General features: G+C 38.7%; 5 protein-coding genes across 9 annotated transcripts; 2 read left to right on the forward strand and 3 right to left on the reverse strand.

Annotated features, from left to right (window-relative positions):
• Nucleotides 1-10529: 10529 nt before the first annotated feature.
• On the reverse strand, nucleotides 10530-51315 carry LOC128251297 (uncharacterized). 4 transcript variants are annotated; one of them, XM_089346554.1, is made up of 3 exons: nucleotides 50367-51315; nucleotides 25794-27706; nucleotides 10530-16810 (listed from the first exon to the last, which is right to left on the reverse strand). In XM_089346554.1, the coding sequence occupies exon 3, from the start codon at nucleotides 14002-14004 to the stop codon at nucleotides 13276-13278; it is 729 nt and encodes a 242-aa protein (XP_089202680.1). In that variant the 5' UTR covers nucleotides 14005-16810; nucleotides 25794-27706; nucleotides 50367-51315; the 3' UTR covers nucleotides 10530-13275. The 4 variants fall into 4 exon arrangements, with proteins under 4 accessions (XP_089202680.1, XP_089202679.1, XP_089202682.1 ...); XM_089346553.1 differs by lacking the exon at nucleotides 50367-51315 and adding an exon at nucleotides 28371-28444; XM_089346556.1 differs by lacking the exon at nucleotides 50367-51315 and adding an exon at nucleotides 28248-28444.
• Nucleotides 51316-58488: 7173 nt separating this feature from the next.
• Nucleotides 58489-70196, forward strand: LOC106873586 (acyl-coenzyme A amino acid N-acyltransferase 1). Of its 2 annotated transcripts, XM_089346539.1 has the most exons (3): nucleotides 58489-58737; nucleotides 65417-65451; nucleotides 68434-70196. In XM_089346539.1, the coding sequence occupies exon 3, from the start codon at nucleotides 68462-68464 to the stop codon at nucleotides 69812-69814; it is 1353 nt and encodes a 450-aa protein (XP_089202665.1). In that variant the 5' UTR covers nucleotides 58489-58737; nucleotides 65417-65451; nucleotides 68434-68461; the 3' UTR covers nucleotides 69815-70196. The 2 variants fall into 2 exon arrangements, with proteins under 2 accessions (XP_089202665.1, XP_089202666.1); XM_089346540.1 differs by lacking the exon at nucleotides 65417-65451 and having other exon boundaries at nucleotides 58498-58737.
• An 8064-nt stretch (nucleotides 70197-78260) lies between these two features.
• On the reverse strand, nucleotides 78261-116155 carry LOC106873587 (uncharacterized). Its single transcript, XM_089346522.1, has 10 exons — nucleotides 115691-116155; nucleotides 98759-98786; nucleotides 97699-97827; nucleotides 96887-96990; nucleotides 95299-95413; nucleotides 93528-93691; nucleotides 92379-92438; nucleotides 91454-91562; nucleotides 88144-88308; nucleotides 78261-84297 (listed from the first exon to the last, which is right to left on the reverse strand). Exons 1-10 carry the CDS (start codon nucleotides 115769-115771, stop codon nucleotides 83585-83587), a joined length of 1668 nt encoding a protein of 555 aa, XP_089202648.1. The 5' UTR covers nucleotides 115772-116155; the 3' UTR covers nucleotides 78261-83584.
• A 12485-nt stretch (nucleotides 116156-128640) lies between these two features.
• Nucleotides 128641-141867, reverse strand: LOC149130149 (acyl-coenzyme A amino acid N-acyltransferase 1-like). The gene is made up of 2 exons (XM_089345905.1): nucleotides 141724-141867; nucleotides 128641-130750 (listed from the first exon to the last, which is right to left on the reverse strand). The coding sequence occupies exon 2, from the start codon at nucleotides 130720-130722 to the stop codon at nucleotides 129367-129369; it is 1356 nt and encodes a 451-aa protein (XP_089202031.1). The 5' UTR covers nucleotides 130723-130750; nucleotides 141724-141867; the 3' UTR covers nucleotides 128641-129366.
• Nucleotides 133766-137806, forward strand: LOC149130150 (uncharacterized). Its single transcript, XM_089345906.1, has one exon. It carries the CDS (start codon nucleotides 136747-136749, stop codon nucleotides 137446-137448), a length of 702 nt encoding a protein of 233 aa, XP_089202032.1. The 5' UTR covers nucleotides 133766-136746; the 3' UTR covers nucleotides 137449-137806.
• Nucleotides 141868-144179: the final 2312 nt, after the last annotated feature.

Genomic DNA, 144179 nt, shown 5'->3' on the forward strand with positions numbered 1-144179 from the left:
GTCAATACAGATGAATAGAAATACTCACATAAACACACGCACATAAATTTATTACAATATACTAAAAATTAAAGGGATTTAAACAGAGACAGATACCTTACAGACAGAAGACACGCATGCGCATTGAATGTGCTTCTATTTGATGTTGATATCCGGTTAAATGACCTGTGCATGAATTTCTCTTAATCAGCTGATAATAATAAATTTAAAATACATAGAATGCATTTCTCAACTACCACAAACACATAACAATACTATCCTTAATGAAACATTTCCGTAAATGTTAAACAGTACTATCATTTCGTGTTTTTTTTGGTGGTCGTGAGTTGTTGGAGGATTGTTGAATTTGCTGCCATTATTTTGTTGGGTGTTTTTATAAAACACCTTGTTATCTGCGTTTGGCAGACTTTGTGAACGTTGTACCCCTCTGTGAGGAGGGGAATTATTTTATTTTTATTTGCGTCAACTGTGGGAGTTATCACAAATATTGCTCTTCTGTAGACGAGAAACCCACAAATATGCCCTCCGGGGAAAATATGAAAGCTGAATATGTCCTCCGTTCAGGAGAATAATGTTAACAAGAAAACGATGTCCGGTCCTGAACCAAAGTCTGATGTGAACATGTCGTCTACTGTACAACAACCCAGTGAACAAACAAAGAAAATTAACTTCGCAGCAGCTGAAATTCAGAAGCAAAAATTAAATATAGAAGCAGCAAAGTTGATACAACACCAAAAATGTTCGAAAGGGAGGGGAACGATACAAAAGCAACCTTTCCTGATAATTTCATAGACAATACAGCCAGGAAAATAATTGTTTTTAAAAGCCTCATCATTAAAGACAAAAAGCTTGAAAAAGCACCAAAGGAGGAAGTAGAAAGTGTCTACAGCCTATTTGGCAAGACATTCAGTTCATCACAAGAAGAAGATTTGCAACAATTATTGTGTACTTCAAGAGTGAAGAAAAGGCAAAGGTACGCTCAATGAAACCGCTCAAAACCACAGATATAGTACTGCTGCCTACATACCTAAGCAGATGCACTTCATGAATCACCATAGAGGATATTCCACCTGAAATTGATGTTACTTGGTTATGTGTGGACCTTACAATGTGTTTAGATGATGAAATAACTATTTTAGAAGCATCCAAAATACACCAGCAGAGTTGGAAGGGACAAGGTGTCGAAATTATTATTCAAGCGGCACCAGAAACACTTGAGGAGATTGCAGAAAACATTATCCTTGAGGAAGAGACAACGCTTCGTGTAAGGGTCGAGGGTAGGAGACCTCGATGCTTTGAGTGTGGGGGAAAAGGTCACATTCGAGCCAGTTGTCCTACCAGCCAGGCCGAACCAGCAACAGAAACAACAATGAAGACTGTCGAGCACAAATTACAGGAAGAAATGCAGTCACAGGAAGCCGACACCCAACCATCCGGGAACGAGGAAATGAGCGATGACTGGACTGTGGCAAAAAGAAAGAACAATAACCCCACCCCTCCACCTCCAGCACAAACAAGTAAAAACACCCTCTCCCACAGACACACGTGATGCCTCCCACCAATCCTGAGACTCACAAAACAATAACAATGTCTCTTCCTCCTTCCCCCCACCTAATTCACAAAAGATATCCACCCCTTCCAGCCCCGAAAAGGTTCCCCACTACTTCCCAACTGAACCCAATATAAAATTCGTTGTAATCAGGGCAAAAAAGGACAGTCTAATTGCAAAACTTAAAAACATACCGGATGCCCAGCAATATAAAGGACATTACATAACCCCACCTGAAGGGATATTAATATATATGATGGACAGGATGAACTACAACATGCTAATTTCCCAATTCCCCAATGACTTGGGCCCTCTAAGAAGGGACTTTAGTGTATCCATGTATGAGGGCCTAATCAATGAAAGGAAAAAAGGTTCCATGCAAGACACGAGAAAGGAGTATAATCCCTTCTCCAACATAAGGTAAGCCATTTTATGGATACACTTACAATAGGTTCTTTAAATGTACGTGGCCTGGGATCAGATTTGAAGCAAGGTCGCTTCATAAATGACCTCAGGTCACATAGACTGGATGTGGCAGTGGCCAAGGAAATCGGGCTGAGTGGGTCATGGGCCTTTTACCCCTGCTGAACGGCTACGAGAAATTTATTTTAGAAGCCTAGAGAATTCCTTAGGCCCGTCGCACACTCACTTTAGTAATAGTATGTGACTTGAACACAATCTGTGATGCACGCATAGATTGTGTTGGCTCGAATCCAAATAGAAGCGGAAACCCATGCCTCACCGATCTGCTCACTAGCTTTCAGCTGGCCGACCGGCACAGACTAGAATTCCTGAACGCATCAGTGTGGATCTGGATGAATAGCAACGAGTCTTCTAGATCTTCTCTAGACAGGATTTTAGTTAAATGTAAGGATAAGAACATAGTTGTCCTCAGTTTCATTACATCAGCTACAGTGATCACAATCTTGTGTTCTGTACTCTTGTCTTAGATAGGTTATGCAAACAAGGTCGTGGTTAATGGAAACTCGATAGGTCTTTTTTGACTGACAAGGAGTACAGGAACCAGATTATTGAGTCAGTGAAGAGGTTTCTGACTGGCACCATTATTAAGAACAAATGGTGAAGAACCCTAAAAAGAGCTGTTCAAATCGAGTCAATTAGATATAGTAGAGAACTAGCAGATAGAAAGAAAAAAAGTAGAAAGGGACTTAGTCAAGGCTTTAGAAGAGGTGATGGCTGCGAGATTGGAGCTCAACCAACACTTCGAGGCTCAACATGAAGGATGCATTGTCAGGGCTAAGCTACGTGCGATGGGTCGAGAGGGGATTCGCACTGCAAGATGGGCCCATGCGGTAGAAGCTCAACATGGCAGGATAAGGTCTATGTCTAACTGCCAAGGGCAAATGGTAAATGAACCCGAGGAGATGTGCAAGGTTTTTCGGCCGGCTTTTTGGGAGAAGCGCTGGACTGGAGCGCAGGGTGGACCCTACGGACTTCCTCGCTAGTTTGCCGTGTCTCTCGGTGAAGGATGCAGAATGTTGTAAAAGGCCGATCACAGCTGCGGAAGTAGAGGATGCCTTGTCGGATTGTTGCGGGGACAAGTTGCCAGGACTTGATGGTCTTTCCTATGAATTTTACAAATGTATGCCAAACTTGTTTGGGTCCTACTGGCATGTGTTTTTACGAACTGGCAACAGAATGGGTCCATTCCCAGATCTGTGAGCTGGGGAGTGGTGACACTGCTAAGAAAGGACCCAAACAAGGAGGATATCATAGATAACTTCCGGCCCATCTCTCTGCTTTACGTAGAGCTGAAGATTCTGACCAAGGTATTAGCGAAAAGATTGGCGCGGATCGTGGATGGACTGGTAGAGGAGGCACAAACCTATTCCGTTCCAGGCAGTTCCATAGATGAGAATCTCAATCTTATACGCTATATGTTAGAGCAGGTTAATAGGGTTCCTGGCAAAGGTGGGGCACTGATACATTTAGACCAGGCTAAAGCATTCGATAGGGTTGACCATCTATATCTGGTGACGATCCTTGGGGTAGTAGGGCTGGATGGTAGTCGGGCTGGGCAGTTGTTGAGCTGGGCGGTAGTTGGGCTGGGTGGTAGTCGGGCTGGGCTGTAGTCGGGCTGAGCTGTAGCCGGGCTGGGTGGTAGCCGGGCTGGGCGGTAGTCGAGCTGGGCCCGATCTTTCGTGGTTGGATCATATCTTTGTACAGTAACATTGATTCGATCTTTTGTGTGAGCGGTTTCTTCTCAAAACTGTTCTCTATCAAGCGCTCTGTTCATCAAGGATGTCCGCTCTTCCCCACTCTGTATGTGCTGGCTCTTGAGCAATTACTGCGCAGGTGAGAGGGTTTGAGTGTCGTCCCACGAGATCTAGGTTATGGAAGATCAGTAACGGCGTACATCAATGACATCACCATCATCGTATCTGAAGCGAAACACCTACAAAGGGTAGGTGAAGCTGTTAAAGAATATGAGGCGGTGGCAGGAGCAATAATTAACCATGATAAGTCGGTCGGCTTGCAGCTCGCCACCTGAAGAAGAAAGTCGATGCCATCCAACAGCGCCTTGGGATGTTGGACAGACGTTCCGGTGAAAATGCTTGGGCTGGTTTGGGCCAGACCTACAGTTAAAAAAGGATGGGAGAGAGGTCACTTCCAGAGGTCCCTCGCCAGGCATTGTTACCGAGGAACCTTACCTGTTCTAGATAAACTGGCAAGGCATGGTACCTCATGCTCGTTCAACTGCCTGTGCCGCACGCATTCTTAGAGTGTCCGGGAATTTTAGAGCTGCTGGTTTTCGTAGAACAGCTGGTGTCATGCCTTGGAAGAGTACAGCTGTCGTCCGAGTCAGTTATAAATATTGTTGCACTGCCCGCTCTGAACAGAGAAGGTAAGGTTTGTTTTCTCATTGTGGAAACTGTAGCAAAAGAGGCTGTATGGAGGACAAGAATGAAAGGGATGATGACAGGTATCTTCATTTCTGGCCAAAGTTTGGTAAACTGGTTTGTCTTCCTTCTACGAAGGAAGATTAGGCTAAAAAAGAGATACCTGTCATCGGACATGTTTGATAAAAGATGGAAGCAAGTGGTATGCTTGTTGGGTATGGAAGTTCCTACGTAAGTGAATCCATAAAAAGGTTAATAAGAATCGGCTTAGTGAAGAAGAGTGTCTTGCAGAGTTGTGACTGTTCCCCCACTCAATGGTACCGTGTTTCTGTTTGTCCCCTCATTCGCTATATGATTTCATTATTTTTTAAATGCATCTTTGTGTAAATCCATTCGTTAACCAGAAGCTGTTTCCATCTTGTATTGTCCCCTCTTTGTTTGGGCCTTGTGCCTTGAAATAAAATTCCGTTAGTAGTAAACAATGAAAATATTTAATGTCTTTAATTATGGAGACTTTCAGTTTTTGGAGCCCCAACTCTTTGTGTTTTTTCTCTCTTTTATGAATAAAAGATGTCCTTCATTTGTGTGGGATTAGGCTGCTATTTCTAGCTACGAAAGAGGTATTCTATGATTTGGTTGATATTTGTATCCATGTATATTATTTGTTCGATATTTGACTGCTATATCTAGGTATGGAAGCTACCTTTTGCACCCTCCGTTGTTGCCTGGTTAGTTTGTTGTGTGAGAAATATTCTTAAATACGCTCCAACCACTGAAATGTTTGGAAACCAAAACTTTATTTTAATTTATCGATTGTTTCTTGCAATTACTACCGATGTGTATACAACTAATTTGTAATTTATTTCCTCATTACTTTCTAAAAATAAAATTTTCTAAAAGTACGTTACAGGTGGTGTAGAGAAGGGTTATGTAGGAATTTGTTCTGGAAAGAAAAATACAATTGAATGGAGGTTATGGATAATCTATACACATCAACTTTATTTCTTCGTACTTGTAGATTTATAATTTTGCTGAAAAATAATGCAGAGTGTCGGATTTGCTCATCCACATAAGTTGGATATTATTCGTTTTGAGTGAGGAGGTTGTTTTGAAATTATCTCCATCACACGTTTGGAAACTTGACAAACCTCAACAAAAAATACTTTCAAACATGGCATTTTTCAGTTTCATTACTCTGAAAGCGCTTTGCAGTGAAGGGTAGTGAAATTTTGAGTGGATATATCTGGTTTTCAGTCAAAGGGTTAGTGTGTGTGTGTGTGTGTGTGTGTGTGTGTGTACATACTACTACAATTACTATTAATAATAATGTGCAGCAGATAATATTCTGCTCAATACCACAAATTTGCTTACCAGTTGCTTGACCTTAACCAGCTGACCGCAAGCAGAAGTAGTGGGGAGCATCATAGCCACGTGTTGAGAGGGGTTCTTTGGAGTTTGAAGCATTCACCTCTGGAAATGTGTGTTTCATTTATCATCCTTAAAAAACCCTTATTCAAGGACTCTTTGAGCAGTCTGTGCTACTCAACCCAAAGAAAATTCGAACTGGGCCCCCACCTGCAAAGTCATGCACTTTTTATTTTGATATGAAGTCACCATGCCATGCACATATGGTTGTTATTTTTGTGCTTGGCGTGGCCTTAGTAGTAGTCATGATGGGTATATTGGGCTTTGCATATTTGTACCCCAGTGTCATTTTGATGACATGCACTGATTTCTCACTCGATAATATTTTTCTTTTCGGAATGCTGAATGGAAAAGTATGTTTGGTTCCAGTGACACAGACAAAATCATTGTCAAGTTCTCCAAAGTCTAAAGCAAACATCAAATGGGATAGTGGTTCAGAAGCAAGAGCTTTTTAACAAATCCTGTTATCACATCAACAGTGTTTTCATAGACTTCAACTGAGAGAAACAATCTGCAAGGATAAATTCCTGAAAATCATCTTTTCAGAGTATTATGGGTTTAGTGTTACTGATTCATGTAACTGGATCATGTCTTCAACTTAGTTAATCTGCAATTTGAAGTATTGCCTCTATCTCTCATGCTCTCTCTCTCTCTCTCTCTCTCTCTCTCCCTCTCTCTCTTTCTCTATCTATCTATCTATCTACTCTCTTGCCAACCACTCTCTCTCATCCAATACAGAGATATATATTATGCAGATTTCCATGCAGTTGAAATCTAAGCGACCTGATTAGTAAGATCATTTTGTAAGGAGGATATAAACCAGTAAAAGTCAGGGGATGCAATGGCTGTAATTCTAAAGATGATAAGTGGTTAAATGAATATATTCACATCTCATATCTTTTGAAAAGCACTGGTGCTGGTGCCACATAAAAAGCACTCAGTACACTGTAAAGTAGTTGGCATTAGGAAGGGCAGCCATCTGTCGAAAGGAAACCAAAGCAGACACTGGACTCTGGTGTGGCTCTTGGCCTTGCGAGCTCCTATCAAAACATCCAACCGATGCCATCATGGAAATTGAATGTTAAATGATGATAATATATGTATATATATATATATATATATATATATATATATATATATATATACAAGAATAAGGGCAGGGAATCGTCAATTAATAATAGAATTAATAATTAACAATTTTGCCAAGTAGTTCAATATGAAAAAACCTTTATTGGTAAAACCATTTATCATCATAAATATACAGGGATTAGCATTGAGTTGCTTCTCCAACATACTGAAAATTTAGAAATAGCAGTCAAAGAACTACTGATTCTAAACTACAAATTTTTCTCTAAATGGATGGCGATATTTATGGCACTTTCAAATTTATCAGAATATCGGACTGAGGATTGGAATAGGGATTTTTCATTCTCTTAACCATGAAACAATCGTATCCGATTAACTAAAGACTTGTTTTGTTTATGCTTTCCCCTCCGGTTTTTTGTTCTATGTGTGCCATAAATATCGCCATCCATTTAGAGAAAAATTTGTAGTTTAGAATCAGTAGTTCTTTGACTGCTATTTCTAAATTTTCAGTATGTTGGAGAAGCAACTCAGTGCTAATCCCTGTATATTTATGATATATATATATATATATATATATATATATATTTTTCATTTTATTTTATCTCATTTTATCTAGTTTCAGCTCATGAGCTGTGGCCATGCTGGGGCACCGCCATTTGGTGTTGCTACACAATTTCACTTCAGGAATTGCATGAGAGAGTTTGATGCAGCTGCTCTCATCTGCACCTCCTGCTGTGAAGTTGGTTCATCTGGGACACCTGACAGGAAGAGGTCCAGCCTCATCTTGAAGACACCTACATCCACCGCATGCAGGTCTCTCAGGCCCTTCGGGAGGATATTGAAGAGCTGTGGACCTCTGAAGCCCAGGCTATTGCAGTATCTTGTCCTACATCTTGATGGCAAATTTGGTGTCCTTGGCACTATGCAATGGCGTCCAGTTCTTTTATTTGTGTAACTTTCGATGCCAAGGTTTGGGACAATTCCTTCCAGGATCTTTCAGATGTATATTATGGCATATCTTTCTTGAGTCTTTCCCAATAGCTTATATGCTGCATAGAGGCTATCCTCTTCGTGTAGCTTCGTTGGATTGCCTCAAGTTCTGAGATTAATTTGACACTGGTTGGTGACCATAGCTGAGAGCAATAGTCAAAGTGGCTTAGAACAAGTGTCTTCCAGAGCACCATCATGGTTTCCTGATTTCTTGTTCTAAAAGTCCTAAGAATCCATCCGGTCAGTCGCCTGCATTTCATTGACAATTTAGCAACATGAACATGAAAGGATGTATTATTACTCATGTAGATGCCCAGGTCTCGCACTGTATCTGCCTCTGGGATTGCAGTCCCTCCAGGTCCAGTGTATTTAATGGGTTCTGCATTTAGTCTTGCATGCTGATAGCACAAGGGTGGCTATCCGGGCACTTGAGGGCATATCTGAGAGGGCGACTATAAAAAGGAATGGTCCCAAGATATATATATATATATATATATATATATATATATATACATATATATATGTAGTAGAAATTAAATCAAAACTTGCCACTCACCTTACAGGTAAATTAAAATTACAAATAAATTGTGATTTCAGGTAAATAAAAAGCAAAACCGAAGTAAATTTTTTAAATATTTATACAGTCTAATAATATATATATTCAATATTCACACAGTATTTCTGTCATGGAAACTTGTAAAACATCCTACTCAACATGCAGAATGCACATTGGAAAGAAGTTTCAACCGGCCATCCACTGGGAGTTTTTCTTTGTTGACGTAGACATTCACGGCACTGCTTTTGTGACCCTCGATTTTTTCTAACTTATGGAGATTGGCTGAACTCAGAGGGATATCTCTGTGGTAGGTTTGGCTTTTTCTTCCGACAGTTATTTTTGGGGAGGAATAACCTGTCCTCAACTGTGTTGCTACATCAACTCGGAACTGCAGATAGTTGCACCACTTTCGAGACCCTCCTGATTTGGTATATAATATAAGTACACTTTCAATGCTCATGCTTACAATACACCAAACCAGGTATCACCACCATTTATTATGCAATCTCCCAACCGGATAATAACTCATCATTTGGTTCAGCTGATCCACGTACCTGTTATAATCAAAGTTCACAAACGGGGTGCCATTTTCATCGACACATGGTTGTGCACCAGTAGATAGAAAATTTATCTGCCTCTTATCTCTGTATGCGGTTGCTAGCAGATTTCCTTTCTGCTGTTGGATTATGTCACCTCTTTTTTTAATTTTGCATTTTTTATATCGAGTGGCAGCCCTTTTCTACTAGCAATTACTGTAGCACACGTATATGTTGTCACAGCTTCTAAATCCACCGCAAGTTTGACCAAACTAAGAAATCGGTTAAAAAATAATATACAGCCCTAGTAATGGTGTGGAAGTGATAAATTCCAAACCACATCGTAAATTAGGCCATGCTGACTAACATTATTAACTCTTTTCCCTGTATAAAAACTAAATCCACAGCAGTACCCAGTATTTGCTTTACAAATTTTCCAAACTTTGACCCTCCACTTCGTGGGCTTTTCTGGCATATAGTCAGAAGTGTACCCTTCCTTTATACTCCATCGGCGGATAAGTATCTCTCAGGGTTGTAAAATGATTTATATGCACTTTGAATGCAGTCAATGAGGGGTCTTATTTTAAATAAGGGATCAAAGTTTGGTTCTCCACATACGGGGGTACTGCTAGTGTCTCTCACATGCAAATGCTGGTTCAGTTTCACGAATCGAATTTATGACATAATACTAAAAACGTAATGATCGCCAAAAGGTTCCTGATTGCGCCAGCATTCTGTAATCGGTACTGTTTGGTCATTTCACCACCATTAAAAATTTACCATTAAAAATTTACCATTAAAAAATTAAGTTTGTAGCAACAAGAGATTGGATTTAAAGTGTTAGATCGTTTTGATTCAGTACTTCAACATATTGTTGATGTTTGGCCTCTTCAATAGGAATGGTAGGATTTGTTATAAAAAAAAAGTTATTAGATTTAATAAGACGAATAATCTTTTCAGTTTTCATGTTTATTGATTTTTCATTTTTTTTTGTTTTGTTTTATTGAGGGTTAAACAATTTCTTTGTGTGGAGGAGATAACCAAAATTACCAATATTTTTCATAAAATGGGGGGAGATAACCCAATTTTTTAATGGGGGTGAGATAACCAAAAAGTACCTTGTAATCCTGGGTAATTGTCTTATACCCATAGTAATATTTATGTCAAAAGAAGGCAGCAAGCTGGCCGAAACGTTAGCACACCGGGCGAAATACTTAGCGGTATTTCGTCTGTCTTTACTTTCTGAGTTCAAATTCCGCCAAGGTTGACTTTGCCTTTCAGCCTTTCAGGGTCGATAAATTAAGTACCAGTTGAACACTGGGGTTGGTCTAATCAACTAGTCCCCTCCCCCAAAATTTCGGTCCTTATGCCTAGAGATAGAAAAAATATTTATGGCAAAAAATGTCTGTATTTCTTCTACGCTTGCGGGCAAGCACAAGCTATCTTTTTTTTTTTCCAGTTTGTTTATATTCTGCATAACAGTAAGAATCCTACTGAGAAAATGAAGACATTTACATTCATTTTAATTATTGGGCTTACCACAAAAATTTGAAGGAGATTTGGTTACTATGTGAAGTCTGCCTTGTGACACCTACTTCATACTCAATCTTTTTGTTGAGAGAAATTTGGTTGCTTAATTAAAAATATTTAATAAGATCATGTGCAATTCCTAGCAATGATCTGAAGCCTCCACTTGTGTGTGTTGTTATTACTTGTGAACACCCTTACCTACTGGACCACGAAAACAGTAACAAGTTACAAAAGAAAATTAAATTATTTAAATTTATTTCAGTTATTGGGTTTACTATAAAGATATGAGGGAAATCTGGTACGTGAAGGCTGCTTTGTGGCCCCTTCTTCACACATACAACCTATTTGTTGAAGGAAATTTGGTTGCTTAAATATAAATATTTAATAAGATCCTTTGTAATTCCTGGCAAAGATTTGAAACCACCAGTTCTAAACAACCTTACTTACTGCACCACCAAAGCAGAAACAATCTTAATGAGAAAATTAAGATACCTGATTTTATTTCAATTATTGGGTTACTATGAAGATAATTTGGTTATTATGTCAAGGCTGCTTTGTGACCCCTTCTTCACACACAGACAGAAATTTTTGGGCAATAAATTGTGCTTGAGAATACTTGTTGAGTCAAGTAAAATCATTGCTGTGTTCGATGCCAGTACCGCCTGAATGGCTCCCATGCCAGTGGCACATAAGATGCACCATGCGAACGTAGCCGATGCCAGTACCGCCCGAATGGTGCGCATGCCAGTGGCACATAAAATGTACCATATGAATGTGGTCGATGCCAGTACCACCTGACTGGTCTCGTGCTGGTGACATGTAAAAAGAACCATTTGAGTGTGGTCATTGCCAGTTCCGCCTGACTGGCTTCCATACCTGTGGTATGTAAAAAGCACCATTCAAGCGTGGTCGATGCCAGTACTGTCTAACCGGCCTTCGTGCCGGTAGCATGCAAAAATCACCTACTACATTCTTGGAGTGGTTGGTGTTAAGAACAGCATCCAGCTATATAAACCTTGCCAAACCACATTGGAGCCTGATGCAGCCTTCTGGTTTGCCACTCCTCAGTCAAACAGCCCAACCCATTCCAGCATGGAAAGCGGACGTTAAATGATGATGATGATGATATATATATATATAAACGTCAGTGGAAGTGCAATGGCCCTGTGGTTAGGGCAACAAGCTTGCAATCAAGAGACACCTCGATGCCTAATCTCCCTAGAGATACCTCTAGTTCAGTTTCCCTTTTCCTCCTAAATGTGAGTAGCCATGTTGCTCCTTCACTTCACCTTGCTTTGCATCAAACCCTTCCCTCACAGTGTTACCCCTATCTCCCTTATAGCTGTAACATCTTCACTCTCCGGGTTTGTTCATTTGCGAGCTACATTATGCCCTCTGTAGTTGTAGGTCCAGTGACACGAGAAAAGCACACAGTACAGTGTGTAAAGTGGTTAGGATTTGGAAATGCATCCAGTCGTAGAAACCATGCCAAAGCAGACACTGCGGAACAATCACGAACTGTTTTAAGAATCCCTAAATTTCTAGGACTTCCACTTCCAGATTGATTAAAATCTCTCATACTTTCAAACTCTCAAATCACTAATTTCCAGCCTATGTTGTTAAGCCCATTCCTTACCAGGGAAGAACTGTGCATTCACAATTATCTGCCTATCCTGCTTTCTAGTGATAATGTAGCCAATCTGAATTGGGCGTCACAAGATTCATAATCGATCAAGAGGCTGGTAGGTTACCCAGAGTTCTGAAGTTAGGGTTGACAAAAACAGGGTGGGGTTCAGAATAAAGATCTCCTCCCAAATTGTCTATTCCCAATTTTATGAAAACAATCTTAATCTGGACCTTTGAAAACTGAATTCAGTAAAGTTTAATTTGCAGAAACCATTATTCAGAAACTAACAAGGAATTAGTCTGGTGCGGGACACTAAACTATATTTATGCCTCATGTTCTCCCTTTGTGATCTCTTCTGTTTTGTATTTGTGGTTCATTGTTTTTGTCAATATTTGACAACTTTACAATATTCCTGTGTATGAAAATATCATAACTTATGTTGTTATACAACATATTTAATGAGTGAAACATTTAAATTACAGTAAATATACTGTAATTACAGGATGTGATATCCAAGAAAAAATAATGTGGCGGTTTGTCAGGGGGAGAAGATTTGGTATAGAAGTCCTTACATCATGGAAAGGAAACTGCATGAGTGGTCAAGAAAGGAGAGGGAGAAAAATATTGCAAAAACAAAAATCTAAAATTTTTGGAAATACTTTAATCATAATTTCCATTGCATGAAACACAGGAATATTAAACAAATATAGCAAACGAGAAACTACCCTTTTCCTTTCTTCCCTGTATGAATATGCTTGTGTCTTGTTAAGGTAGCATTTTCAGTGAATGATTTACCAGATATCACAATGATATGGTTTCTCACCTGTATGAGTACGTTTGTGTCTTCTTAAGACACTATTTCAAGAGAATGATTTACCACAGTTATTACAATGATATGGCTTCTATCCTGTATGAATACGCATATGTACAGTTAAGGCACTATTTTGAGAGAATGATTTACCACAGATATCACAATAATATGGCTTGACTCCTGTATGAATACTGTTGTGGTTTCTCAAGGCAGAACTTTCAGAGAATGAATTACCACAGATATGACAATAATATGACCTTTCTCCTGTATGAATACGCATGTGTGCTGTTAAGTTAGGACTGTGTTAGAATGACTTACCATAGATATCACAATGATATGGCTTCTCTCCTGTATGAATACGCATGTTTTTTGTTAAGCCACTACTTCCAGAAAATGATTTACCACAGATACCCCAATGAAATGACTTCTCACCTTTATGAATATCTTTGTGTTTTGTTAAGGTATAATTTTCAGAGAATGATTTACCACAGATATCACAGTGATACGGTTTCTCTCCAGTATGAATATATTCGTGTCTAGATAACTGACTACTACTAGAGAATGATTTACCACAGATATCATACTGAAATAGTTTCTCTCCTGTATGAAAACGTATGTGATTTGTTAAGGTATAATTTTCAGAGAACGATTTATCACAATGATATGGTTTCTCTCCTGTATGAATACGTATGTGTTTTGTTAAGACACCACTTCGAGAATATGATTTACCACAGATATCACAATGATACGGTTTCTCTCTTGTATGAATATGTTTGTGTTGAGTTAAGTTATAACTTTGAGAGAATGATTTACCACAAACATCACAATGATATGATCTCTCTCCTGTATGAATACATTTGTGAACAACATCCTGACTACTTCGAGAGAATGATTTAGCACAGATATCACAATGATATGGTTTCTCTCCAGCATGAATATGTTCGTGTCTTGATAAACTACTACTAGAAGAAAATGATTTCTCACAGATATCACAATGATATGGTTTCTCTCCTGTATTAATATGTTCATTCATGATAAAGTTACTTTTTCAAGAGAAGGACTTTGTACAGATATCAGTCATATGATCTTACCTCTTTTAATTATGTGTTTATTGCAAATCAGTCCTATAATTTTCTCACTCTTTTCTATTACTTTCCCTCTCAAATCCTATAGAAATGTAACATAGATGTTAAATTGTGATGATGATGATACTATGTGTGTAATATCGATAGCAATATATTGAAAGGTAAAGGGAAAAACGAGAGTTAGCTGCAAGAAAAAACTTCATATAAGACACAAGTTTATATGATGGCCTTAAGAGACAAACATTTTACACATCACAAGATCAGACTCTGCAACTTTGTAAATATAAATATTGGTACACAGGGTGTTCAGATTAAATTTCAAGGTATTTTTTTATGTCTCCTTCATTCAGGAAAAACTTTATGTATTGGTGAAAAGTCAATGGTGTTGAAGAGTCGAATAAAATTAATCTAACATGAAGGACTGGAAGCCATCTGAGTATTGAACCCTCTCATATGTTCACATTACAAAGGCTTTCTCATATTCATGCTCTATATTGAGTAGCTTTTCATATTTGCACTTACATGCCTCTTTATTTTCAGTCACAGAATGCAACCATGATATTATCCTTCTGCACTAAATTTCCTCTGCTAAGCTATCCTGCAAAACAGAGTTCTTCATATTTTTGATCCTGAAGCTGTAGAATATTGGCATACCTCTTTTCCGTTGTCGTTTCCTTTAGCTAAATGGACTTTTCTCCTAGATTTTGTTCAAGCTAAAAACTGTCCCCATTCTTTCAAACCCATCAACATGTCTCTGCTTTTATAGCTCTGCACACTTCCCTGTTCAACCATCACATCGCCCGTCACCTGGCTGGCATTTTCTACCTGGCACAGATTTGTTTTGCAGCTCTACATGAACTGTCTCAAGAACTTCCAATTGTCCTCTATCTCCTACTTTTCATCAAAGGCTTTAATTACTACATCTCCGATTGGTTTTAAGGATTCATAAGTTTCAAGGAACTCTCTCAGACCCTCAAACTCAAAGTCTCAAAACACTAACTGCCAACCTATTTTCTTAAGTTCTTTCATCACATTAATAGTTGAGGAAGGTGCTGGTAGGTTTCTCCACATTCAGAATTTAGGGCTGAGGAAAATAGGATGGGGTTGAGAATAAGGATCTCCTCGAAAATGTTTCTTTTCAATCTTATGGAAATAATCTTAATCTGGACCTTTGAAAACCTATCTCTGCAAAGTTTAATTTAAAGAAACCACTATTCAGAAACCAGCAACGAATCAGTCTGGTGTGGGGCACTAAACTATACTTATGCTTCATGTTCTTCCTTTGTGATCTCTTCTGTTTTGTACTTGGGGGTCATTGTTTATGTAAATATTTCACCACCGTACAATATTCCTGAGTATAAAAAATTAATAACTTATGTCATTTTATTACATATTTAATGAGAGAAGCATTCAAAAGATAATAAACATGCAATGATTACAGGATGTGATATTCAAGTAAGAATAATGTGTAGGGTTGTCAGGGCCAGAAGATTTGAAATAGAGAAGTCCTTACATCATAGAAAGGAAACTGCAGGAGTGGTCACGAAAGGAGTGGGGGGATGAATATTGTGAAAGCAAAAGAAATAAATCTGAAATTTTTGGAAATAATTTAGTCATAATTTCCATTGCACAAAACAGAGGAATATTAAACAAAAACAGCAAACAAGAAACTATAGAAACTACATTTTTCCTTTTTCTCCTGTATGAATAAGTTTGTGTCTTGTTATGTTACTATCATGAGTAAATGATTTACCACAGATATCACAGTGATAGGGTGTCTCTCCTGTATGAATATTTATGTGCATAGTAAAGACATTATCGTGAGAGAATGATTTACCGCAGATATTATAATGATGCGGTTTCTATCCTGTATGAATATGCTCGTGTGACGTTAAGCTATAATACTGAGCGAATGAGTTACCACAGATATCACAGTGATATGGCTTCTCTCCAGTATGAACATATTTGTGTCTAGATAAGGGAGTACTGATAGAGAATGATATCAGATATCACAATGATATGGTTTCTCTCCTCTATGAATACGTATGTGTGTAGGTAAGTGAATATTTTGATAGAATGATTTACCACAGATATAACAGTGATATGGCTGCTCACCTGTATGAGTAAGTCTGTGTGTAGATAAGTGACAAGTGTTAGAAAATGATTTACCACAGATATCACAATCATACAATTTCTCTCCAGTATGAATACGTTTGTGTATACCGCTTAGAGAAAATGATTTACCACAGATATCACAGTAATATGGTCTCTCTCCTGTAAGAGTACGTTTGAGCATAATCAGATTATGTTTTCGACAGAACGATTTTGTACAGATATCACAGTCATAAGATCTTATGTCTTTTATCCTGTGTTCAGGAGAAATCAATTCTATAATTTTCTCACTCCTTTCCATTACTTTTCCCTTCAAATCCCAGTTAATATATTTTTCTTGCTTCTGTTTTTATACTCTATTACTTGCATACACTTCTACTGTGATATTTCTCTCCAGTGGTATCTTTGTTTAGCAACATTTCCATAAATTTACCCAACTTTAATCCGCACACAGTTTATCTTCTTGACATTCCAGTCGGTAATGTTCAAAAATTTGACTAAAAATATTATTTCAGAGCAAATGTTTCATAGAAATTCTTCCAAAGATTTGTAGAAACAATGTTATACATCTGCTTTGTATATTTTTCTTTAGTCTTTAAAACATGGGGGATATTGAGGATGCTTCTTTTGTCATCTGATGTTCTGAAATTATAGAGAAACAAAAGTGTAAAATGTCGAGACTACTTAAAAAATACAGATTCATTTCTATTGAGATAAACTGCAGAAACAAACATTTACATTAAAAACTGAGCTGGATGCCACACTCTCAAAATGAATGGAATACATGGAAGTGAGACACAAGATGATATGGGAGAAAGTGCTGATGAGCAAAGTCAGGATGCTGAACCTATCAGGTGATATGATAAAAACGCAGATGCCCAGGTACTACTCAAGCAGAGCGGACCCGAACGCGCAGTCGCGCTTCCGCTCTAGCTAGTCGTGAGTGGTCGATCCTACGAAAAGTGCGCGCATGCGCGCGTGCAAATGAATACATGTGTGCGTGTGCGCGCGTATGCAAATTAATAAATAATTTCTTTTAAACAAAGTAAATAATTTTTTAAAAATTACTTTTTTCTTTTCTAAACAACGTAGATAGGTAAAAGGAATAAAAATAACACACTATCTGTTTTTGTTAACTTCATAACATTTTTTTTCTTTTAATTAAATTTTGTGAACAAAATAATTTTTATTTTCTAAACAACGTAAATAAATTTTAAAAAAGGTGCACATTGGGATTAGACACTGAGGGAAACTTGATATGCTAGAAATAACAGCTAAACGCAAAAAGAAAAAAAAACTGATAGAAAGGCTGAAACGTTAGAAGCTGCAATCATTGAAAATGTGGAGCCAGGAACTACGATTTTCACGGATATGTGGCCCATTCTGGTCACTACCAGCCCCGATAACGCAAGAAAAAGAAAAGGTGGAGACCCCACCTCCACCTGATAATTCTGTAATGAGACGGGATTTTAACAAATCTATTTCCCAAGACCTGCCACCTCCGACCCTGTATCATGAAAAGGTGGAGAGTCCCTCTCCACCGGACAAGCCCTGATTAACAGGTAAGACATGTCTGTTCACATTGGTTGTTTAAATGTTCGTGGCCTGTTGTCTAGCTGGAAGCAAGGACGCTTCCTAAATGACATCAGGTCAAGAAAATTGGATGTGATTGTTGCAACGGAAAGCCGGGTGAAGGGACCAAGAGATCTGTCCCCCTTCTAAACGGCTATGAGAAATACGTCTCTCTGAGTCGGGCGGGAAGTGGGGTGGGGTGTTCCTGCTAAAAAGAAACGGGTAACCGAGAAAAAGTTGTTTTTTTTCTGATCCAGAAGGCAGGCTGGTCGTTCTCGACCTGAAATTCAGTTGTGGCAAGATAATCAGGCTAGTTGCTATTTATGCACCCAATATTATGGGCCCACAAAGTGAATATTTTCGTGACCTGGGCAAGTTCCTGGCCACGTCGCATTCGCTAGTATTGTTAGGAGACTTTAACACAATATGTGAAGCACACACAGATTGTGTTGGCTCGAACACGAACAGAAACTGTAACCCAGGCTTACGGGATCTGCTAAGTCACTTTCAGCTAGCAGACCCATATAGGTTGGAACACCCGAACACTCCACAGTGGACGTGGTCAAATAGTGACGGGTCTTCCAGAACATATCTAGATAGGTTTTTAATTAGAGAAACAGATAAGTCTATAGCTAAGTGTCCACAGTTTTTTCTAGTCAGCTACAGTGACCACAAGATGGTTACCTGTAAACTGACAATAGATAAGTTACATAGTCAGGGATCTGGCTACTGGAAACTCAATACGTCCCTTTTGGCGATTGAGGAATACAGAAAGCGGATCAAGATGTTAATACAGAGGGCATTGACAGGTACCATCAATAATAACAAATGGTGGTGCGCCCTAGAAAGAGCCATCAAATATGAGTCTATTAGGTTTAGCATAAATTTAGCTAAGAAGGGACGTAGAATAGGAGATGGTTTAGTTAAGGAATTAGAAGCCTGGAGGACTGGTAATGCGGACCAAATGAAGGTGAAAAGACTGGAGTTAAACCAGTATCTTGAAGCCCAGCACATGGGAAGTATTACCAGAGCTAAGTTACGTGCGATGGGAAGTGAAGGAAACAAGGCCACTGAATAGGCCCGAATGGTGTAAGCTCGGCAAGGAAATAGTTCCACTATACGGTCTTTGACGAATCATAATGGCGTCTTGATAAAAGAACCCGAGAAAATGTGTGAGGCCTTTCGGAAGTACTTCGCCCAGCTGTTTGGGGGTGACGGCGGTCCTGATGGTGGGAGAGCCCTCGAGGACTTTCTTGCTGGTCTGCCGTGTCTCTCGGGGTCAGATGCGGAGTCTTGCGAAGGGCCAATCACGCCTGGGATGGTAAAGGAGGCTTTGGCCAACTGTAAAGCGGGTAGGTCACCGGGACTTGATGGTCTTCCGTATGAGCTGTATAAATGTATGCCAGACATTTTCGGGCATCTACTGACTGACGTTTACGCGAACTGGCAACAGAATGGGTTTATCCCCAGATCTGTGCGCCGGGGAGTAGTGACGTTGGTCAGAAAGGACCCGGACAAGGGGGACGTTATAGAGAATTTCAGGCCCATCACTCTGTTAAACACAGAAGTGAAGATTTTGGCCAAGGTCTTAGCGAAAAGGTTGGCGCGTGTCGCGGATGGTATAGTCGGGGAGGCACAGACATGTGCCATCCCAGGCAGAACCATTCAGGATACCCTCCATCTTATCCGATATACCATAGAGAGGGTTGGTAATAAATCTGGCAAAGGTGGGGCACTGGTACATTTGGACCAGTCTAAAGCTTTTGATAGGGTTGACCATCGATACCTGGCGACTGTGCTTGCACGCTTCGGCTTGGGCCTTGGCTTCCTCAGGTGGTTTATTGCGTTGTACCACAACATTGACTCGATAGTTCGGGTGAACGGTTTCCTTTCGAAGCCGTTCTGTATCAGACACTCAGTTCATCAAGGATGTCCGCTCTCACCGCTTTTGTATGTGGTAGCTCTCGAGCCACTACTGCGGAGGTTGAGTGGCATTCCGAGAGAACCAGGTGTAGAGGAGTTTGTTACGGCTTACGCGGATGATATCACTATCAGCGTAACCTCAGTAGCACGCCTACGTGAAGTGGGTAAGACTATTGAGGCTTACGAGGAGGTGGCAGGAGCAAAGATTAACTGGGAAAAGTCGGTCGGCTTACAACTCGGCACCTGGATTGGCAAGTCGATGCCTTCAGACAGCGCTGTTGGGCGCTGGACGGAGGGACCTGTTAAGTTGCTGGGAGTTTGGTTTGGACCCAGCCTCCAGATGGAGAAGAACTGGACGGAGGTATTGAGCAGGGTGGCTGCAGTAGTCAAGACCTGGTCTTGGCGGTGGCTTTCCCTGAAAGGGATGGCGGAGGTGGCCAATGTGTTTATCGCATCGGTCATTACCTACCGCCTGACCATCGTGCCTTGTCCGGATTCGTGGTTGATCAGGTTGGAGAGACAGCTCTTTCGCTTTTTGTGGAAGTGCAGGCCGCCACTTGTGAAACGCTCTGTTTGCTGTCAAAAGCCTTTAAAGGGAGGTTTAGGGATGCCTTGGTTAATGATGCGCAAGCATGCGTTGAGAATGAGTCACCTCTGGATTCTCCTGGATAGTGAACGGGTGTGGTCTCCGCTGGCCAGACAAATGTTCCCCGAGTTCAAAAGTTTTTGCGAACAGGAAGCCTGGTGTTCTTGTAGACCGAGATCGAGTGAATGGCATAAAGAATGTCGTAAGGCCCTCTTGCTTTTCCAGCGGTTGGGGGTTCCACACGGATTTTATATAGTGGGTTGGTAGAGTCTGAATGCGACGATGGCCTGGGGGCGACTCTATGTCTCGGGTTTATTCAACTGGACAGCCTGTTTCACTGTACATTCGGATTGAGAACGTTGGACAACTTCCAAAAGTTCTTAACCTGGCAATGCTACAGAGGTCTCTTGCCCGTTTGGGATAAGCTTGCAAGACACGGTAAGCATCAGTCGCCGACCTGTCCAAGATGCGGGGGAGACAGGGAAACCATCTCTCACGCTATTGTTCAGTGTCCGGAGATATCTGAAATGTGGGCTTATGCTGAACGCCTGTTGTCCGGTGAAGGAAGAGTACAGCTGTCGACTGAGTCAATTATAAAAATTGACCCACCGGGAGTTTTAACAAACGAAGGTAAGAATTGTTTTCTCACGGTTGTAGCAATAGCGAAAGAGGCAGTATGGAAGACGAGGATAAAAGGAATTAAGACAGGCAACTTTATCTCTGGCCACAATTTACGTTCATTTTTTACTTTTCATTTGAAAAGGAAAGTGTGGCTGGAGAGGAGATGTCTGTCGGAGTGTAGTTCCAAAAGAGATGGAAGCATGTTGCACAAGTGTTGTGCGTGCAAGGAACCGTGTGAATAGTCAGAAAAAAAAAAGGTGCCAGCGATAGATCGGGGCTCGTGGGGTCGGAGCGTGGCCTGATCAACGCTTCATTTGTGTTGTCTGACATAATGTTAATATCATTCGATTTTTTTATATTTTATATAATTTTTGAAGTCATATTTTATGTAAACCATTCGCATTACTGACCCCAATCAGTTGTTTTGTACCATTCTATGTTTGGCCCCCTGTGGGCAATAAAGAAATTGGTATTTCGTCTGCCGCTACATTCTGAGTTCAAATTCAGCCGAGATCGACTTTGCCTTTCATCCTTTAAGGGTCGATTAAATAAGTACCAGTTACGTATTGGAGTCGATGTAATCTACTTAATCTGTTTGTCTGTCCTTGTTTGTCCCTCCCCTCTATGTTTAGCTCCTTGTGGGCAGTAAAGAAATAAGAAACTGAAAGAAGCCTGTCGTATATATATATATATATATATATATAATGTGTGTGTATATATTTGTGAGTCTGTGTTTGTCCCCCTCCCCAACATCGCTTGACAACTGATGGTGGTGTGTTTACATCCTCGTAACATAGCAGTTCGCCAAAAGAGACCAATAGAATAAGTACTAGGCTTCCAAAGAATAAGTCCTGGGGTCGATTTGCTCGACTAAAGGCGGTGCTCCAGTATGGACGCAGTCAAATGACTGAAACAAGTAAAAGAGTTTGTTGGGCACACATAGATAATAAAACTGAGAAACAATCGATAAATTGAAATAAAGTATTGGTTTCCAAACATTTCAGTGGTTGGAGTGCATTTGAGAATATTTCTCAAACTAAAACAAACAACAATCTAACCAGGCAACGACGGAGTGTGCAGAAGGTAGCTTCCATAGCTAGAAATAGCAGCCAAATTTCGAACAAATAATAGATATTGCTCTTTCATACCTAGAAATAGCAGCAAAAAATCCCCGAACAAATCATGGACATCTCTCATTCATAAAACAGGGAAAGACAAAGAATCGAGGTGTAAAAGACCGAAAGTCTCCAGAATTAAAGACATTGAATATTTTCATTGTTTAATTCTTACGGAATTTTATTTCAAGGCACAAGGCCCAAACAAAGAGGGGACAATACAAGATGGAAACAGCTTCAGGTTAACGAATGGATTTACACAAAGATGCATTTAAAAAATAATGAAATCATATAGCGAATGAGGGGACAAACAGAAACACGGTACCATTGAGTGGGGGAACAGTCACAACTCTGCAAGACACTCTTCTTCACTAAGCCGATTCTTATTAACCTTTTTATGGATTCACTTACGTAGGAACTTCCATACCCAACAAGCATACCACTTGCTTCCATCTTTTATCAAACATGTCCGATGACAGGTATCTCTTTTTTAGCCTAATCATCCTTCGTAGAAGGAAGACAAACCAGTTTACCAAACTTTGGCCAGAAATGAAGATACCTGTCATCATCCCTTTCATTCTTGTCCTCCATACAGCCTCTTTTGCTACAGTTTCCACAATGAGAAAACAAACCTTACCTTCTCTGTTCAGAGCGGGCAGTGCAACAATATTTATAACTGACTCGGACGACAGCTGTACTCTTCCAAGGCATGACACCAGCTGTTCTACGAAAACCAGCAGCTCTAAAATCCCCGAACACTCTAAGAATGCGTGCGGCACGGGCAGTTGAACGAGCATGAGGCACCATGCCTTGCCAGTTTATCTAGAACAGGTAAGGTTCCTCGGTAACAATGCCTGGCGAGGGACCTCTGGAAGTTATCCAGGGGTCCTGGCCAGAATGTCCTTTGGAGCATGCTGGCTGGTTGACCTTCGTCGAAGCCCAGGGTTTTCCCCCAGCGCATCGTCACACTTGGCCTCTACTAACTCGCTATAAAAGGACGAGGAGGAACCCATGCTACCAGCATAAGAGCAAGAAGAGCCTTGCGACACTCGGCCTGCAAAACACCCAGCTTTGCTCTACGTCTGATCCATGGTTCTAGTTCACTAAATCTAGTGAACCTAGGAAGCAACAGTTTGACGAATGGAGACCACACCCGTTGACCATCCAGGTAAAGCCAGAGATGCCTTAGCCTCAACGCGTGCCTGCGCATCATTAGCCACAGCATCCCTGTGCTACCCTTTAGCGGTTGTTGGCAACAGATAGAGCGCCTTACAAGAAGTCCTTTGCCCTTCCACAAAAAGCGGAAGAGCAGTCTTTCCATCTTGATTAGCAACGAATTGGGACAAGGCACGATGGTCAGGCAGTATGTGATCGCATATGCGCTGAACACATTTGCGAATTTTGTCCTCCCTTTCAGGGATAGCCATCACCCAGACCAGGTCTGGATTAGACGGGTCACCCTGCTCGTGACCTCCCTCCCATCCATTTTCAACTGTAGGTCTGGCCCAAACCAGCCCCGAGCATTTTCACCGGAACGTCTGTCCAACATCCCAAGACGCTGTTGGACGGCATCGACTTTGTTCTTCAGGTGCCGAGCTGCAAGCCGACCGACTTATCATGGTTAATTATTGCTCCTGCCGCCGCCTCATATTCTTTAACAGCTTCACCTACCCTTTGTAGGTGTTTCGCTTCAGATACGATGATGGAGATGTCATCGATGTACGCCGTTACTGATCTTCCATAACCTAGATCTCGTGGGCCGACACTCAAACCCTCTCACCTGCGCAATAATTGCTCGAGAGCCAGCACATACAGAAGGGGGAAGAGCGGACATCCTTGACGAACAGAGCGCTTGATAGAGAACGGTTTCGAGAAGAGACCGTTCACTCAAACGTTCAAGTCAATGTTACTGTACAAAGATATGATCCAACCATGAAAGATCGGGCCCAGCTCGACTACAGCTCAGCCCGACTACAGCCCAGCTCGACTACCGCCCAGCCCAACTACCGCCCAGCCCGACTACCGTCCAGCCCGACTACCCCAAGGATCGTCACCAGATACAGATGGTCAACCCTATCGAATGCTTTAGCCTGGTCTAAATGTATCAGTGCCCGACCTTTGCCAGGAACCCTATTAACCCACTCTAACATATAGCGTATAAGATTGAGATTCTCATGTATGGAACTGCCTGGAACGGAATAGGTTTGTGCCTCCTCTACCAGTCCATCCACGATCCGCGCCAATCTTCGCTAATACCTTGGTCAGAATCTTCAGCTCTACGTAAAGCAGAGGGATGGGCCGGAAGTTATCTATGATATCCTCCTTGTTTGGGTCCTTTCTTAGCAGTGTTACCACTCCCCAGCTCACAGATCTGGGAATGGACCCATTCTGTTGCCAGTTCGTAAAAACACATGCCAGTAGGACCCAAACAAGTTTGGCATACATTTGTAAAATTCATAGGAATGACCATCAAGTCCCGGCGACTTGTCCCCGCAACAATCTGACAAGGCATCCTCTACTTCCGCAGCTGTGATCGGCCTTTTACAATATTCTGCATCCTGCACCGAGAGACGCGGCAAACCGGCGAGGAAGTCCGTAGGTTCCACCCTGCGCTCCGGGCCATTGCCCCTCCCAGAAAGCCCGCCAAAATATTTGTGAAAAACCTTGCACATCTCCTCGGGTTCGTTTACCATTTGCCCTTGGCTGCTTGTCATCGACCTTATCCTGGTATCGTTGCCATGTTGAGCTTCTGCCACACGGGCCCATTTCGCAGCGCAAATCCCCTCTCGACCCATTGCATGTAGCTTAGCCCTGACAATGCATTCGTCATGTTTAGCAGCCAAGTTTTGGTTGAGCTCCAATCTCGCAGCCATCACTTGGGATGCAATGCCACTTTCCAGTGCCTCATCTAAAGCCTTTTCTAAAGTCCATTTCTACTCTTTTTATTCTTTCTGCTAGTTCTCTACTATATCTAATTGACTCGATTTGAACGGCTCTTTTGAGGGTTCTTCACAATTTGTTCTTAATAATGGTGCCTGTCAGAGACCTCTTCACTGACTCACTAATCTGGTTCCTGTACTCCTTGTCAGTCAAAAGAGACCTATTGAGTTTCCAGTAACCAGGACCTCGTTTACATAACCTACGACAAGCGTACAGGACACAAGTTTGTAGTCACTGTAGCTGATATAATGAAACTGAGAACAACTAACTATGTTCTTATCCTTACGTCTGACTAAAATGATGTCTAGATAAGATCTAGAAGACACGTCACTATTTGTCTATGTCCACTCTGGAGCGTTCAGGAATTCTAGTCTGCACCGGTCTGCCAGCTGAAAACGAGTGAGCAGATCAGTGAGGCATGGGTTTCCCTTTCTATTTGGATTCGAGCCAACACAATCTATGCGTGCCTAAAGAATTCTCTAGGTTTCTCAAAGAATCAGATTGTCCAGCTCCACAGGGGGCATAGACACCAACCAATCTGAAAGTCTTACCTCTGCTGACCGTCACATCAAGAACGACCAGCCTGCCTTCCAGGTCGATAAATATTGTTCTTGTCTCAGAAACTAGGTTTTTCTTCAGTAGAACCACATCACCCCATGCCCCTGGTCGGTATGGAGAAATGAATTTCTCGGGCTTTTTTCCCCCACCCTGAGCAGCTACGTGACCCACTCAGCCTGGCTTCCGTGGCCACTACCATGTCCAGTTGATATGAACTGATATCATTTAGGAAGCGATCTTGTTTCCTATCCGATCCCAGACCCTGCACATTTAAACAATCTATTGTAAGTGTATCCATAAAATGGCTTACCTTATGTTGGAGAAGGGATTATACTCCCTTCTCTTCTGTGTCTTTCATGGAACCTTTTGTTCCTTTCAATGACTAGGCCCTCATACATGGACACATTAAAGTCCCTTCTTAGAGGGCCCAAGTCATTGGGGAATTGGGAAATTAGCATGTTGTAGTTCATCCTGTCCATCATATATATTAATATCCCTTCAGGTAGGGTTATGTAATGTCCTTTATATTGCTGGCCATCGGTATGTTTTTAAGTTTTGCAATTAGACTGTCCTTTTTTGCATTGATTGCAGCCAAGTTTATATCGGGTTTAGTTGTGAAGTAGTGGGGTACTTTTTCGGGGCTGGAAGGGGTGGATATCTTTTCAGAATTAGGTGGTGGAAGGATAGGGGGAATTCGTTATTATTTTATGGGTCTCAGGATTGGGAGTGGGGTCATCATGTGTGTTATGTGTATCTGTGCGGGAGGGAGTTTTTTGTTTGTGCTGGAGGTGGAGGGCTGGGGTTATTGTTCTTTCTTTTGGACACTTTCTTCTTTTCACCACAGTCCGGTCGTCATCCATTATCTCGTTCCGGGATGGTTGGGTGTCGACTTCCGGTGGCTGGTTTTCTTCCTGTATTTAAGACTCGACCCTCTTGGTTGTTGCTTCAGCCGTGTGGGTAGGACAACTGGGTCGAATGTGGCCTTTTTCACCACACTCAAAGCATCGAGGTCTCCTACCCTCGACCATTACACGAAGCGTTGTCTCTTCCCCAAGGATAATGTTTTCTGCAATCTCCTCGAGTGTTTTTGGTGTCGCTTGAATAATAATTTCAACACCTTGTCCCTTCCAACTCTGCTGGTGTATTTTGGATGCTTCTAAAATAGTTATTTCATCATCTAAACACATTGTAAGGTCCACACATAACCAAGTAACATCAATTTCAGGTGGAATATCCTCTATGGTGATTCTTGAAGTGTGCCTGCCTATATCCGTGGTTTTGAGCAGTTTCACTGAGTGTACCTTTGCCTTTTCTTCACTCTTGAAGTACACAATAATTGTTGCAAATCTTCTTGTGATGAATTCAATGTCTTGCCGAATAGGCTGTAGACACTTTTCTGTTTCCTCCTTTGACGCCTTGTCATGCTTTTTGTCATTAATGATGAGGCTTTTAAAAACAATTATTTTCCTGGCTGTATTATCTATCAAATTACCAGGAAAGGTTGCTTTTGTATGGTTCCCCTCCCCTTTGAACATTTTTGGTGTTGTATCAACATTGCTGATTCTATTAAGTTGGCAGCTAAGTTCCCGCTGTTTTTTTAAATTTAAATTTTTTAAAAGGTTTAATAAAAAAATAACAACTAATTAATCAATAATGTATTCACCCTTGTTGTTTACAACTTCTTACCAACGTTCAACAAGATTTTCAATACCTCGTTGGTAGAAATCACCCGATTTCAACTCGAAAAATGATCCAACGAAGTTCTCAATTCTGCATCGGTATCGAAGGAAACTCTGCGCATAGCATTTGAAAGAAATCGAAAGAGGTGGAAATCCATCGGTGCCAAATCAGGAGAGTACGGCGGGTGTGGTAGCACTTCCCAGCCATCCGTTTGAATGGCTTCCTTGGTCATATTGGTGATATGAGGGTGGGCGTTGTCGTGCAGTAGAAGAACTCCATGCTGCTGATTAGGTCTTTTCTCTTGAACAGCCGTGTTGAGTCGTTCCATCTGCTGAACATAGAGTTCCACGTTGACCGTTTGGTTCCGTTCAAGCAATTCGTAATGGATAATCCCTATCCAGTCTCACCATACGCACAACATTGTTTTACGTAGATGAAGATCTTGTTTCACGCTTTTGCGGCCTTAGAGCATTGATCAAAAGCTAAAAGAAGGAGGTGTCAAAAATGCTTGTTTTTCTTAACTTGACATTCCATTTTAATGATCTGAAAATAAACAAAAATTAACTAAAATTAACAAGGAAAGAAACAAAAATAAATTCCAAAACGATTCAAAAATAGAATTCTCGAAAAAAAAAAAATGGATTCCAAAATTTAAAAACGCAATAAATTCCAAAATTAAAAAAAAAAAAAAACGGTGGGAACTTAGTTGCCAACCCAATATATTTAAATTTTGTTTCTGAATTACAGTTAATTTTCTTTGTTTGTTCACTGAGTTGTTCTACGGTAGGCGGCATGTTTCACATCAGGCTTTGGTTCAGGAACGGACATTGTTTCCTTGTTTACATTATTCTCCTCAACCGAGAACATTCGTCAGTTTCTCTTCTACAGAAGAGTAATACATTATTTCGGGATCAATCCCACAGTTGACGCAAATAAAATATAAAATAATCCCCCCCCCCCCGCTTCACAGAGTGGAAGAACGTTCACAAAGTCTGCCAAACGCAGATAACAAGGTATTTTATAAAACACACACAACAAAATAATAGCAGCAATTCAACAATTAAACAGTCCTGCAACAACTTACGACCAGCACAAAAAAGACGAAGTGATAGTATTGGCTAACATCTACGGAAATGTTTCATAAAGGATAGTGTTGCTATGTGTGTGTGTGTGGTAGTATGTATTTTAAGTATTATAAATGTATTACCAGCTGATTAAGAGAAATTCATGCAGCGGACACTTAACCTGATATCGACATCAAGTAGGAACCATATTCAATGCGCATGCGTATCTCCTCTCCTGTAATATTTAATGCAGCAAAGTCTAATTATCTCCCTTTATGTAACAGTATTTGTCGTTGTGAAGTTTTGTTGAACATTTTGGTGAGCTAAGGTATGATTTTTGCTGCTGTAGTTTGGATTGTTGTGGTGTTCTTTGAACAGGTTTTTTGTGCTTCAAGTGGAAAAAATGACAGGGGTTGAAGAAATCAGCTACTGAGAGCTGTCCTCTTCGGAAGTGAAGGAGTCATCAGATTTTTCATGGAACATGATGGAGAAGTGGAGTGAAAAAAGTCGTTTCGCAGAGATTACGAGATATAAGGAACACCAAGTTGGATGGGAGGAGTGAAGAAGCTACACGAAAATGATAAAACAAGAGGGAGTCAATGTGGAGTTGAGTCCTCCAGAAGAATTAATTGCTAACAGGAAGGAGTTCACAATAACTTATAAGACACACTCAGTAGCTGCATGCAAGATAGATGTAATGGCAACAACACAAGTAGAGATGGCACTAAGGCCAATCTGGGAAGAAATAAAATATATTGCTAGAAGAGCCAAATAGGGAACAACTGAAGTGAGGTTCAAAGAGGCAGATAGGGTAAAGGTAGATGCAGCAAATGTTTAAAAAGTGATGAAATATTGATGATACGCATGTATCACGGAAGACGTTCCCTAAAAGTTAGTGTGGCGGGCATCCCACCAGAAGTCGATGTAGCCTGGATAGCGGGCGCTGTCTTGCTTGATAACAAGAAGGAGATAGCGGTCTCCAGGCTACGAGTATAGGGCTTTCCTATAAGTAGGTTATCTCCCTTGGCTAGGCGGCGCTCCATGTAGATAATTAAACTTCCGGAGGCTAACCCACGCCATTGTTATTGTTTTCCGTCTTATCGTGGATATAAAGCAGCTTGATGATTCAGCTATCGAAGTACTTACTGTGCCTGAGTTAAAGAAATATTTAAGATTATATGGACAGTATGTTACTGGAAGAAAGGGGGACTTGACTGAAAGGAATAAAAATTTTGTCGATGAAGAATGTCAACAAAGTAAATTCATCGGACGATATGTCTGAAGTATCGGACAATACTTCAGACAGGAATAAGCAGAAGCTTATATCTCCTCTCGGTGAAGTATTGCCTGATCTAAAGATCTTTGTAAGTTGCCGAATTTCACAGATAATGACATAATTACCTCGTGCTACGGATGAAAGCAAAGCAACAGTTAAGGAGTGGCATATTTTACCACGACAGACACGTACACAGCATCGAATACCACGATGTGAGTGAAAGCTGCTCTCACTGTATTGTCCGGTGTCTGGTAATCCCGTCGATACCGACATCAAACCAAAAAAAGAATCCTGACCACAGAGTGTGGGTAATTATGTCAAATGTCACTGGCAATGTGCATTCAGCTGATTGCAACTGTTAAAGCAAGTCACTGAGCATGCGTACATGTCATACGGGAGAGTTCCAATCAGGGGTGGATAACACCTTATAGGAAAGCCCTATAGAAAGCAGGCATTGGAAAGGACAGACGTTAAATATGGTCATCCAAGGCTCTAAAGAAGCTGTCGAGAAATATACCCGAGACACTAGCAATGGAGGATGTGATAATAGCGACCAGAGTCGAGGGTAGGCCCCTTAGTTGCAACAAGTGTGGCCAGAAAGGCCACATTAGAGCGAACTGCCCTCTAAAAGCAACAAAAAAAAAGAAAAAGAAACGGAGAAAGAGGGAAGAAAAGCGGAAGAAATACCAACACCAGCAGAAACAGAAGAAAAAGAGAACGATTCTGAAGAAGGAGAATGGGAAATTACCAGCAAGATAAGAAAAAGGAAAAGAAAGAGACCAAGTGAAACAAACACGGAACCGCAACCCACCCACACCCTCTTCCTCCCATCCTCTCCCTACAAACACTGAACCTACTCACTCTCTCCGACACATAGACAAGCACACTCAGACACAAACCATTCAACCTCCGGAAAACAAAAATAATAAATATGCAATGATGTACGATAATACGAACAAAAAACTGTGTGAGGAGATACGGTCTGTAGACACTAATAAGTTCGATAACATACAGGGGTGGCATTGCTGCCTGTTTTTTTTTTCTCTTTTACTCTTTTACTTGTTTCAGTCATTTGACTGTGGCCATGCTGGAGCACCGCCTTTAGTCGAGCAAATCGACCCCAGGACTTATTCTTTGTAAGCCTAGTACTTATTCTATCGGTCTCTTTTGGTGAACCACTAAGTTACAGGGACGTAAACACACCAGCATCTGTTGTCAAGCGATGTTGGGGGGGTCAAACACAGACACACAAACACACACACACACACACACACACACACACACACACATATATATATATATATACATACATATATACGATGGGCTTCTTTCAGTTTCCATCTACCAAATCCACTCACAAGGCTTTGGTCGGCCTTAGGCTATAGTAGAAGACACTTGCCCAAGGTGCCACGCAGTGGGACTGAACTCGGAACCATGTGGTTGGTAAGTAAGCTACTTTATTTCATTAAATATTGGCCATTAAGGCCTTACAAAGAGGGGACAAACAAGGACAGACAAACATAAAGTAGCTGCGGGCTGGACACAGACATTAATGAGATGAGGGTGATAACAAAAAAGGTTGAAATAAAAATGGGAGGAGCACCGGCGCCTACCGACCGATAACCCCACGAAAACATTGTTCAATACAACTCACATGAAAATACAATTAAGTTCAAAAGTTCAATAAAAATCAAATAAAACATTTTTCTATTAATCCTCTTTGTCCGGGTCTCCAAGCAGGATCCCTGCTGCTTCCAGGAAATCCTGCCATGGTTGGCCCGGAATACGTATTTCAAATTCTTCATGTTCACAGGTCGCTTTGACCATATTAAGTTCTATCTGACTAATGGCTTCCGCAATTACCAGCGGAGGCCAACTTAGACTGTCCATACAGGCCATTTCAAACCTTTCTCTTTTTAAAAGTTCATCCAGATACTTCTCTACCGGTCCGCCCCTAAGGAAGAAAATGACAATTTCTTCTTCACTGGGAGTGACCGGAATCTGTTCTGTCAGTGGCACACTTCCCACCGAAGTTCACAATATTCATTTGTAGTTCTCAATTCACAGCTTGAAGACAACAAACCTTTACAAACTAAGTTCACAATTTTTGGAGGAGAGATACCTCCAAAACACTCTTCTCACCGCTAAGTGAGACATTAAGCACAACCACAGGCAGACAAATGCGTGGAATTCAGTGGAGACTACTTGCTCGACATAAATATAAATAAACACGAGCAACAAACCCCCACTAAATCCCCAAAACAATGTTACCGTGTTGGACGTTTTTTGGATAGTGTGTTCTTTGGACTATTTTTGAATTTTGTCTGTGTTTTTGTGCTGTGAAGCCTTAATTGTAAAATTTTGAAAGAAAGAGAAGAAATCTCTTTGTAACAGTTGGTGAAACCAGTAACGGTTTCCTCGTGTAGGGAGGCCTGCACGATGGCCGAAGCAGGAAGAGTCAGTCCTACACAGGAAAAGGAAGAAATATGTGTGGAACAGTTGATGGAAAGAGATTGGCCAACATTGGCGAAAAATAATAACGAAGAAGGAAATATGAAAATAGTAAATGACAAGGAAGAATCTGGAAAAAGGGTTGATTTTGCAGCAGTCGCTGGTGACAAGAAGCGAACTGTCAACATCGGGAATGCCGAGAGGCATAAGAATATGATGAAGAGAGAAGGTCATGGTGTTGTTGCAACCCCTCCCGAAAGTTTCATAGAAAGAACACAAAGGAAAAACGTTAATATTTAAAACATATAGTAAAAAAAGCGAAAAAAATTGAATACGTATCGGAGGCTGAGATCGAAAAATGCCTAAAATCATTGTTTAACAAAATTACTTACATAACCAGAGGCAAGCGCTATGCTACGGTAGAGGTGAGAATGGAGTCAGAGGAAGCTGCCCGACTACATTCTGTGGAGCCTCTGGAAACAGAAAATGTGGTTCTCCTACCACTGTACATGGGTAGGAGAACATCACAAATAACAATTAGAAACATTCCCCCTGAAGTTGACCCAGAGTGGTTAGTCGCTGCAACGACAATGGGCCTGGAAGATAAGATCACAATTCTAGAAGCAATTGTGACTGAACCAAAGCTGAGATTCGGCCAGGCCCTAAAAATAACTATTCAAGCAGAACAGGCCACACTGGAAGAAATAATTGAAAGCTTTGAGGTTGGGGGCACACGACTAGTCGTGTCAGTAGATGGCCGCAAACCTCGTTGCTTCCAGTGTGGCAAGAAGGGTCACCTCAGGGTGAACTGCAGCCAGAAGACGGACGATGGAAAGACTAACCAGGAGGATACAGAAGGGAAAAAGAAGGAAACTGGAGACGAAGGGAAGAAAAATGGAGAAGAAAGGAAGGAAACAGAAGAAGAGGAAAAAAGTCCAGAGATGGTGGAAGATAAACAAGAGCAAACACTGGTGCCAGTGGAAAAGGTTGGAGAGGGTTGGACTATTGTGTCCAACAAAAGAAAACAACCCTCCCCAACGAAAGAAAAGGAAAAAGAAAAGAAAAAAACAAAAAAAAAGTGAATCAAAAGTAAAAGACAGTATGTATATGGTGGTTCGAACCTCAAACAGAGAGCTAATGAACCACTTAGCAACTATCGACAAAGAAAAAATGAAAAGGATAGAGTTAAAAAAAGGAAAAGCTGTTTATAAAACGAGAAAAATGTTCAACGTTCTCAGCAATACCTATAGGAGAGACATAGGGGTGCCAAGGTTGGATTACGTACCTACCATGTCGGAGAATTTTTTACCTCCGACTCCACAGGCCCCAGATGAAGTGGAAAAGGCGGGGATTTCCCCCCCGCCAGATACTGATTAAGGTAAGACACTTATGGCTGTTCGAATTGGTTGTTTAAATGTACGCGGCCTGTCGTCGAGCTGGAAGCAGGGGCGCTTCCTAAATGACATCAGGTCGCGAAATTTAGATGTGATTGCTGCCACAGAAGCCCGGATAAGCAGGCCAAGAGATCTGCTCCCCCTCTTGAACGGCTACGAGAGATACGTCTCTCCATGTCGGCCGGGAGGTGGGGGTGGGGTGTTGGTCTTAATAAAAAGAGACCGGGTTGCTGAGGTAATGTCTATTTTTATTGATCCAGGAGACAGGCTGGTCGTCCTGGATTTGACATTTAGTTGTGGTAAGACAGTCAGGTTGGTTGCAATTTATGCACCCAACACAAGTGGTTTACAGAATCAATATTTCCGTGACCTCGGGAAATTCCTTTCAGCGTCACATTCTTTAGTCATGTTAGGTGACTTCAACACAATTGACGATGCGCGTGTTGATTGTGTTGGCTCGCAGACAGATAGAACAGCGAGTCCTGGCTTTCCGGACCTACTCAGCCACTTTCAGCTGGTAGACCCGTATAGACTGGAACACCCAACAGCTCCACTGTGGACGTGGTCAAGTAGCGATGGGTCTTCCAGGTCTTATTTAGATAGGATATTGATAAGAAAAGTAGATAAAGATATAGTTAGGTGTCCACAATTTTACCCAGTCAGCTATAGTGACCACAAGATGGTCACAACCGAGCTGACTGTAGATAAAATGTATAGACAGGGATCTGGCTACTGGAAACTCAACAAGTCCCTCTTGGAGAATGAGGAGTACAGAAAGCGGATCAAGCTAATAATTCAAAGGGCGTTAACAGGTACCATCATTAATAATAAATGGTGGTACGCCCTTAAGCGAGCCATAAAATATGAGTCGATTAGATTTAGTATAGGCTTAGCTAAGAAGGAAAGTAGAATAGGCGATGGTCTAGTTAAGGAGTTAGAGAAAGCCATGGAGAATGGTAATGCGGACCAAGTGAAGGCCAAGAGACTGGAACTAAACCAGCACCTCGAAAGCCAACACATGGGAAGCATTATCAGAGCAAAAATTCGTGCAATGGGTTGCGAAGGAATCAAAGCTGCCGGATGGGCCCGAGTGGTGGAAGCTCAACGGGGTAATGACTCCATTATTCGGTCTGTGGTGAACCTTCAGGACGTATTGGTAAACGAACCCGAGGAGATGTGTGAGGCCTTTCAGGAGCACTTCGCTAAGCTTTTCGGGGGTGATGGTGAGCCGCGTGGTGGGGAAGACCTTGAGAGCTTTCTCGCCGGGCTGCCACGCCTCTCGGGGCCGAATGCGGAGGCTTGTGAGGGGCCGATCACGACTGGGGAGATAATCGAGGCGCTGGCGAACTGTGGTAAGGGCAAATCGTCGGGACTTGATGACCTACTCTATGAATTATATAAAAGTATGCCAGACTTGTTCGGACACCTGTTGGCTTGTGTGTACACGAACTGGCAGCAGAATGGGTGGATTCCCAGCTCTGTGCGCCGGGGAGTAGTGACACTAGTCAGGAAGGACCCGAGCAAGGGGGATTGTTTAGAAAACTTTAGGCCCATCACTCTGCTAAATACAGAAGTGAAGATTATGGCCAAGGTATTAGCGAAAAGGTTGGCGCGTGTCGCGGATGGTGTGATTGGGGAGGCACAGACCTGTGCCATCCCTGGTAGGACCATTCAGGATAATCTCCACCTTATCCGCTATACCATAGAGAGGTTTGGGACTAAGACTGGCAGAGGGGGGGGGGCTTTGGTGCATTTAGACTAATCTAAGGCATTTGATAGGGTCGGCCATCGATACCTGGTGAGTGTTCTTGCGAGGTTGGGCTTGTGCGTCGGTTTCCTCAGGTGGATCATTCAATTGTATCACAACATTGACTCGATAGTTCGGGTGAACGGTTTTCTCTCTAAACCGTTCTGCATCAAATGTTCGGTTCGTCAGGGGTGTCCACTCTCTCCGCTTTTGTACGTGGTGGCTCTGGAGCCGCTGCTGAGAAAGCTGAGGGAGATCCCGAGAGCACCGGGCGTGGAGGAGTGGGTTACAGCATATGCGGACGACATCACCATCAGCGTGACCACAATGACACGCCTACGTAAAGTAGGCAAAGTTATTGAGGAGTACGAGATGGTGGCAGGAGCAAAGATTAATCGGGAGAAGTCAGTCGGCTTGCAACTCGGCACCTGGAGGGGCAAGTCGATGCCATCGGATAGAGTCGTAGGACGCTGGACGGAGGGGCCGGTTAAGTTGCTGGGGGTTTGGTTTGGTCCAGACCTCCAGGTGGAGAAGAACTGGGCAGAGGTGTCGAGCAAGATAGCCGGTATAGCCAAGAGTTGGTCTTGGCGAAGGCTGTCCTTGAAAGGGAGGGCAGAGGTAGCCAATGTGTTTATCGCATCGGTTATTACCTACCGCCTGACCGTCGTTCCTTGCCCGGATTCGTGGTTGACCAAGTTGGAAAGACAGCTCTTTCACTTTTTGTGGAGGGGCTCGAAGTCACTTGTGAGACGCTCTATCTGTTGCCAGAAACCGTTAAAGGGAGGTTTAGGGATGCCTTGGTTGATGATGCGCAGGCATGCGTTGAGGTTGAGGCATCTTTGGATACTCCTGGATGGTGACCAGGTGTGGTCTCCGTTGGCAAGACAAATGTTCCCCAACTTCGCCAGTATGAGTGCAAAGGAAGCTTGGTGCTATTGTAGACCGAGGTTGAGCATGTGGTACACGGAGTGTCGTAAGGCCCTCCTGCTATTCCGTCGCTCGGGCAACGCCGGCAGCGGGGGTTCTACAGCATTCTTTTGTAGAGGATTAGTAGAGGCAGAATGTGACGATGACCTGGGAACGACTCTGGGTCTCGGATTTATTGAACTCGACAGCCTGTTCTTCCGTACATTCGGGTTGAAGTCGTTGGATAATTTCCAAATGTCTTTGACCTGGCAATGATACAGAGGAGCCTTGCCCGTTCGCGATAAACTTGCAGGACATGGAACGCAGATATCACCGACCTGTCCAAGATGCGGGCGGGATAGGGAAACCGTCTCGCACGCTATTGTACGGTATCCGGAGGTCTCTGAAAGGTGGGTTTACGTGGAACACCTAATGTCAAGTGAAGGAAGAGTACAGTTGTCGGCTGAGTCAATTATAAAAATTGACCCGCCAAGTTTGTTATCAAACTAAGGTAAGAAATGTTTCCTCATTACAGTAGCAGTAGCGAAAGAGGTTGTGTGGAAGACTAGAATGGAAGGGAACAAGACGAGCACTTTCATCTCCAGTCAAGGTCTGGTGAGATATTTTTCTTTTCATTTGAAAAGAAAAATACGACTGGAGAGAAAGTGTTTGTCGGAGAAAATGTTTCAATCAAGATGGAAATATGTCGCTCGAGAGTTACGAGTGAAAAAGTCCAATTGAATACGCCATAGGTGTCTTCGAAAGTGTCAGTGGTGGGGTGGGGCTTGTGGGGTCGGAGCGTAACCCAGTCCCCCACTTCATCTGTCTATATTGTTTTGTGTGTTGTTTGTTGTAAACATTCGATTTTCGATTTTATTATATTTTTAATTGTTTCATATTTTTGTAACCCCATACGTGTTATCTGACCCCAATCAGATGTTTTGTCCCTTTCTTTGTTTGGCCCCTAGTGGGTAATAAAGAGATATAAATCCCCCAAAACACAAAAGTCTTACCTGTCCTCTCGATAAGCTAGCTACTTACCACATAGCCACTCCTGAATGAAGGACAGAAGGAACGGATTAAATCATTCAAAAGCAGTTTCAAAATATGGAAGATAGACTTGGAAATCGGGAATTTGCTTTGGCACCTATAATACATGCAATTTTTGAAGGAATACCACTTTGTTATCTTGGCAGGCACGAAGTACAAAAAGGTATAAATGAAGTTCTCTCAGAGGTGGGGCTGAGAGAATTTCATTCCGTTTTTCATTTTTCATGTATCATGCATTATAACATTCGTTTTCTGTTTGCTATATTTCCCCTCATGTCCTTGTGATGTCCCATCTTTATTAGTCCCTTTTGGGTAATGAAAAACCCCTTTATGTATAATGTTGTTGATTTGTAGGTTTTCACCAGAGAAATAATTAATTCATTCATTGTGGCTCCGTCTTTTGAAGTGTTGTTTACAGTTTGTTAACTTTCCTTGACGCCAACCTCTTCCCCGCCTCTTAAAGCATAGAGTAACATGGTTTACTGTGGAAATTCCTTCTATATGAAATAGAAAATTAAAAGTCAGTGAATCAAGATTTATTCCTATGTGGAAACAAACACAATTGCTGTTGATAAGTTTTCCAGCATTATATCTTACGTCGCTCCATCTATATTCATTTACTTGTTTCATTCATTTGACTGCAGCCATGCTGGAGCGCCACCTTCAGATAACTTAGCCCCGTGGTCTTTATAATATAAATAATTTCTTCCGGATGTTGAATCTATTTTATGTGTGTGGCATATATAGATGCTTGCCCATATGAGATTCTTTATAACACTTATGATATCAACACTATACGATTAAATAAATTGCAGTTAAATGCATATCTTCCGAAGTAATCCAAATTTTATTCCCTATATACAAAGGGTTTTTTATGGAATTCCTTTGAAGTCTATCTATCTATCTATCTATCTATCTATCTATCTATCTATCTATCTATCTATCTATCTTATTTCTTTACTGCCCACAAGGGCTACACACAGAGGGGACAAAGAAGGACAGACAAACGGATTAAGTCGATTATATCGATCCCCAGTGCGTAACTGGTACTTATTTAATCGACCCCGAAAGGATGAAAGGCTAAGTCGACCTCAGCGGAATTTGAACTCAGAACGTAGCGGCAGATGAAATACCGCTAAGTATTTCGTCCGCCTGCTAACGTTTCTGCCAGCTCTATCTATCTATCTATCTGTATGTATGTATATCGTCATAATCATCATAGTTTCAGTCCGTTTTCCATGCTGGCATGGGTTGCACGGTTTGACAGAGGAATGACAAGCCAAGAGGCTGCTCCAGCCTCCAATCTAATCTGGCAAGGTTTCTACCTCTGGATGCCCTTTCTAATGCAAACCACTCCAATAGTGTAGTGAGTGCTTTTACATGCCACCGGCACGGGAGCCAGTTAGGGGTGGGCGCTGGCATTGACCACGTTCGGTTGCTGCCTTTTACGTGGTCACTGACACAGGGAGCCAGTCAGTCGGCACTGGCGTCAGCCCATGCTTGAATGGTGCTTATCACATGTCACCAGCACTGATGCAAATCAGGCAGCACTGGCATTGGCCACAATTGCCCTTTTGTTTTCGATTTTCAAGCACGGCGTGTCACCCGACGATTCAAGGGTACTTGGTAAATAGGCTGGTTATGCAGCACTGGTATAGGCTCACTTTACTTACCAGGTCTTCTCAATCACAGCATATCTCCGAAGGTCTCGGTCTCTTGTCATTGCCTCTGTGAGGCCTAATGTTCCAAGGTCGTGCTTCACCTCATCCCATATCTTCCTGGGTCTCCCTCTTCCACGGGTTCCTTCCACTGTTAGGTTGTGACACCTTGTCACACAGCTCTCCTCATCCATACGCAGCACATGACCATACCAATCTCTTGTACACCACATCTGATGCTTCTTATGTCTAACATTTCTCTCTGGATGCTTACACTGTGTTCTGTGTGCACACTGACATTACACATCCAGCAGATCATACTAGCTTCATTTCTTTCAAGCCTACCTCTCCTCAACTGTCATGACCTATGTTTCACTTCCGTGTAGCATGCCAGTTCGCATACATGCTTCATACAGTCAATCTTTCACTCTGAGCGAGAGGCCCTTTGTCACCAGCAGTGGTAGGAGCTTTCTGAACTTTGCCCAGGCTATTCTTATTCTAGTGACAACGCTCTCAGAGCAACCACCCCCAATACATACTTGGTCACCTAGGGAGCGGAAACTATCTACTACTTCTAGTTTCTCCCCCTGGCATGATGGAATTTGTTTTCTGAGCATCTTCGGTGTTTATTGCCCCTGGATATCTGCTGCACACAAAAACTGCCATCCCAGTTAACCTTTCTTTGATGTTGATTATGTGTCTATAGCTTACACTGATTAATTCTTATAGAGTTTTTACCTACACCTTTTCTACAGATCAAGCAGAGTCATCTACTTAAAGGGGTTTGTGATTTTTTCGCCTTCCTACTCACTAGGACCTTTGTTTTTGCTACATTGAATCTAAGACCCTTTGATTCTAGAATTTGCTTCCACACCTGAGATTTTTTCTCTAGTTCTGGGAGTAATTCAGCTATGAGAGCAAGGTCATCAGCATAGAGGTGCTCCAAAGGGCAGCCTGTCTTAAATTCTTGTTATTGCCTGGTGGGCTATGGCGAATAAGAGGACTGATCCTTAGTGAACCTCTACTTCTATCCGGAATTTTTCACCATACTCGTTGCCGATCCTCACCTTACTAACAGCATCCCTGTATAGGGCCTGTACAGCTCTTACTAACTGCTCGTCCTTGTAAAAGGGTTACTCCTTACTAACTGCTCGACCTTATAAAAGGATTTCTCCTAGTCAACACAAGCCAAGTACAGACGTTTATCTTTGGCTAGGTATTTCTCCTAGAGTTGCTTTAACAGGAATATAGCATCAGTGGTGCGTCTATCTGGCACAAAACCAAACTACATCTAGGCTAACTCTCTTCCGAATTAGTTCGGGTATGACCCTCTCCATGACCTTCATCACCTGATCCAGCAATTTACTACCTCTGTAATTATTTCTATCTAAAGCATCACCTCTACCTTTGTAGCAGTTGACTATGGTGCTGCTACATCAGTCATTGGGTGTGACTCCTTCGTGAACTGCCTGATTTACCATATGGGTGACTAGACAATAACGCACACCACCAGATATTTTGAGTGTTTCAGCAGGGACTGCTGATGGGCCGATGGCTTTCCCTAACTTCATATCCTTAATTGCTTTATCTACCAGATTGCTATCAATTTGGGTAGCTGCTCCCTCAACTGCATCAACATTTGGCAGACTCTCATTCTCTCATTTATTCTCCACATTCAGCAGTCTTTCATAATGGCATCTCCAAGCCTCTGTCTTTTCAGAATCAATAAATGCAAGTGCTCCATCATCCATGCGGGCACACGTCTCTCCTGTGACATCACAATACTGTCTTTTAATCTGAAATACTTTAGTTCTTTGGTCCTCACGTCGCTGAACATTGGCAAGCTTCTTTTCTGCTTCTCCCTTGGCTATATATACCTGTCTCCTAGCCTCCCCCTGGCTATCTTATACAGTTCCTTGCCATCTCTACTCTTCCAGGTTTTCAAGGCGGGTTTCTTTGCTCTAATAGCCTTGTCTACAGTATTATTCCACCATTACATTACTCTAGATCTTGAAGGGATGGTGCACCAGCCACAGATTTTAGATCTGTGATGCTCAGTAAGCTGTCACGCATGAATTTCCAGTTACCCTCTATGTCACAAATCTGTAGCTTCTCCTCCCTCTCATAACATTTCCCAATGAGGATGTCCCTAAATCTCTGACCATGTGAAGGATTATTAAGCTTCCAAATCCTTCTTTTCTGGATTGGTCTGCTTCTTGGCATCCCTGTGGCCTCGAGTCTAAAGTCACTGATGACTAGTCTATGCTGCGGGGTACATTCTTTACCCGAGAGTATCTTTGTATTTAAGAACAACCATTTATCCCACTGTATGATGAGAATGAAATGAATCTGGCTTAGAGATGCCTGATTGATAGGTTATTAGGTGGCTGGCTGGCTTCCTGAAGTTGGTGTTGTAGATTAATAGGTTGCTTGCATCACAGAACTCCAGTAACCTAGTTCTCTCTTTGTTTCGAGAACCAACTCTATGGCCCCCATGACCACCATGAAAGATACCAGATTGCCATCCGACATACCCATTAAAATCTCCAGCCACAAAGATGAGGTCAGTGTCACTCGTCTTTGAGCTAGCCTGTAGAAGGATAGCATAAAAGTGATCCGTCTGATCATTTGGTAGGTCCGCTTGTGGGGCGTAGGTAGAGATAATTGTAGCTATACTATTCTGCAAGACTAGGCTAAGCTCAAGCACTCAGTCGTACACCCTGACTACACCTATGACCTTATCCAGCTATTTCTCTGCAAAGAGTACGCCTACACCCCTGCTCCGGTACAGCTGCCTTCCCAGAACATTTTATACCTATGTGCTTTGCTTGTAAGGACCCTGGCTGAAGCTCCTCTCCACCTTACCTCTTATATGCAGCATACATCAACACGGCTCTGTTCAAGTATCTCTGTAGTCTCACTAGACTTACCTTTCAATGTGCTTATATTGACAGTGGTAACTCTAAAAACTGGGAAAGGAATGTGGGAGGAAACCTGGGAAGTGGAGATGTTGTTCTGTGCCTGAAAGGTTTTCGTGTTTGTTTGATACATGCTACACCTGTTCTCACTTTTGACCTGTCAACATTCAAACATTCAAACATTCAAACATGTTAATATTGTTGGCTCTACTGGGGGTAAGAGTAAGTGTTAGAGACATTGTAACTATAAGCGTTATGAGCATTGCAAATATAAGCATTACTGGAGCTGCAGATATAAATAGGAATAAATAAAAGTAAAGATGAATATCAATATGCCAATGTTAGATTAAGTTGGTGGACTGCTAAACTGACTGTGTTAGTCCTGGGGAGATGGAGGGGGGAGGAGAGAGGCGAGATTGCAGGTATAATAGAGGAGACCACCGGTAAGGAGGCCGTTTCCGGTGAGAGAAGCTAGACATCCGGTATTGGGGCTGGGGACGGGAATGGCAGGCACGTCGCGAACAAGCAAAGATTAAGGGATAATACAAAAAATATTTAGCCAACATGAAAACAGAGGAGAAAAGAAACTAAAGCTTTAGAGAGATTTCAATAATGAGAGAATATCTTAGGTTAGCAGTTCGTAACGTGAGTTCCAATGATAACCAAACACTGGAATGAGCCGCATGAAAGTATGAGAGGGGAACATGTGTAAAAAAAGTATTTTATATATACTAAGGACGGAAGTGGACATTATGAATAGGTATTTTCCCCTTGAGCAGTAGAGATAACAGTAAGAAGCCATAGCGGAAAGGAAGGATTATTTAAGGGTTAGTACGAAAGATATTTAGTAAACATGAAAACATGGACAACAAAGAACCAAGGATTAAGAGATAATACGACAAAATATTTAGTAAACATGAAAACACGGAGAAGAAAAATGCAAGGATTAAGAGATAATTCGACAAAAATATTTAGCCAACATGAAAACACAGGAGGAAAGAAACCAAGGCTTGAGAGAGATTTCAATTTGGAAATTACATGAAGAATTAAGGAGATAATCTAACGCTGAAAGAGGGAGAGATTAGGCTTTGAAGAGTTAATTTAAATAATTAGTTTACGAAAGAACATACTAGTCGTCATGGCATTCCGTCAATTACGACGAGGAGGGTTCTAGTTGATCCGATCAATGGAACAGCCCCCTTGTAAAATTAACGTGCAAGTGGCTGAACACTCCACAGATACGTGTACCCATAACGTAGTTCTCGGGGAAATTCAGCATGACACAGGGTATGACAAGGCTGGCCCTTCGAAATACAGATACAAGAGAAACAGGAAGAAAGGTCGAGAGAAAGTTGTGGTGAAAGAGTACAGCAGGGTTCACCATCACCCCTTGCCGGAGCATCGTGAAGCTTTAGGTGTTTTCGCTCAATAAACACTGGGAATCGAAACCGCGATCCCACAACCGGGAGTCTGCTGCCTTAACCACTGAGCCATTTCACCTCCACCTATTATTAATAATACATGTTAGATCTATGAGTGAATGAATGAAGCGATCAAAATAACGAGAGAATATCTTAGCTTAGCAGTTTAAGTATAAACAGGGGAATTATGTTTTTGTTACTTTTATATATCAGAAGAAATGGTTCGAGTAAAATCAGGCAAAAGGAGGGGAGGAAGAAACAACACGAAGACCATGCGTTCGGTAACCTTTTCTTTTTACATAACATCAAAAACATGAGAATAAAGCATTACATAAACATGAGAATACATTTCAAAACATTACATAACAGTTCAATAGCATATAACGGTGTGACATTGCGTGAACATAATCAAGGGTTTGCCATCATTAAGTCCATCAAAAGTTCTTTCTTTTCTTTGTTTTCTCTTTTCAGTCACACATGTAAAATTTCTTTCGGCACTGTCATGCTATTAGCGGTCAGAAGTGAAAGCGCTCACTGCTAATGAAGTATCTGTCTGTTTGCCTGTCTGCCTCCATGCCCGTTGCTGGCCTGTCAGCCTGCTTGCCTGTCTGCCTACTTGCCTGCTGCTGGCTTGTCTGCCTGCTTGCCTACTGAGCTATCTGTGTGTCCGTCTGTCTGTCTGGCTGCTGGTTTGAGTTGATACTTTGGCTTACTTACTTACTGATATCTATCTACTATCTATCTATCTATCAATCACTCGTCCACCTTATTAGAAAACACAAATGTAATATAAGAACATATTTCCTGAAATTGCAAATTATTTAAAATATAAAAATATAATTTTCAACAGAGAGAATTTATCGAAATAGAAAACAAATGAAGTTTGAAGTTAAGTTTCAAAATAAATGTGATACTTATGCTTCGTAGATACTTATACTCTGTAATGTTTCAAACGCATGGATATAGGTGTCGAATTTGTTGCAATGGCTTCTGGAAGATCTCGTCCTTGAATTCATAACGCCACATGAATTCTATTAGATGTGTTTGCAGTAAATTCCGGGCTGTCCCATTTTCTCTTTTGTTCCTGTTCTTGGCATGTTTCCATAGGCATTCGATGTCCAGCTGACAATCCATGGACGTTAAATAGTCCAACCCTAAAATGCACAGATCCTCCATTTCAACCACGTAAACAGGAAGCACAACTTCCAATCCGGCAACATCAATCCGGACATTAACTGGCCCTCTCAGCTCACTACAATGTCCGGTAACTCCACACAACTGCTGCGATGTCTCAGTCAGTTCTAGATCCTGCAACACATCGGACCTCACAAAAGTCTGTCTCGAGGCCGAATCGATCACTAGAGAACACGTCCGGCCGTTAACTTTTCCGTTCACTCTTAGGCTGTCAATCACAGACCCTGCATGCCGTCTCGAGTGTGGGGCTACTTTGGAACGTCTGGCTGGTGGTTGCCCCTCAACACCAGCTCCTCTTCGTTTCTCGACTCTATTTCCTGCTGGGCAGTCACAACTCAGGTGTCCCAGGTACGTTACTTCCTTCTGAAACAGACTGCACTTCTTCGGGTTCAACTTGAGGTCTGCAGTTCAAAACCTCTCTCGCCGCCAACTGTAGCAGTCTCGCCGCCTGCGTCCGCTTTTCTCACAGTGCCAACACACGCCAGTCATCTCCTCATTCCGCTTACTAAGTCCTTCAACTTCACGGATTTTACCCTCCGTGCTTTGAATCCGGAGCTTCCACTCACTCGTAAATTTCCGCTGCTCGGTTTCATACAGGACCCGAACTCCAGAGCTCTAGCCAACGCCTCTTGTGGCTTCTTCCTAGCCGGGACCACACCGCTACTTTCAACTCCAGGAGACCCGCATCCAGACGTCGGAGCATCACGTGATGACGCAGCAACAGCAACCACTTCAGGTTTAGCGACCTCAGGCTCGGCAGCACAAAACTTCTCAATGCGCTCCGTCCTCTCATTGGGCTTTTCGATCTGCTTCTTACAACATACGACATCACTACTCAGTCCGCGGAACTCCTCCCGCATCCTCTGTTGTTCCCTCCTGAATTCACAAAACTATAATCCAAGAGGTAAACCACTGACTACTGCCATCGCATTTGGCTGCCAGTATCCCATCTCTCTGTCCCTCTCTCTCTCTCTCTCTCTCTGGGACTCTATACATTTCTGCTGACCATATCATTCTCTCTGTCAGACTTATTCTTCATCTTCATCTCTGTACAACTGCTTCGGACGACCGCTACCACACTGGCTATCTCTTTCTCATCGTCACTTCATCTCAACCGACTAGCCCCATCTCCACGGGCAAACTGCTGTCCCCCAACTGCTTCGGCTGGCTGCTACAGCTCGACTGCCTCGGCTAGCTGCTACAACTCCACTGGCCAGAATTCTCTGCTAACTCCTATTCATCCCAAATACCATAGCTGATTGTGCTACTTTTCCCCCTGCCAGGATGGGTCAGTCGGTAAAATTCCTATGGTGCCTTTTTTTAACTTTCGCTGACCGGAAAGGGGCAGCTACGCTAAAAATAGCTGTGGCTGCCGACAAGACAAAGGAAATACCATTCTCCCCAACTGACCAGAGTACGGGTTCAAACCCAGCCCGGGAGATAGGGATATAGTGCTAATTGCATCTTCGGTGGTCGCATCAATATATATATATATACAGATATATATATATATATATATATATATATATATATATATATATATATATATATATATATAATACAAATGATATGTGAGCATATGCATATATACATACATATATGTACATACCTACATCTACATGTACATATAGATGCATATCCGGGTAGAGGACGTGAAAAAAACGTGGACGGAAAACGAAGGGGAACATAAGCAAAGCACAAAAAACGAACTTTTTTTCTTTTTTACGGACAACAGAATAAATATATAGGAAAACAGACTCTACCGCAAAGTGTTATCAGATGAAAGGATGAGCCTATATGAGCAGAAGACTATGCAAGGATAAGTTAGTAGAAAGATCAGAAATGATAGGGACATTGATCATCAAAGCATTCTATCATGGACCAAAGACCGGATTACTTCCTCCCGCTTTGAAGCGTAAGCGTTTACAATCCAGGAACAGGAAATATCAACCAAATACCTGATGCACAAACGGGATAGAAATGCAGGAAAAGCACAAAAATATGACAACCGATGCAGACTTTGAGGAATGAACACTGAAGATATCACCCATAAATAGTATCTATGCGTGTGTGTTTGTGTGTGTGTGTGCGTGTGTGTGTGTGTGTGTGTGTGTGTGTGTGTATATATATATATATATATATATATAACGCATTTATGTATAGAAAGAATGATAGATAGATAGATAGATAGATAGATAGATAGATAGATAGATAGATAGATAGATAGATATATAGATAGATAGATAGATAGATAGATAGATACAATAAGAGAAAGCGGGAGGCAGATTAATAAATCATATATATGTGTGTTTGTGTATGTGTGTGTATAAACATAAATGTTAAATCTTAAAAGGAAAGTAGCAAGAATTGATTTACTTCTATAATGCCAGCTCCAAATATGATTTCAGTTTTAATTTCTTACGGAAATTAGATAAGGTTTATCCACTTATGTGAATATTCTTTTACCTCATGAAAGGTTATTGTCTCATTTTGCAGCTTGTATCGGAGAAGCATACTGACCGCAGTACACAATTGTTATAACTCATTATGTGTTTTTTTTTTCTTAACGGTAGTGTCAGTATTTTCTGTCGATGGATGTGGTTGACTGAACTTTAATATCCGGAAAATAAATCCGTTTTCTAGCAATTCACCATTCCTAAACCTCGCAAATCAATATGAGATGAAGTGTTTGGCTTCAGAACACAATACAACTCCCGATCCAGGAATTGAAACCGCGATCTCGTTATCGCAAATGCAGCACCATTAACAACGCGGTCATACACCTTGGACACCAATTATATTATCAATCATGGTACATGTCATATGTAGGCGTGACAACATTCCAGAAATCCTTCTTATCTACTAGGCGTTTTCCAGAAGCAACACCCGCTGAATTTTGATGAGTCTCAGAAAAGATCTGAGCGTCACTCCTAAGAGATGTTTCTTGTTAGCTAACGATATGGCGTTGTATCATGTAATGATAGAAAGTCTGACGCAAAAAATTGCGTTGTTTGATGTTGAGTACGAGGCCAATATTAGGCACATATTCTTGATGTGTTTTTTGTGTGAGTGTTTTACTTAGAGTGTTGTTGTCGACGTTGTTGTTTGCCCTGACTTATCATAATTTTACATCTAATTCTTTTATTCCATCATTAGCAAAATGATGGAAGACATAATAAACATATCTGCGTCACAAGCCAATGTTTCCTGATTGAGTAAACTTGTATCGGATAAGCATACTGACCGAAGTACACAATTGTGATCAGAGGATATCCAGTTGATATCTCCCCATCCATTTAGTTATATAGCATTGTCTCCGGTCTCTAGGTAAGCAGGGTTTTGCTGAATTCAACTGCTTAAGCACACATGCTACCAAAATCCCATAGGACACTCGTGTATATACCACTAAATACATGCTTCCATCTCGTCAGATTTGCATGCTTCGCCGTCTTCCCATCACCGCAGGACGTTTGAAAGAAAAAGTAAGTTGTACGGTTAAAAAGTATAGAGCTAAAATTAAAAAGATAATATTAAACAGGAATATCCAAGCAAAATAGTCAGCAATGCCTGTACAAAATTTTAGGTCCAATAAGGCTTGCACACCACCACATAGACCCGGTCCATTGTTTTGGATTAAACCACAGATCATTGCAATAGGGTGCAGCCGACGCAAGATATCTAGTATCAATAAGGGTCGAACGTTTACCGGTGTGAGTTCACCATGATCTCAAGTACAAGCAAATGATCACCAAAATGTTCAATACCATTCCCTACATATCCAGTTTTATATCAGAGTGGCGTTCTCCCAAAGTCATGCTTTAACAAAATTTGAGGGTGCCTCAATCCCAGAGGTCTTTCGACATGCAGGACGCCCACGCAGAATTTTTAACTGCCCGTGCTAAGGGGTACCGCCATCCATTTAACAAGACATGTTTTCAGTTCTTGTGGGCTTCAAGTAAACCCTACATCACCAGGCTTGGTCGAGTTGACGTCGACCAAACCGGCATAAACATACATACATACATTCATACATACATACATACATATATTGCCAGATACAGCGTCCCGATCCGTAATTAGTCTTGACACCGAGGTTCCTTTTATATTTCTTTCCTAAATATATTCAGGATCGAAAATAAGAAATACTATTTTTCTACTGAGATTAAAACAATGTTATAATTCTCTGAAGTACTCTTCCTTTATCTGGAATCGATTTTACATAGTCAATAGTATTTCTTAAGTCTTTCTTTTTATTTGCAGCATATATGTTTTAATTAGTTTTGTGTAAACATTAATCGTATTTAATTCCAATAAAACGTATTTGTTTCTATTTGAGATGTTTAGATGTTTCATTGATAACTCTTTATATGGTAAATCAAGTGTTTGTAATGTTGAATTGTTTCAAACGAAACAAAAAATTACGACGTTGTTCTGAATTTTAAAATCCGCCTTCAAATTAGAAGGAATTAGAAAGGAAAGCGAAAATCTGTTTGATTCCCACACCCTAGTAAGAAAAGCCCGATAATGGGAACACTCATAACACATATTAGAAACATTAAATATAATGTTTGAATGTTTAAATATATACATATAGACATTCCTGTGAAATACGATTAGCTCTTAGTTTGCACAGTTATCATTCATAAATGATGATAGAGCGACCACAATCAATGGACTTAGATTTGGTCTTCTTTATTACCTTTGGATATTAATTTTCGAGTGAAGTCAAAATTGTTACCATTTCGGACAAAATGCTTTGCAGCCAGCGTTTCTATCGGCTATTCATGTTCTGAGTTCCTTTCCATCTGAAGACCTCTTTGCCTTTCATACCTCTGAGGTGCTAAAGTCGAATTAGTCGACTGTCCACTTCCCCCACAAAACAACAACTACTGACCTTGTACCTAAGCCAGGAACAACTTTATAGGCGGCAGTCTAGGATTTTAGGACAAAGAATTGCTACACGGTGTCATATGTAATCATGTATGGTTATATATAGATGCATCAGGATATATATGCATACACAAACATGCACAGATATATGTGTGTATGTGTGCGTGTGTAAGTGTACCTGTGTGTGATTATGTATGTGCGTGCGTGTATTTATGTACATGTTTGTATGCATATATAAATATATATATGTGTGGGCGGGTATCTGCTTGTGTGTGTGAATATATGCACATGTGTACGAGGTTAAACATATATATATATATATATATATATATATATATATATATATATATATATATATATATATTTATATAAAACTATATATATATATATATATATATATATACGTAAATAATTCATGTATAAATATTCATGCACATTTAGAGATCTACACGCACACATATCTAAATATATATTTTTTTTCGTTAATTCTTTTCCTTGTTTAAGTCATTTGATTGCGACCATGCTGGAGCACCACCTGAAAGGCTTTTAGACGAAGAAATTGACCTCAACGCTTATTCTTCGTAAGCCTAGTACATATTTTAATGGTCACTTTTGACGAACCGCTATGTTACGTGGTCGTAAAAAACCCGCTGTCGACTCGGATGGGGGGGGGGCAAAAATATTCACAAAGACACACAAAAACACACGCATATATATATATATATATATAGAGAGAGAGAGAGAGAGAGTTAGTGAGAGAGAGAGAGAGTGAGAGAAAGTTATAGAAAGTCTATATATATATATATATATATATACATATATATATATCACGGGCTTCTTTCGGTTTCCGTCTACCAAATCAACTCACAAGGCTTTGGTCGGCCCGAGGCTATAGAAGAAGTTGCCATGCAGTGAAATTGAACCTGGAAGTATGTGGTTGGGAAGCAAACTTCTCACCACACAGCCACACCTATGCATGTGTGTTTATGAGTAAGTCTATATATAGGATGAACTGGACGAACAAACGTTTAAATAATAGATCTTACGTGCGTGTAACAACGTTATGGTTGCTCGGAACCAAATGATAACCCACAAAGAATCGTCAGGAACAACATTATTCTATTAAGTTGCATAGTTATAGAAAGATAGAGACAGAGGGATAAATAAATCATGTATATGTGTGTGTATATATAAATGTTAAATCTTAAAAGAAAAGTAACAAAAATTGATTTACCTCTATAACGCCGGCTCCAACTATGACTTCAGTTTGAATTTTTCACAGGAATTAAACAAGTTTTATCCACTGATGTGTGTATATTCTATTGCTTCATATAAGATTTTGTCTCACGTTCCAGCTGACATCCGAAAAGCATATTGAATGAATTACTGGGTTTCAATTATTATCTAAGTGTATTTTTTTTCAAACGAGAGTGGCAGTATTTTCTCTTGATGTATGTGATTGGCTGCAATTCTTTAATATCCGGAAAATAAATTCATTTTCCAGCTAGTCCCCATTCCTACTCGTCAAGTACTGAAATGTTTGCAGTGCAACATGAGATGAAGTGTTTCGCGCACAATACATCTCTCATTCCAGGATTTCAAACCACGACCTTGTTGTCGTGACTAGCGCCCTCGACCACGATGTTATGTGTCCTCGACATCTTTTATATTACCAAAATGGTTTTTTCATATGTCCTGAAAACAATCCGGAGACTATTCTTATCTACTTGACGCTTTTCTAAAACAAACGCCATTGTTTTTATCGATTACTGGGATGGTGATATCTGCTCAAGGACATGACCTCATCTCTCTAATTACTAAAATGCAAACCCAACAATTTTATCTCGTTTCCCAGAATATATTTGATTTTGTTGTAAAGTATGCTTGTTATTCACTAATGACAAGAATATGATCAGGGGCGTTTCGGTCATGATCATCCCATCGATTTACTTATATCCCAATGTGTGTTGTGTTCTTTCCTTGGTTAAGACGGTAGCGTGTGAGACAATGGAATATCATTGTCTCAAATACTTACGATGGGGCTGATAGCGCAAATGTTCAAGTAACGGACATTCATTAGTCCTGAAACGTACATCTACGATAATTATTGTAATACATCACATGATGCGGACGTTAAATTTTATAGAACTCCGAAATATGAGTCCGAACTTACTATCAAGATGAACCATCGATTTATTAAATGGCATCTAGCACTAAATTATTCTGCTACTAGCAGAAGAATGAAGGTGATGTTCCACATGGTTTACTCTCCATGTGTGTTTTGCATATTCTAACTATCATTACATGGGTTATCTCACGTACAACATTCTCCGGAGGAAGACGAATTGTTGGTCTTCTTCTATAGAGGCGGAGAGGTGGAGAAGGTGTGGGAAAAGCTCCATAAGGGAGCAACTTTAATCTGCACACGGGATCCCGAATGGCCTCCGCAGATAGCTGTGGAGGTCATAACATTGCTCGTGTTGCGTAGACTGGAGGGGCTCAATGAGAAATATCGTTTGTGGCCGGGCGACGCCGACACGTCACCCGCTTTGTACTTGAATGAGGCGTGGGCGATGGCGGCGTATGTGGTCACAAGCGATGCTGGGGAGGATTATCGATAAGATGTTAAAAGCGTTAGTGTTATGAATCGATGAGGGGTTTCAAACCTTATTCTATTTAACAAAGTAAGAGGCGTACTGCCTCTTTTTTTTATCAATGAACAGTTGTAAAAGGTTTGTTGCTTCATATATAAGAGAACAATGTTTTGGGGAAACAAGCGTCACTTGTTTCTCCCATTAATCATCATTCTTCATCTAATATAACATTATGTCTCTGTCCAGCCCGCAGCTTCCTTTTTCTCTGCATGAGGCCTTTATGACCAATTTAATGAAATAAAGAAGATCGTTTCCCAACCACACGGTTCTGGGTCCAGTCCCACTGCATGGTAGCATGAGAAACTGTGTCCTACTCTAGCCTCGGGTCGGCCAAAGCCTTGTAAGTAGATTTGGTAGACAGAAACTTAAAGAATCCCGGAGTATAAATAAGTATATATTTATGTGTGTGTATCTGTGTTTAAGTCGTCCCCCCCCCCCATCACCGACTAACAATCGATGTTGATGTATTTCAGTCCTCGTTATATAGCGGTTCGGCAAAAAGAACACGATTAGCTTAAAATGTATGTTCTGGGGTCGATTCGTTTGACTAAAACCTTCCGAGACGGTGCTCCACCATGGCCGCAGTCAAACGACTGAAATAGGTACAAAATAACAGGATATACATATATATGTGTGTGTGTGTGTGTATATATATATATATATATATATATATATATATATATATATATGTATATATATATATGGATGGATGGATAGCTAAATGTATGATTGTATGTATGTGTACGTATGTAGTTATGTATGTATGTATGTATGTATGTATGTATATACGTATGTATGTGTGCGTGTGTTGTCTGTGTGTGTGTGTGTGTGTGTGTGTGTGTGTGTGTGTGTGTGTGTGTGTGTGTGTGCGTTTGTAAACAATGTGTTGGTGTACCTCAGGTAATTTGCTTAGATGTTCGTGAGCAAAAAGGACGAAAGAGTAACGCTGTTAGTTGGGGAAGAAGAGAGGAAGATGAAAGAAAAGAGAGTAATGCAAAGCAGGATGGGATACAATAAAAGGAAGAAAGCAATATAAAATATAAAATGTAGAATGTAGGGAAGAAAAGGGTTTTCATTTTCCCTAAAAGGTTGGTAGATATAAAAGCTTTAAAGAAGTTTCCGGGATATAAAAGTTTAAACGTTTGAGCATGTACAAAATATTTATGAATAGAGAAGTAGGTGTCAATGTACATACATACATACATACATACATACATACATACATACATACATACATGCATGCAACCAACGTCTCTTTCTATTAATCTTTTATGTATTAATGTATGTATGTGGTGTGTGTGTGAGTGTGTGCTTCTTTTATTTTGTAAGGGGGGGGGAGTATCAGCTGAGAGGGAAAATACATGTCTCTTAAACTATCCTTCACTTGCCTCTGAAGAAGAATTTTCATCTCAGTGTACTTGACTGCTATATCTAGCATCATGGGAGACTACTGATAGGACAATATGTTTACAGATGCTACTTTAAGTAGCATAAATTTTCCTATGAAATACAAATTTCAAGGTACTTGGCTGATATTTTTACAGAGCTTCTAAAAATATCATTCAGCTGCTTCATAATCTGTCCTTCAATGTTATATATGCAAGAGAAAGTAAATTTCAGGACACTTGGCTGTTATTTCTAACAAGATGAGACTACTTGCAAGACTATTTTCAGACTTTTTTAAGTATCCTCCCATCGTATTCCTAACTTAAATTTCGGGGCACTTGGCTGTTATTTCTAGCATTATGTGGAACTAAGTGTATGTACATTTAACTGGCCTCCAATGACAACCCGAATTTCAAGGCACTTGGCTTCTATTTCTAGCAGCATGATGTGTGATGACCTTGCAAGACAATAGTTTACAGATGGTTATTTGAGTGTCCTTCAATCTTATATGAAAAAAACGAGTCAAATTTTAAGGTATCTGGCAGTTATTTCTAGCATGATGTCGACCCACCTGTAAGATAGTATTGCATTTTATGAATTTCAATGCTTCCCAGAAAGAACGACAATGTAGAAATGTCCCGTGATTGTGCGAGGAAAGTAGCTTGCTTACCAACCACATGGTTCCGGGTTCATTCCCACTGCGTGGCACCTTGGGCAAGTGTCTTCTACTATAGCCTCGGGCCGACCAAAGCCTTGTGAGTGGATTTGGTAGACGGAAACTGAAAAAAGCCTGTTGTATATATATACGTATATATATATGTATGTCTGTGTCTGTGTGTCTGTGTTTGTCCCCCAACATCACTTGACAACCGATGCTGGTGTGTTTACGTCCCCGTAACTTAGCGGTTCGGCAAAAGAGACGATAGAATAAGTACTAGGCATCCAAAGAATAAGTCCTGGGGTCGATTTACTCGACTAAAGGCGGTGCTCCAGCATGGCCACAGTCAAATGACTGAAACAAGTAAAAGAGTAACAAAAAATTTAAACAAAATACCAAGCAGAAATTGAAGTAGATGGGGAATATGCTCCGGAATAATCATTTAAAGATGTTTTCTTTATATGTTGTTATTGTTTTTGTTGAATAAAATTTATTGAAAACAAAAAGCTGCAATAATTATGCACCAACCTAATAAATACGAAGTGGGGAACCCAAAAGAAACTGTGATTTTGTAATGTTATTTTATTAGTTTTACATGTTTACACTTTTATCGCCTTCAAAGTATTCTCCATTTGAAGCAATGCATCGGTCCAGATGCGTTTTCCACTGTTCGAAGCAGTTCTGGGACTCTTGCAAAGTGATGCCGTTTAACGTCTTCGTCGTTTTTTTCTTCACCTCTTCCACATCTGCAAATTCCGTAGCACCAGCTTCCACCACTAGTGTTTACCTTCCAAAAAAAAAGGTACGGATCAACTTCCAACCATTCTTTCAGTTCACGACACGCAATTCCTCGCTCAAAATACGTTGATAGGAGCTCCAGGACGTAAGTTCGTCAATTGTTCAGTGACGATCCTCCATACTCTACCAACATGCCAAGGACCAACATGGAGGCAACCTGGGTCAACTTGACATCCGCATTTTATCCAAGCACCTAAATGACCCAACCCACATAAAAATACAGGAGTACGTCCTCATAAATGAAACATCTCCAGTTCTAAACAGGAAATATACGTAGTAGGTAATCATACCTATATGCCCACAGTTTATATTTCTATACAGATAGAATAGTTAGTGGGCTGTTATGTAGATGTATGTGTGTGTATATATGTATACGTATATGTAGGTAGGTAAATAGATATGAAAGTAAACAGGTAGACACAGACGGATAGGTACATTGGTAATATGAACAGACAAGCACACATACAAACATATACGCAAATGAAGACTAAAACACATGACCATACACACACACACACACACTTCACTTCACTTCACACAAGCACAATTCTTAACCATTCAGCCATGATATAACAATACTTTTCAGAATTTAAAAATATAATTCCCGACAGAAGTGTCACATCAGAACAGGTTACACATTTGATAAAATTAAATGAATTTAGATAAGCAACGTTAGAAACACCAGCATATGGTCGTATAGACACTTCTCTGCATATAATTGAATACATAGCTGCATGAATTATATCTGAGACCTATATCCATACAATGTATGTGAAGTGACCTTCACTGTTATGCTGTCATTAAGAAGTATGCTTTGTAGACAGATAGTTGGTTTCAGTTCTAGTCAAACTGCATGCCACAGGGGACAAACGATTATACTTAAAGACTCAGATCAATAAAAGCCTTGTGAGAATTTGGTAGGCGAAAACACAAAGAAGTGCATATATATATATATATATATATATATATATATATATATATATATATATACATATATATATATATATATATGTATATATATATATATATATATATATATATATATATATATATATATATATACATACACACACATATATATACATACATACATACATATATATATATATATATATATATATATATATATATATATATACATACGTGGATACATGTGTACATATACCTATATCTGTATGCATGTATGTATAATATATGTATACATATATATATATATATATCTGTATGCATGTATGTATAATATATGTATACACATATATATGTATGTATATATATATATATATATATATATATATATATATATATATATATATATATGTATATATATATGTATATGTATATATATATACATATATATATAGTATATATAGTATATATATGTATATATTATATACATATATATACATATATATATATGTATATTATATATATACATATATATATATATACATATATATATACATATATATATATATACATATATATATATATGTATATATATATACATATATATATATACATATATATATACATATATATATATATACATATATATATATATACATATATATATATATACATATATATATATATACATATATATATACATATATATGTATATATATACGTATATATATACATATGTATATATATATATATGTATTTATGTATATATATATATACATATATATATATACATGTATATATATATGTATATATATGCATATATATATATATATATATATATATATATATATATATATATATATATATATATATATAATTCCCGACAGAAGGGAATTATAATTACTCTCTTACTCTCTCACCCTTACTCTCTCACTCTCTTCCCCTCTCTCTCACTCTCTTTCTCTTCCTTTCTTCTTCCCCCCATACCCCTCTTCCCTCTCTCTCACTCTCTTTCTCTTCCTCTCTTTCTCTTCCTCTCTTTCTCTTCCTCTCTTTCTCCCCCCATACCCACCTTCCCCTCTTTCTCCCCCCATACCCACCTTCCCCCTCTCTCAATCCCCCTTCCCTCTCTTATACCCACCCTCTCTCCTCTCTTCCTCTCCCCTCCCATACCCATCTTCCCCCTCTCTTACATCCACCTTCCCCTTCTCCCTCCTCGTCAACACCCCCTCATAAGCTCATCCCACCACACCCCAACACACTCCTACTCTACCTTCCCACTCCACCCCATCCAATTCCTTACACCCACCACCCACCCCTACCCACATACCCCACCCTACCCACATACCCCTACCTCTACCCCATACTCCACCCATGCCTTCCCCACCTCCCAACACCCTCACATCACACCACACCAATACCCTTGCATCACACCACGCACACCACACAAATACCCTCGCATCACACCACGCACACACTACAACTGACCAACTACTTTCTCCCTTTCTCCCTTCCCCCATTTTCACACTACATACGTCAAGATCACCAGCAGTCTACCTCCCACACACAGCCCCTCGTTCCCGATCACCGTTTGTTATCTCCCCCTTTCTTAGCTCTCCTGAAATAAGAATTTCTAACTTCCGGTCAGTCATTGTTATGATCGGCCATTATTATGATTGACCGTTGACTGAACACTATTCAATTTTTTTTCTCCGTGTTTTTCTCCTTGTCTCCGTATTCTTTCTGTTGAAGAGCGTAGCTCGAAACGTCAAAGACTTTCCGTATTCCCGAGCGTCATACTAATATATACTTTTGTTATTTACACCACCTGTCCTCGTCTGTTGTTATTTTTTGTATATTCTCCCATATATATATATGTGTGTGTGTGTGTGTGTGTGTGTGTGTATGTATGTATGTATATATATATATATATGTATATATGTATATATACATATAAATGTATCTATATAATCTAATAATAGGATAAAGTCTTTATAAGAATTTATCAAGTATTTAGCGTGAAAAAACCTCATAAGGGGGAAAAAACATCATTTATTCCCTACAAATATGTTTATATTTATTAATTTATATAAGGGCATTACTATACAATAATGCCTCACGCTAAGAGGGACTCTAAAAGTCAAACTACCATAATAAACACATTTTTACCGAACTCGAGGCAATGCAAATCTTAAAGCTAACCCCCTAAAAACTTTTAACTTAACGGTAATCATGATTTCATAATACACTTAACCCATTTCTAATAATAAAGAAACAGGTAAAGTGACTTATGTCCATCCCTGTACATATATATATATATATATATATATATATATATATATATATATATATATATATATATATATATACCGGAGTAAGCACATGAAATGTGCAACAAGGTGGAAAAAAGAGTACTCAAATACCAGAGGTAGAGTAATATGCTTTATTTAAAAGCAGCAGAAATATAACAAAAAAACCGTTACTCTGAGTTTCACGTTCCCGTTCATCGGACAGTTAAACTGTCCGATGAACGGGAACGTGAAACTCAGAGTAACGGTTTTTTCGTTATATTTCTGTTGCTTTTAAATAAAGTATATATATATATATATATATATATATATATATATATATATATATATATATATAATAGTTATCGCCAAACCAACATGGCAGTCCCAAAATTAGGACGAAAGCTGCCGTGAATTAGCTCCAACAAGCCATCGCCTCTAGCTAGCTATGTGACACACGAAACCTGTGTCCTTTATAACCTTCGAACAGGGGAGGTCAGCAGCTTCCCCTTGCTGGTTTGGCCTTTAGAGAGACTTAGAAATATTAATAACTATATATATATATATATATATATATATATATATATATATATATATATATATATATATGTATCCACTTTACTCTTTACCCTCTTTTAGTTTGTTTCAATCATCTGTATCTAGTTCTCTCCCTTCTCGCCCCTTCTTTGTATCTTAGCGGTCTCCTTCTTTTTTTCCTTTTTCTCATCCCGTCACGTTTCCCTTTATCTTTATCTAATTCTCTCCCCTTCCTCCTGCTTTCTCGTCTCACTAACTCCCACCTTTTCTAAACATTGTTTATATCCTCAATAACCTGACACATAACCTCTGGAGATGATAAGAAAGTTCATTCAGTCTCTGGACTACATTGAATATTATGCTTTACTTAAACCACAGGTGAGATATAATTAATACCCCTTTCACACCATTTACTAGTTTCTATCTGATTTATTCGATAAACCTTACAACTTTGTTGTTATTCACAATTCTTTAAGTCAACTCCTGTATAACGGGATTCATTTTCGCGGCAAATATTCGTTTCCTCAGAAAGGGATATTTTCCAACGAAATTTTTTACAAATACCTTTCAGATGGTGAACTCGATTATATTGGAGTTGGCTGTGTTCGTTTGTTTCGGAGGAGTTTCGAAAACTTCACCCCGATCGATTTTGTTTTCTCAAACTCACAGAAAGATAGATCGCATTCTCTCCTGATGTCTCCATAAATTTGCTGGCATCCGGTATTCGGAGCTTTCAACGAGTAGCACTTGTTTGTAGATTACGCTTATATTGGAATTCAATGTAAAATCAAAAGAAAAAACATTGGTGAGCACGCACACATACATGTTTTGCCACGTAACCCTTCTTTCATACGTTATACCTTATATAATATAAGGGGAAAAGGTGGCGAGCTGGCAGACTCGTTAGCACGCCGGACGACCTGCTTAGCGGTATTTCGTCTGTCGCTACGTTCTGTGTTCAAATTGCGCCGCGGTCGATGTAATCCACCAGTCCCTTCCCCCAAATTTCAGGCCTTGCGCCTATATAGTAAAAAGGTTATATAAAGGGATGAGGAAAAAGGAGTAATAGGTACTACTAAAGCAGAGTGGTCCCCAACGCGCAGTCGCGCGTCCGCGCTAGCTAGTCGTGAGTGGTCGATCCTAATCCAAACCCTAACTCTAATCCTAACCCTAAACGCGTATTCATTTGCACACGCGGGTTAGGGTTAGGATTGGCCACTCACGACTAGCTAGCGCGGACGCGCGACTGCGCGTTCGGAAACGCTCAGTCGCGCGTCCGCACTAGCTAGTCGTAAGTAGTCGATCCTACAAGCGTGAGTGCGTGTATGCAAATGAATACATGTGCGCGTGCGCGCTCTTTTACGGCTGAAATGGCTGACTATCAAAAATACTTTTTTTTGTAAACAAATATAATAATTAAACAAAAATCTTTTTTAAACAAAGTAAATTTTTTAAAAATTAAATTGTTTTTCTAAACAACATATACATACATATATACACATGCATTATATATACATATGTACATACATATAAATATTTACCTACATATATATACATACATATATATACATACATACATATATACACATATATACATACATATATACACATATATACATACATATATACACATATATATACATATATACACATATATATACATACATATACATATATATACATACATACATATATACATACATATATACATACACCTATAGACATACATACCTATATACATAGGCATACATATGTATATACATATATAAACATATATACATACATATATTTATATATATACATATATATATTTCCATACATATATACGCATATATATATATATATATATATATATATATGCGTAGGAGTGGCTGTGTGGTAAGTAGCTTCCTTACCAACCACATGGTCCCGGGTTCAGTCCCACTGCGTGGCATCTTGGGCAAGTGTCTTCTACTATAGCCTCGGGCCGACCAAAGCCTTGTGAGTGGATTTGGTCGATGGAGACTGAAAGAAGCCCGTCGTATATATGTATATGTATATATATATGTGTGTGTCTGTGTTTGTCCCCCCCCCCCCCAACATCGCTTGACAACCGATGCTGGTGTGTTTATATCCCCATAACTTAGCAGTTCGGCAAAAGAGACCGATAGAATAAGTACTCGGCTTCCAAAGAATAAGTCCTGGGGTCGATTTGCTCGACTAAAGGCGGTGCTCCAGCATGGCCACAGTCAAAAGACTGAAACAAGTAAAATAGTAATATATATATATATATATATATATATATATATATATATATATATATATATATATATAATTATGTGTATTTCTTCTATCTTAATGAATAAAATTTCTTCTGATAGAATAAATGGGTTAATAGAAACCAATGTAGCAAAGAACACAAAATAACTGTGGTTAGCTCCCGTTTTTAAGGCAGGAACTCCTTGAAATTTTGGGTATTTGAGTATATTTAAGAATTTAAGGATTGGAGAAAACGCATGTTATAATTGCATACTTTATTCCTACATATGTTTCAAAGGATTACAACCTGTGTGATCCATAGGGATCTTTGATATTAAAATTGTAACCTTCTCATCAGGGAAAGCATGGGAATCATCTTAAACGTAAGACATTATGACCGATTATGAAAACAATAGATGGATAAGGTTATGACTTGATTCATTTGAAAAAAACCGTTAGAGAATTGGACGCTGCCGGATAGTGGGATGGACAACACATACCTATAAATGTGTGAGAACGTACATGCATACATAAATACACATACACAAACACACACATACATGCATACTGATACACACACACACACATATACATGCATATATGCGCATATACACATACATACACATGTGCACCCGTATATACATATGTATACATATATATACACATATATACACACACACACACATATATACATATACATACCTACATATATACACACACTCATACGTCCACATTTATACATATGCACATACATACCTACGCATATACAAATATACACATGTGTGCGTGTCCCCATATACACACATGTATCCATCTACATATACACACATGTATAAATAGAAATATATTCATGCACATACACATAGCTATACATCTACGCCTATTACCTAATCAAATAAACAGGTTTGTATATACATATACATACATGAATACATACGCAAACACACGTATGCACATACATACATACATGCAAATACATATACATATACATGTATACACATACACACATGTGCACATACATATACATACATAAACACACATACACGCATACATACATAAATACATACACACACATATACATATAGAAATATGCACTTACATACAGAACTTAATAACGTATATATATATATGATTTTATACAAATACATACACAATTATACATGCTTACATATACGTAGATTTGTACACATATACACACATATCTAAATAAATATATGTATATATATATATATATATATACTTACAAACATACATACAGCCCCCCCACACATACATACACATGCACACATATCCATACACATACATACATATATACATACACATACACACACATACAGATACATACACAGACACACACACATATATATATATATATACACACACACACACATACATATATACATATATATATATATATATATGTATATATATATATATATATATATATATATATATATACATACATACACACGTGTGCGTGCATATACACATGTGGACACGCACACTCACATAAACTTGTATACGCAATCATATACACACATTTATATTTACACATACATAAACATCTAAACGTTAACTTATATTTTTTTTTTAAATAAAAATAAAGATAAAAAGTACATCTACACAAATATGCTCCCATACATATTCACAAGTACATTCATATTTGAATATATAAACAAACCTATGTTTTAATAAATACATTTTTACACAAAAATATCCATACATCCCAAAAATCATACGTAAATGCATATTTATATATTTTAAAAAAATAATATTGATAAGAGTCAGAACAAGGGTAAGAGTGAAATTATATATATATATACATACATATATATATGTATATACGTATATATATATATATATATATATATATATATATATATATATATATATATATATATATATATATATATATATATATGTATATATGTATACATATACACATATATACATATATATATACATATATACATACATATGGTCATACATGTAAATATATACCTATATATATATAATACATATATACACATATATATATACATATATACACATATATATACATATATATATATATATATATATATATATATATATATATATATATATATATACATACGTATATATACCTACATATATATGCATATATATATAGAAAAAGAGAAGGGATAATATATAAATACACATATATACATATGTATATACACGTACATATACATATATATATATATCTATATATGTAAATACATATATATATATATATATATACATACATACATACATACATACATATATATATACATATATATATGTAAATACATATATACACTACTGTTCATAGTGGCCCTTCTGGACATGCCCACGGTCACTGGGAGAGCCACTGTCACTAGCTACGCTGATGACACAAAACTATCTCAGGCCATAAAGAATCCTGATGATATTGTAAGCCTACAGAATGACCTAAATGCAATATATGAGTGGGCAGAGCAAAATAATATGCAGTTCAATGCGGAAAAATTTCAAGTACTGCGCTACAAGGCTACAAGTGCCTCCCAACTGGCATACACAGGACCTGGAGGTACTGCAATCCCAGAACCACAAGCCGTGAGAGACCTGGGCATCAACATGTGTAGTGATGCATCATTTCACATGCACATTGTCAAGTCAACAGCAAAGTGCAGACAGCTGGCGGGGTGGATACTGAGGACATTCCGTACAAGGGATCAAAAAGTCATGTTGACTCTATGGAAGACATTTGTCCTGAGCCGCCTAGACTATTGCTCTCAGTTGTGGTCACCACACAGTGTCAAACGGACAGCAGAACTCGAGGCAATTCAGCGGCACTATACAAAAAAGATCGCCACAGTCCTGCAGATGAACTACAGGGAGCGACTGAAGGCACTAGGTCTCTACTCCCTGGAACACAGGCGAGAGAGATATGTAATAATATACATATGGAAAATACTGGAAGGACTGGTGCCGAACTTTGGCATCAAGTACTACAGGAATGCCCGCACAGGTCGCCACTGCATGGTGCCAAAGGTGCCGTCCACTGCTTCTCACATAAGAACAAGATACTGCAGCAGCCTCGGTTTCAGGGGCCCTCAGCTCTTCAATGCCCTGCCAAAACTTTTGAGAGACCTGCAAGACACGGATGTGGAGGTCTTCAAGACAAAACTCGACGCTTTCCTCTCCACGATACCACACGAACCAATGGCTCGAAATGAGACACAGTTTAGGGCAGCGATGTCAAATTCTCTTATACACCAGATGTGCCATCAAAACTCTTGATTGGACTATATCAGGTGCAGGAGAAGAGCCATACAAGGAACGTAAAGAGAGCAAAGCATAAAGACAGAAAATCACGATGGTGCTCCAGCATGACCACAGCCACTTGGCTGAAACCCATAAATAAATAAATAAAATACATATATATATATATATATATATATATATATATATATACATGTGTGTGTATATATATATATATATATATATATATATGTAAATACATATATATCATCATCATCATCATCATCATCATCATCATCGTTTAACGTCCGCTTTCCATGCTAGCATGGGTTGGACGATTTGACTGAGGACTGGTGAAACCAGATGGCTACACCAGGCTCCAATCAGATTTGGCAGAGTTTCTACAGCTGGATGCCCTTCCTAACGCCAACCACTCAGAGAGTGTAGTGGGTGCTTTTACGTGTTACCCGCACGAAGGCCAGTCAGGCAGTACTGGCAACGGCCACGCTCAAAATGGTGTATTTTATGTGCTACCCGCACAAGAGCCAGTCCAGGGGCGCTGGAAACGATCTCGCTCGAAAGTCTAGACATGCCGCGGGCACAAGTACCAGAAAGGCGATGCTGGGCACAGGTGCCATCACAAATTCGCTTTCGCTTGCCCCAATAAGTCTTTACAAGCTGAGTTTCGTGTCCAATCTAACTCGATTTCAATTTCACTTGCCTGAACAGGTTTTCGCAAGTGGGGTTTAGTGTCCAATTTAACTCGATTTCGATTTCACTTGCCTCAACAGGTCTTCGCAAGTGGAGTTTAGTGTCCAATGAAGGAAGGTACGCCTAAGTGGACTGGCTGAGGCCTTAGATTTAGATCTCACTTGGCTTGCTGGGTTTTCTCACGCACAGCATTTGACAGAGTATCTACAGCTGGATGCCCTTCCTAAACGCTACCACTCAGAGAGTGTAGTGGGTGCTTTTACATGCCATCGGCGTGAAGGCCAGTCAGGCGGTACTAGCAACAGCCATATATATATATATATATATATATATATATATATATATATATATATATATATATATATATATATATATATATATATATATATATACATACATACATACATATATATATATATATATATATATATATATATATATATATACATACAAATATACATATATATAAATAGTTATATAGATGGATTGGTAGATAAATAGAAAGGAAGATAGATAATTAGTAGAAGTTGCAAAGTGACTTAAGTACTGAAAGTTTCAAATGCATGTACTAATTTGCATACGAGCGCATGCGCACATGTATTCATCTGCATACGCGCACTCGCACACGCACTTGTTGAAGGATCGACTACTCACGACTAGCTAGCGTGGGTGCTCGTTGGGGACCACTCTGCTTTAGTAGTACCGGAGTAATATTTACTGTATTTTATACTTGGAGAAAAAAATATTTTTCCCAAATGTTCACTTCATTAGAAAAACTGTATCAGCTTTTGTAAATGCATTAAAAATACTATAACATAATCTGAACATTATTTCAGAAATAAACTCCGTTCTCTTGCAGCATATAAAAGACAAATTTAGGTGAGGCGAAATGAGGTAAGTTTGTTGCTGCAGTTCTTCAGAATTACATTTGAAATCAGATTCATACGCATCAATATCCATCCTTACACATTCGAATTATCAGAAATGTAAGAAGAATATAAAATATCTAGAGTAAATTGAAAAAGAATATGAAATTAACAGAATTTGACCAAATAAAAAAATCTCAGCATAAAGTTTTCTCTGTAGCTTTTTCACGATCTTCAGTCCCATTGCATGGCATCTTGGGCAAATGTCTTCAATCGTAACCTCAGGACAACCAAAGCCTTGTGAGTGGATTTGGTAGATGGAAACTGATAGAAGCCTGTCGTATGTGTATTTGTACATATGTGTGTGTGTCATTGTGTCTGTGTTTGTCTCACCCATCACCAACAAAAGGGACTGATAGAATAAGTAGTAGGCTTTATAATATGAAATAATTCCTCCAAAGCAATGCTCCAGCATGTCTTCAGTAAAATAACTAAAACAAGTAAAAGAAAGAATATAGGCAAAATGAAATACCTCGTTTCAGTCAGACTGCGATCATGTTGGAGCACTCACTGCCTTGAAGAATTTTAGTCCAACGAAATCGATCCTAGTGCTTTAAGCTTGGTGCTTATTCTATAGGTTGCTTTTCCTGAACTGCCAAGTTTCAGGGACATAAACACCCCACCAAACACACACACATATTTATATATATTAAAAGTGTGGAAGGCCGATCCATGGGATAACCTTAGGTTTCCCATCCATAAAGGGTTTAGGTTTATGGTATATTGTCAGATCCTTGGAGGAGGAAATACCTCACTACTCAAAGGTAACAATTGGGATCGTCTCCCTTAGCTATCAACTTCCAGCTGTGCCACCATCTTGTGGTCCCTAAAAGGCGAGCAGGAACCTCCTGAAATGTAAATGTAGTCTGTAAATCTCCATTCTGCTGTTGTTGCCGTCGGGAGAACTGCCATTGTTGTTAATGTTGTTAACTGTGGCGAGGGTGGCGGCGTTGCTGGTTCTGGTCCCATATCCATGGCTGCTACTGTTTCTACCAGTGGTATTGCAAGGGCTTGCTAGTACTTTGGCTTCCTAGACAACCCCTTTGATTTCGTAGTGCTCCTCCCCCACCGTGCATCTGTTGAAATCCATGCATGAACATCCTGCCTCTAGCCATGGCCTATGGGCACTAACTACAATGCTCTTAATATTGGGGACACAGCTAAAAGAGACTCTAACATTGTACCTGTTGAAAATGGGCCCGTACCAATGGGAGCTGGTGAAATGCTTATCTATTAATTTAAGGAATATTCTACCTACAGGCATTTTTGTGTTAAGAGAGAGAGGAGGTTGCAAACCAAATGGTATTTCTGTGATGCTTCCTTCTGTGGCTGTTGGGTTTCCGGCATGTAGGAGGTGTGGTCCCTAAATCCACTGGCAGCTAGAGTCTTGTTATAGTAAGGGGCTGCTGCTTAAAATTAGTCTCAATTTCCTGCAAGACTCTCTCTATTTCTCTCTCTCTCTCTCTCTCTATATATATATATATATAGAGAGAGAGAGAGAGAGAGATTCTAGTAATCCAGTAGTACTCATAAAAAAGCTCCTTAATGTGTCATTCTACAAAACCTAGAATAAATAGTATGATACAAAAGAAAACCGTGTTTATATATATAGCCATTAAGAAAATGGAGAGGATACAAAAACGACATACATCAGCAAGTAGACATTCTAGTATGTCTCTTTATTCCAAAGTTATTAGAAGAATACATACACATGTAATAACAATTGTATTACATACACGTGTACTAATATTACAGAAAAGAGCAAAAGATCAGATTGTTAGTAGGTACTAGTTCCTTATGGCCGTTTCTGCCAAGAGACAACGAAATCCTCCATGCCATCTCCATCTCCTCAGGGTTCTGCAGGGATGGGCAGATAAAGTTTGGATGATGAATGTGCCTCTAGGCTTCTTCAGAGCGTCTAAGTGGTTGAGAGGATTAATACATATAAGAAACTGTTAACAACAAGTACAAAGTGTTTGTATTTTTGAAAGGGCAGTAAAAAGAATCGGAGCAAACATGAGGATGTTAGTGAAGCACAACTTATTAAAATTATTTGGGTATAAGAAGAGGAATAAGCCACATGTGGATAGGTGAATATAGTCGTTCTCAGAAGGAGTTAGTTCAGGAAGGATGAATTTAGGCAGTACTTCTTTCCTTAGACCTGAAATGAGTACCATTCCAATGCGGAATTAATTAGCTAGAAATACTCTCTATCTCCAGCCCCTTGTAAAATAGAAATGAAAGGGATCCATAGGTAAAATATGATTGCGAAACCCTGCTATAGTAGAAGACACATGCAGTGGGACTGAACCTCAAGACTTCATCATCATTTAGCGTCTGTTGTCCATGCTGGTGTGGGTTGGATGGTTTGACCAGAGCTGGGATGCTGAGGGGCTGCACCAAACTCTAGTTTGATTTGGCATGGTTTCTACAGCTGGATGCCCTCCATGATGCCAACCACTCCAAGAGTGTAACGGGTGCTTTTACGTTCCACTGGCACGAATGCCAGTTGCATTACACCAGTATCTGCTACAGCTATGATTTCACTTGGCTTGATGGGTCTTCTTCTCAATCACAGCATATAACTAAAGGTCTCGCTCATTTGCCATTGCCTGTGTGACACCCAATACTCAAAAGCTGCTTTTTTACATACCACTGGCATCGACCACATTGCCTCCAGAAGGCCCAATGCTCAAAAGGTGCTTTTTACATGCCACCGGCACATGTGCCAGTTACGTGACACCAGCATCAGCTATGACTATGTTTACACCTGGCTTGACAGGTCCAAACAGCTTCACCTGTGTTATTATTTATATAATCATTACATCTGAGCCTACATCTAATTAATTCTTATGGTAGTTAAAGTCACTGTTTTATTAACAAAATCTGCTTGTCTCAACCTTGAGTTCTTATCTAAAACCCATTTTATTTATTAATTTTTCTTCTGCAGTCCTCAAAGTATACACTGACCAAGAAAGATGATCCTCCGTCCATCCTACCAACTACTCTCTGCTCTACGTCACATACCCAGCTACCCAACAGTCTTACCCAGAGTGCTAGTTTCAACCCGCTGCCCAGTTTCGGTAACAGTGAATCCAGAAAATGGTTTGGTTGATGAGCAATTGTCTGTGAGTGTTTCTGGTTTGAAACCTGAAGAAAATGTCACAGTCAGTGCCACAATGGAACAGAGCTCAAAGAAAAGAGAATCCGTTTTCAGGTCTTTCGGACATTTCAAAGCTTCAGTTGACGGATGTGTTAATCTGGTCACTGATCCATGTTTAGCGGGAACTTACACTGGAATTGATCCCATGGGATTATTTTGGAGTATGACTCAAGTAGTTGGAAAACATGGTAGAATTAGGACTCATGATGCCACCAAAACTTTGGATTGCACTGTGATGGTCCACCCTGGTCATATCTCACAGCATTCTGAGTTTACTTCTGATATAAAACCATTAGCAACCAAGTTGGTTCGACGATCGTTTTTGAGATCTGGTGTCCGCAAAATCACAGTTAACCACGGAAGACTTCGGGGTAGTTTATTCATACCAAGTGATGAAACATCCAACAGACAACGACGACGATATCCTGCTGTGATAGATCTGTTTGGTAGCACTGGTTCTTTGATAGAATCCAGAGGTGCTTTGTTAGCATCCCATGGATTTATTACTTTAAGTTTGGCTTATTTTGGTTATAAAGACTTACCTTCAGTCATCACCGAGGTTGATTTTGAATATTTCGAAGAGGCTATTGAGTGGTTTATTAACCACGAGCAAGTTTCCAGTGAGAATGGTATAGGTGTTTTAGGAACATCTCTAGGAGGAATAATAGCTCTATACATAGTGAAACAGTGTCCACAAGTAAGCGCTGTTATAAGTATTAACGCTTCGCCAGCCTTCTTTGTTTTTAGCATCCGCCATAATGGTAAACAGCTTCCAAGCTCTTCTCTGGACTATGGCAGTTTTAAAGTGAAAGATGATGGGAGTTTATTGGCATTGTGGAAAGTAGATGAATCTAAACTGTTTTATTTCGATGAGACTTGTCGTAGCAAAGTATTGTTTCTTATTAGCGGTGATGACCAGGTGGTTTATACAAGTGACTATTACCTCTGGTTTGACAAGTTAACACCAACCAAGAGAAAAGATGTTGAATTTATTATGTATGAGGGTGCAGGTCACCTTTTGGAACCCCCATACACCCCTCTGTTTCACACTTGTTATACTGCTTTGTATGGCCGTCCAACGGTATTTGGGGGTTATCCTCGACCACATGCTGAAGCACAAGAAAAGTCCTGGTTAAAGATAAGGGAATTTTTTGCTGAAAATCTATAAAAATTTCAACAGTGATTTGATAGTGTAGTTTATATTTGTGATAACGAGATCAATAATGGTTATAAGGCAGCAAGCTGTCAGAACTGGTAGTGCTCGAGGCAAAATGCTTGACGGCATTTTGTCTGTCAGTATGTTCTGAGTTCAAATTCCATCAAGGTTGGCTTTACGTCTCTTCCTTTTGGTATTGCTAAAATAAGTACCAGTTGAAACACGGATCAGTGTAATTGACTCATCCCCTCCTCTCATCGTCTGATATTGCTGGCCTTGTACCAAAGATTGAAATCGATATTAATGATTGCAATGAGGATGAGAATCAGATGATGACTATTTTACAACAATTATAATGTTTTTAATTATGAAATAAAGACACATTTATATTGTTGACTCTTTTCTTACCAAATTTATTTTTGTAATTAACTGCCTTTTATTTTATTTCTCTTCTTTTTTATTTTGAAAATGAAGAATTTAGTAAAATAACATTGTCATCATCAGACTGATGTTTGGAACTTTGTATTGTAGAACTATATGTCATTTCTGACAGATTGGCATCAAAATTGTTAGATGGGAAGATCTGGAAATTAAAACATATGACTAAGATATTTCTATTGAAATATGCTGTCTTTGTTTCAATTAATTTTAAAAATAACGAAGAATTTAGTAAAATAGCCTTGTCATTACTAAGCTGGTGTTTGGAAGTTTGTATCATAGAATAATGACAAATTAGTTTGTCATTATTAATTAATCAGGTTCTTGGAACATAAATGAAGATGAAACTTTGATGGAAGATTTTAAATTTAGATAATTTTAAAATGGGAAATTTGTGTCATACAACCACAGGTGGTCTCGGGTAGGTTGGTATGAAAAAGGTTAAGGATATTTCTGTTGAAATGTTCCGAGTTTGTTTCAAGTGATTTTGAAAATATTGAAAAATATAGTAAAATAACTTTGTCATGAATTATTCTGGTATTTGGAACATAAATGAACATGAAATTTTAATGTAAGATTTTAATTTAGATCACTTTAAATCAAGAAGTTTGTATCACAGAACCAAGGGTGGTTTTAGGCAGGTTGCTATCAAAAGGGTTAGGACAGACACGATGGAAAGATCTGGGAGCTAAATCATATTCTTTTACTTGTTTCAGTCATTTTGTCTGTGGCCATGGTGGAGCACTACCTTTAGCCGAACAATTTGGCCCCAAGACTAAAAATGACTTTTCTTTTTTTATAATCTTTGAGTTTTCATCTTTGATAACTCCTGGTACAAAAACTTTCTTCACCAGATTTTCTATCAGCATCAATTTCCTCGACAAAGACCCTTCAACACAGGATGATCCTGGTTACAAAAGTGGACATGAAAATCTTGAGAAGACAGTTGTTGTGAATGATGTTGCAGAAAGAGGTGTCAAACTCATTCAAGATTACAAGAAGATTCTCACATAAGAGGAAACTGAGAAACAATTTGTTTTATAGATCGTTACCGAAAACTGTACAACATAACCAACTGCCACTAAATCCTCTCTTATGCAAAAATAAGGTTCAATATTCAGTGTTCACATTATGTTTTTGATTCTATAGAAATTATTGTTGTAAATATAACTCTCTTTTTCACTTGTTTCAGTCATTTGACTGTGGCCATGCTGGAGCACCGCCTTTAGTCGAGCAAATCGACCCCAGGATTTATTCTTTGTAAGCCTAGTTACTTATTGTTTCGGTCTCTTTTGCCGAACCTCTAAGTTATGGGGACGTAAACACACAAGCATCAGTTGTCAAGCGATGTTGGGGGAGGGACAAACACAGACGCACAAATATATACACACACATACATACATACATTCATACATATATATATATATATATATATATATATATATATATATATATATATATATATAGGACGGGCTTCTTTCATTTTCTGTCTACCAAATGTACACACAAGGTTTTGGTCAGCCCGAGGCTATGGTAGAAGACACTTGCCCAAAGTGCCACGCAGTGGGACTGAACCAGGAACCATGTGGTTCGGAAGCAAGCTACTTTATTTCACAACGATTTGCTATGAAGGCATTACAAAGAGGGGACAAAAAAGGACAGACAAACATAAATGGTGTAGTAGCTGCTATTTAGCAATTAAATATAAAAATATCCGACCACTAGGGTAGACCCCTTGCTTGTTCCTCCCTTTTCTGGCTTTCACTTACCTGGTGTCAAACACTCCCAGCTTTAGACACTCCTATGCATTTCTCTTATAGAAGTTGTGTGCTTTATTAAGAAAAGCTAAAATTTCTTAAGTTTAATATCTGATGGTTTTCAGTATCTTATTCAATTTATGAAGATGAATATACTGAGTTGTCCACCTTGGACTATTAAAATAATATTATGAAAATTAAAATTGTGAAATATAAACATTCTAACTATTAGCTAGTACCCCTACTTAAATAAAATAGTAAAATTGAAATTAAATAACTAAATAAATGGATGGTCTTAAAAAATAAATGATTAGATGATTAATTGAACAACTCAACACTATTGCATAGTGCCTTGCACTTAATGTATTGTGTCTGATGAAATATATTATTCTATAAACATATTTTAACGATGAATAACAACTTGGGAAAATAACTTATCCAGTCCATTCTAATATCTTATCCGTTGATTTATATATGACAAGAAGAAAATGGAGGGAATCCACAGGTTGTATTTACCAGCTGTTAGATATTATATCATGGCTATTTATTTAGTTTAAACAGTTCAGATAATATATAAATACATGTGTAATTTCTAGAATAGAGAAAGAAGAGCTGTTTCAACCAAGAGGTCACTGTTCCCCATATGTTATTTCCATCTTTTCAGTGTATTGTAAATCTGTAGATAAAATTAGGGTACTTGAGTATGCCTCTAGGCATCGTCAGGGAGTTTTATAAGATAGTCCAAGAAGTTTATAGGGTTAATTTATTCATATATTATTTCTCTACTTATATTTGAAAACGTTGTAGCATGACTACGAACAGATATAAAAACCATCGCCCCGCCATTATGTTATACAAATGCTATATTTTCCCCACACTCATATTGATGATAATAATCATTATAATAAAATACACACAAACATGGTTAAAGCAATGGCATTAGTAACTCATCTATTTATATATCTTAAACAAATACGCATAGACTAACTCATCTTTAATAATAAAATTAAATAATCAAATTATAACCTACAAATATGCAGAATAACAACATAATTTAGTACCATCCCCAAGACTGAATTATAAATTTACATGTGCATATATATTTGTGTGTATATGTATGTGTGTATCATACGTATATTTGTATATATATATATATATATATATATATATATATATATATATATATATATAGGGATAAAAGCATATTTACACAACCAATTAATTGAATAATTATTAATTTTAATTTAATTAATTAATTGATTCATTAACTAATTAGCTGATTAGTGTAATATCTGATGGTTTTCAGTATCGCATTCAATTTATAAAGATGAATAAACATAGTTGTCCCCCTTGGACTATTAAAATAATATTATGAAAATTAAAATGGTGAAATATAAACATTCTACTATTTGCTGGTACCCCCACTCAAATAAAACAGTAAAATTGAAATTAAATAACTAAATAAATGGATGGTCTAAAAAAAATAAATGATTAGATGATTAATTGAACAACTAAACACTATTGCATAGTGCCTTGCACTTAATGTATTGTGTCTGATGAAATATATTATACTATAAACATATTTTAACGATGAATAACAACAACTTGGGAAAATAACTTATCCAGTCCCTTCTAATATCTTATCCATTGATAAAAAACATTTGTAATTATTAGTTCCATCATAGAATCCCCCCCCCCTGTATTGCTCATATATGTTGGTAAATGCACATTTCATCGCCCTAATTAGACGGATACACATTTTAAATTTTTATAATAATATACGGTTTCATACATTTGTAACACCTTATTTCTCGTAAATGATCTAAAACCACATCCCCTAGTCGTATCGCTATAACCTATTATATTATATCCACTAACATATACACTCTCATCAACTTTTTACTTATATAATCCTTAACTTAATCTAATCGAATCAAGTCTCAATATCAATTTTTTACTCTCATATTTGTTTCTATGTTTTCATCCATATATAGACGCAGGAGTGGCTCTGTGGTAAGTAGCTTACTTACAAACCGCATGGTTCCGGGTTCAGTCCCAATTTGGAAACGACATGTTGTACTGCTTAGTTTTCAAACCGGAAGCTCCAATACGAACATTTCAGAGCGCTTAAGTATCAGCTTGAGGACAGTGCAGAGGACATAGAAAGAGATGGATGAGTCTAATGGCGATTACAAAGGTACGGCAGCTCAGAAAACCCACTCTGATTGTTCTGATAAGAAAAGAACTCCTGAATTTGTTGGTGAGATCCAGGCCATGATTAACAACGATCCCTCCAAGTTAATCAGGTCCATCACCAGGGATATGGGAGTGTCTGAGTTTCTTATAAGGCAGGAAGTGCATGAAGACATTCGACATTCCTCATACAAGTTGAGAAAGGGCCAATTTTTATCTCAAGCCATCAAGCACAAGAGGAAAGACCGCTTGAACAAACTCAAGCATCTCCTCCAACCGAACATGCTTTGGCATTTTTTCAGACGAGAAAAATTTCTTCTAGGATCAGAGGATCAGATGGTGAACACAGAGAACAACCGTTGGCTTGCCGTGTCCCCGAAACATGTATCGAGTGAGATAAAAATCAAACATCCAGTCAACATCATGGTGTCTGGAGTGATCACTAGTGATGGCGACGTTATGCCTCCATTCATCTTCCTATATGGCCTCAGACTCAACACGAAGGAGGTAGTGCTGTCCTGGGTGAAGAGGTAACTTCTGGAATAACCTATGTCTGACAATAGGACTCTGTACCAGGCCACACAAGCAGAAGAACCCAGTCATGGCTGTCAGAAAATTTTGGCGACCACAACACCTCTAACATCTGCCACCTAACTCCTCAGACTACAACTTCCTTCGTTATCATGGGTGGGTGCAGCTGAGCGAGAGACAAATAAATCTCCTTGTAATACCAAAGTTGAACTGAAGACAAGGATTATGGCAGAATTCTCTAATTTAAACTTGGAGATCATCCAGAACAGGGATGTTTTCAATCTGACCAACAGATTTTTAATTAATTTTTTTTAACTAAACTCTTTGAAACTTCGGATACTGGTAGAATGTGTCACATAGAACAGGGTTTACTCTTAACGTTTTTGACAAAATTTTGTATTTTAGAAGTTATTTCGTGTTAAAATTATCATATTTAGGTAATTTTAACCAATCAATGACGTGTATTCAGCTGAAGAAAATTACTGCTGTTGTTTGCGAACAACAACTTCCGGATCCACTCCCCTAACAAAACCCTTCTTTAATAAACAGAGATGTTTTTATAGCAACATAAATTTCAGGGTTGATTTGAGGTTAAAATAACAACAAAATTATTACTGAGACAGACCAACGACGGACCCTGTATGTGGTTGCATGACCTGCTAGAAAAAGTAGCCAAACTTTTTTTTATATACAGAATAGAAAAGCCTCTATCCTGTGATATATACGTAGAGTCCATTATGTCTGGGAAAAAAGACGGGATGGTCAGTTGGGACGTCATCGATCATATCTGTTCAATCAGATCCAAATCGGGACTAAACAACAAGTGACAAAGGGAACGAGAGAGCCTTTACCTGGTCGCTCGAGTTGCTAGAAAGAGCAACCAAATCTTCCTGACAAAAAGAAAAATGAAATTTCTGTCTTCAAGAAAAAAATAATAATGCAAGTTTATATTATTTTATAATGTTCCCTTAGGAATTCATTACTTCTAGAAAAGAATATGACAAAATAGTCATGGCTGGAACGTCTTTTCTCACAGATCCATTACAATCAGAGCAATCCTATGGTAAAAACAATATTCTTCACTGGATGTTGAAGATAGCAAGTATCTATATTCCAAATATTGGGATTCCCTTATAAAATAATATAAAGTTGCATGATTTAATTCACCACACCCTGTAAATAAATATATATAAATATGTGTGTGTATGTATGTATGTATATATATATATATATATAAGCAGTAAAGCCAGTAGCCACACCAAAGTGGCTGTTGAATGTCACTACCAGTTTAACCCCAGGCAGTTTCTCATCAACTGGTTATCAGTGCAACTCGCTGCACCTTTTATATGCGATATATTGCTGAGGTGTGCGTGGGGCGAAATCTTTCTACCCTCTAGCAGCTATCGGGATCGTGAGACTGACTCAGTTTCGAGCGATTTAGCTCATCTTCAGTTGCAAGCCCCTGCATGCCAAAGCAATAGCCAGAAACCGCTACCATTAGCAATATATCATGAAGAAAGTGACCATCGGCCACTGATTTGCAACAAGCAAAATAGGTGGTTATAAAGTCTTCAGAAGAGATAGAGTAGTAACATATACTTCACTGTAAAGCCAGTCGCCACATCACACTAGTTGTTGAATGTGACTACTAGTTTAACCTCTGGTCCTGAGTTTCTAAATGCCCTCTTAAGAAAGCTGTAGGCCCTTTTCCAAAATGTTGCACATAGCGCTGTCTCCACCCTTAATGACTGGTCTAAGGGATATGACTAAATAAAACTTTGGGAAAACTTCAAACATGTACTATAATTTATTGAACTTAAGTATTATGTTGTGGAAGGATTCCACTCTCTCCGTGTGACTAAAAATTGACTGACACATTTCTATTACATAGACAATTGTTGAGTCGTCAGCAATTGTAGTAAGCAGTTCACTGTGAGACATTGATTGAGAGCGTTGTAATTGACTCATCCCCTCCTCTCACCCCCTGATATTGCTGGCCTTGTACCAAAGATTGAACTCGATATTAATGATTGCGATGATGATGAGAATGAGATGATGACTATTTTACAACAATTATAATGTTTTTAATTATGAAATAAAGACACATTTATATTGTTGACCCTTTTCTTACCAAATTTTTTTTGTAATTAACTGCCTTTTATTTTATTTCTCTCTTTTTTTTATTTTGAAAATGAAGAATTTAGTAAAATAACATTGTCATCATCAGACTGATGTTTGGAACTTTGTATTGTAGAAGTAGATGTGGTTTCTGACAGGTTGGCATCAAAATGGTTAGATGGAAAGTTCTGGAAATTAAAACATATGACTAAGATATTTCTATTGAAATATGCTGTCTTTGTTTCAATTAATTTTGAAAATAATTAAGAATTTAGTAAAATAGCCTTGTCATTATTAAGCTGGTGTTTGGAAGTTTGTATCATAGAATAATGACAAATTAGTTTGTCATTATTAATTAATCAGGTTTTTGGAACATAAATGAAGATGAAACTTTGATGGAAGATTTTAAATTTAGATAATTTTAAAATGGGAAATTTGTGTCATACAACCACAGGTGGTCTCGGGTAGGTTGGTATGAAAAAGGTTAAGGATATTTCTGTTGAAATGTTCCGAGTTTGTTTCAAGTGATTTTGAAAATATTGAAAAATATAGTAAAATAACTTTGTCATGAATTATTCTGGTATTTGGAACATAAATGAACATGAAATTTTAATGTAAGATTTTAATTTAGATCACTTTAAATCAAGAAGTTTGTATCACAGAACCAAGGGTGGTTTTAGGCAGGTTGCTATCAAAATGGTTAGGACAGACATGATGGAAAGATCTGGGAGCTAAATCATATTCTTTTACTTGTTTCAATCATTTTGTCTGTGGCCATGATGGAGCACTACCTTTAGCCGAACAATTCAACCCCAGGAGTTATTGTTTGTGAGTCTAGTACTTATTCTATCAATTCTTTTTCGCCAAACCACTAAGTTACAGGGACATAAACACACCAACATCAGTTGTCAAGTGATGGAGGAGAGGAGAAACACAGACACACAAGCACACACATACATATATATGACTGGCTTCTTTCAGTTTCTGTCTCCCAAATCCACTCACAATGGCTCTTCTCAGCCCGAGGCCATAGTAGAAGACATTAGCCCAAGGTGCCATGCAGTGGGACTGAACCCGGATCCATGTCATTGGGAAGCAAGCTTCTTATCACACAGTCATGCCATATGACTAAGATATTTCTATTGAAATACACTGCCATTTTTTCAATTAATTGTAAAAATGATAAAGAATTTAATAAAACAACTTTGTTATTATTCAGATGATGTTTTAGAACATAAATTTTCAATGGAAGATTTTAAATTTTGATCGTTTTTAAAACAGGATGTTTTTATCGTAGGACCAGGAGTGGTCTCACTGGGTTAGTATCAAAAGGGTTGAGACGAATTCCATGGAAAGATCTGGAATCTAAAGCATACGACTAGGAGATTTCTGCTGAAATACACTGGTTTTGTTTGAATCAATTTTGAAAATTATGAAGAATTTAATAAAATAAATTTGTCATTATCAAGTTTGTGTTTGAAAGAGAAATTAACACGAGATTTTGATGGAAGATTTGAAATTCATTTAAAATGAGAAGTTTGTGTCATAGAACCAAACGACAGGCTCAGGTAGGTTGGTATCAAAAGGGTTAGGACAGACATGATGGAAAGTTCTAGAAATAAGTCATAGGGCTAGAATAATTCTGGTGAAATACATTGCTGCTGGTTTAATTCATTTTCAAAATGATGAAAAATTTAGTAAAATAACTTCATTATTATTAAGCTGGTGTTCAGAACATGAAACTTTGATGGAAGATTTTAATTTAGATCATATAAAAATGCAAAGTTCATATCAAAGAAACAGAGGTGGTCATAGGTGGATTGGTATCAAAAGTGTTTAATTTGATTGGTGTTTTATAGCACCCAGAGATCACTGACAATTTTTGTTTCTGATAAATATAATGCTTTCTACCATTGGTACAAGGCCTGAAATTTTGAGGGAGGTGGGGTAAGTTCATCTCATTGACCCCAGTATGCAGCTGGTACTTAATTTATCAACCCCGAAAAGATGAAAGGCAAAGTCAACTTCAGCATAATTTGAACTTAGAAAGTAACAGCAGATGAAATACTGCTAAGCATTTTGTCTGGCATGCTAATGATTCTGCCAGCTCATTGCATTAAATATAATGGTGCAGTTATTTTGGTGTTCCAGTGGTCCTGTCACCTCATCCAACACAACCAGGAAATACCTTCTAAACCCAGCAAAAAATCTCTGCTGTTTTGTTAGTCTCTCTTCTATTGATAATAGATACACTTAGGAAGTTTGGGTGTCTCTTGAGCTCGCCACATGCTTTGTAAGGGTCTTTTGTCTTTGTGGCCCTGATGAAAATTTTATACCTTTTCACGATTACAGATGCAGAAGTGACTGTGTGGTAAAAAATTTGCTTCCAAACCACATGGTTCTGGGTTTAGTCACACTGCATGGCAAGTATCTTCTACTACAGCATTGTCTCGGGTCATAGTAATCATATTGCGTCCTGTAAATATTTCTTTCTTCCTGCTTCATTAAATTATATACCCAACACCAGGATATAAAATATTATAACAAAAATCCAAATAGCTTTTCTTAGATGAATACAGTATGATATTGGCAATATCAGTTCAAAGTTATAATTCATCCTGCAAATGTTAGTTTGTTGATATCATGTTAAAAACTTTCTTATAAACAACGTTTCAAGTTTTACCAGGAGGGTAAAATAATGCTTGTGCAAAAGAGCAATCATAACACCAGTGAAAATTAGTGTGAATAAGTTAAATGGAAAACTTGAAAAAGTTTTACCTAGAAATAACTATACTTACAAATCTATAAACTCTGTTGTGGATGACTCAGAAATAGTCTATTACCTGGCTGAGTTCTTAAACTCACTGGCAAGTTATGGTTGCTTAATAGGAGGCAAGGTTCTGGAAATCGGTTGAATATCGCCTTTCTTCCATTAATTTCTTATTCTTCGTGTTGCTAACACTCCAGCAGTCGAGTAAAGAAGTATTAGGCAAAACACAGGTTCTCCATTAGTTTTTATTTACAATATATACACAGGTGTGGTATGTTGGTCTTTTGCAGCCATCTCATGTGGTATAAATTCATCGTTCTCCATTACGCGGGCCATAGCCTCAGGAGATGCAACAAGCGGACTAGCCTAGAGTCTTAGCCAGTGAAGATGGCTCTCTGGTGGTCGCAGCAGGAAAAGTGAGGAAAAGAGCTCAAACCTCGAGGTTTCTTTCCTTTTGTAGTTTTGCCATCGCAAGCCTCATTGTGAGCTTGCGCATGGCAAATGGATGCAGGTGAGGTCTTGCTCCAGTCTCAGAGATGGCAATGGCTGCCACGAGAATTCATTCAATATGGCACTGACTGCTTGTGCCGCTACAGTTGCATAACAAAATACCACGTGCCTACAGATCATTGCTATTTGCGTACCAGTCCCAGGAAGGCATTTAATATGTAAATTGATATATCCGATAACTTAACACCGCTGTATGTGGTGGTTCTATAACCAATGGGTTAGATGGTTGTTGATGAAGGGGAAAATCCCCCGAAATATGGCACATACACCTGTTACCCATTTTTATCTTCGATCTCATTGTTAGTTTACATCTAACATCTCGATAGGCAACATTGTAGCAAAAATCATTGCTGGTTAAAATTTCTATAGAATATCTGTAAATATTATAATGTCAAAAGTGCTGCTAACACAGTAGAACGTCGTATTGACTTATAAAAACAATCAATATACTTTATAGTATATTATGGTTGCTTAACGAAATACCACATACTTCCAAAATTATTACTATATATATGTGTGTGTGTATTTCTTTAATTTCTTTTAATTGTTTCAGCTTTAAATCTATGGACATGCTGGGGCATCACTGTTGGCTATGCTACACCATCATTTGAAACCTCCTCTGATATGTGGCATTTGGTGAATGAGTGAGTTTGATGCTGCTGCCCTCATCTGTGTTTCCTGCTGTGGGACAGGCTCATCTGTAACCCTTGTCAGGAGGAGATCCAGTTTTGTTTTGAAGACACCTACATCCAAACCGTGCAGGTCTCTCATGTATTTTGGAGGGTTATTGAAAATATCTGTCATCCACATGAAAGTTGACAGTCATTTGTTATATGTTGGCCAGAAGCATACAGTTCTATCATTTACATGAACGTTAACAGCCATTTCTTAACACATCTTAGTGAATAAATTTCACTACGCATAGTACAATTCTAGCAGCTTTTCAATCCGACAGGTGTTTCTGCTAGTACACACACACACACACACACACACACACACACACACACACAAGCACACACACACACACACACACACTCATATATACCCAGCCAACATAAGTGTATCGAGGGCCAGTCAGGTGGTACTGGCAACGGCCATGCTCAAACGGTGTTTTTTATGTGTCACCTGCACAGGAGCCAGTCCAGTGGCACTGGCAACAACCTCGCTTGAATGTTGTCTTTCACGTGCCACTGGCACAAGTGTTAGTAAGACGACGCTTGTAACGATCATGCCCAAATGGTACTTTTTATGTGCCACCGGCATGGGGGCCAGTCAGCGCTCCTGGCAATGATCACACTCGGATGGTGCTCTTAGCGCTCCACTAGCACGGACGCCAGTCATGCAGTGCTGTCATCAAATTTGATTTCAATTTCATTTGCCTCAACAGGTCTTTGCAAGCAGAGTTTAGTGCCCAGTGAAGGAAAGGTATGCATAAGTGGGCTGGTTACACCACTGGCATAGGCCACAGGTTATGGTCTCACTTGGCTTGCTGGGTTTTCTCAAGCACTGCATATTTCCAAAGGTCTCGGTCACTAGTCATTGCCTCGGTGAGGCCTAAAGTTTGAAGGTCGTGCTTCACCACCTCATCCCAGGTCTTCCACAGGTTCCCTCAACTGCTAGGGTGTGACACTTTTTCACACAGCTATCCTCATCCATTCGCACCACATGTCCATACCAGCACAGTCGTCTCTCTTGCACACCACATCTGATACTTCTTAGGTCCAACTTTTCTCTCAAGGTACTTACAGTCTGTTGAATATGCACACTGACATTACACATCCAGTGGAGCATACTGATATGAATGATTGTTAAACTTTGTCACAAATAGACACAGCTGTATAAGTGACCTTAACACCATTTAAATACATATCTTAGTTTTACAGTGTATTTTGGCCAGTATATTTTGTCGTCGTTTTTATTAACTTTTGTATGTTCTGATTTACTTTTGTTGGATTGTAAATAGCCATTTTTCAAAGTTATAGTTTATAAAATAAATGGCGTTTGCAAAGAAAAATGAGTTTTTCTCTTTCTCTTTTACTTGTTTCAGTCATTTGACTGCGGCTATGCTGGAGCACCACCTTTGGTCGAGCAAATTGATCCCAGAACTTATTCTTTGAAAGCCTAGTACTTATTCTATCAGTCTCTTTTGCCGAACTGCTAAGTTACGGGGACGTAAACACACAACCATCAGTTGTCAAGCGATGTTGTGGGGACAAACACAGACGCACAAACATATATACACACATGTATATATACATATATATAATGGGCTTCTATCAGTTTCCGTCTACCAAATCCACTCACAAGACATTGGTCGGCCCAAGACTATAGTAGAAGACACTTGCCCAAGGTTCCACGCCTATGTGTATGGGAATATCTGAAAAATCATGAAGAAAAAATGAAAAATGAACAACAGGCACAGAACAATAGGCGCAGGATTGGCTGTGTGGTAAGTAGCTTGCTTACCAACGACATGGTTCCAGGTTCATTCCCACTGCGTGGTACCTTGGGCAAGTGTCATCTTTTATAGCCTTGGGCCGACCAATGTCTTGTGAATGGATTTGGTAGACGGAAACTGAAAGAAGCCCGTTGTGTATATATATATATATATATATATATATATATATATATATATATATATGTATGTATGTGTTTGTGTGTCTGTGCTTGACAACCAATGCTGGTGTGTTTACGTCCCCGTAACTTAGCAGTTCGGCAAAAGAGACCGATAGAATAAGTACTAGGCTTACAAAGAATAAGTCCTGGAGTCGATTTGCTCGACTAAAGGTGGTGCTCCAGCATGGCCACAGTCAAATAACTAAAACAAGTAAAAGAGTAAAGAGTACACACATGCCATGTAAACTGATATTCATACACTTACATCTTCAAAATAAATTTAATATTGTTTCTGTTTAGAAGTAGGTGGTCCTCATTGACTGTAAATTGAAGCAATATCACATTTCTATTTTTAAATGCTGAGTGGATGAGGCTGGAATCAAAGCAATTCATGCCAGGGATCTGGTGTAATGCTATGGAAAAGATAAAGTGTGGCTAATATCGAACCCCTATAAATGTTTAATCATACATTAATTAACCCATCCTTGAATGTATTTCAGAGCCAGATCAGGCATTTGGCAAAATCGGCTCAGCCCTACATTGAGACTTCTCAAGTTGAACAACCATACATCAGCCCAACCTCATCTTCATATCAAACCGATGTCACCTTTATCTGAATATGATATTGGGCCGATGTCAACCCAACGTAAGAGACCAAAATCTCACATCAGCCCAACCTCAAATTCAAATCGGCCCAACATCAGAGGTTAGAGAAAATTGGTAACATATTTTATATCCTTATGTAGAAGAATGTCAGGTAGAAGAAGATAAGAGGCATAGTGAAAAGGTAAAAGAAAAGCAGGAAGGATCCAGGATGAGATTTAAAAATGAATCCAACCTGTGAATCTTTTAAACTAATGAGTCATTGTACTCATTGATCTGTTCCAATATGTAACTTATAGGAATGGAATAAATACTATGTTCACATCCATCTGAAAAGTTTTCAGCATAATCAGGCATTTCATTTAAAGACTCCATTTTCTTAGGGCAAATATATTTGTCTTCAAACCAATAGGAACTATTTTCTTCAAAGTTGGTAGCATTCTTAATAGTGTTTGTCAAAGAGTTGTGATTGAGCTTGTTATTTTTGTCAAGAACAGCAAGCTCATGATCCACTCCTCTTCCATGGATTTGTTGAATAAGCAAGTTCAACTCTTTTGTTAGAGTGTAACACTTGACTGAAGGAAATTCACTGCTCACACTGGAGTTTGGTACCTGAGGAAACTTACAAATGATAAGTTTATTGCTTTCTTCAAGTTCCCCGAGAAGGGAAGCTGTTAAAAGTGCTGAGTTATCCTCTTTTAAAAAATTTATGTAATCTTGGTTGCTTTTCCAAGCCTGGATTCTTTTGTGAAGAGCTTTCGAGTAAACAAGAATTATAAAATCGGACTCTTGAATTTCTAAACTCAGTCTTGATGGATCACTACCTTTCACTAAACGAGCAGCAACTTCTAGTTTGCACTTGCTCATATTCAGGAAAGATATAAACTGATCAATGGCTTCACAGTGGTAAGAATGGTCCTCTGTATAAAATAACAGTCCTCTTTTCTCTTGAATTGTTCCTGGAAATATAAATTGACACAATCAATAATAAAATATCAAGAATATATTAGAATTAAAGGATTGAATTTCTTTAACTAAATACTACAAGGTCAATAGAATTAGTCACAATTTGCATGGCTCCAGAAAAATAAAATTTGCAAACCAGACACATTTAAAACTTCACTTGAGGAAAGTGAGATTTCAAAATAGATATAATCATCCAGAGAGGAAGGGAAGTAGCTATGTGGTCACTTGACACAAAGAACTTTTAAACGTGACCTTAAAAAGCAAGCCTGGCTAATCTTAATTTGATATCAGTGACTGAAACAAAAGGTTGCTGAGTTTCTAAAGAGAAATAGTTCATTCCTAATAATAATGTTTAAAGACACTTCATTTGACTAACGTAGTCACTTATTTCTTAGTTTGATCTTTTTTATGTGTTTCAGTTATTTTTAAAGTCTTGTACTTATTCTTTTAGCCTCTTTTGCCACACTGCTAAACTGCAGGGATATAGACAAACCAACACAAGTTCTCAAGAGATGGAGAGAACAAACACAAAGACACACTTACACAGTCAACTTCTTATAGTTTCCATCTTCTAAATGTACTCAGAAGGCTTTGGCTGGCCAAAGGCTACAGGCGAACAGGATGTCACGCAGTAGGACTGAACCCAAGATCACGTTGTTTGAAAGCAAGCTCATATATCAATAAAAATATTCTTTTCTACTCTAGGCACAAGGCCTGAAATTTTGGGGGAGGGGGCCATTCGATTAGATCGACCCCAGTATGCAACTGATACTTAATTTATCAACCCTCAAAGGATGAAAGGCAAAGTCAACCTCAGTGGAATTTGAACTCAGAGCATAAAGACAGACGAAATACCGCTAAACATTTCGCCTGGTGTGCTAACGTTTCTGCCAGCTCGCTACCTTAGATGAATAAAAACATTCTCACATTCACACACATATGTAAATAATGATAAAACAGACTATAAACTTTCATTCATCAGAAAATTTAGGCTTTTATTTCCCTGAACATTTATGTGAATCTGTTGTAGTCCAACTAGATCTAATAAGTGTTTAATAAACTGATATTACAATTAGTTATAGTAGTATTACTATTACTGTCGTGATGATTACAATCTCTGTTGATATATAATCATTATTTTGTTACCCATTATTACTAATATAATCCTATTGCTGTTATAACTACTACCACCAATTTATGGAATTTTTTTACCACAAATATGATGACTAATGCTTTTTCTCTTTGATTGTAACTTTTCTCAGCCAGTAATAATGACTGCAAAGCATGAGCTATTGCTTTCAGGCTACCATCTTCATATTTGTGTAAAATCACAGCTCCAATACTACTTTCACTAGCATCTACTACCACTTCTATTTCTAAATTCAGGTCAAAATGTGATAACAACAATTCTGACGTGAAGATGTTTTTAATTTCTTCAAAAGCTCTTTGGCATTGGACTGACCAGTTCCACTTAACGTCTTTTTTTAACAAATTATTCAGGGGTGCTCTTAAATCGTACATATTCAGTATGTATACCTGGTAGTAATTTCCAAGCTCCCAAAATGCTTGTAACGTTGTAATGTTTGTCGGGGGAAGCATATTTTTTATTGCACTCGCCCTAGACGGGTCTTGTCTGTGTCCATTTTCATCAATAATCTGCCCTAGATATTTTATTCTTGGCATAAAAAATTCATTTTTCCTCACTGAGCTTAAAACCCTAATCTTTTATTCTTTCAAAGACCTTTTTAACATGCTCAACATGCTGACCCCGAGTTTCACTTTTTATGGGTATGTCATCAAGGTAAATCCGAACCTGTGAGCATAATGTCCACAACTTGTTGGGAAATGCCAGGTGCTACCTCTATACCAAAAAGGTGTCGATTAAATATATACAACCCTTTATAGGTATTTATTGTCAATAATTTTGAATATTCCTCATTGACTTTTACTTGCAAATATGCTTCAGATAGGTCCAACTTTGAAAAAAAATTTCTTCCATTCAACTTTGCAAAACTTTCCTCTGGATTTGGTAACGGGTAATTGTATGGCATCAAACATTCATTTAATCCTGTTGAAAAATCAGTGCATACTTGAATTTTATTATCTTTTTCTTGACATAAACTGTTAGGGACACCCATTTTGTGTAATCAATGTTTTCAATAATGCCAAGCTTTTCAAGTCTATCCAATTCTTCGTTGACTTGTTTCAATGCTACGAAAGGTACCATTCATTTTGGTTTAAATACCGGTATAGCATTTTCTTTCACTTGAAACTTCACCTCTGTTCTGGTTCAAAGATCCAATTCATAAGATAAAAAACCTCAGGAAAATGTTTTAATTCTTTTTTTAAATCCTCCAATGCTTTATTTGTACTGGTGGAAGAACCATTCACATTTTTACAAAAAATATTTTATGGGGAGGTCCCATAAGTTAAAGTTTCATCCAGTCTGTTCCAAATAAAGTTTTTTTTTATTTTTCAACACAAAAATTTTGGCCTTCAAGATTTTTCCACAATATGTAACATTTCACCAATAAAATGCAATTTTTTTCTTGAAACAACTCACGCAATTTTCAAAGTTTCCTTTACTCTAGGTTTCGCTATTTTTCTCCATGTATCTATATTAATTATCATGATACCACTGTCCTTGTCCAATTCTGACTTGATATTCACATTATTCATTTTCATGGACAGAAATTTTCTGCTCTGAACCTCGTTTAGGATTTTTGTTAGCAATACATTTTTTCTACAATTTAAAAAAATTTTTTTTCTTGTTTTGCTATACAGCGTGAGCTTTTATGTCCGATTTTTCCACGCTCAAAACATTTACAATTTTTAAAAGGACATTTACTCCTAAAATGTAAACCTCCGCATCCATAGCATGGATTTGGTCTTTGTTTTTGTTTTTTTTTCCTTTTTCTTATCCATTTCAAGTCGACACGCATGTATCCGAGAGCAATCTTTTTCTTCAATTTTATCTGCATCATGTCTTAAATTTATAATTCTCTGGCATTCTTCAGTCACTGCATGTAGAGTTAATTTTTGGTCCTGTTCTAATTTTGTTAATATACAGAACATATATCAGCATCTTTTCTTGCAGTTAACCCTTGTACAAAAATTAGACATTTGAACAAATCCAGGGTTAATTCATTTAATTTGAATTTTTCACATTGTCTGTTAACGACCCCACCATAGGTGACGAACCCTTCATCTTTTTCAACTAAATTTCAACATTGCTGACAAGTATTGGACAGGGAACTTCTTTCACTGAAACTTTTCGATAACAAATTAATTGTTTCATCGAAATAAATCTCACCTGGTTTCTTCAACAGAATATTATTACAGTATTTTTTCATGTCCGGCAGGGGATAATTGATGAAGGCTACATGCACTGCCCCTTCCTCAACGTCCACTTTCTCTCAGCAACATATTTGAGAATGAGGAAAATAATCCAAGAAACAAACATCAAATATTTAATGGATTATTATTTATGAACAGTATTAACAATTTCCTTCATCAAACACACATCAAAACATCTACATATAAAGAATGGCTCCCGTAAATATCCACATTTCAACATATTACAAAGGTGAAAGAGTTAAGTAGGAAATACATTTGTAAATCTTGAATCCTCATCAACATGGCCTCAGGTTTTCAATCTGTGATAAAATAGAAACTACATCTACAAGAGATATTTCCTGACATAGATTCGTGTCTTATATGTGAGATTTAACTCATCCGCTTATGACTATGTAATCAGAACCAAGACACCAGTGATACAAATACAGATAATTTTGGTGATCCTGTTTGTGCATAAGTCTGAACAAAGCTCGTATACTCACGCTTGAAACAGTAAAAACTGAGAACCAAAAGTAGCAGACCGATCATTGCACCAAAAATAGCAAGGAATATGGTTAGTTTAAAATCGCTCTTAGATTCTGTTGTATAACCTGTATTAGGTGCAGTGACATCTGTTGATGATGGTGTTGTACATGATAAACCATAAACTAGAAAATAAAATATGAGTCAAAGACAAAATTGGAAATAACTTTAAAATGTCAATTTAACTTCAATAAACAAGAGTATTGTTAAATTGGTTCAATAAATGTTTATATATATATATATAAGGGCATTACTATACATGAATGCCTCACGCTATGAGGGACTCTAAGGTCAAACTACCAAAATAAACACATTATTACCGAATGCAAGGAAATGCAACTCTCACCGCTGGCCTCTTAAAAACAGACTGAACTATATATCAACGATTTCGCAGTTATTACAACAATAGGTAACTTCTGCTCATCAGTATAGTATGGTCAAATACATAAAAATAAACAAAAAATTCAACATACCAAACGAACACCTCATGTATCCGGCATAGTACATAGAAAATTGTTTATCTCTATATATCTATGTAAAAGGCGGGCTTTTTTTTAATTGCATCTCGGTACATGTGTTTTTTTTTTCCAGAATAAAATTCAGCACTGAATATATTCCGGTTATATATTTAATTAATTCAATAATAGGATAAAAATGTGTTTATTTTGGTAGTTTGACCTTAGAGTCCCTCATAGCGTGAGGCATTCATGTATGGTAATGCCCTTATATAAATAAATGATTTTTCCCTTATGAGGTTTTTTCACACTAGCTACTTGATAAATTCTTATAAAAGATTTTATCCTATTATTGAATTAATTATATATATAAATTTTATTATGATATTTACTTTGCATTATATTATACTTATTTATTGTACTTTTAATTATAAATTTTTTCTATATGTGACAGTGGATTTTCATCGATGAGTTCATAGAGCTTGGTTCTTTTCCCTAATACTATATATTAATATATATATATAAAGATAGATGGATAGATAGATAGATAACGGATAGAGTCAACGACTATTGGAAAGGTTGTAAGATGCAATGAAAATTTTTAAAAGAATAAATAAGTAAATGAGTGGAAATCAAACTAGTGTTTTAAGTAATAAGGCACTAAAAGAGAGTGAACCACCAGGGTATTTGAGAGAATCAATTTCCCAAGTCTCTAAAGTTTTTATGGCTACCGTGCATCTTCCACATCCATAAGCTATCTTCTCTGATAATCTTCCTGTTAATCCAATGCACCACTTGTGTGCCCATAGCTTACACTGGGTACACCATATGGAGTTCCTACCTACACCTTTCCTACAAATCAAATAGGGGGCCAACTACCTGAGTGGGGCAGAGTCCTGTCAGTTTTCTTGCTTATAAGGACCTTAGGCTTTGCTATGTTAACTTTAAGGCCCCTAAACTCCAGGTTTTGCTTCCACACCTGGAATTTCTCATCTAGCTTTGATATGGAATCTGCTAAGAGGCTAAGACCATCAGCATATATTTGCTGGGGGCTGATGATCTTGAATTTCGCTGTTATGGCCTGGGGGACAATGATGAAAAGGAGACGACTAAGGATTAGGCCTTGATGAACTGCTACGTGTACACCAAATTCTTTGCTGTATTCATAGTTAACTCTTACTTCACTGACAACTTCTTTGTACATTGCCTGTACAGCTTTCACCAACCCTTCATTTATCTGTAGCCTCCTCAGAGTCCACCATATCGCACTAGATCAACAAATTCCAAGTATAATGGCTTATTCTTAGCTAAGTACTTCTCTTGTAGTTGTCTGACTATGAAAATAGCATCAGTTGTGCTTGTTTCTCAGGCAAAGCCAAACTGCATTTCATGTAGCCTAATTCTGCTCCTAATTAACTGGGTTATAACCCTCTCCATAATTTTCATCTCCTGGTCCAGGACTTTGAACCCTCTATAATTGCTTCTATCTAATACATCATACTCACCCTTGTTGCAGCTAACAATCATGCTGCTATGCCAGCCACTGGGTATTACACCTTCCTGAATGATAGGATTAACTCTGTGAGTGTTACCAGCCCATATATTACCTTATTGGATATTTTAAGCATCCCAACAGTGATTCCAGATGAACCATGGGCTTTCCTGGTTTTCAGGTTTTTAAATGCCTTATCTACTACACTGCTGTCCACTAGGATAGCTGGTCCCTCTGATGGGTTCAAACAAGGGAGACTCCCTTTATCCCATTCATTCTCTACATTCAACAGCCTTGCATAGTAACTTTTCCATGCTTCTTTCTTGTCCACATCATTAAGAGCAAGCATATCATTATCCATCTGCACACACTTTTCACCTACAATATCTCTATTCTCACTGACACACTGTCTGGCAATCCAGAGCACTTAAGTCTCTGATCTTCATGCTGTAGGACTTTGGCAAACCTCTTCTTTTACGTTGGATAAACCTGGTGTTTAGCCTCCCTTTTAGCCGTCTAAGATTCTTTGATACAAGCCCCACACTTTCGAGACCCCTCTTTTCTCTTTTATCACCATGTCAACCTCACTGTTCCCCACCACATCACCTTTGGTCAAGCAGGGTCTTTGCTCCAACCACAAATTTGGTTTGTTGCCCTTAGTAGATTGTCCTATAGGAACTTCCAGTTGCCCTCTACATCATATGTCTCTATCTCTCTATCCTTTGTATCATAGGCCTCATTGAGGACATCTTTAAATCTCTGCCCACTTGACAGATCCTTGAGCTTCCACAGCCACCTTTTTCATATTGGATTGTATCTCAGGATCTTTCTGGCTCTAAGCCTGAGGTCACTAATCACTAGTTTATCTTCAGTTGTACATTCTTCTCCTTGTGAAGGATTTTGCATTTATAAGCATATATCTATCCATGTTTTTGGTGAGGATGTAGTCTATCTGGCTGGTGTGTCCCCCCTCATAAAAGCAACCCTTTATTCAAAATAGCATTTAATCATTCACCTGTTTTTATATACCACTGTCTGTATTATATACCACTAGAATCTGCTGCTCATCAGAACTGGCTGGCTACCAATCACCCTAATTCCTTCCATTATATATATTCTGTCTTATTCCCCATGTGTCCGTCAAACACCTTACCCGTTACTTCCACCATCATACAGCTATATTACTCTGAAACTGCCACAGATCCGATATGCATATCCCATCAACCTTTGTTGCTGATTTCCAAACATTTTATGCAAAATACACAATACATAATCTGCATTTTAATAATGTTTTTGCTTTGTCATTACTTTAGTTTTACTTACTCTGAAAGTTACTGCTTTTCGACCGAATACAATCGACACCACATTTATTATATTCATTCTTACATATACATTTCCCATCAACATTCCAAAAGTCATCAAGTATTTCAACCTTTAAGAAAAAAGAAAAAAAACACACTGAATAAATATTTAAATAAGCAAACAAAACAAATGAGAAGCTTCAGTACTTTCATCATAACATATCCTTGTACTCTGACCTCACATCTTTCTGTCTTTCCAGCTGGAGAAGCCACATGTATTCACCTCTTTAGCATACTTATTCTATCGGTCTCTTTTGCTGAACTGGTAAGTTACGGGGATGTAAACACACCAGCATCGGTTGTCAAGCGATGGTGTGGGGACAAACATGGACACACAAACACACACACACACACACACACACACACACACACACACATATATATATATATATATATATATATATATATATATATATATATATATATATATACACACACATATATATATATATATATATATATATATATATATATATATATATATATATATATATACGACAGGCTTCTTTCAGTTTCCATCTACCAAATCCACTCACAAGGCTTTGGCCAGCCTGAGGCTATAGTAGAAGACACTTGCCAAAGGTGCCAAACAGTAGGACTGAACCTGGAACCATGTGGTTGGTTACCAAGCTACTTACTACACAGCCACTCCTGCACCTATTTTGGTAAAGAATTGATAGCAGTAGATGTGCAAGTGTGTGTAGAAGTGTTTGTCATGAAAGAAACAAATTATTCTTTTAAATTACATAGCTGGTGAAAAGTCCTGAGAATCTAAAAATGTGGAAGAAGTGGAAAATCCCCCATCTTCAGATTAACAGATTTCTTTTTAAATGTAATAATTTAACAAAATGTTGTAAGCAAATACCAATATATGAAGAATAACTTACAGTTGTGTAGTATTTTCCAGAACATATTCTATGAAATTCATGGGTTAATTTTGAGGTTGTCTGAAAATGACAAAATGACAAAAAAAAAAACGATTTGTAAAGTTGGCCTATAAATAGAATCTCTGAACATTTTTTCAAAGTAAATCTATAATTTTCAGGGACATCTTTGAAACCTAGTGTAATATAAAATAAAATTTATAGATATTCCAATTATTCTGGTGCAATTAAATTTGTTGAAATGATTTGTCTTACTGAATTCAATGATTAAAATTAAGTTTTTGTCAAGACAAAAATCAATACTAGTTTAATAGTTGAAAAAAGAAAAAGAAATTGTTTTTATTTAGCAATAGAAAGGATGTTTAAAAGAATCATTCTTTATATAATTACATCATGTAAAACAAGACTGCTACAGGCTAATTTTCTTCATTTTGTTTTAAAGCCAAAAGTAGAACTGATAGAGAAATAGAAAGACAATTTAAATACTTAGTTTTATGGCTTTAGTGAAAATAACAAGACTGTGTAGTGTACAAGACAATGGAGTGTATTGAAGCAAAATGACCTTTATTACAGTTATTACAAAATCGTTAACATCAATATAGTCAAAAATAATTTACCAGGACACCGCCTGACTGGCCTTCGTAGGATTTTCGAGCGAGATCGTTGCCAGTGCCCCTGGACTAGCTCTTGTGCAGGTGGCACATAAAATGCACCATTTTGAGCGTGGCCATTGCCAGTACCGCCTGACTAGCTTTCATGCGGGTGACATGTAAAAGCACCCACTACACTCTCTGAGTGGTTAGCGTTAGGAAGGGCATCCAGCTGTAGAAACTCTGCCAAATCAGATTGGAGCCTGTTGCAGCCATCTGGTTTCACCAGTCCTCAGTCAAATCGTCCAACCCATGCTAGCATGGAAAGCGGACGTTAAATGATGATGATGATGATGATGATGATGATGATGATGATGATGATGAAATCAGTAAAACAATGCAAGGGAATGAGTTTTATGTAATTGAGCTTTACTTAAAACTAATTAATCGATAACATGAACGACAATAGGGAAATAAAGACTTGGAAAAGAAACATTTTCTCTTTTTATTATTGAGGATTAGAGAAATATTAAAAACACAGAAATGGTGAAATTTGACAAACCTGGGAAGAATTGATAAGGGCACTTTTTAAAATGGTTGAATTTGTATGATGAAGTGATACAGTATACTTTTTTATATCACACTTTGACGGTCCTTGTTCAAAATGCACAATTAACTTGTTTTCTTCTAATTTATAATCAATTGGAGTTACCCATTCACGGCACACTGCAAACGTAAAGGGAAGCCATTTATGTGAACATTACACAGATAGTAAATGTTGTTAAAATAGCCCAAAGTGAATTGAATTTAAACAAGAAAGAAAATATTTAAGATGATAATTTTCATGCCAATATTTGAATAATTGTACTTCCCACAATATTACAAGAGACATTCCCACCAACAAGTTTCAATATCTTTATTACTGAATCTCACCTTTAACATTAGATATTACCATGTTCTCTCAAATGCCAGAAACTTGCAGCAGAAATCTTCATGAATGTTTAGAATCATTAACAGCAGAAAGAAGTCATTCTTCCTATTAATAGAATTTCTGTGCAATTAGATAGCATTTAAGAAATCACTTTCAATGCTCTTCCATAGAATATATGTCAATTTTAGTAAATATGTGTGAATACTAATATTATTGGCTACATAAGGTGGTGAGCTGGCAGAATTCTGATAAAAAAATAAGGTACCAGTTGAGCACTGGAGTCAAAGTAATTGACCAACTACTTCTCCCAAACTTACTCTTTTACTTGTTTCAGTCATTTGACTGCGGCCATGCTGGAGCACCGCCTTCAGTCGAGAAAATCGACCCCAAGACTTATTCTTTGGAAGCCTAGTACTTATTCTATCGGTCTCTTTTGCCGAACCACTAAGTTACGGGGACCTAAACACACCAGCATTGGTTGTCAAGCGATGTTGGGGGGACAAACACAGACACACAAACATATACACACACATACATATATATATATATATATATATATATATATATATATATATATATATATATATATATATATATATATATGTATATATATACATATATATATATTACGGGCTTCTTTTCAGTTTCCGTCTACCAAATCCACTCACAAGGCTTAGGTCGACCTCAGGCTATAGAAGAAGACACTTGCCCAGGGTCCCATGCAGTGGGACTGAACTTGGTTGGTAAGCAAGCTACTTACCACACAGCCACTCCTACGCCTTACAAACTTTATGGCAAAATTTGAATACTGGCTACATATGTAGTCAAATTACAAATCAATATTAAAACACAGAAATAACAAATAGTTTTTAACCTTCCATTTCAACATTATCATCAATGACAACGTTTACCACCTTATTCTTCCTACAGCTTCTATGCTTTTGGAACACTCACACAGTAAATTAGCTCAACCAGGTAACAATAACTATCAACTAAGAGGTTTTCTGAGCATTTAAAAGACATTATTTTACATAAGTTCTAACTGCCGACTTCTCCTGTGCAAACCAAATCTACCTTTTCTGCAAGCCAGTAACCACACTACACCTGTTTTATGTCCGTAATTTACATTGAGTGTGTTATATGAAATTTCTACTGATTCCTTTTTTGCATATCAAATACAGTCATTTTCCTGATGGTATCAGAGTCTGTCTTTCCTACTTGCTAAAACTTTAGTCTTTTACCAAGCTTACTTTCAAACTTTCAATACTAGATGTTTCCTTCTCTTCCTGGAAATCTTTTGTATATCTTCAACTGATAAAAACCAAAAGAACTAACACAATATACACCACCACCACTAGTTTCCTCCAAGATTTTAAATAAATAATAATTTCAGGTTCCTTACTGAATGTATCAACTTTAGCAGTTAGATAACTGTTTCCAGATTCCGGCAACGGATAAAGACGAACCAATATTTCTTTATTTTTTCTTACAGGATGTATATTAAATTCAAAGTGATGCTGCAAATAAATTTTTAAAATTCTACTAATATAATAGCATATTCAAAATATTGATCAGTTCAATCAAATTTTGTGATAATTTTAATCATATTTAAAAAATAAAAAACATTCAGCTATTTTACTCTGTTATTATTTTCATATATTTTTCATTATGTAAACAACTCTTTATTGGCCCATTTATATTAACTTAGATATCATTTGAAGTAACTACACATATTTTGCATGTATTTTAATATCTTATACAATAACTTCTTGCACCTCTCACCTTCACTGATGTTCACCATTGTCAACAGCATTTGGGGTTTTTTTTACCTGTGTATATTAGAACCTCGCTGATCCTCTTTGCTTCTGTTTCAATTAATTTTTTCATCAAAAATATTAACCCATTACCTACCAGTGATCTCATATGAGATCACTTAAAAATTACAAATTTCGTAATTATCTGTCAATATTTACACATATCTAACCTTTTTGCTATATCTACTAGGTATATTTCTCTGATATTCAAATGAGGTTTGCTAATTTTTCACCCAATATCTCGCTTATTTCTATTTAAAATGTTATTTTGAAATGTTATTTTGATCATTCGAGCGTGTTTCTAAGGCTGTTTTATGCTAGAAATCAAAGTTTCATAAAAAAAATTCCAGTTAATAGAATTATGGGAGGTAATGGGTTAAAGTGACAATCACCTTTTCTCAATATCTCTGGCGCTACCATTTATATAGCTAGGAATGCCTACTCTCTTAGATACAAGGGAATGTGTATCTTTACACATACTTACTTTAAATCTGTTATTGATGTTAGTCTTCACTAAGTCAAAGCTAAGAAGCAGAGCCATTACATACATATTAACACATGCAAACTTGATGAGGAACTTTTCTTCTTCATTTGCTCTTTTATAACCTTCATTACTCAACAACTTCTACTTTCTACAGTCCAAGCTAAAAAGCATTCACATCTTCCTCTAATCTTCCAATTTTTTCCTTCAAAAGGAACAAATATTTACCAAACTATTTCGTCAGAACTCTCTTCCTCCAGCAACATTCAAAATAGAACTTTCACTCCTAAAGTCCACATGGATCCCTTTGTCTCTAACATCATCTTTATAATCCATCTTAAAATTTAGTTCAATGTCACCATTTACTTCAACTTCACCAAACCAATGAGAGAACTTCTATATGGTTGCTTTACCTACTAAATATAACAGTTAAATCCCCCTCAAATCACTTCCTATGCTGTTTCTAAAATGAGGGTGTTTGTTAATGTATCCCTAGAAGCACTCTGTCGGAATAAAATACAAAGTGGTCAACACTGAAGTACATCTGATCAAAAGTTAGTTTGATCAGGGCTAAAAAATAACTTCACCTCCAGCAAATCAACAATACAACATGCAGGGTCTGTAATATATTCCATATAGATGACCACATTCTTGGAGTTTAGGACAGACTCTTTAAAGACAGAAATTGTACTCACATTACTAATGGATTTTTTCTTTAGAAATGCAGTAACGTCCAAAATTCTACAGATTTTGTCATCAAAATCATATTCAATTTTAAATCCTTTTAAATGGGTTAAACCTATTAAAACAAAATAATCTAGATGTATACATACATACATACATACATATATATATATATATATATATATATATATATATATATATATATATGCACACACACACATACACACACATATATTTACTCTTGCAATGATTTCAAAAATATACATATCTACTGGCTTGAAGGTTTTATCAGAACTAACTTGTACAATCACATATAGTGGCATAGTTAACTTTATAACTATTTTTAATATTGTTTGTGTGTTTTGCTGCTATATGGAAAATCATACTCATTATATATTTCTTTATTTTTCTACTTTTGGTCTTCTTTTACATATTTATAACAAGAAGCAGCATGAATTTGTACCATTCCTGCCTTTTACAAAAGTCTTTGTCCCCAGAAAAATAAATTTCATTGAGGATCAAAACCAGACTTCAGACTCACCTTGCAAAAAGATTATCTCTTATTATTCAGGTCTTGGAATATGGTGGAGAATATTAAAATTAAATCAAACGTTATACAATAATATCTGATAAAACATCACAATATTCACATCTTAAGAACTAGATCTGACATAAAATTTAGTACAGAATTTATATAAAAACTAAATTTTTTAATTTGCTTTAAGAAATGGAATCTTTGTCTATGCAGTAAACATTTTTTAATGTATTTGCACCATTTGATTATAACATAACAGCTTATAGAATTTAAGACAAATTTTCTTACTTGCATTCCACACAGCCTTTATTCCTTTTGCTTTGTTTTGCAGGAAATCTGTTAGTTGAAAAGACTTTGGCTTTTCTGGGTACTTTTCGTTAGGAAAAGGCTTGAAGACATCCAAACTCGCATTACAACCTGAAACATGGAAAAGATTTCTTTGAAATCTATTGACATTATAGAAAACTAATTTTTACATCATCATTAGCTCTTCGATATGCATGGATATTCTTGTTGTAGATGACACATGAGGGTTCAGCAATTTCTGCACGGATGATTTGTTTGTAAGGATCAAATGTTTGAGCTGTACAGTAGCTCGCTCCCTCCATCAAATCAATATTGCATGTACCCATGCACACTGTGCCACACATCAGATGTCAAAGTAATTGCAGAGTAATGTGCATATGCTCCATGGTGACAGTGTTGATGTGATTTCTGTATGTGTCTGGATGGGTGAATCTGTGTGCCCTGAGGGATGTGTCCGTGTATGAAGGTGTGTTTCTGATGAAGTGTTTTTCTCAAGATCACAATGTGCAACTTGGTTTGGGAATCAAATCAACAGTCTTGCAATTATAAGGGCAACACCCTTACCACTCGGCCATATGGAATGTGGGGCTAAAGCACTTAGTTGAGATAATAAACCATTCTTATCATTATTTTCTAATTTAGTTGATCAATATTTCTAACAATTCTTAGATATTCAAAGTGAAGATTATGAAATAGATAAACCTTGTTTAAAAGTGTTTATCTGAATCATCAACATAAATTTTGAGCTCATAAATGATAGAAACAGGTGGTTGTGGTGGTGGTGGTGGTGGTGGTGGTGGTGGTGGTGGTGGTGGCGGTGGCGGTGGCGGTGGCAGTGGCGGTAGCAGTGGCAGTTGTTGTTGTTGTTATGGTTGTGGTTGTTGTTGTTGTTGGATTGCTGATGTAAAATAATTGAAAAATGCTAAATGATAAATTTTACATTACTTTCAAGTTTCTAAAAGAAATAAGGTGTATTAACATGGATAAATATGATTCTAATATAGTTTTTCAATCTGAAAGATAGTTTAATTAAAATACTTACATTTTGTGCCATAAAGATAATAAGATTCCTGAAAAGATAAAAGAGAGAGATTTTTAAAAAAAAATTTATTTCTATTGAATTTAAATTTAGTTAAAACAATTTAGAAACTAACAATGAAAATATATTGTGGTTGTAAACAAGCCTTGAATCATAAAGAAGTCAACTTATAAACAGAGGTAGAGCTTATGTCCATCTCGACTTTTAATTAGTATCTTTGATTTTAGGGAGATTTGGTTGTTATTTTTAAAAGTTTGAACAACCTTATAGACTTTTTCTGTTAGCTTCATGAAAATGAAATATATAGCTACAAACCATATCACATAAATCCCTTATCATAAAGTATTGTGCATGCATATACGTTGATACCTATATATGTATGTATGTCAGCAGTGTATATTCTGGGTGGCATTGGGTGTGGCAGTATATCCAATGGCTACAACCACGATATGCCATTGATGTATATATGTATTTATGTATATATATGTATATTTATGTATGTATGTATGAGGAAGAAAAAATGCAGTTTAAAAGAGATGTAGATTGGTTTCTTGGGGTAGGATGCAGGAAAAGTTTGTTGCTACATACATACATACACACATGTATATATAGGATGTGTAAAAAGTTTATTGCTATATATACAGGCGCAGGAGTGGCTGTGTGGTAAGTAGCTTGCTCACCAACCACATGGTTCCGGGTTCAGTCCCACTTCGTGGCAATTTGGGCAAGTGTCTTCTACTATAGCCTCGGGCCAACCAAAGCCTTGTGAGTGGATTTGGTAGACGGAAACTGAAAGAAGCCCATCGTATATATATATATATATATATATATATATATATATATATATATATATATATGTATGTATATGTTTGTGTGTCTGTGTTTGTACCCCCAGCATCGCTTGACAACCGATGCTGGTGTGTTTACAACCCCGTAACTTAGTGGTTCGGCAAGAGAGACCGATAGAATAAATACTAGGCTTACAAAGAATAAGTCCTGGGGTTGATTTGCTCGACTAAAGGTGGTGCTCCAGCATAGCCACAGTCAAATGACTGAAACAAATAAAATAAAAGAAAAAAAAAGAAAAAATATAGATATACATATTATATCATCATCATCATCATCGTCGTTTAACATCCGCTTTCCATGCTGGCATGGGTTGGATGGTTTGACTGAGGACTAGTGAGTGAGAAGGCTGCACTAGGCTCAATCTGATCTGGCAAAGTTTCTACAGCTATAGTTTCTATATATATATATATATATATATGTATGTATATATATATATATATATATATATATATATATATATATATATATATATATAGTTCAAAAACACAATAACAAAAAAACAAAAAAACAACAAAGTGAGGACGTGATATGGATAGTATTATTGGACGCTCAGGAAAGGAAAGAGAGAGTGTATGACGTTTCGGGCGTAGCCCTTCGTCGGAAAGATGGAAAGTTCGGAGAATGGAAGAACGGAGAAAGAGGAAAATGGTACCGATGCCCACGAGGTTACATGATGAAAAGACCGGAAGAGGAGGTGGTGGGGGAAAAGTTCTTTCTAAGATAGGAGAGTGAAAAAGGGAGATGAATATCGGTGCGCGTGCGAAAGTCTGCGAGTGTGTGTGTGATAACAGAACGTGTGTGTGCGTATGTATGTGTGTGTGTGTGTGTGTGTGTGCATGGTTTGGTGGTTTATCTGTTAGTGTGTTTGTGTGTGTGTGTGTGTGTATGACGTAGTGGAAGAAATTAGTAGCAGGACTGGTTAGTGGACGCTGTAGACAGTGTAGGTAGAAGGTCAACAGGTGGTTGTTTGGGTGTGTGTGTGTTCGTGTTTGTGTGGGGTTGTCGGTGTTAGGTACGTGTACGTGTGTGTGTGTATTTTGTATGTGCGCGTGTGTGTATGTGTATATTTTCTGTGCGTGCGTGTGTGTTTGTGTGTATGTGTATGTTGTGTGTATGTGCGTTGCTGTGTACGTGTGTGTGCGTGCGTTTGCTATTGTATATGCGTGTGTTGTTTATGCCCATGTGTGTATGATTGTATGCGTGTCTGTGTGAGTGTGTAGTGTTGGTGAGAAGTGTGTGTGTATGTGGGTGTGTGCGTGTGTGTGTATATGTGTGGATGTGCGTGTGTGTGTGGGATTGTGAGTGTTAGGTACGGGGGTGTGTGTGTTTATGTATGTCTGTATGTGTTTCCGTGTGCGCGTGTGTGTATATTTTTTGTGCGTGCGTGTATGTGTATATTGTGTATGTTTTCGTGCGTGCGTATGTGTTATGTATATGAGTGAGTATTGTGTATGTGAGAGGTGTGTGTGCATGTGTGTATATGTGTATGTGTGCCTGTGTGTATATGTGTATGTGTGTCGTGTATGTGTGTATGTGTGTGTGTGTGTGGTTATATATATATGTATATATATATATATATATATATATATATATATATATATATATATATATATATATATATATATATATATGTATGTGTGTGTGTGTGTGTGTGTGTGCATCCATACTCTCTTTTACTCTCTCTTTTACTCTTTTAGTTGTTTCAGTCATTTGACTGCAGCCATGCTGGAGCACCGCCTTTAGTCGAGCAAATCGACCCCAGGACTTATTCTTTGGAAGCCTAGTACTCATTCTATCGGCCTCTTTTGCTGAACCGCTAAGTTACGGGGACGTAAGCACACCAGCATCGGTTGTCAAGTGATGTTGGGGGGTGGGGGGGTTTGGCAAACGCAGGCACACAAACATATACACATACATATATATATATATATATATATATATATATATACGACGAGCTTCTTTCAGTTTCCATCTACCAAATCCACTCACAAGGCTTTGGTCGGCCCGAGGCTATAGTAGAAGACACTTGCCCAAGATGCCACGCAGTGGGACTGAACCCAGAACCATGTGGTTGGTAAGCAAGCTACTTACCACACAGCCACTCCTGCACCTATTGTATGTATATAATATTTTTTTTTTCTACATATAGCAATAAACTTTTCACACATCCTACCTCCAAGAAACCAAACTACATCTCTTTTAAACTGCATCTTTCCCTTCCTCACATTTCCTCTTCAATATTTCCCATCCTTGCTCTCACTGCCTTTCTCACTGTATCGCTGCTTTCCCCCACCACATCTTTATACCCAGGTTTTCACCAGTCACTGCAATCTCCACTCTCTAATCGTGGCTTCTTGGCAATACCTGGACATGTATATTATGACCTCCGTCCCTTGAGGGCAAGCCCTAGCAATTGCCACAGTTTATCTCTCTCTTCCTTACTCTACCGTTCCATCTATGCTCTGATCACTGTTACTTGTGAGTATACCCTGGCACTTCACCATCATCTCTCTCCTGCTCTCCCTTGCTCTTTTGTTGTTTCCCATTCTCTCTCTCTCTCTCTCTCTCTCTCTCTCTCTCTCTCTCTCTCTCTCTCTCTCCTCTCGAAATCGAACCGAATCCGACGACTGACACCCATGCCAACCTCTCCTTCATTGGACACTAAACTCTGCTTGTGAAGACCTGTTGGGGCAAGTGAAATCGAAATCGTAATTGAACCATATTCGATGACCGGCACCTGTGCCAGTGGAGCACTAACAGCACCGTCCGAGCGTGATTATTGCCAGAGCAGCTGTCTGGCTTCTGTGCTGGTGGCATGTAAACAGCACCAGCGTCATTGTTACCAACGTCACCTTCCTGGCACTTGTGCCAGTGGCACGTGAAAAGACATTCGAGCGAGATCGTTGCCAGTGCCGATGGACTGGCTCCTGTGCAGGTGACATGTAAATTACACCATTTCGAGCGTGGCCGTCGCCAGTACCCGCCTGACTGGCTCTTGTGCCGGTGGCACGTAAAAGCACCCACTACACTCTTGGAGTGGTTGGCGTTAGGAAGGGTATCCAGCTGTAGAAACTCTGCCAAATCAGATTGGGGCCTGGTGTCGCCTCCTGGTCCACCAGTCCTCAGTCAAATCGTCCAACTCATGCTAGTATGGAAAGCAGACATTAAACGACGTTGGTGATGATGATGATGATGAGGTATATATAGTAGTAAATCTACCCATCTACGAAGGAGGCATAAAATGAGGGTGGGAATTGCAAAATATGTAAATGGACTTGAAAGATTACTGGGTGTGGTCTTGGAGAAATGACATTATTGTTAGTGATACAGCATTTTATTGCAGCTATATGACATGTGTTTGTGACTGAGTGACATGTGATGATGATTCACTTCTGAACCGAAATAGCTTCCCAGCCTCTGTATCATGAATGGTTATGTGAACTACTCCTAACGAAAACCAGACCTTCTTTTGACTACTACATATTAAGTATTCTTTTCTACTCTAGGCACAAGGCCCAAAATTTGTGGGGGTGGGGACCAGTCGATTAGATCGACTCCAGTATGCAACTGGTACTTAATTTATTGACTCCAAAAGGACGAAAAGCAAAGTCGACCTCGGCAGAATTTGAACTCAGAACGTAAAGACAGACGAAATACAGCTAAGCATTTCACCCGGCACACTGACAACCCAGCCAGCTCGTCGCCTAATTACAGAATATTATTAAGAAAGGAATGTTAATTAGATATACTTTTATTTTAGTTGTTTACACTATTTTACGCTTGTTTATAATCTTATACATCCAAAGTTTACAAATTTCTTTATGTAAGTTATGAATCACATTGCTTTTGATAATATCAATGATTACAAAACTTCTAGATGTATTTATCTCTCGTTTGTATGTTATTTGCACCGTTGGTGACGTCCTCTGCCCATATATGCATGTTTATGTATATATATAATATAATATTATTTATTTATTTAATTGAACACGACACATCTATTTCCAAGTAAGTTTATCTTCACCTATATATATATATATATATATATATATATATATATATATATATAGACACCCCTTACAACCTATGTGGCTGTAGAGACAGGAATAAATGTAATTTCTCCAATAGATGCAAGACAGATAATATAGTTTACCAATGTGACGTACAAACAGCCACATTAAATCCTACATTGGGTCCACGAAAAACCATATACGTCTTAGATATAATGAGCACCTATCAAGTTTTAAAAACAGAAATAAGGCAAATTCAACAGGGCTTAGTAGGTATATCTGGGAACTAAACGACAATAAGATAGAATATAAACTAAAGTGGCACATACTAAAAGTAGCTAATTCCTATACCCAACTAACAGACGCTGTCAGCTCTGTTTAACCGAGTGCCTTGAGATCCTAACGGCTAAGAATGACCTATTAAACAGGAGATATGAATCTAGTCTAATCTGCCTTCACGCTACTAAATACTCATTCTCCAAGTATAATTAAATATATAATACATTACACCTCCTAAGCTAAACTAAATAAGCATAAAAGAACTTTCCCTCTAAGTATTATTAATTATAAGTAGATACGAATAAGACCAGAGTTAGCTCCCTTGCTCCCTTTTCATCTAAATTTAAGGTTGCTTCCCTGCACTAACACCGCCGGTGCTATAAATATACGACGGATCCCTCAATCATAAAATCACGTGGAGATGCATTTGATTAAAACCGGAATAATGAACTTAAATAGCACCCATCCTACATCCCCTTACAGGAAGACCAACACAACTTCAACTAAAACATAAGGCTTTCTTTACCTATCGATATTATTACACCACCATATACATTAATATACCCACCAATCACTTCTCCTACATCCCTCGCACAACGAACTCTTAACATACTCCTCAACATTCTGATGAGATCTGCCAAACCATTGGCTAGATTGAAACGTACGTAAATGACTATTACATAACATTCACAATGACTCACTACATAACCCCAACCTCCACAATGACTCATTACATAACCTCCACGCAATAAAACAACGGCTAACTAGCCCAACAGAATTGCTTCTTCTTGTATTTGTTGCTCCTTTCTCCACATAAATATATATATATATACATATCATCATCATCTTTTAACATCCGTTGTCCATGCTGGCATGGGTTGGATGATTTGACCAGCTAAGGGGCTGCACCAGATTCCAGTCTGATTTGGTATGGTTTCTATAGCTAGATGCCCTTCCTAACATCAACCGCTCTGAACAAAACTGGTCTACCAATCTCTTTATGCAAGATATTGATATAAAGTTGCAGCACTTTATGATAGTCATGCACAACATATACAGTAAGTTTGCTCCAGAGAGATTGCCAAACCAACAGGAAAATATAATTCCCATGGTCAGAAGTATTCTAATGAGACGACAAGCAAAAATCTCAAATTGTCTAAATGGGTCACCAAAGGATAATAAACGATCCCATCTCAAAAAGACATTGCTTGAAGTTGAAAATGAACTCAACAGTCCCATGAAAAGGAGAGGACAGAAAAAAAGGCTGGGCCATCAAAAATATTAAATCAAACCAGGATCAACCAGGTATCGTCGTCGCCTTTTCGTTGTTGATCGGTGAGCGGAATGAGGGACACGGTCACAAGGGCGGAACGCCGCGACGTCGCCCACCACCGTCACTGCGCGAGAAAAACGAGATATGCAAAAGAGTCTGCTTCAGTATGGTACAAGATAGGGCTGTTGTCCAATGAAAATGGCTCCCCAACTACATCTCAAACCAGAGGATCAGTGAAATACTGAATATGTAATACAAGAGTATTTCCACCACTCCATTGAGGCACTTGCAAGTTGCTACGCCTGATGAGTTCTCTGGTACCATAGCTCTACACAAAGAAATGGCAATTATTGCTATATATCTTGGTGTTGGATATATATTTTAACGAAGCCAGGGAAAAGAAAGTTTTCACGTAACACACTACGATTACTGTTACATGAGGTTGTAGCATGGCGTCAAATTCATAACAGCCAGCAATATGATGTAATGTCGTATTGCCGAGGAAATATGATTGTCGTTTTCCCATTGGTTGAAATAACTGTTCATATTTGAATTCTGAGAATTAGTAAAAGAATATTTTTATGAAATATTCTTGAAAGTCAAGTTGAGCAGTTATAAAAACCCTGGATTTTGGGGAAAACTTTAGTGTCTGTGGTTGTCTAAATTAATCCACGTCATTCAAATCCAGAGTAATGGTTGTTACCATGAGAAATATTCTTTAAAAGTCCGACACCTATTTTGCTTGTCATGTTTCAATAGTTAAGCCTAGAATTAGTTAGAAAAACTATATATGTAATAATGTATATAAATAAAATATATAAAATGATATTTCATCTTTCTTCAATTCTTCCCAACCTGTTTAACATATTTAATTCTGTTTAATAATCTGTAACGTTTTTTTTTATAGCGGTACGTAATAAGGACACGATCTTCAACATACATTTTCATAAGACATATAGGTGTACATTAGCGTCTGTACAAGACTTACACTAACATGACGTACATTTTAACTTGAGAGATAATACTTATTGATATCCTTTACAAGTTAAGCGACGGCTTTATCAATATCAACTTTCACTCAAGACAATTAAAATATACACTCATAAGTGTGTGTAAAATAAGCAGTCTTAAAATAACAATTATTTCAACTACTATAAATGTTGTAGAAAAACTGGTGACTACTAATAAAAACCATTATAAGGTTAAACACTCTCTGCCAACGGCTCGTAGTGAACTGCTTACCCCTTATTGCTCACAGTTCTGTTTTATAGCAATGTGTCAGTTCACTTTTAGTCACATGGGGGTGGTTGGAATCCTTCCACAACATATTCATAGCATCAAAATAGAGGAAACAGATGTAATATTAGCCGTTGATGAAATGAGCTCAAGCTCAGCCACAGGCCCTGATAGATTTCCAGCAATCCTCTTAAAGAAAAGCAAAGGGGCTTTAGCAAGTCCACTTCAGATTCTCTTCCAGAGCTTCCTCGAAACTGAGAGACTTCTCAAAAAGTTAAAGGCATAGGAGTGGCTGTGTGGTAAGTAGCTTGCTTACCAGCCACATGGTCCCGAGTTCAGTCCCACTGCATGGCATCTTGAGCAAGTGTCTTCTACTATAGCCTCGGACCGACCAAAGCCTTGTGAGTGGATTTGGTAGACGGAAACTGAAAAAAGCCCATCGTATATATGTATATATATATGTATGTATGTATGTGTTTGTGTGTCTGTGTTTGTCCCCCCCAACATCGCTTGACAACTGATGCTGGTGTGTTTACGTCCCCGTAACTTAGCAGTTCGGCAAAAGAGACTGATAGAATAAGTACTAGGCTTCTAAAGAATAAGTCCTGGGGTCGATTTGCTCGACTAAAGGTGGTGCTCCAGCATGGCCACAGTCAAAAGACTGAAACAAGTAAAAGAGTAAAAGAGTAAAGAGAATGCCTAATATGCCCCATCGATAAGGGAGGTAACAGAGCAGTTGCTAAAAATTATAGACCTGTCTCTCTAATCTCATATCAGCAGTCATGGAACGCATTGTCAGGAAGAGACTCACTGCATTCCTCGAAGATAATGACTCACTTCCTGGCACTCATCAGGAAGAAGCTGCCTTACATAGGTTTTGCAGCGCTCTGACTGAGTATTGAAGCAATTAATGAATCACTCAAATGTGGATGTGATATATTTTGACTTTGTAAAGACCTTTGATAAGGTTCATCATGGGATGATATGTCACAAACTATAGAGAGTCAGTATAGCTGGGAAACTTGGAGAGTGGTTGCATGACTTCTTAAAAGACTGAAGCCAGGCTGTGGCAGCCAATGGGGCCCTCTCCAGGAAGGCAGTAATAGAGAGTTGGGGCCGCTGCTGCTCATGGTGGCTCTTTCAGGCATGCCATCAGTTACGCACAACGCCATACTTACTAGCTATGCTGATGACACAAAAGTAGTACAAGCAGTCAAGGAACCTTCTGAAGCTTATCTTCTACAGAAAGACCTAGATGCCATATATAAATGGCCTGAGGAAAACAACATGCAATTCAATGCTGGCAAATTCCAAGCCCTCCCCTACCAGTTAATTGGTGCTTAGAAACCGCAACGATACTTTGAAGGAAAAGGAGTGGCAATCCTAGAATCACATACTGTGTGTCATCTCAGGATTGACATGAGCAATGATGCCTCATTTCATATGCATATCACCAAGTGATATGCATGTGCGCATGCGAATGATTGGGTGTATTTTGGGAACGTACAGAACAAAAGACTAGAAACTATGCTGGTTCTATGGAGGACATTTGTCCTTAGCCGTCTGGACTATTGCTCTCAACTGTGGTCACCCTACAGTGTCAGGTTAATAACAAAACTTGAGGCAATTCAGCGATGTTACACATGGAAGATTGCATCAATGGAACAGCTGAACTACTAGGAGAGACTGAAAGAGCTACAACTCTACTCCTTGGAGCAAAGACGGGAGAGGTGTGCAGGGATATATGTACAGAAGATCTTGGAGGGGCTGGCACAGAACTTCGGAACTGATAGCTATACCAGACACCAAACTGGACGTCTCTGCACTGTTCCCAGCTATCTCATTTAGAGTCAGGACCATGTACTGTAACAGCATAAGATCCAAGGGTCTGCAGCTATTTAATACTTTGCCAAAACATCCGAGGGATTTTCATGGAGTGGGTGGGGAGTAGATATTTTCAAGAAACAACTAGACCTCCCGCAATCCAAGGTCCCAGATAAACCAATATCAAAGCAGGAGACTCAAAAGAGGGTAGCAGTGTTGAACTCCCTCCATCTCCAAAAGTTAATCACATAAGATTGTCTATTGAAAAGCTGATTATATAGGTGGTGCCCCAGCATGGCCACAGCCTTAGGGCTGAAATGTATATCCAATTAAATATAATTGATAATGTAGAATTGAACAAAAATTCAACTAGAAATAGAGGAAATATAGCATCATATGAAAGAGTAAATAGTAATAAAAAAACTCAGTAGAAACTAATTTGATTTTAATTTGTTGTTGTTTGTTCCTTCTCAAGTCACGCCTGGCTCATAAGGGCCGGTTTCATTGGCATATAATTTCCCCACCTGGACGGGACGCCGATCCATCACAAGTGAGCTGCTAGATGCAGGAGGAAAGAGTGAGAGAAAGTTGTGGCAAAAGAGTCAGCAGAAGTTCAAGCCACGTGGAACTTAGGTGTTTCGCTCATATACACACACATCGCTCGGTCTGAGATTCGAACCCGTGATCCCTCGCCCGTGAGTCCACTGCTTTAACCACTAGACCATGTGCCTCCACGATTTTACCATGAATGACCAAAATAATACTCAGTCCGACAACAATATAAAAAATTATCTCTGCAATTATTCTAAACGGAACTTATGTTATGTGAATAGTGAATCATCATCATCGTTTAACATCCGCTTTCCATGCTAGCATGGGTTGGACGATTTGACTGAGGACTGGTGAACCAAATGGCTACACCAGGTTCCAATCTGATTTGGCAGAGTTTCTACAGCTGGATGCCCTTCCTAATGCCAACCACTCCGAGAGTGTAGTGGGTGCTTTTAACATGCCACCGGCACGAAGGCCACTCAGGCGGTACTGGCAACAGCCACACTCAAATGATGTCTTTTACGTGCCACCTGCACAGGAGCCTGTCCAGCAGCACTGGCGATGATCTCGCTCAAATGTTTTTTCACGTGCCACCGGCACAAGTGCCAGTAAGGCGACGCTGGTAACGATCATGCTCAAATGGTGCTCTTTACATGCCACTGGCACGGAAGCCAGACATGAAACTAAAAATCTAATACAGTTCTATATTCAAGAGATGAGGAATTACATGCATTATTTACATTTGACAGATATTTGTCCTCATCTTGTTTGTTGCTAACACAATGTTTTGGCTGATATACCCTCCAGCCTTCATCAGATGTCTTGGGGAAATTTTGAACCTGAGTTCTCATTCCTAAGGTATTTTTCGATGTTGTTGTTATTATTATTATTATTATTATTATTATTATTATTATTATTGAGTGAGAGAGCAGTACATGCCATCAAAGTGACACTGGGGTAAAATATACGAAGCCCAATATACCCATCATGACTACCCATCTGATAAGGGTACACCAGGCACATGCATCATAACCATATGTGCGTGACATGGTGATCTCATATCAAGAGAAACAGCGCATGACCTCGCAGGTGGGGGGCCCAGTTAGAATTTTTTTCAGGTCGAGTAGCCCATCCCGCTCAAAAGGTCCCTGAATAAGGTTTGTTTAAGGATGTCGAGCAAAACACCCATGTTTCCAAAGGTGAATTATTCAAACCCCAAAGAACTCCTCTCAACACATGGCTATGATGCTCTCCCACTACTTCTGCTCATGATCAGAGATGCACATATCATCAGCCACCAAGGGACATGCTCAACTGGTTAAGGTCAAACAACTGACAAGCAAATCTGTGGTATTAAGCAGAATATTTGCTGTAGCCCATCTTTTATACCCAGACAAAACAATGTACCTGATAACACTTCCAATCAATTAAGATCAGAAGCCATGAGAGCCACTGCCTGGTAGTGCATCAGGGCATTTATTATTATTATTATTATTATTATTATTTTATGTTTGACTTTTGTTTTGCATTTGTACAAGTTGGATCCAAGTCTCACCCAGAGACCTCAAGAGAAAACAAGTTAGAAGTTTATCTAGGTGTTATGCCTAGGGTACCATATATTTGGATTTGTACAGTTTTGTTCAAGTGAATGTTTAAGAAACCATAAGAAAATTATGTGTTTGCTTTAAAATTTGAGATCACATAGACAGTATTTTACGTAGGATATGGGCAGTTCCCATGAGCACTAACTTTTGAACTTCAGCCATTTTGGGGTTTCCTGGTATCTGAGCTAGATAGTAATCAGCCCGTTTCGCTGTCATTCCCAGGGCACCTATGACAATAGGTATTGTTTTCGTCTTCAGATTCCACATTTTGCTAATTTCTATTTCAAGATCTTTATATTTGATCAGTTTTTGGTAGGTCTTGACAGATACGTTTATATTGATTGGGACAGTCATATCAATGAGGAGGCATGATTTTTGTCTGAAGTCTTTCAGTATGATGTCTGGCCTATTTGCGTCTATCTTTCTGTCAGTTTGAATGGTGAAGTTCCAGAGGAGTGCAATGTGATCATTTTCAAGTACTGGGGGTGGTTTGTGTTCCCACCAGTTTTTATCATGGGGCAAGTCCAGGTTTTTGCATATTACCCAGTGAATATATTGTGCAGCTCTATCATGCCTGTTGAGATACTCTGTAGGCGCAAGCAGACTGCACATGGAGACAACATGATCGATGGTCTCATTTTGTTGTTGGCATATACGACATAATGGGGAGCTGCCGTTCTTTAATATATTGGCCTGGTAGTTCTTTGTAGGTAGGCATTGATCTTGGGCTGCTATGATAAACCCCTCTGTTTCTGATTTCAAGCCAGAGGCCATTAACCATTGGTGGGTAAGGGCTTTGTCAATATCTGCATTATTCACTCTCTTTGGGTATTTGCCATTGAGAGGTTTTCCATGCCATTTTTCAGTCATAATATCTAAGGCAGCAATTTTTGCACGGGTTTTCAAGCGCTTAGCTTTTTCTGCAGGTGTTTCTAGTTCGTCTAATTCTTGAATTTGTTGCAATTGGAATTCACTTAGATAGTCCTTTGCCTGTTTTGTTACTGAGTAAGATGCTTTCTTGCTTTCATGTTTTAAGACAAGTTTTAGCATCCAGCCCTCAGAGTTTTTCAGATAGGTGTCCAGGCCAATTGTGGCTACCTTCATTGATAATGCCAGCTGTAGAAATCCTCGGCCTCCCTCTTTTCTTGGCAGATAAAGACGTTCTATATCTGCCTTAGGGTGGTGCATTCTATGCATTGTCAACAGTTTTCGTATTTTTCTCTCAACATTACATATTTCAGTAATTGACCAGTTAACGATATTGAAACTGTAAGTCACGACTGGTATGGCTAGAGCATTGATCGCTTCGATCCTGTTTCTCGCGTTCAGCTCTGTCTTCAGTATTGCTCTCACCCTGCGATAACATTCTCTTCTGATCCTTTCCCTCATCACTGAGTGCTTGATATTGTCCCCTTCAATTACCCCTAGGTATTTATTATTATTATTATTGTTATTATTATTATTATTATTATTATTATTATTATTATTATTATTATTATTATTATTATTATCATTATTATTATTATTCAGGTCACTGCCTGGAATCAAACTCAGAATCTTGGAGTTAGTAGCCCGAGCTCTTAATCACTACGCTATATGCCCGAGGGCAGATGAAGGCTGGAGGGGATATCAGCCAAAACGTTGTGTTAAGAACAAACAAGATGAGGACAAATGTCCATCAAATGTAAATAATATAAAAATCTAATATATAAATGTAAAACTACATCTGTGGGAAATGAATACTTTTACATTAGTGTGAATGCATTAATTTCTAAAGTGAGATTAGCTGATCACTTAAATTCATTTAGAGATAAAAATAAAATATTCCAAACAAGTCTAAGTAAATTAATCTGGTCTATTAAAGACAGAAACAAAGATAGTACGATCAATTGGGAATTCATACAACAAAAACATACAGACCAGGAACTAATAAATGTGACATGTCTATAGAAGAATTTTATCAAATTTTTACACGGCTAATATACTAAATTCTAGGCAGGAACAAGGTTTAAGATACTTTGAATATGAGAAAATTTACCTTTGATCAATATAAATGAGTTATAAACATTTAAACAAAGAAATGTTTTGAAATAACTGGCGATGAGGAATGGAAGTCTGATAATCCCCTCAATACTTGAATTAATTATAGGCTGCGTCTAAATTGATATACAACACCACATCATAGGATGCAAAGAAAATCAGCAAAAAACTTTAAACCGTTAAATCAAAGGATACTGAAGTGAAGACCCTGAAGAAACTGCACCAGTATTATAGTTGGGTTGCCATTGCAATGGTTACTAATCGATGCAGTTGAAACATGTGTAGGTTTCTATTGTATTGATTAATATATTTATATATATATATATATATATATATATATAATAAATTAACTACCAACAAAAATAATTGGTAAGCTAACTCAAAAAACATCACCAAAATAGCAGAAAAAAACGACAGTGAAGATATGTAGGCTCTTCAAGAATCGATCCTTTTGGTTATATTAATAATAATAAAGGAGTTACGACGCAAAAACGTATATATTCAAATGAACATATTTATCTTCTTCAATATATATTTCAGTATAAAGAATTCATTAAGTGACTTAATAAATCAAAATTTCTTTACACATCTTCAGGTATAAATATAACACCAGAAAAACTACATTGTGAAATTTTTTCGCCATGAACGGTTTGTATTTTTAAACCGAATGTAGTTTTTCTGGTGTTATATTTATTCCTGAAGATGTGTAAAGAAATTTTGATTTATTAAGTCGCTTAATGAATTCTTTATACTGAAATATATATTGAAGAAGATAAATATGTTCATTTGAATATATACGTTTTTGCGTCGTAACTCCTTTATTATATATATATATATATATATATATATATATATATATATATATATATAAATATTAGTTATAGAATATAAAGACTGGGTTAACGACTCAACATATCACACACCCTCAATGACCATATAAATATGTTGTATTTCTTATATAGGTTCATTGAGGGGATGTGATATGTTGAGTCGTTAACCCAGTCTTTTTATTCTATAACTAATATTTTTACTCTTGTCTCAATTATTCTGAGCACTTCTCCTTGCAGCCCTGTATAAAATCTATTGGTTTCCTAATAAGAAGCCATTAATATTATATATATAAATAATACAGAATGGGACAAGAATGCAAAACATCCAGAGAGATAGGTGATACAAGAAAGGGACAAAACATCCAGATAGACAATACAAAGAAAACATGGACAGGTTATTCGGAGTTTTCTTTCCTCAGTCGAGATCCAGATTATCCTTGCAATTTCGTCTGGTTATTCTCGATATTGCTCCAATCTGGCCAGCCCCAAGGAAAAACTAAGCTAAGAGCATTAGATTCCTTGGAAGGAAGCAGCAAATGTATACAAAAACAAGGATGGAAAAAAATCAAACAATGTTACACAAATAGAGTAGGAATAATAACAGGACATAACAACAGATGTCTTTCGACTAAGGATGAATAAAATTAAGCTGGCGTATATGGAAATAAGGCCTTACAGCCAGGATACAAGATTTCACAGGCACAGGGAGGAATAACGATGTTGCAGGCACAACAGCCACCCAAGAAAGAAAGGTCAGAAATTAAAGGTAATGCTAATGCTGCTTCGTAATAACCCTTATTACTATATATATATATATATATATATATATATATATATATATATATATTGAAGTATTGGGTTATCCCATAAATAATGTGGATTTTTATACCTCTTTTATTTAACAAAATTAATAGAAACAAATTTTGGGGGAGGGGGCCAGTCGATTAGATTGATCCCCAGTACGCAACTGGTACTTTAATTTATTGACCCCAAAAGGATGAAAGGCAAAGTCGACCTCGGCAGAATTTGAACTCAGAACACAAAGACAGACAAAATACCGCTAATCATTTCACCCGGTGTGCTAACGTTTCTTATTTTTTTATTGCCCACAAGGGACTAAACATAGAGGGGACAAAGAAGGACAGACAAAGAGACTAAGTCAATTACATTGACCCCAGTGCATAACTGGTACTTATTTAATCGACCCTGAAAGGATGAAAGGCAAAGTCGACCTTGGCAGAATTTGAACTCAGAACATAACGGCAGACGAAATACTGATAAACATTTCGCATGGCACGCTAACGTTTCTGCCAGCTCGCCACCCTTGTGTGTGTAAATATTGTAAAACTAAAACCACAGTTCATTTTATTTGTTTACTTTAGTGTTTCACAAACCAACGAAAGGGCCCCTCTCTGCATAAGCACTCGACATGCTAGAAATAGCATCCAATTTTCTTCAAATCACTCCTAACCGTCTTGGAAAAGGACATGTGGAGAACATGGTTTTGGGCTCCCTGTTCAGAGGTAAAACACGGGGTGACAATCTTGGGATGCATTTAGTTAGTTATAGGTCTAGTTTAGTTAGTACTAGGCGAAGTAGACTTGTTGTGGCTGTTAAGATAACATGCTTTGATAATCCAACAGGTGTCAATACAAGATAAGTGATGCTTGTTTGAACTCGTATTAACAAAAGAATGCCTAAAATTGTACGGTACATTGATTAATTTAATTATAGAATAATTAAATATTAATTGCTTATAGACCATTGTTTACTGTATTATTAGTGGAGGCGCAATGGCCCAGTGGTTAGGGCAGCGGACTCGCGGTCATAGGATCGCGGTTTCAATTCCCAGACCAGGCGTTGTGAGTGTTTATTGAGCGAAAACACTTAAAGCTCCATGAGGCTCCGGCAGGGGATGGTGGCGAACCCTGCTGTACTCTTTCACCACAACTTTCTCTCACTCTTACTTCCTGTTTCTGTTGTGCCTGTATTTCAAAGGGTCAGCCTTGTCACACTCTGTGTCACGCTGAATATCCCCCGAGAACTACGTTAAGGGTACACGTGTCTGTGGAGTGCTCAGCCACTTGCACGTTAATTTCACAAGCAGGCTGTTCCGTTGATCGGATCAACTGGAACCCTCGACGTCGTAAGTGACGGAGTGCCAACATACTGTATTATTACTAACTGTATATAGATTAATATAGAATGATTAAACAGGTTGAATTCGTAGAAATAATTCACAGCTAATTCGTTTCAAGACTGTCAAATTTTTAGCATTGATGACAAAGTACGTGAAGATTTGAAAAGTAAAAACAACTTGAGAAGACAAATGTCATAAAAAGAAGTTATTTCAAAAAATGGATCAGAAGCACTCGGATAGCGAGATAAAAATACAGTAATAGCTAAAGTGAAATTATTGCATTAATTGTCATACTTACAAAATATTTAGGTTCAGGACACTTGGCAAAATTGTGAATAAACAACAGTGTCAGGATAAATGCCATTAAGAATTGTTCCATAGTGACTTTTGGTAATAAATTTAGTCGAGATTGAAATATCGATACTGTAGATAAGAATAACTTCAGTCAGATGATGGTTGAGATAATAACAACATCAGCAACAGTATCATTAAAAGATTATAATTTCCAAATTTTTCTCTGTGCAAACATACCGGATACACAGGGAGTGACAATACATTACATTTGAGAGAATAATTAGTAATTAGTGTTAAATAATTAAAGTTGATAAGAAACAATTAATGTTAGTAGGCGTCATGCTGATGGGATTGTTAGCCTGTCATACTTCAGGAGGCATATATTCCAACTCATTCTGCGTTCAAATCCCGCCCAGATCAATTTTACCTTTCATCGTTTTGTGGTTGATAAAAAAAAATAAATAAACTCCAGCCATGAACTGGAGTCAGTGTAGTTGACTAACTCCTTCCCTTTGAAATTACTGGTCTTCAGTCAAAAGTGGAAGCAATTATTTTGGTATGTATAGGAAACAGTTTGGGTCATGTTTCGGCTTAATTCTGACCTTAGCATCAAAACAGATCTCGTATTTGCTGAAGTAGTGTGGGTGTCAAAAATTAGAACACATTAGAAAGTAAATAACACATGAAAAGCAACAATCAAATTGGTGTTAACTTATTTGATGTAGGGACCATTAAAATAAAACTAGAAATAATTATAATATTTCAATTATAATTTATAAATGCAGGAGACAACAAGTTTTTTTCCTGGTAAAAATATACACTTGTATGTATACGTCTGTTATTTCTGTTTATGAATGACGATGATAAGTTAAATATGATCCTATACTGCCAGCCCCTACCACTAAACTTGGATGAATAAAATCCCATGTTAGTTTTTTATTTTTTTGTAAATGTGAGCTAAAACAACAATTCATACTTTTTTATAATTGTGAAATAAGATTACAATTATTTGAATATATACTTACAAATCTCCTCACTTTTATTATTGTCCCTGTCCATGCTACTTCCACCAATCACGATCCCACCTTTCTGTGCCTTTTGTAATCTCCACCCCATATCTGAGCTAAACCTTAAGTCTTTCATATCTCATCTTTAACACCTCTCCTATCTGCTATAATCTTCAACACCTCATCTCTGCTATTGATGATCCTTCCACCTTTGTTACCCTCACTTACTTTAGCCACCCTTGTGTACCTCTGACCTCCATCTCAGCCACAGTTTATTACCCTTTTTCTCTATTCTCACATCCTGCACACCCTCTCCCTAATTTTTTTATCTATCCACAGATATATGCTACTGTTGCCCTCCACCCTTTATGTGCTGATAATTGTCACCTCCTCCTCCCTCAAACACTTCTATCTCTTCCACCTCCTCCCTTCCATTCTGATATTTACCATCAACTACACCTCCACCCTTCTTCATCACTCAATACATCCACCTCTACCCTCATCTTTAAACATTTGTTACTTTCCTCCCACACCCTTATGAAATTACCCACTCCACTGTCCATATTCTTTCTTATACTCACTTTCATGTACCTTGAGAGTTTGCTCTGACACCTTGTCAACACAATCTCTATCTTCCTTCCAGCTACCTGCACAAAATGTGGGGTAGTCATGTATCTCTTCTATAGCAAGACACCTGTGCTTCATCCTCTATCCTACTTTAGACTCTCTGCATGTAGTAGAAACCTACCCCCCTCTCTACTATGATTCCTTTAAGTCAAGAGTATTTTCTTTGTTACATTGTAACCTCACTTGATCCGATCAACGGAACAGCCTGCTTGTGAAATTAACAGGCAAGTGGCTGAATACTCCACAGACACGTGTTCCCTTAACGTAGTTCTCGGGGGATATTCAGCGTGACACAGAGTGTGGCAAGGCTGACCCTTTGAATTACAGGTACAACAGAAACAGGAAGTAAGAGTGAGAGAAAGTTGTGGTGAAAGAGTACAGCAGGGTTCGCTACCATCCCCTGCCAGAGCCTCGTGGAGCTTTTAGGTGTTTTCGCTCAATAAACACTCACAACGCCCAGTCTGGGAATCGAAACCGCGATCCTATGACCGCGAGTCCGCTGCCCTAACTACTGGGCCATTGTGCTTCCACTAGTAACTTCACTAGTTGTCATGAAAAAAGCAGCCGGGACACATTGCAAAGGGGTTGGCATTATGAAAGGCAGCCAGATGTAAAAACCATGCCAAGGGTAAGATTGGGTGTGATGCAGCTCTACAGCTTGTTGGCCCCTGTCAAACCAGCTAGCCATTGCCAGCATTGGAAAACAGACATTAAATGATGACGGTGACGACGACGGCGACCATGACCACGACCACGACGGAATAAAGATAAAATGGCCCAAAGAAGAATTTCCATTACATGTTTAACAAACAAGAATCATTGTCGACATTGTTGTTGTCGTTTCATGTTCATTTTGCATGCTGACATGAGTTGGACAGTTTCACAGGAGCTGAAAAGCCTGATGATTGCACCAAGCCCCACTTGATACATTGATATGATTTCTACAGCTGGATGCCCTTCCTAATGCCGGTCACTTTACAGAATGTAGTGGGTGCCTCTTACATTACATCAACACTAGTGAGGTTACCAAAGATTAAAGAATAAAGTTCTGAGAAAATGGTAACATCAGTGTTTTGGACGGCAGTGGTTGATACCTGGGTTGTTAGTTGAAAGAAACAGTGACTAATGTATTGGCGAGCTAATGCTTGTAGCATATTAGAAGATGGACGCTTGTGGCTGTAGATCAGAACTATTAGATCTTTGCAAGATGTTCCCAAGGTCTTAATTCATAGAAATTCTCTCGCAAGCAGTGTCTAGGTTATGTGTGCTTCTCATTGTCTTTTCAAATCCAATAACCATTCTGCATTATGCTGTTGACACATTATTAGGAGCCATCACAGCTTGACAGATCTTTCATTTATAAGACATAAATTAGTTATTAGCTATCGTGAATGCATTCATCAATCAGATCTCTAAATTAACAATGTGTTAAGTGTCTCCATTTTATCAACAGAAGTAATAAAATAATAGATTGTTATTTCAGATATTGCGAAGACTTATTGGGGCAAGCGAAAGCGAAATCGGGATGGCACCTGTGCCCAGCGTCGCCTTTCTGGCACCTGTGCCCGTGACATGTGTAAGGACTTTCGAGCGAGATCGTTGCCAGTGCCCCTGGACTGGCTCTTGTGTGGGTGGCACATAAAATATACCATTTTGAGCGTGGCCGTTGCCAGTACCGCCTGACTGGCCTTCGTGCCGGTGGCACGTAAAAGCACCCACTACACTCTCGGAGTGGTTGGCATTAGGAAGGGCATCCAGCTGTAGAAACTCTGCCAAATCAGATTGGAGCCTGGTGTAGCCATCGGGTTTCACCAGTCCTCAGTCAAATCGTCCAACCCATGCTAACATGGAAAGCGGACGTTAAACGATGATGATGATGATGATGATGATGATGATGATGATGATGATGTAAATAAATAATCTTCATGTACTTTATAAATGAAATAACTAGTACATTCATTGACACCAAACTCGTTGCCCACAGTTGGCAAACTTTCACTGTCTTGCATTTTTTCGATCATCTCTACCTTTTCCCGTAGAGTGTACATTCATCTGCATCATTTGTTAGGATCAGGAAGGTGCTTTCGTATTTTTCCTGTTTGCTGATCCTATGTTGATGTCCTATGAAAATGTAAATCCGTAGAAAAATATACATCCTCATAGTACAGTCATCTAAGCACAAGTGATAGTCAGTACATTCTGGGTAACTGAGAACTGTGTGTGATTGCTGGGGTGCATTTTTATGGTCCAAACTGAATCTTTGACTAACCACCAACCTGTGTTATCACAAATTAATCAATAATAAACATTATACGGTTCACAATGAACTGTACCATATTATTCTAGATCAGTGATAAATGAATCAGGGGTAAACAAGGATAAATGTTCTAAACTCAATGTGCTGGAATAACAGAATGTTGGCAGTAGTAAAGGACCCAGCAATGTAGACCCTTGTTCTAGCAAATAAGAAATGCCCCTCTTACAAATATGGAGAAGAAAATGTATGCAAGGCATTAAATAAATAAACAAAAAAAAAGATTACCCTGTTGTTACAAAATGGACGTTTATTAATTATAAAAGGACAATAATATTTAGACAGGGTGTATAAAGTTGACAGCTAATGACTGTGATGATGATCTCACCAAAATGTAACAACAATGATTTAAATGAAAATGAAGGGATCTTTCTGATTTGACGGACACCACTTGTTTTCTTAACGAAACACTTTCAAACTTGGGATACTGGTAGAATGTGTCATATAAAACATCTTTTTCTCTTAGCCTTCTTAACAAAAATTTCTTCTTAATAAGTTATTTCATGTTAAAGTTGTAGTATTTCTGTAATTTCAACCAATCACTGACGTCTATTCAGCTGAATACAGTTACTGCTGTTTTTATAAACAATAATTTTTGCCGGTGTCAAGAGTGTTATTCCCTGTTTAATTATATCATTATTCCCTAGTAAGGGTTTAGGGTTTTAGGGTTAGGGTTCAGGTTTTAGAGTTTTGGTTAGGGTTTTAGGGTTACGGTTGGGGTTATGAGTTATAGGGTTTTAGGGTTAGGGTTAGGGTTATGAGTGAGGTTATGGCAAAAATAATCATAACCCTAACCGTAACCCTAAAATTAACCCTAACTCTAAAACCCAAACCATAACCCTAAAACCCTAAGGCTAAAACCAGTACAAATGCACGAACGATGTCATAAATAACAGTACCACGGATAGTTGCTGTTGACAAACAACGGCACTAATTTTATTCAAGGGAAAAGATCCCATGACACCATTAGAATATGTTGTTTACAATCCACGGCAGTAACTGTTTTCACCTCAATAGACGTCAGTGATTGGTTGAAATTACCGAAATACGACAATTTTTTACATGAAATAATTTTGAATATAAACATTTTTCTGTTCTTTTAGACAAAATATACAAGTATACGAAGTTTGAAAGTGTTTCGGTACCAAAAACACTACATAAAACATAAATGAAAAGTGTTGCCCGTCAAATCAGAAAGATCCAAATGATGTACCTGAGAAATGATTAAAGAACAAAACAATATTAATTATGAAGATGGCCATTTATCAAACAGATTGCAATATTGGTTGTTATAATATAAAAATTAACGATGTCATCGCATCGCTGTATGTACGCATTTTTACAGTAAAATATACTCCATGGATCTGTGGTCCATTTTGACTGATAGTCTGTTACTACTACAGAAAGGCAGAATAAAAGGAATATAGGAAGATTCAGATGATAAGAAGCCTATGTTCACTTGCATTGTAAGGAGGTTCATTCCTTAACCAGGATGCAGCCAGCCAAAAGGAGAGAGATGGCTAAATTGATTGTGTTTTGGGGTTTACTAATTAAGATATTTCATCATCATCATCATCATCGTTTAACGTCTGCTTTCCATGCTGGCATGGGTTGGACGATTTGACTGAGGACTGGTGAAACCCGATGGCTACACCAGGCTCCAGTCTGATTTGGCAGAGTTTCTACGGCTGGATGCCCTTCCTAACACCAACCACACTGAGAGTGTAGTGGGTGCTTTTACGTGCCACCGGCATGAGGGCCAGTCAGGCGATACTGGCAACAGCCACGCTCAAATGGTGTATTCTATGTACCACCTGCACAAGAGCCAGTCCAGGGGCACTGGCAACAACCTCGCTCAAAAGTCCTTACACATGCCACAGGCACAAGTGCCAGAAAGGCGATGCTGGGCACAGGTGCCATCCCAATTTCTTCAACTGAGAACAATCAATTTTACCAGAATTATTTGTCTTGACCCTTCTGCAACCAGAGAAAGATCAAGGGGGTAACTCATTCTCATTAATCTCCAATTGCAGAGAGGAGAAAACAATAGACCAGAAATTTGTTTGACAATTAATCAAAATGTGGATTCAAGACTCCACTAGGCTATACTGTTGGCACTCCGTCGCTTACAACGTCGAGGGTTCCAGTTGATCTGATCAACGGAACAGCCTGCTCGTGAAATTAACGTGCAAGTCGCTGAGCACTCCACAGACACGTGTACCCTTAACGTAGTTCTCGAGGATATTCAGCGTGACACAGTGTGACAAGGCTGACCCTTTGAATTACAGGCACAACAGAAACAGGAAGTAAGAGTGAGAGAAAGTTGTGGTGGAAGAGTACAGCAGAGTTCGCCACCATCCCCTGCCGGAGCCTCGTGGAGCTTTAGGTGTTTTCGCTCAATTAACACTCACAACGCCCAGTCTGGGAATCGAAACCGCGATCCTACGACCGCGAGTTTGCTGCCCTAACCCCTGGGCCATTGCGCCTCCACAGGCTATACTGTAGCTAGTTGCTAAATCATTCTCCTCCCACATAATTTGTTAAAGACAAAGGATCAATAGTGGGAAGAATTGCAGGAATGTGCACTATGCGAAAATTAAAGAATATTCGGAATTATGAGGTTACAGATTGATGTGATGCCAGGTTGAGAAATGACCCAGATATATAAAAGAATATTTAAAAAACTGTGAATATGTCAAAAATATTGTTATATATATAATATAACAAACACGAAAAACTAATAGAGTTTTTCCAAATTATTCCTGTATAAACATACCGGATAGACAAGGAGTGGGAATTAACGCATTACGTGTAAGAGAGTAATTAATAATTAAAGTTAAATAATTAAGGTTCGTATAAGTTAGTAGTAATCAAGCAGGAAGGATGATAAACATGTGCAATACGAAGAATTTATTCCGGCTCATTCTGCACTCAAAGCCAAGCAAGCAATAAGCAAGATTCCGCTCTCAAATAATACAATCCATAGGAGAATTATGGATTTATCGGATCTTTTTGGTTTGACGGGCAACATTTTTCATTTATGTTTTATGTAGTGTTTTTGGTACCGTAACACTTTCAAACTTCGTATACTTGTGTATTTTGTGTTATAGAACAGATAAAATTTTTGTATTCGAAGTTATTTCATGTAAAAAATTGTCGTATTTCGGTAATTTCAACCAATCACTGACGTTTATTGAGGTGAAAACAATTACTGCCGTAGAATGTAAACAACATATTCTAACGGTGTTATGGGATCTTTTCCCTTGAATAAAATTAGTGTTGATGTTTGTCAACAACAACTATCGGCAGTACTGTTATTTATAGACAACGTTCGTGCGTTTGTACTGGTTTTAGCTTTAGGGTTTTAGGGTTAGGGTTCCGGTTTTAGAGTTAAAGTTAGTTTTAGGGTTTCGGTTAGGGTTATGATTATTTTTGCCATAACCTCACTCATAACCCTAACCCTAAAACCCTATAACTCATAACCATAACCCTAACCCTAACCCCAACTCTAACCCTAAAACCCTAACCCTAACTCTAAAACCCGAACCCTAACCCAAACGCACGAACGACGTTATAAATAACTACCGCCGAGAGTTGTTGTTGACAAACAACGGCACTAATTTTATTCAAGGGAAAAGATCCCATTACACCGCTAGAACCTGTTGTTTACATTCCACAGCAGTAATTGTTTTCACCTCAATAGACGTCAGTGATTGGTTGAAATTACAGAAATACGACGACTTTAACATGAAATAACTTATTAAGAACTAATTTTTGTTAAGAAGGCTAAGAGAAAAAGATGTTTTATATGACACATTCTACCAGTATCCCAAGTTTGAAAGTGTTTTGTTAAGAAAACAAATGTTGCCCGTCAAACCAAAAAGATCCGATTTATCAGTTGATATAGAGGAAAATGTACAGAACAAACTTTAGAACACAGAATTTGCTTCACAGGCTGGCGAATCAACTGACATTAGCAACAAAGTACAACTACTTACATTTATTCGCTTTATTGATGGTAACCAAATCATAAATCAGTTCTTTTGTTGTGAAGAAATACTACTCATAACAAACGGTCAAGGTATTTTCGACATTTTATCTGCCCACTTTGAAAGTCTCTTTCTATATAAGCAAAGTACGGTCCAGATGGAGTATATTTAATCTGAACCTATCCCCCCACCCTTTTTTTTTTTACGGAATGCCACGTTTTAGGCTATGGAGATTTTGATTCACGATTTCTCGTGAATGCTTAGTGGTATTTCGTCTGCTGTTATGTTCTGAGTTCAAATTCCGCCCAGGTCGACTTTCCCTTCATCCTTTCAGGTTCGATTAAATAAGTACCAGTTACGAACTGAGTTTGATATAATCCGCTTAATCCCTGTATATGTACTTGTTTGTCCCCTCTTTGTTTAACCCCCTGTGGGAAATAAAAAAAGAAATGAATATGATAGGCGCAGGAGTGGCTGTGTGGTAAGTAGCTTGCTTACCAACCACATGGTTCCGGGTTCAGTCCCACTGCGTGGCACCTTGGGCAAGTGTTTTCTGTTATAGCCTCGGGCCGACCAAAGCCTTGTGAGTGGATTTGGTAAACGGAAACTGAAAGAAGCCAGTCATATATATGTATATACATATGTATGTGTGTGTGTGTGTGTATTTGTGTGTCTGTGTTTGTCCCCCCAACATTGGTTGACAACCGATGCTGGTGTTTACATCCCCGTAACTTAGCAGTTCGGCAAAAGACACCGATAGAATAAGTACTAGGCTTACAACGAATAAGTCCTGGGGTCGATTTGCTCGACTAAAGGCGGTGCTCCAGCATGGCCGCAGCCAAATGACTGAAACAAGTAAAAGAGTAATGTTACAAAGAATAAAAAGTTTAGAATGGTACAACAATGCACTATAATACCAAAAAATGGACTATATACCTGTTGTAATTTAGTTATCCATAGTCCGTTGATATTTCGGGATACAATTCCTTCTTCAGATATTTTTAGATGGAGTCACTGCTATAATCTGTTTTCCAGTGGCTTTTCTTTTTCTCTTTTTTTTTTCTTTTTAAAACCGTTAGAAAACAGATTATATCTGAAGAAGGAATTGTATTCCAAAATATCATCAAGTAAAACAGAGTAGTTCCCCTTAGATATGAATAAATAAATCAAAACGAGTGGAATATATAGTGCATTGTTGTACCATTCAAAACTTTTTATTCTTTACAAACAATACACAATGCTTCAAGCGAACTACAATGCTCTCCTATAATGTTACAGTATTTCTCGTGCCCTGTCGTCGCCACTTTCCTCAGAATTAGACGCGTTTTTATTTCGTCCGCCAAATTTTAGCATTCTTTTTTTAAAATTTGTTCAAATCTTCGGTAATATGCCTTGAAGATGGCTCCTTCGGTCCAGATGTAATCTGAACCTTTCCTCCCTTATTTTTTTTTTTTTTTTTTTACGGAATCCCACGTTTTAGGCTATGGAGATTCCGATTCTCAAAAAAAAATTTTCAAAAATCTCAAATTCAAAATTTCGATTCCCCCCCCGCCGCCATTTCCTCATTTTAGGGTTAGGTTTTGAGTTAGGGTTAGGGTAAACCTAACCCTAACCCTAACCCTGACCCTAACCCTAACCCTAACCAGATTTGGCTGTTATTTCTAGCATGTAAATAGCCTGCTTGGTGGTGGTGGTGGTGGTGGGGGAATTAAAATTTTTCAAACAATTTTTTTTCAAAATCATAATCTCCGTATTTTTTTTACGCATTTCTAAAAAAAAAAAATTTCCGGGAAATATTTTTAAATGGGGAAATAAGGGGGGGGGGGGGCGAAATTTTGAATTTTAGATTTTTGAAAATTTTTTTTCAGAATCGAAATCTCCATAGCCTAAAACGTGGGATTACGTAAAAAAAAAAAATAATAATAAATAAGGTGGGGAAAGGTTCAGATTACATATAGTCCATCTTCCTGATCATATTTCGATTCATTTATTGAATTTGCTAAATGGTCTGGCGAAAACGTATTTTCCGGGTTTGTTATCAACTTCATTAGGGGTGTCATTGCTACAACATTTGTTGTTGTTGTTGTTGTTGTTACTATTTTTGCTACTCAACTAAACCTTCTAACAAGTTTTCCATAATTTTACGGATTTTTCACAAAATATATACAAGAGGCGCAGGAGTGGCTGTGTGGTAAGTAGCTTGCTTACCAACCACATGGTTCCGGGTTCAGTCCCACCGCGTGGCACCTTGGGCAAGGGTCTTCTACTATAGCCGCGGGCCGACCAAAGCCTTGTCAGTGGATTTGGTAGACAGAAACTGGAAGAAGCCCATCGTATATGTATGTATATATATATATATATATATATATATATATATATATATGTGTGTGTGTGTGTATGTTTGTGTATCTGTTCCCCCCCCCCCGGCTCAGCATCGCTTGACAACCGATGCTGGTGTGTTTGCGTCCCCCGTAACTTGGCAGTTCGGCAAAAGAGACCGATAGAATAAGTACTAGGCTTACAAAGAATAAGCTCTGGGCTTGATTTGCTCGACTATAAAAGCGGTGCTCCAGCATGGCCACAGTCAAATGACTGAGACAAGTAGAAGAGAGAGTAAAGAGAGTAACGAAAATGTTTGTTACTCCTTTGTCGAGTTTTCAATTTCTTCACGTGAAAAAATTTTCAACGTTGATCTTTTTATATATATATGTATATATATATGTGTGTGTGTGAACGTATGTATATGTATAAATGTATGTGCGGTGGATGGAGTTTGCAGGCGCTGTTTGAGTGTGTGGAGCTGGGGAGATGTGTCAGTAAGTAATGTATTTCGATACATAGAGTGCGGGAAATTTTAAATGGATAACGTTGTAGGGAGTATGGCCCAGTGGTTAAGGTGTTACCCTCACAATTGCAACATCGTGGGTTTGATTCCAAGATCGAGCGTTGCGTTGCTTTTTTTTTTTAGCAAAGCACTTCTTTCACGTTGCTCTGGATTGAATTACAGTGGAGGCGCAATGGCCCAGTGGTTAGGGCAGCGGACACACGGTCGTAGGATCGTGGTTTCGATTCCCAGACCGGGCGTTGTGAGTGTTTATTGAGCGAAAACACCTAAAAGCTCCACGAGGCTCCGGCAGGGGATGGTGGCGAACCCTGCTGTACTCTTTCACCACAACTTTCTCTCACTCTTTCTCCCTGTTTCTGTTGTGCTTGTAATTCAAAGGGTTAGCCTTGTCACACTCTGTGTCACACTGAATATCCCCGAGAACTACGTTAAGGGTACACGTGTCTGTGGAGTGCTCAGCCACTTACACGTTAATTTCACGAGCAGGCTGTTCCGTTGATCGGATCAACTGGAACCCTCGACGTCGTAAGTGACGGAGTGCCATCAACAACAACTGGATTGAATTACATGCAGAGAAATCTCTATGCCACTATAGGCTGGTGTTTATTACCTTCCATATTTAAATTCATTTATATCCATCACCTATGTATCCTCTTTTATGTGACACTTCTGTTTGGAAATATTTTGTTACTCTTTACTCTTTTACTCTTTTACTTGTTTCAGTCATTTGTCTGTGGCCATGCTGGAGCACCGCCTTTAGTCGAGCAGAGTCGACCCCAGGACTTATTCTATGTAAGCCTAGTAGTTATTCTATCGGTCTCTTTTGCCGAACCGCTAAGTTACGGGGACGTAAACACACCAGCATCGGTTGTCAAGCAATGTTGGGGGAACAAATATAGACACACAAACATATATATATATATATATATATATATATATATATATATATATATATATATATATATATACATATATGTGATGGGCTTCTTTCAGTTTCCGTCTACCAAATCCACTCACAAGGTTTTGGTCGGCCCGAGGCTATAGTAGAAGACACTTACCCAACGTGCCATGCAGTGGGACTGAACCTGGAACCTTGTGGTTCGTAAGCAAGCTACTTACCACACAGCCACTCAAAAATATTGTTATATCACCATGGCTCCATGGTTAAGAAATTTGCTTCCCAACCACATAGCTTTGGGTTCAAAATATATATATACATATATATAAAAGAAGTAAGGACAAAGATCCTTCAAAGGGGTGTTAAGCATAGAATATATAAAAGCTATTTATTCAGTATTGGTATAATCAATAAATATAGGCGTAGACGATCTTTTTATTCAAAATTGGTACAAATAGGCGCAGGAGTGGCTGTGTGGTAAGTAGCTTGCTTACCAATCACATGGTTCCGGGTTCAGTCCCACTGCGTGGCACCTTGGGCAAATGTCTTCTGCTATAGCCTCGGGCCGACCAAAGCTTTGTGAGTGCATTTGGTAGACGGAAACTGAAAGAAGCCTGCCATATATATGTATATATATATATATATATATATATATATATATATATGTATGTGTGTTTGCGTGTCTGTGTTTGTCCCCCAACCATTGCTTGACAACCGATGGTGGTGTGTTTACGTCCCCGTAACTTAGCAGTTCGGCAAAAGAGACCGATAGAATAAGTACTAGGCTTACAACGAATAAGTCCTGGGGTCGATTTGCTCGACTAAAGGCGGTGCTCCAGCATGGCCGCAGTCAAATGACTGAAAGAAGTAAAAGAGTAAAAAGAGAATAAATCCAATAAAGAAATATGGTAACCGAAGAGTAAAAAGGACTTGAGTTTAAAATCTTCTTTGCAAATTTCATGTTAATTTCTGTTCCCAACTCCATCTTATGATGACAATGTTATTTTACTAAATTCCTCGTTATTTTCAAAATTAATTGAAACAAAGAAAATGTATTTCAATAGAAATATCTTAGTCATATGTTCTAGCTTCCAGAACTTTCCATCTAACCATTTTGTTGCCAATCTGTCAGGAACCACATCTACTTCTACAATACAAACTTCCAAGCATCAGTTTAATAACAACAGACTTATTTCATGAAATTCTTCATCATTTTTCAAAAGACATGAAAAAAGAAAGGCAGTACATTTCAATAAAAATTTGGTAACAAAAGGTTAATAACATAAACATCTTTTTATTTCAATGCCAACATTACAAATATTATCATCCTCAGAAACATTATTAGCATATTTATCACACCATCATCATCAGCATCATCACAAACATTATCATTATCACAACTATAGACATTAACTCTTTAGCATTCAGATTATTGCTAAATGTGATGCTTATTAATTCACATTCTTTTGAGTCAATGATGCATTATCTCAAAGCTTTCAGATTTCAATAATGTGATTGTTTAGTTTTAGAATGTCATTGTAGGGTAGGTATGAGAGGCTGGATCTGGCCTTGTTTTCAATTAATCATGCATTATCTCATAGCTTTCAGATTTCAAAAATGTGATTGTTTTAATTTAGAATGACATTGTAGGGCAGGTGTGAGAAGCTAAACGTGACAGTTTGAATATAAAACATGTAGAATATTTTGGTCAGATATCACCAATTTAAAGGCTAATGGGTTAACCCGACTGATACCGACTCATCTGTGGCCACCCCTACTTTTATAATGCAAACAACCATCATTAGTATTCTTGTCTCTTATATATTGGTAGTGTTTCCGGTCTGAGAAGGACGCTTCTGCAATTTCTTGCTGGTCAACCTGCACAAATAATTCATTTATGGTGATCAAATGATTACCTCATTCCCTGCAACAAGCTGACAGGTGCAATCAGTAAATATTTGATGCATTGCACACTGATATAACAATCACAGTCAAAATTTTTATAGATTTTCGGTAAAAAATTCCTTAATCTTTAACCAGGACTTTTCTTGTGCCTCAGCATGTTGTTGAGGGTAACCACCATAAATAAATGTCTGCCCCATTTTCGGATGATAAATACTGTTAAACAATGGCGTGTATGGAGGTTCCAAGACGTGACCAGCACCTTCGTATATAATTAATTCAACATCTTTTCTTTTCGCTGGAGTTAAGTTGTTGTGCCAGAGGTAATAGTCACAAGTGTGATATAAGTTGTCATCACCACCAACTAAAAGCAATACTTTACTACGGGAACTCTCGTCTAAATAAAACGACTTAGATTCCTCTATTTTCCAATTTGTACTTATAAATCCATCATCCTTCATTACAGTAAGGCCATAGACCATTGAAGAGTGATATGGCACCTGTTTACCGTTATGGCGGATGCCAAATATAAAGAAGTTTGGGAGGCCATTAATACTTATAACAGCGCTTACTTGCGGACACTCTTTGGCCATGTATACAGCTATTACCCCTCCTAGAGATAGCCCTAAAACACCTATACCATTCTCACTGGAAACTTGCTCATGGTTAATAAGCCATTCAATAGCCTCTTCGAAATATTCAAAATCAACTTCTGTGACGACTGAAGGTAAGTCTTTATAAGCAAAATAGGCCAAACTTAAAGCTATAAATCCATGGGACGCTAACAAAGCACCTCTGGATTCTATCAAAGAACCAGTGCTACCAAACAGATCTATCACAGCAGGATATCGTCGTCGTTGTCTGTTGGATGTTTCATCACTTGGTATGAATAAACTACCCCGAAGTCTTCCATGGTTAACTGTGATTTTGCGGACACCAGATCTCATAAACGATCGTTGAACTAATTTGGTTGCTAATGGTTTTATATCAGAAGTAAACTCAGAATGCTGCGAGATATGACCAGGGTGGACCATCACAGTGCAATCCAAAGATTTGGTGGCATCATCAGTATTAATTCTACCATGTTTTCCAACTACTTGAGTCATACTCCAAAATAATCCCATGGGATCAATTCCAGTGTAAGTTCCCGCTAAACATGGATCAGTGACCAGATTAACACATCCGTCAACTGAAGTTTTGAAATGTCCGAAAGACCTGAAAACGGATTCTCTTTTCTTTGAGCTCTGTTCCATTGTGGCACTGACTGTGACATTTTCTTCAGGTTTCAAACCAGAAACACTCACAGACAATTGCTCATCAACCAAACCATTTTCTGGATTCACTGTTACCGAAACTGGGCAGCGGGTTGAAACTAGCACTCTGGGTAAGACTGTTGGGTAGCTGGGTGTGTGACGTAGAGCAGAGAGTAGTTGGTAGGATGGATGGAGGATCATCTTTCTCGGTCAGTGTATACTTGCAGGACTGCAGAAAAAAAAATTAATAAATAAAATGGGTTGTTTTAGATAAAAATTCAAGATTGAGACAAGCAGGTTTTGTTATTAAAACAGTGACTTTAATTACTTATTAACATAGGAATTAAATAGAAACAGGATCAAATGTAATATTTATCGAAACATCAAAGATTTTCCCATTCATCCTCAGCGTCAAACTAATACGATTGCATGTTGTTCCCCTTTCTTCCTCGTTTGGTTCCTGTAAGTTTGAACTCTATATATATAAATATGTAGAAATCAAAGAGACAACACTGGAAAAAGCTAGATGTTATATAATGAAAATCATTAGCTTACAGCTGTTCTTCCAATATGATGTTGTGGACTCTTAGTTGAGTACCAGGATAACATCTTATAGCTTCATCAGAGCCTTGAATATGAAGTGCCCTTCGTATGGGAAATTTACATTTTCAGAACATGCAGGTGCTATGAGTGAGAAAGTTTGTGTTGTTACTGGAAGTTCTATCCCAAGGTAGAACAATGTATATCTACATATATACACTCTCTCACACACACACACACACACACTCTCTCTCTCTCTCTCTCTTTCTCTGTCTCTCTCTCTTTCTGTCTCATGCCCACACACAAAGTCACACACATGTATGCATAGAAATATATCGGACAAAAAGACGTGGACAAAGTGACATCGGAGGCAAAATCTGGTCACGAATCCTATCAGTAGGTCACGACTTCAGTTCTCAGTCCAGGTGTTGCATCATATCCTTCAGCAAGGGACTGCCCTTTAAGTTTCACTAGTCAGCTCAGCTGAAAACAAGTACTAGCCATGCGCTGGGGGCTAATTCTGCCATAAAGAGAGGTCTTGATAAAGCAGGCTTATCACCAGAGACATTCCAACTGTGACCATAGAGCATATGATCAGTGATGATCCAACCACAGCCATTGTATCCTCTTGGCATTGTGTATCTAGGACTAGATTATCAAATGTGTCACTCTTTTTCATGGGAGTAGGGTGTAATTTAAGGGAGATTTGGCTGCTATTTCTTGCAACTTGAAGCTCCACATAACTCTCCTACATTGGCTAGTAGCATTTTACAAATCACTTTTGCCCCAGGTCACCCCCTCAGCCATCAAGCTTATAACCAAAGACACCCCAACTATGACCATTCCATCCTTCTCTCAGGCACTATCTAAGATTACATTATCCAATGTGTCAAATCCTTTAACAAGACAGTAGTGTAATTAAAAGGAGAGTTGACTGCTATTTCTAGCAAAGTGAGGGTACACACAGAGCTCTCCCACGGCCACTCTTGAAAAAAGCAGGCCTATGATCAAAGATACCTAAGCCAAGATTATTTGACCTTTCTGTCTCGCAATGTGTATCTAGTACTACAATATCCAATGTGTCCTTTATTTTCAAAGATTGTAGGATGTAATTTAAGTGTGATTTGGCTGTGATTTCTAGCAAACTGGGGGTACACATGAGCTCTCCTACATTATCACCTTAGCCACAGGTCTTTCCTGGTCCAGAAAGTTTATGATCGAAATAAATTCGCCATAACCATCCAGTCCTTTTTCCAAAGTGTCCCTTAAAAATTTCAAGTATTTTGGTTGAGTGTCACGATCACATGGTCCTGGGTTCAGTCACAAAAGACTGCACTGCCATCAGCAGCTAAGATTTCTTCAGGTGTAGAGCCATGGCCTCTGGAGACCCACGGATGCCTACTGCTAATATATAAATAATAATAATAATAATAATAGTAATGATGACGATGATTTCAAAATTTTGCCACAAGGGCAGTTCGGGGGGAGGGGATTAAGTCGATTATATCGACGCAAGTACGTAACTGGTACTTAATTAATCATCCCCAAAAGAATGAATGGCAATGTTGACTTCGGCGGAATTTGAACTCAGAACACGAAGACAGACGAAATACCTCCAAGCATTTCGGCCGGCATGCTAACGATTCTGCTAGCTCAGCGCCTTATAATGGTAATAACGATAGTAATGATAATAATAATAATAATAATAATGATAATCCTTTCTACTATTGGAACAAGGACTGAAATTTGGGGTGAAAAGACCGATCGATTACGTCGACCCTAATGTTTCACTGGTACTGAGTTTATCGACCCTGAAAGGATGAAAGGTAAAGTCGACCTCGGTGAAATTTGAACTCAGAAAGTGGTGACAGACGAAATACATCTATGCATTTCGATCGGTATGCTAACGATTCTGTTAGCTTGCTGCCATATTATTATTATTATTATTATTATTATAATAATAATAATAATAATAATAATAATAATAATAATAATAATAATAATAATAATAATAATAATAATAATAAACCTTGGCTGGGAGGAATATTTAATAATAATAATCCATCCAAGGATTATTGTATTATTAAATTTATAAAAATTATAATTATTATTATATTTATCTTAGATTAGATTGGCACAGCTTGATGCAACCCCCCAAAATTGGTTTGCATCATTAGAAAGTGGCCGGCATAGTCGAATAGAAGATTATTTGCACATTCACAACATTTCCTGTAAACAGATTTAAAAGAAATTCTCCAGTATATATATATATATATATATATATATATATATATATACACGGTGGTGCACCAGCATGACCGCAGCCACTTGGCTGAAACACATAAATAAATAAATAAATAAATATATATATATATATACATATATATATATATATATATATATATATATATATATATATATATATATATATATATATATATATACGGGAGAATTTACGAAAAAAACAACAACAGACGAGGACAGGGGGTGTAAACAACAAAAGGATGTATTAGTTTAACGCTCGGGAATAGAGAAAGTCTTTAACGTTTCGAGCTACGCTCTTCAACAGAAAGAATACGGAGAAAACAAGGAGAAAAACAGGGAGAAAAAAAATTGAATGTTTTGGTCAGCGATCAATCATGGCGATGTATATATGATTCGATTTTGTATCTCGTTTGCAAGATTCTTTATGTGAATTCGTGAATTGAAACAAATTTTCTTGTGCCTGAGTAGAGCCACACTGCCTTAATACCTAACACACTCACCAGTTCAGTTTCCAATCATTTATTATTTATATTCTTTTTTAATATATTTTCTTCATATAAATAATAAATGAGTAGAAATTGAAGCGGAGAGTGTGTTAGATATTAAGGCAGTATGATCCCCCCACCACCAGACAACACAATATACGTGAGTATAAAAAAGCAGCGAGCTACCAGAAACATTAGGACACCGGGCGAAATGCTTAGCGGCATTTTGTCTGTCTTTACGTTCTGAGTTCAAATTCCAACGAGATTGACTTTGCCTTTCGTCATTTCGGGGTCGAAAAATTAAGTACCAGTTACGTACTAATGTCGGTCTAATCGACTGGCCCCTCCCCCAATATTTCAGGCCTTGTGCCGAGAGTAGAAAAAACATGTGTGTGTATATATACGTGTGTGTGTGCGTTCGTGCGTGTTCCCCACTACTGCTTGACAACTGGTGTCAGTTTGTTTACGGTACCGTAACTTGGCTGCTTATTGAAGGAAACCTACAGAATAGATACCGATATTAAAGAAGAAAAACAAAGTACCAGGATCGATTTCATTCGATTAAAGATTTCTAAGGTAGTGCCCCAGCATGGTCGCAGTCTAATGACTAAAACAAGTATGAGACAAAAGAGAGACCCCTCTTGGGGGTCAATTAAACAAGTACCAGTTGAGCACTGGGTGTGATGCAATCGACTAGCCCTCTCCCATAACATCTCAGGTTTTGTGCCTATAACAAAAAGAATCGTTATTAATAGCACCACAATCAAACAGGACAGCATGTATATGGTCCTTAGATGTGCTAGAAATAACAGCAACATCTCTCACAAAACACAGTCAACTGTCTTTCAAACAACAATACCATCAACAATCGGATCTTAGATATATATCATGTTATATGTGAATACAAATGTGATGAGTTCAAATTCCTCCGCGGTCGACTGTGCCTTTCATCCCCTCGACATTGCTGGCCTTGTGACGAAACTGTGAACCCATATACGTATAAGGCAGTGGTTCCCAACCTTTTCACTACCGAGGACCTCTTTTATTTTACATGAGGTTTCCCACTGACCCCAGGATATTGAAAGGTTTGTCAGCCTAACATGTTCACGGACCTCCAGTACTACATATACAGTACTTACACAAATATGCAGTAATGCCTAACTTTACGAGGACCAGCTGTACAAGACCTCAAGTTTACGAGTTTTATTTTTCAAGCACAAGATGCAAATTTTTAAAACTGAGTGCAAAAGTTTCAACTACCACAAGAAGCGCTTCTGCATGTTACTGAGAAGTTTATAGAGAGCGAAGAAAAGCCTCTTCTAAGCACAAAGTTATATGTGCATATATGTATCAAAGATGTTGTATCCATTCACCGTTAGACTGTGGTGACAGGGACAAACGCACACACACATATATGTATGTGTGTCTATATATATGTATATGCATATGTATATGTGTGTGTGTGGGTATACAACCTTCAACAAAGTAACAGTCATGTATACACCTTGAACTGACACACATTTTCAGTACGTAAACATACGTTCACATGTATATACACATGCACACACACACATAGACACGTCTACACACTTACCTAATTACACACACACATACATACATATAGGCAAACATACATACACACATACATACGTACATATATATATCATGAACTAACTGTTACTTTCTCAGATGCAGCACAGAATTTTGTCAGTGAACAGGTCGCGGTCTCAAAGCGACGAAAATATTTGGCAAATTAAATTTAAATGTTGAAATGAATCTAATGGTTTTTGTGTGTTTCTTAAATGGCTTATAAACACCTTCCATGCTGCAACTCTAAACTTGTTTTTTAAAAAGGTATTCTACAAGTCCGTCTATGAGTGCTTGTGAATGGGCGATCGCATCTACAAGTGACAGTGTGTATGAGTATAGTGCGAGTGAAAGTGATGCAGAAAACAATTATAAATAATATTTGTTATTATAAATGATCTTGACATTCTTCTTACTTTACATAAAATATTCTTTACATTCTACTGTTGTTTTCATCATCATCATTGTTTAACGTCCGCTTTCCATGCTAGCATGGGTTGGACGATTTTACTGAGGACTGGCAAGCCAGAAGGCTGCACCAGGCTCCAATTTGATCTGGCAGAGTTTCTACAGCTGGATGCCCTTCCTAACGCTAACCACTCCGAGAGTGTAGTGGGTGATTTTACATGCCACCTGCACGGGAGCCAGTCCAACGGCACTGGCAGCGACCTCGCTCGAGTGACTTTCTAACGTGCCACCAGCACAAGTGCTAGAAGGCAACGCTGGTAACGATTACGCTCAAATGGTGCTATTTACGGGCCACTAGCACGGAAGCCAGACAGTTGCTCTGGCAATGATCACGCTCGAACGGTGCTGTTAGTGCCCCACTGGCGCAGGTGCCAGTCATCGAGTATGGTTCAATTACGATTTCACTTGCCCCAACAGGTCTTCGCAAGCAGGGTTTAGTGTCCAATGAAGGAGAGGTTGGCATGGGTGCCAGTCGTTGGATTCGGTTCATTGCCATTTATTTACAAGTATTATAAGTTTTGTGGTGTTGTGTGCTGTGATGAGCTGTGTGTTGTGGTGGAGAGGCGTGAGGCAAACAGAGGTGAAGCCAGACCGGAAGTGTCAAATCGGAAGTCGGCGACACACGGTCGAAGGCTAGCACGTGGGGCCAGTGAGAAAACAGCGACGTTACGAGAAAGACGTGTTCTGATTAGGAGCGATCGTGTACCCCGCTGCGGTCGGCAATGTAACGTCCAACGCTTCATTCTGTCCTTTTGCTTCTTGTTGTCTTCTTCCTCCATCTCACCACAAGCTATTTCGGCCCATAAGAAAAAAAAAAAAAATTATCAGTGTAGTCCGGATTGCTATTGATATAATTAAGCCGTTTTGCGGCGACACGGACATGGTCGCATGGCTAAAGAAGATGAAGCTGGTCGCGAAGCTCCAAGGGATATGCGACTTGGCAAGTTTTCTACCGCTCTACTTGGATGGTCCGGCGTTGGCGCTATTTTTAGAGATGGAAGAGAGGGACCAAGTTAGCGCGGAGAAAATAGAAATCCGCTTGATGGAGGCCTTCGCAGAAGGAATGTTTGAGGCGTACGTTCACCTGGGGAGAGCGAAGTGGACCGGCGAACAGGTTGACGTGTTTGCCAACGAACTTAGGAGGTTGGCTAGACTTGCGGGGTACGAGGGAGAATCGCTGGATCAAACGGTAAAGTTGGCGTTTGTGACTGGGTTTCCTGACCACCTGTCGGTCGAATTGCAGAAACTGCCGGACGTGAGCACCATGCCCATGGCGGATATAATATCGAGAGCTCGTATGTTAGTTTCCTGTCGTAGGTCGTCACCAGTGGCAGCCGCGGCTACAGCAAAAGGTGGCCGGCCAAGGAGTGTCGTAGAGGGGTCGAACAAGGAACGTGTGCGACCGTTCAAAGGACAGTGTTTCCGGTGTCAGGGCCCGCACATGGTGCGAGACTGTAAGTTACCTAAGCCTGAGGTCATCTGCTACCGCTGTCGTGAAACGGGACATATAGCCAGCAAATGTCTGCAGGGAAACGGTCTAAAGGAGACTACTGCGCCAGCGGTCTCACTTTCAGATCAATAAAAGCGCAATTTTTTCTACCCGTTGTTGATGTGCTAGTGGATGGGAAGGTGTCGCGTGCCCTTGTGGACACGGGCTGTACAACGACCCTGATGACTCCGGGAGTGGTAGAGACGTGGAGTGGAGAAAGCAGTGTGAGGGCAGTCGACGGAAGACAGGTACGCTGTGAAGGCATTACTGAGGTGCAGGGAGCAAAGCTAACGCTGCAAGCAATTGTAGTTGGCCACTTGGTAGATGAGATTGACGTGGTGTTGGGGATGGACGCCATCAACCGTCTTGGTGGCGTTAGGATTGCAGGAGATGAGGTCAAGTTCGGAAGCGTGGGGGCATCGTGCGCCGTGAGTCGGGACCGCCAGGGAGAGCAGAGCCCCATCGAGGACGAAGATTTTCAGGCGGCGTTTGATGGTCGGAGGTGGACGATAGAGTGGCGATGGAAGGACGAGCCCCCACTGCTAAAGAACAGGGTGAACTGCTACCAGCATACGTTGAAAGGTCACGCCGGCGTCGAGTTCGACGAGGGGGTAGAGAGATGGATCAAGGAAGGAGTCCTTGTCCCGTGGAAAGAGGAGGTGGTGAGTGGAGTGCTGCCTCTGATGGCGGTGGTGCAGCCGACGAAAGGAAAAGTCAGACCAGTGCTGGACTTTAGGGAGCTGAACGACCATATATCGTGCCACACGGGAGGCGAGGCAACAGACGTTTGCGGTGAGACGTTACGTGTGTGCAGACAGTTGACCAAGGCAGCGACGATCGTCGACTTGAAGTCGGCATATTTGCAGCTCCGTGTGAGTGACAAGCTGTGGCGATACCAGCTGGTGCGGTACAAGGGCCGGACGTACTGTTTAACCAGGCTGGGTTTCGGGCTGAATTCCGCTCCGAAAATTAAGGCGATGGTGCTCAAGTCCGTCCTAGGGAAAGAGGAGAGTATAAGGAAGGCCACCAGTTCCTACATCGACGACATTTTGGTTGACGAGACTGTAGTAAGAGCCACCAAGGTAGTGAGACACCTGGAGAGGTTCGGGCTGATTGCGAAGCCGCCTGAGTCGATGGTGGGAGGAGCTGCGCTGTGGCTGAAGCTACAAAAAGACAGATCGGGCGAGCTGGTGTTCCGGAGAGGAAACGAGATCCCTGAACTGGGCACCAGCGTGAGTAGGCGGGAACTGTTCTCGGTGTGCGGGAAGCTGGTGGGACATTACCCGGTTGCAGGATGGCTTCGGACAGCATGTAGCTTCATCAAGAGATGAGCCGAAGGAGCAAAGTGGAATGACAGAGTTGGGGAGAAAACGACCGACATGATGCAGGAAGTCTTGGTCAGAGAGAGAGCAGAGTATCCAGTGAGGGGCAGTTGGTATGTTCCCAAATCAAAGAGTGGGATCGTTTGGTGTGACGCCAGTAGCATCACAATAGGGGTTGTCTTGGAAATGGGAGGCACCGTGGTGGAAGATGCAGCCTGGCTCAGGAAGATGGATTACTGCAACCATATCAACGTAGCGGAGTTGGATGCCGTGCTGAAGGGGGTGAACCTGGCCTTGAAGTGGGGGCTGTGCACCATCGAGATTAGAACCGATTCGACCACTGTGCTTGGTTAGGTGATGACAGTCCTCACCAATGAGCGGAGGGTGCGAACCAAAGGGGCTGCGGAGATGCTGGTAAAGCGCCGATTGGGAATATTGCGGGAGCTAACCGCTGAGTTCGATCTGGAGCTGAGCGTAATATTTGTGCCTTCCGAAAAGAACAGGGCAGACGTCCTAACCAGGGTAAAGCGAGCTTGGTTGCAGGTGCCAGAGGATGCGGAGCAGGCTGTGGCTGCAGTATGTTGTCTGAGTGACTCGGAGTTGAGGAGACTGCATACTATGCATCACATGGGAGTGGACAGGACGTTGTTCTTCGCCAGGAAAGTTGACTCCGAGGTAACGAGGCGGAGCGTGCAGAGAGTGGTTAGCAGCTGTGACAGGTGCCAGTCTATTGACCCTGCTCCGGGCGTACATGAGGCGGGAAGTATTCCAGTGGCCCACAACTGGAAACGACTGGCAGTGGACGTAACACACTACCGGCAGGGGACGTACCTCTCAATGGTTGACTGCGGACCGGGGCGGATGGCCATATGGAGGGAGATGAAGACGTGGACTGCAGAGGAAATCGCAGGAGTGTTAAATGGGATATTCCTGGAACGAGGCCCCGTGGATGAGCTGCTGCAGAATAATGGCACTGCATTTCGCTCGGAGGTGCTGAAAGAAGTGCTTGACGGGTGGCAGGTCAGCCGCTTCTTCAGGGCGGCATACCGGCCAAGTGGAAATGGAGTGGTGGAAAGGTATCATCGTACCATCAAGACCGTGGCAGAGAGGGGCCACATTTCGCCAATCGAGGCCGTATTTTGGTGCAATATGTCGTCCAGGTCAGGACAGGCTGAGGAGTCGGTGCCACACAGGGCAATATTCAGGTACGAGTGGAGGCACCCGTGTATTGCATCAATGCGACTCCGGGGAGAAGACGAGCACACCTTCGTGCAGATCGGGGAAGAAGTTTGGGTAAAACCCCCAAATGCACGGTGCACATCACAATGGGGGAAAGGAACTATAACCTCCATCAATTCAAAGAACAACGTCTCAGTCGATGGTATGCCACGCCACGTTTTGGATGTGCGGAAGATTGTCAGTCCTTCAGGGGATGGAACCAGCTGCAGTGGGCAGGATGATGAAGACAGCAGCAGTAGGCAAGATGATGAAGGCAGCGCGCCAGGAACTCAGGCCAGTCCCGGCGTCGCACAGCGACCACAGAGGGAGCGGTACCCTCCTCCCTGGTTGGCTGATTATGAAACCAATTAAGGTAGTTCGGGAGAGAGGAGCGAGTGGGAGAGCCGGTGTTGTGGGCTTTGATGAGCTGTGTGTTGTGGTGGAGAGGGGTGAGGCAAACAGAGGTGAAGCCAGACTGGAAGGGCCAGACCGGAAGTGTCAGATCGGAAGTCGGCGACACGAGGTCGAAGGCTAGCACGTGAGGCCAGTGAGAAAACAGCGACGTTACGAGATAGACGTGTTCTGATTAGGAGCGATCGTGTACCCCTCTGCGGTCGGCAAGGTAAGGTCCAACGCTTCATTCTGGCCTTTTGCTTCTTGTTGTCTTCTTCCTCCATCTCACCACAAGTTGTATAGGTAAAATATTTTGTCTGGGAAGGAATTACGATTTATAACATTGCTGCTATGGAAAATTATCGCTCTACTTTACGAGTGGCATCCGGGAATAAATTAACTCCTACGCCGAGGCATTACTTTACATACTACATACACACATAAACACATAATACATACAAAAAAAATATACATAAACATAAGTGGTTCGGCTGGATAAAAAATTGAAGAAATAAAACATTTTTTTAGAAAGCCGTGTTTACATTGTGACAGGTATCGATTAACCTGTGCGTATATGATTTATAAATGAAACTATGTATACATGTGATGTGTATATATTAATCTACATCTACAGCGTGAGGTATATTTTAACTTGGGACTTATGAAAGGAAAGCTTTATATTTATCCCAATGTATGAAACAAGGACTAACGAAAGATCTGCAAAGAGGCATGGACGTTTAGAAGAAGAGGCACATCTAATCTATATTTACATGGGATATGTGTAGATTAATGTATGTTGACATTGTGATAAGCATCTATTATGATGTGTACATTAACTTATGTTGACACGCGATGTTTTATATCTACATTGTGAAGGCACATGGCTCACTGGTTAAAGCGTCGGGCTCGCAGTGATGACATTGTGAGTTTGATTCCCAGAGTGGGTTGTGTGTTGTGATCTTGAGCAAGACACTTTATTTCACGTTGCTCCAGTTCGCTCAGCTGTAGAAATGAGTTGCGACATCACTTGTGCCAAAGCTGTATTCCCTTGAACAACGTTGGTGGCATGAAAAGGGTAAACTGATATGCATGGGCAATTGCTGGCCTTCTTTAAACAACCTTCTGTAAGTTATGAGGCAAGAAAGTAGAAGTGGGGTTCACATCTGTAGGAATGCCCTCTTCTTCCCACCCACAGAAAAAGACTTTCTCACAAATTCCCATATGATCCGAATCTACACCATCTGAAGAATATTTATAGAAAATTTCATTTAAAAATATCTATTTGTGCAGAAACAGAATCGAGTCCCAATTGTGTAGGTTTGCCATCAAAACTTCAACCCGCTCTGTAGAAGTTAGGTCACAGTTGTAATTGAGTTAAACGTTTTACTATTGTGAATAAAAACAAAGTAATGTATGTAAATTAATTATATCTCACCTCTGATTTAATAAATTCTCATTTAACAGTTCATGTAGTTAAGACACTGAATGAACCTTCCAAATTTCGTTTCTGGGATATAAACATTGTTTGTGAGTTAGGTGTGAGAGTAGGAGGAAGGGGAGACATGTACCTATAGATAAACTGAAACAAGGAAGGGTGATGGGATGAGGAAGAGAAGGAGAGGACTAAAGATAGAAAGCCGGGAATAGATATAGTGAAAAAGAAGGATAGGTGATAGGAAAAGAACGACGAGTGATAGTAATGGTAGAGGAGAAGAGATAGACAGAAAGGAGGAAATGATATATGTATATATACACATATATGTATATATATATATATATATATAATAATAATAATAATAATATTAGGGATAAACATCCAAATTTACAGGTTGAAAACCCAATTAAATTCAATTTATTAAAAATTAAAATTAAATTAACTTTCACAGTATAAAATATATAGTTTTAGAGAAAAGAACCAAAGTTCATGAACTAATCCATGAAAATCCAGTCACATATAGAAAAATTAATAAGTAAAAGCACGATAAATAAGTATAATATAATACACAGTAAATATCATAAGATAAAGATAATAAATATCTTTATCTTATGATATTTACTTATTAATTTTTCTATATGTGAATGTGGATTTTCATGGATTAGTTCATGAACTTTGGTTCTTTTCCCTAAAGCTATATATTTTATACTGTGAAACTTAATTTAATTTTAATTTTTAATAAATTGAACTTAATTGAGTTTTTACCTGTAAATTTGGATTTTTATCCCTAATATTATTGTATATATATATATATATATATATATATATATATATATCAATTCTTCCTTTTGGAATTTACACACAATGTACAGAAAACTTATACATACACCACTCTGCTTAAATAATGGAATTGCAGATACAATATCCTTACATATCTCAGATCTGTTTTCATTCCTCCATTTCACTCTGCATTTCATATCTTTTCTGTAATAACTATTCCTTAACCATTTTCTCGCACCGTCTCTGATGAAGGGAAATATGAAATATCCCGGAAACAGCTGTAAGACCCCTTTATAAATGTTCTGACATCTTTCACAGCCTTGGTGTGTTTACGTCCCCGTCACTTAGCGGTTCGGCAAAAGAAACCGATAGAATAAGTAATTGGCTTACAAACCATAAGTCTTAGGATCTTTACATTGCAATAATTAGTTACCTATTTAATTAATATACTAAACACTTCTACATGAATTAACCTCGTATAATACCTTAAAAATTATTCTATTCAACAACATATACACCTACCGATTACTTCACTGAATAATTAAAAACTGAAAGTTACAGATAAGACAACCAAATACCTATTTATTACCTCTGCCTCAGCGGAGGCAGAGGTATTGTTTTCAGTTGTGTTTGTTTGCTTGTTTGTCTGTGCACAAGATATCTCAAGAAGCGCTGGATGGATTCAGATGAAACTTTCAAGGATGTTTGGCCTCATGACTGGTACAAAATGATTAGATTTTTGGATCGATTCAGTAAGGATTCTGGATTTTTGTTATATTTATGTTACTTTAAGCGAAGTATTACGATCTTAGGTTTACTTTCAAGTCTTTCTCTGATTATCTCCCATGAAAGCATGCTCATGGTTTCCACGTAAGTTATGGCAGCGTTGCTGTTTCTAAAGTTTAATTTTCGTTTCTGTGCTATGAATTTTACTTTCGTCTCTAAGTAGAAACTGATGCCTAAAGAAATAAAACTGCATATACAAACGGCAGTTTAGAAATAGAGAGAGTTAGTTAGGTGTGGGAGTAGGAGGAAGCAGAGACATGTACATATAGATAAAGTGTAACAAGGAAGGTTATTCTCTTTCACGTGCACCAGGGTCTCCGGTTTGTTGATAAGATCGCTCGCTTGCAGGTATCCCCACAAGAAAAATGCGTGAAGGCCATTCGAAGTAGGCTTCACACATGGTCCCGTCAAGATGGGGCACCTGCTCATACCACAAGACAAACACCGAAGTTGTTATGGCAGTGCTTTGGAAAGAGAATAATCTGCGGCTACGGCAATGTCAACTGGCCTTATAGATATAGATACAGATATATATCTATATGTATATGAATATATACATATATGTGTGTGTGTATGTATATATATGCATGCGCTTGAGGGCAATGCATTTACTTGTTTCTGACTACCTAACTCACAAGGCTTTTATTCGCTTGAGTGATTAGTAAAAATGTTTGTCCTCATTAGTATGCATTGTGACTAGAGTTGAAAACCAACTCCTTGACTACTAACCATACTTCTTAATGAATCAGGATTGAATTACATACAGAAAAATGTCTATGCCACCATAAGCAGGTGTTTATTAACTTGCAGATCGAAATTCATTTAATCTTATCACTTGTGTAACTTGTTTTATGTGAGACTTCTCTAGACTTGGATATTGATATGTATGA

The sequence above is a fragment of the Octopus bimaculoides genome, chromosome 30 (assembly GCF_046866305.1).
Source record: "Octopus bimaculoides isolate indiv1 chromosome 30, ASM4686630v1, whole genome shotgun sequence".
Lineage (NCBI taxonomy): Eukaryota > Metazoa > Mollusca > Cephalopoda > Octopoda > Octopodidae > Octopus > Octopus bimaculoides.

Bases quoted from the DNA above. Each gene is read 5' to 3' on its own strand.
- LOC149130149 (XM_089345905.1), bottom strand. From the start codon at position 130,722: ATGATCCTCCATCCATCCTACCAACTACTCTCTGCTCTACGTCACACA.
- LOC106873587 (XM_089346522.1), bottom strand. From the start codon at position 115,771: ATGGAACAATTCTTAATGGCATTTATCCTGACACTGTTGTTTATTCAC. The intron at 95,414-96,886 runs GTGAGTACAATT...ATTTATTTGCAG, and splicing joins AGAAAAAATCCATTAGTAAT to CATCACTTTGAATTTAATAT. The intron at 92,439-93,527 runs GTTTGTCAAATT...TGTCATTTTCAG, and splicing joins CCCTTATCAATTCTTCCCAG to ACAACCTCAAAATTAACCCA.
- LOC128251297 (XM_089346554.1), bottom strand. From the start codon at position 14,004: ATGAATGAACATATTAATACAGGAGAGAAACCATATCATTGTGATATC.
- LOC149130150 (XM_089345906.1), top strand. From the start codon at position 136,747: ATGGTCGCATGGCTAAAGAAGATGAAGCTGGTCGCGAAGCTCCAAGGG.
- LOC106873586 (XM_089346539.1), top strand. From the start codon at position 68,462: ATGATCCTCCGTCCATCCTACCAACTACTCTCTGCTCTACGTCACATA.